Below are 144179 nucleotides of genomic sequence, written 5' to 3' on the forward strand. Positions count from 1 at the left end.
TTTCATTGCTTAAGTCGAGTTAAAATAATACATTGTTTTTATTATAATAATTACTGATGTCATTAAAACAATTTGCTTTCTCTGATTTATATCTCTCTATTTCGAGGTTTCCTAGAGCCATGTCCATTATACAGTCACGTCTCAGTTCAATTTGATTTTATACATCTTTCTATCTGGCGCACAGTCACGTCTCAGTTGGTCTATTCCATTAGGTGAAAAGGAAATTGTCAGACTTGTTAATCTACGCAGTTTTGTGCATCACTAAATTCTATTTTTTATTGTGTAAATGCCCACTGACATAAACGCATTGTCAAATGCTCTGCTTTTCCCTTTTATACTGGATTATTCATTAATATAAGCGCACGGGTGATAGCTCATAAAAGTATCAATTGCCAAGGAAACGAAACTAAGTCAATAATATCAATTCAGCTGATCAGTAAAAATGAAAATTGAAAGTTAAAACTATTTTAATTGTTCAGTATCCAAATATCCAATAATCGAAAGCTAATTGAATGTTAATTGCAATCTGTGTTTACGTGACAGCATCCTACTTTTCTTTCTTAGATATGAGGTACTCATTACGCGCAGACGCGCCGTTGTCATGGTGACGTTGTTGTGGATATGCACGTTGACGATTGGGCTATCTCCAGTGTTTGGTTGGAGGAACGGCAACGTCACAGATCAGAGCCGACCAATGGAGGTGTGTGCATACAGTGCCTATGTTACATTACCATATATGGTCGTCGTCTTTCTAGCGTGGTTTGTGATCCCAGGTAAGACAGCCATAAACGTGATAGTAGATGACGTCATCCAGAAAATAGTATTTTACAGGATATACCATACATTGATTAACATACTTATTTCTGACTATCGAATTACACTGATTTATGTAATTTAAGGCAAAAAAGACAAGCATTGCGTTTCATTTTCTACGAGAAACACAGATTTATATATACACAAACTAGTCATACATACATGGCGCCTCTAGTGACCAATCAAATCGGTGCATAAATTGTGTTGATCTGTAGTAAGCCATCAGTAAGAGTCTCTTACTGTTTTAAAAGAGCTACACAACTGAACAGAAATATCTGTCTGAAGGACATTGCTTACACCAAAATGATTTTGACGTAACAGAAGAATCTAAAAGGCGCAACTTATAAAAGCCTACTTTTAGCATAAAGTGTTGTCAATTATCCGCGAAAACAGCATGTACATAGTTTCAATCAATTTAAGGTAGCGAGAAGGGGTTTGTAATGTTTTCGAATAAAACATTCTCTGCCGGTTGTCTCGTTCAGAACAGTAAATTAACTTATATATTTCAAAAGACTAAGTATAGAGGTACAAGTTCGCATAAACTGGACAGTCATTGTTTACATAATGATCACGTGACATCAACAATGGCGAACCTTGTACAAATGACTAAGTCCGCGATTGCGAGAGCATACTGCGGAATTTCCTGGTGAAATTTACGTCATGCATTGTCCGTAATCAAGTCCATTGAAATGTGTCCCTGGTAATCAAAAGACCTATTATTCCGATTTCTATGCAGGTTTGTTTTTTGTCCCCAAATTATTTCATACTTGACACCTTTAACAGACTATTATTCTGTGACAAAGCATTTTCTTTAAAAACCCAGACATATTTCGCACCATCATTATCTTTTGAACGATAACTGCGAGTTTGAATGTCCTAGTCCGAACGCACTTGATTTGGCGGCGGTCCCAATGAGTCGTACTCATTCAAAACTTCAACTCGAGAAAAACGCGAAAAACAGTTTTGGTTAATAAAACACTGTAGATTTGCTGTATTATTATAAATATACACTAAAAATGGCCAAACATATTAACCACTGATATCATAGAACTCATACAGAGTGTCAGATAATGAATAATTTCAAGCTCGAGCGTGAAAAATGAAGAAAACCGCTGGCGTTTGAGTCCGTACTCCAGGAACGTTCGGGTTTCCATTGTTATGCAAACGAACAACGAGGGATAATCCACTGACAAACATTACTGTCCCAATGTACACACTGACAGTTTACAAACAAGCTAATCCTTCAAGTGTCTCTGATAAGAGATCTAATAAAACGGTTTTCATGGTGAAACAAAATGGCCGATGTTTGAAAAACAATTGCTGCTTCAGAGTACGACACTGAGTTGGCGATTTTTCTTTGCTAAGATAAAATAAAATAATTAAAAAAAATTATATATTATCAATAGAATTAGTATGCTAATTAGGTATTATAAGCTATACAAAAAACTATATATCGTTTTCCCTGTTTGGCCATGCAGCTATTTGAGATATGAAAAGATGTCTTGATACGATTAATGACAAAATTGTATACATATAACCAACATTTAAAAAAGTAGCTCTGTGACACCCCTTTGTCTATGTAATTCTCTCTATCTTGAAAATAAGAGAATGACACCGTGTACAGAATTGATAAACTTGAATTTGATATAGAGGCTGGACCAGTAACTCCCCCAGTGTGCAAATAATCGTTGAATACAATATAGCTGTTAAAAATAGCTGTTCCACGTTCAAGTCCGGGTTACAACTTAAGGCAGTGGGATAAATTGTTTATTTAATGTGAAAATGGAAATTTAAAATCATTGCAAATAAGTCTGAAACAATCTAAATAGTTTGAGTGTAACAAGGAAGTTGACTTAAATCAGATGTACATTGGTAAGGCTGGAAGTTGTCTCATAGTATAATTATTTGCATGTCACTTTTTCATCATCGGTTTTAGACATAAGCTTAGTATGCTTTGACGAGTCGTGTGAGTAACGCTGTGCATAGTGTAATAAAGAAAAGTAAAATTGATCAGAATTGTATCAATAATGAATTATAGCTGTCAAATTTGGAGATTCCATGTACAGAAGAAAATATTGAAAAAGTCCACACCTGTTTTCCACACCTATCATATTAAATGTTGGTTATAACATTTGCAACACCGCTGCACTGGGTTAACTTAGCAGATTTCTACTGAGAAACACATAGGTTGTCTCGTATTGTTAAATACTTGTATTCTGTATCGTGACAATACTTCGTGCAATAAATGTTAAAACTACAATATGCAATGGCCGAAAATAGTTACAAGTACTGGGCATATAATGTGAGGAACTGTTGTTTGGTGTTGGTACTATTATGGCCTGGGTATGGAAGGGGTCGGCAATGTTTAGTCGTATGATATTGCTGCGCAACCATGGTCAATAAATCTGCAAATAATTTCTAAGTTTGACTCATATGTGTCCTTTATTGATTTTCTTAGAAGTTTAGGCGGAAATATTCCAAGAGAAACAAGTATTGTTACAGAAAGTGGAAGACGAATATCATTTTATCACGAATGTCCCTTTTACAAAAAAAAATAAGAGAAAGATCCCTATATTACAAATACCTATCATTTATAAATTCCACATTCAAATTCGCAATATTAATACTGACTCAGACCAAAGCATAATATAGCATTATGAAGCATTACTGGCTTAGCACAGAAGAAGTAGTGCGAGCCTTATTTTAATAATGTCTTACTAGTAGATCTGAGAAAGTATATAACTTGAGCAGAAGTAAATTGATTTTGTAACATTGAGGTATGTCGACAGTGGAAAGGTCAGCCAAGTCTTCATTTCCTTCATGGATTTTATAATAAAATTAATTTCTAGTGTGAAGGATTATACAATCATGCATCAGCTTGTATTTTGTGCAATATGTATACTCCTACTGTTATTTCAAATGCATCACTCTATCGCCAACACATTGATTTCATTCATCCTGTTTTGTTTCAGTGACAGCGATGATCGTGATGTACTGTTGTATCTTCCATGTTGCCAGGAAACAAGCAAGGAAAATAGCAGTCACGCATCAATCTGTATTTGAAAGACCGGGAATCAGACACAGAAAACGAACCTTTACCGATGAAACCAAGGCAGCGAAGGTTCTCTGTCTAGTTTTAGGGTGTTTTTTACTGACGCTGTTGCCTGGTGTTATTTCAATAATTATTGACATACTATTTGGATCAGTGTCCACGGAGTGGTCCTATTTTACCAATCTCATAGCATTTAGCAACTCGGCCATGAACCCTCTTATATATACGCTAGGTACCAAGCAAGTTCGCACGGCGTTAAAGAAGCGGTATTTCAAGTGTTGCAATAGAAGACCGAAACAGACGGCACACTGCGACGCTGTCACGGCCGTGAGCTTACGTGCTACTGCAGGGGCCTGTAACGTAAGTGTTGTCCTTGAGGACTTGGAAAAGAAGGATTCTGAACAATGTCAGACGCCAAATATAAACGAAATAATATACGAGGAACAACCATCACCATGAATATATAACATTGCGGCGTGATTTAGGTTGAAGTCACTACATAAACTAACCTACGACACGCTGCGGTGTAACACATTATTTTGAAATATTATATATACTTTACTGGAACAGTTAGACAGAGAACGACATAATTTTTTTTTTAAACAGTTCATTTGAATATTTGTTTCTGTCAAATTGATCTATAATACTCGCTAGATACTAGTAATCTGGAAGTTAACGAAATAAAAAACAAACATTTTCTTGATTAAGAACTTGATGGATATAAACAAGAACACAAGTATATTGTCAAATGTCATCATTTATATTAAATACAAGTAAAAACAGAAAGAATGTTATGTAAAAAGACAAATATTCATAAAATTACTTCAACAAAATTAAAAGAATAGTTTTAAATGACAAATATAATGTCACATGATAATAATTCATGAGAAGAACAGTTTTCAGCAATGCGGTGAGTTTCAAGACCAGAACATTCATTTTTTGATAGAGGGCGACATTCACCAACATTGATAAAATAACAAAATAGGTACTGGTAGTAAAGTACAATTATATATTATTCTCCAATATTTGTCTGAGATACATGTGTAGATACATGTGCAGACAGACGTACGACAGATGCACAGAGTTGAAATTATAAGTTCCTGTTTTCGGAATACGTCCTGAGAAGGACTAAAAAAATAATTTTATAATTGTTGTAATATGTAAAAAGAAATAGGAACCCTGTGATTGATGTTCGGAGTTGATGTCAGATAACTAATAAAAATAGAACAAAGTTAAAGAACTTGGTTGACCAATCAGAATGCTATTGAAAACTGAACCTGCTTACCGGTACCCGTTTTTTGTGGATTGATGCACCATAACAGACAATTTGTGCGGCTTCACTTCTTATTGAATTATAATCTTCAGCCGGATACCATTTGAAATCAAGAGGTACCCAGGGTATACCCATTAAAATTTAAGAGATACCAAGGCTATACTCATTTAATTTCAAAAGGTACCCAGGGTATAGGTATATGAATTCAAGAGGGACTCAGGGTGTACCTATTTGAAATCAAGAGGGATCCAGGGTATACCTATTTAAAATCAAGAGGTACCCAGGGTATACCTGTTTGAAATCAAGAGGTACCCAGGGTATACCTGTTTGAAATCAAGAGGTACCCAGGGTATATCTATTTGAAATCAAGAGTAGTAATCAAAAAGTTGGTAAAAAGTTGATGCGAACGGGAGCAGTGACGAACAATCACTCATATGATAATCTCCAAAGTCGACAGCAGAGCTAACAAAATAAATAGTGCTACTTACCAAAAAGGGGACTGCTTTCCACCCACTGGGTCACAACGGTTGTTTGACCAAATATACCCAACACAAATCGTTCATTTAAAAGAATTTATTTACATAAATCAATGAATTTATAACAAGCATACATGGAATAATATACAAGTGTTTAATTGCAGGGATAGATATTTTATTTGACACAAAATTTAGTATGAATGAAAACCATACAATAAATCAATGGTCAAGAAAAACACAAACAAAACAATAGACTAAACTAAAGCTTAGAAATAAAATCAATAAATTTTTCCAAGCAATTGAAAATGAAGCTATCTTTAGTGCCTAGCAAGCACTTGAATTTCTCAAGAGTTGATAACTTGCAAATGTTGTCATCATAAATTGCTAATTCAGCTTCAAATTTAGTACGAGCTTGTACAATTTGACTATTTTTACAATTGAGTAAAACATGAAATTCATCCCCAATAGCCTGTTCATTACATAGAAAACAAAACCTTTGCTCTGGAGGTGTTTTATTATATCTAAGTTTTTCAATTGGCAACGCGTGAGAAGAAATGCGAAACTTAGTGAAGCTGACTCTGTGTTGCACATTTTTACACATCTATAAAACAAACCACCAGACTTCCTTGCCCAAATTATTCTGCATTTCTGGAAATGAGCCCTAATTTGGGAGCCAACAGACAACATTTTTCACTAAAGAAATTTGGCTATTTTTAGTGCCAATCTTCTATTTTGTGATGAAAAGAGGAAACTGGTGGTGAAGGGTTAAAAGTACTGTCTAACTATGTTAGAAAGCTCCAAGGTTTAGGCACAGAATGAAAGAATACATTTTTTTCATCAATATTCTTATTTTATTGCAAAAGAGATAAATTCTTGGTATTTAAATTTATTAGTAGAATCTACCGTTAAATGTACAATATGTTGTTTGGTAAATAGTGGTTTCTGTCTGGTGAATGGTTTGAATAAACAAAATATATTTAACTTTTCTTCAGATGAGTGATTTTTGTGATTATTACTCTTCTCGCTTTTAATTCACAATATTTGTTATTGCAGACAGCCTCTGACAAGCATCTGAAAGAAAACATTTTTTAATGGTCATGAAATATACATATCATAATTGCTTTCTAATCAACTTATTATTATCTAGTAGAAAACACTTTGAAATGCATATCTTTAATAATAATTTTAATCGATATGCAACTCACCATCAATTGTTAATCGTTTGTCTACATTCTTTTCTCGAAGACCATCAATGACATTCTTGAACTCTAGAGGGCAGTCTGCAGGCAAATCCTCCATATCACCAGCCATTACAGTCTTACAGACTTGAGAGTCTGATTTACCTTAAGAGAGTAAAGTTATTCACTGTTCAGCGGAACTTGTTGAAAATGTATACAGTTGGTGTTTAAATCTATTTGAAATATTAATACCAATAAACTTGGTAATGATGTGTACATAAAAAAAGAGTTATTCATGCAAATTCCTTGCCATTCAACTATGATTAGTAACTACCTTCAAATGGCGTTCTTCCAGTTGCAATCTCCCACAATACTATTCCCAGCCTGAAAGGAACATTATGAATATGCATATTATTTATTGAAATGTACTAGATTCACATTGAACTCAAAACATAATTTCCATACTTAATGAGTAAACTAATTGTTATAGGTATTATATTTTAACTTATTATCCTACAAGTATAGTTAACGAGAGTTAATTATCAAGAAGATTCCACTGGTGTTTTTTTAATTTTAATAAAAAAACTGGGAATATCTACGTAACAAGTGAAATGAAGTAATTGGTTCAACACATAGATGAACATCCAGCCTATGCAGCATTTGATGAACATCAACACAAAGATGAACATCCTGCCTATGCAGCATGTGATCAACATCAACACATAGATGAACATTCTGCCTATGCAGCATGTGATCAACATCAACACATAGATGAACATCTTGCCTATGCAGCATTTGATGAACATCAACACATAAATGAACATCCTGCCTATGCAGCAAGTGATCAACATCAACACATGAATGAAAATCCTGCCTATGCAGCATGTGATCAACATCAACACATAGATGAACATCCTGCCTATGCAGCAAGTGATCAACATCAACACATGAATGAACATCCTGCCTATGCAGCATGTGATCAACATCAACACATAGATGAACATCCTGCCTATGAAGCATGTGATCAACATCAACACAAAGATGAACATCCTGCCTATGCAGCATGTGATCAACATCAACACATAAATGAACATCCTGCCTATGAAGCAAGTGATCAACATCAACACATAGTTGAACATCCTGCCTATGCAGAATGTGATCAACATCAACACATAGATGAACATCCTGCCTATGCAGCATGTGATCAACATGAACACATAGATGAACATCCTGCCTATACAGCATGTGATCAACATCAACACATAAATGAACATCCTGCCTATGCAGCATGTGATCAACATCAACACATAAATGAACACCCAGCCTATGCAGCATGCGATCAACATCAACACATAGATGAACATCCTGCCTATGCAGCATGTGATCAACATCAACGCATAGATGAACATCCTGCCTATGCAGCATGTGATCAACATCAACACATAGATGAACATCCTGCCTATGCAGCATGTGATCAACATCAGCACATAGATGAACATCCTGTCTATGCAGCATGTGATCAACATCAACACATAAATGAACACCCAGCCTATGCAGCATGCGATCAACATCAACACATAGATGAACATCCTGCCTATGCAGCATGTGATCAACATCAACACATAGATGAACATCCTGCCTATGCAGCATGTGATCAATATCAACACATAGATTAATATCCTGCCTATGCAGCATGTGATCAACATCAACACATAGATGAACATCCTGCCTATGCAGCATGTGATCAACATCAACACATAGATGAACATCCTGCCTATGCAGCATGTGATCAACATCAACACATAGATGAACATCCTGCCTATGCAGCATGTGACCAACATCAACACATGAATGAACATCCTGCCTATGCAGCATGCGATCAACATCAACACATAGATGAACATCCTGCCTATGCAGCATGTGATCAACATCAACACATAGATGAACATCCTGCCTATGCAGCATGTGATCAACATCAACACATAGATGAACATCCTGCCTATGCAGCATGTGATCAACATCAACACATAGATTAATATCCTGCCTATGCAGCATGTGATCAACATCAACACATAGATGAACATCCAGCCTATGCAGCATGTGATCAACATCAACACATAGATGAACATCCAGCCTATGCAGCATGTGATCAACATCAACACATAAATGAACACCCAGCCTATGCAGCATGTGATCAACATCAACACATAGATGAACATCCTGCCTATGCAGCATGTGATCAACATCAACACATAGATGAACATCCTGCCTATGCAGCATGTGATCAACATCAACACATAGATGAACATCCTGCCTATGCAGCATGTGATCAACATCAACACATAGAAGAACATCCAGCCTATGCAGCATTTGATCAACATCAACACATAGATGAACATCCTGCCTATGCAGCATGTGATCAATATCAACACATAGATAAACATTCTGCCTATGCAGCATGTGATCATCATCAACACATAGATGAACATCCTGCCTATGCAGCATGTGATCAACATCAACACATAGATGAACATCCTGTCTATGCAGCATGTGATCAACATCAACACATGAATGAACATCCTGCCTATGCAGCATGTGATCAACATCAACACATAGATGAACATCCTGCCTATGCAGCAAGTGATCAACATCAACACATGAATGAACATCCTGCCTATGCAGCATGTGATCAACATCAACACATAGATGAACATCCTGCCTATGAAGCATGTGATCAACATCAACACAAAGATGAACATCCTGCCTATGCAGCATGTGATCAACATCAACACATAAATGAACATCCTGCCTATGAAGCAAGTGATCAACATCAACACATAGTTGAACATCCTGCCTATGCAGAATGTGATCAACATCAACACATAGATGAACATCCTGCCTATGCAGCATGTGATCAACATGAACACATAGATGAACATCCTGCCTATACAGCATGTGATCAACATCAACACATAAATGAACATCCTGCCTATGCAGCATGTGATCAACATCAACACATAAATGAACACCCAGCCTATGCAGCATGTGATCAACATCAACACATAGATGAACATCCTGCCTATGCAGCATGTGATCAACATCAACGCATAGATGAACATCCTGCCTATGCAGCATGTGATCAACATCAACACATAGATGAACATCCTGCCTATGCAGCATGTGATCAACATCAGCACATAGATGAACATCCTGTCTATGCAGCATGTGATCAACATCAACACATAAATGAACACCCAGCCTATGCAGCATGCGATCAACATCAACACATAGATGAACATCCTGCCTATGCAGCATGTGATCAACATCAACACATAGATGAACATCCTGCCTATGCAGCATGTGATCAATATCAACACATAGATTAATATCCTGCCTATGCAGCATGTGATCAACATCAACACATAGATGAACATCCTGCCTATGCAGCATGTGATCAACATCAACACATAGATGAACATCCTGCCTATGCAGCATGTGATCAACATCAACACATAGATGAACATCCTGCCTATGCAGCATGTGACCAACATCAACACATGAATGAACATCCTGCCTATGCAGCATGTGATCAACATCAACACATAGATGAACATCCTGCCTATGCAGCATGTGATCAACATCAACACATAGATGAACATCCTGCCTATGCAGCATGTGATCAACATCAACACATAGATGAACATCCTGCCTATGCAGCATGTGACCAACATCAACACATGAATGAACATCCTGCCTATGCAGCATGTGATCAACATCAACACATAGATGAACATCCTGCCTATGCAGCATGTGATCAACATCAACACATAGATGAACATCCTGCCTATGCAGCATGTGATCAACATCAACACATAGATGAACATCCTGCCTATGCAGCATGTGATCAACATCAACACATAGATTAATATCCTGCCTATGCAGCATGTGATCAACATCAACACATAGATGAACATCCAGCCTATGCAGCATGTGATCAACATCAACACATAGATGAACATCCAGCCTATGCAGCATGTGATCAACATCAACACATAAATGAACACCCAGCCTATGCAGCATGTGATCAACATCAACACATAGATGAACATCCTGCCTATGCAGCATGTGATCAACATCAACACATAGATGAACATCCTGCCTATGCAGCATGTGATCAACATCAACACATAGATGAACATCCTGCCTATGCAGCATGTGATCAACATCAACACATAGAAGAACATCCAGCCTATGCAGCATTTGATCAACATCAACACATAGATGAACATCCTGCCTATGCAGCATGTGATCAATATCAACACATAGATGAACATTCTGCCTATGCAGCATGTGATCATCATCAACACATAGATGAACATCCTGCCTATGCAGCATGTGATCAACATCAACACATAGATGAACATCCTGTCTATGCAGCATGTGATCAACATCAACACATGAATGAACATCCTGCCTATGCAGCATGTGATCAACATCAACACATGAATGAAAATCCTGTCTATGCAGCATGTGATCAACATCAACACATAGATGAACATCCTGCCTATGCAGCATTTGATGAACATCAACACATAAATGAATGTCCTGCCTATGCAACATGTGATCAACATCAACACATGAATGAACATCCTGCCTATGCAGCATGTGATCAACATCAACACATGAATGAACATCCTGCCTATGCAGCATGTGATCAACATCAACACATAGATGAACATCCTGTCTATGCAGCATGTGATCAACATCAACACATAGATGAACATCCTGTCTATGCAGCATGTGATCAACATCAACACATGAATGAACATCCTGCCTATGCAGCATGTGATCAACATCAACACATGAATGAAAATCCTGCCTATGCAGCATGTGATCAACATCAACACATAGATGAACATCCTGCCTATGCAGCATTTGATGAACATCAACACATAAATGAACGTCCTGCCTATGCAACATGTGATCAACATCAACACATGAATGAACATCCTGCCTATGCAGCATGTGATCAACATCAACACATGAATGAACATCCTGCCTATGCAGCATGTGATCAACATCAGCACATAGATGAACATCCTGCCTATGCAGCATGTGATCAACATCAACACATAAATGAACACCCAGCCTATGCAGCATGTGATCAACATCAACAAATAGATGAACATCCTGCCTATGCAGCATGTGATCAACATCAACGCATAGATGAACATCCTGCCTATGCAGCATGTGATCAACATCAACTCATAGATGAACATCCTGCCTATGCAGCATGTGATCAACATCAGCACATAGATGAACATCCTGTCTATATGCAGCATGTGATCAACATCAACACATAAATGAACACCCAGCCTATGCAGCATGCGATCAACATCAACACATAGATGAACATCCTGCCTATGCAGCATGTGATCAACATCAACACATAGATGAACATCCTGCCTATGCAGCATGTGATCAACATCAACATCAACACATAGATTAATATCCTGCCTATGCAGCATGTGATCAACATCAACATAGATGAACATCCTGCCTATGCAGCATGTGATCAACATCAACACATGAATGAACATCCTGCCTATGCAGCATGTGATCAACATCAACACATGAATGAAAATCCTGTCTATGTAGCATGTGATCAACATCAACACATAGATGAACATGCTGCCTATGCAGCATGTGATCAACATCAACACATGAATGAACATCCTGCCTATGCAGCATGTGATCATCAACACATAAATGAACATCCTGCCTATGCAGCATGTGATCAACATCAACACATAAATGAACACCCAGCCTATGCAGCATGTGATCAACATCAACACATAGATGAACATTCTGCCTATGCAGCATGTGATCAACATCAACACATAGATGAACATCCTGCCTATGCAGCATGTGATCAACATCAACACATGAATGAACATCCTGCCTATGCAGCATGTGATCAACATCAACACATAAATGAACATCCTGCCTATGCAGCATGTGATCAACATCAACACATAGATGAACATCCTGCCTATGCAGCATGTGATCAACATCAACACATAGATGAACATCCTGCCTATGCAGCATGTGATCAACATCAACACATAGATGAACATCCTGGCTATGCAGCATGTGATCAACATCAACACATAGATGAACATCCTGCCTATGCAGCATGTGATCAACATCAACACATAGATGAACATTCTGCCTATGCAGCATGTGATCAACATCAACACATAAATGAACATCCTGCCTATGCAGCATGCGATCAACATCATCATATACCATACATTATACTCACCCATATGATTCACTCTTTTCATTGTATGCAAGTGAAATATCTTGTAAATGCTCCGATGGAATATATTTCACAGTTGACTTGAATTTTGAACACCGGGCTGCTGATGATTTTGTCTTTAAAAATCCTAAGCCACAGATCTATGTGAAATAGTTGAACACATAAATTTCTGCAAAGTATACTGGTACATTGGATCTTATTTTTTACACTACCCTACTTATCCGGGTAAGAGCCCATGCCTAGACAAACGCCCACCCCCCACTTTTGACACAATTAAGACGTTGAGGTCTTTTTCTACACACAAAAATAACAAAAAAACAGCTTTCTATTTGTTGACTGTGGTTGTATTAACAGTTGACTTTCTTGAAGTCTGTCGTGATGCTTATAAAAATTCTTTAAATATAATTGTTAATTGCGTAAAACAAGGGGTGAACGCGAAATAGCTGTGACAGCTTTCTGCCTTCAGGGCAGCGCGTTCACTGCTGATTTTTTTCCCGAATCATAACAGTCAGCAAGTCTATAAAATTATATATTAAAGCAGAAACGGTAGTTCTCCTTTAGAAATATGTCATGACCCTAAAAAGGGCCGGCCGTTTGGTTTGTGCTTAGAAACGATTCAAGCAAATCATATAAGGAGAGCCGCCAAGCAAGTGTCATACTCGTTCGGCTTGTTAGCATCATCGACAATGGAACCAATGTTGCAATATTGTAGCAAACCCGTACCTGGGAGAGTGGTTGTAATCACGTTATTTGGGCTTTGTAAAATATTTGCTAGCAATTTTGCAATGTCACGCCGAAGACTGCCAACTTTTTTACCATCTTTCATCACCGCTATTGCATTTCTGTCATGAAAACTATTCTTCTGTCGTTGGATAAAAAAAAAATTTACTATTTCAAGTCCACCGCGATATCCATATAGTGAGACATTCCAACCACCGGAACTTGCTGAATGATAACTTTCAGCGTGATTGATAAGCGTTGAGTCTGATAAGAAAGCAATGTCACGATTTGACCTTTATGATGAAATACTAGTAGTGATGTCATTCTTAGCCAATCAGTAAAGCAGATGCATAAAGGTCACAGATGATTGCCAGACTGTAAACAAAAGCATCGTGTGCCATCGCAGCGGAGTGACCCCATTTTTCCTGTCTTTTTATTATGATTAGACATGAATGAAAAGTGTCAAGCTGACAGACTGCGAAATCCGTGGATTAAAAGTGCTAAGTCCAAATTGTGTGGGACGATATCAACGAACTTCAGGAATAAGTTGTAGGGATTTTGTTTGACGGCTACAGTGATGCCGACTTGGACTTTGAGGGTTTTGAGTTTGACGAAAATGGCAATGAATGTACAAATAAAGATCTGAGAAGTTTTTTCAAACAGCTATGAATTTTTATAATTTTTACTGTGTAAATTTGTAAATTATTATTGATCTTGTATGACAGTTGATTCGTAATTTGTCGAGACCGGTTTTACTTCTGATGTTGCATAGTGTTCATTTATTTCCATGTTTTCATTTGCCGTTCTATTCCTTGTCGCAGTTCGATCTGCGTGTTCTCAATTTTCGCAAATTTTTGTTTTTTTTGCCGGGGATCTCCTGGCAAATGCCCACCCCTATTTTTTGGCAATTTTCCATGTTCAAGACCCTGGGCTTATACCCAGATAAATACGGTATATATATAATAACAAAGCAATCATACTTGAGGTTTTTAACAAGAAGTCAAAAATATCACTTTTTACTAAAAATGCCAAAAAATATTCATCAAAATTAATGAATTTGAGATATCTTCTTGAAATGAACAAATCTGACAGAGGACTACTCCAAGAATCTATGTTGCAAATATGAAAGCATTTGGTTTAACGGTTTTGAAGAAGAAGACAAAAATGTGAAAAGTTGACGACAGACTACATACTACAGACGCTGGACAACGCCAGACAATCAGTAATATGAAGAGCTCTGCGTCATCGATTTTGTCACTGATAAAGAATTGTTTGACTAATTTGTCAAATGTCATCATTATAGGGTTGTGTACTGTCTCCAACAATAGGCATTTTGTTCAAAATCTATGTGAAGAATGCTAGCTACTAAATGGGACAAGCAGACAGATGGAATAGCTCTGCTATACTCTGCTAGCAATAATAAGTGCATGCATAGTTACAGAAACATCAAAATGGTGAAAAAAATAACCTTGGCTTTGTTTCCATTCTAGTTCAAGCCCCATTTGAGAGAATTTGCATAGTGAAATAACGATACATACCTTCACAGTGTCTTTTTGATCTTTCAGTAAGAAACTTTTACTGCTTATTCTTCTTATTAACATTGGACGTTCTCTCCTATGTAAATGATGTACAGCTCTGCATACTTTGACTGATAGTTCTATTTTATCTTTCCAGGTCTGAGCAACTTGTTTGTCTGCAAGTACTTTTTCTAAATTATACGGAATGTATTCCATCACTACCCAATAAATTCCTGAAAAAAAAAGTACAACTGTATATATTCAGTTATTGATTATCAGTATGTAATTTTCTTCAAATAATCATTTTTATTGATTCAAATTTTGTTCTGTATGTGCAAATTGCAAGTGCTAGTGACGAGACATAGTGCATTTTGCCACAGAAGTTATATTCATGTTTGGGACTACATGACAGGGCTGTGTGGCCATCTCTCTGTCAAATGGCAATTTGTAATGCACTATCCCGGTGTCAACCAGGCCCAGTCGAACACAAGCACCTGCGGACCTTAACCAAGGGGCCCCCAATGAATGAATCTCGGCCAGTAGAATTGGCCTGCCCATTGAGTCTGTGGCACACTCACCCAGGTAGGAATCGACCCTTTGATGTTCAGCCTAAGGTATGATTTGAACTTGGGTCTACCAATCATGAGTCTGGTGCAACAACCACTATGCTACCAGTGACCGGTTATCTGGCTATCGAAAACTGACTTATCATTGGTCAATTCAATTCAATTCGTTTATTTAAAGTAATTTTGAAATACCTAGCCAAGGGCTAATATCACTGACTAAAAATTTCATCAAACAAAAGCAAAAATTCCAAATACCAAACACAGAGAAAAACAAAAGTAAGACTTCACAACTAATTAATATATCAGCAGCTAACAATCACAACACTACTCATTAGCATAACAATCACAACACTACTCATTAGCATAACAATCACAACACTACTCATTAGCATAACAATCACAACACTACTCATTAGCATATAGAAACATATATAATATGGTGTTAAAGAGCACAGTAACATTAGTTTGTTGTCTCTTTACTCAAATACTTTAGGTCCATAGACTACATGTGATTAAAGTGCAAATTCCTAAGCTGCCACCCCCCAACAAATGGTTTAGCCCTTTGATTGGTTCAGTTTGGCTTGCAACATCCTAATTTTAAATCCTTTGCAGAAAATGTGCAATGTAGCAGAAACCTTAATTTGGTTATGTTAGAAAACAGAGAACATAAGAATACTGAAAACATGTCTTGAAAGTGAATATTCATGCAGTGTCATGCATCCATCAAAAGACAATTTTGTCCTACCTAATAATTTTATTAAGTAGTAGGTAATAAAATAAGTGCACAGGGTTTGAAGAAGGATAAGAGTCTAAAAATAACGAAAACATTTCTTATTACCTTTTTCAGAATCACAACAGACCCCAACGCCTCCGACAACAAAGTCACTTTCCACAACTTTCAGGTTGCCATACTCATTCAACAGCACTTGTCGAAATAAATTTGTAGTACTTTGACTGTAATGACAGAGATAATCTTAGTTTAATAGAACACATTTTTCATAACCTAATAACTTAGGCAAATGCAGTCATATTCTTCCACAGTCAGCTAAAATAAATGTGATTGACTTTCGATGTTATATTGTATACATTTCATTTTGTGTAATGCATTTGTACAAAATTTTTGTCAATTGGCATTTTTGAATTTGATCTGAAAAACATTATGATCCCATTATCTTTAATGTATCTACCAGGTCTGAAAATTTTTTATCATTATTTTAAATGTGTAGTACCTTTTGAATTATGCTATTTAATTTTTGTTAAAATATTATAATTATTAAAATGGCCTCTCTTTCAGTTCTTCTGAAACATGAAGTGTTTGTAGGCGCTCAACTCATGCCGGGGTCTATTGAGCTATCTTGATTTGGATCGGAAAAAAATGGCTGCCAGGCGGCCATTTTGTATCTGGTCTGAAAAACAAAAAGGCTAATCATCAGGGACCCATGAAAACATGTATATGTACCAAATTTAAATACAGTCCATGTAAACACAACTGAAATCTGATTCCAGAAATGCTTGATTTTTTTAACATTATTGCTATTCACCAATCTTTAATCTGATCATCCATGGAATATATTGGGGATGCACTCCACTAGGATTCCCCATGTATATATTAACTTTTTTGTGTGTGTGTGTGTGCTGTCTTCACATATTAACTCTACTTTAGTTAGGTGGTAAAATCCGGCAACATCCCACAAATTTGTTTTTTGAATACTTTTGCACCAAATATATCTCCTACAAATTTTGGAGTAAAAACCTCGGACATATCTAATTCTACTCAGTGTGAGTGTGGGCCCAAAGTTACTATTTGTTTGTTTTTTGATATCTTTTTTTGATGTTGAAGAAGTTTGATGTTGAAGTTAGGATAGCTTTCACTCAGGAATGTTTTTTTTTAACTCTTCTGTGCTAATATTGGTGTTAATTGACAGATGGACAAATATTAAAAAACACTTATGTCCTACTTGTTTTCATGACAACTGACAACAAGATTTTGGTTGTTTCTTTGAATCAAAATCTTGAACATATCTCATTCTAATTTTTTCAAGTCAGAAAATTAATGCGAATTTTTAATCTTGCATTAATCTTTAATTATCATTATAGACAAGGTTTTTGGAATTAGATGAAATATATAGCGCAACACTTCATTTAGACCTCATGCACTCAGATATTGTTTTTGCACATATAATTACAAATATCATTCATGGTTTATCTTGTTATGGCAGAACTGATTATATTATCATGCCACACACTAAAAAATATTAACAATGGTTCTCACAACCATATGTTATTTCCGTCCAGTTACAAATAACCTCTAATTTCATAAGGAATGTTCTCATGAAAAAATTGTCAATGAATAATTAAATATGTAACATGTAGTTCCAGTTTTCGGGTCAATCTACTATTGACATACTTATAAATAAATCTCAATAAAGATCATATTGAATGAATCTGTTGAATCTAAACATGTAGAATATTTCAATGAGAGACTCAAGCTTACCCTACTTTTGCCAATGTAAATAGCTTACCCTACTTTTGGCAATGTAAATTGCTTACCCTACTTTTGGCAATGTAAATTGTTTACCCTACTTTTGGCAATGTAAATTGTTTACCCTACTTTTGGCAATGTAAATTGCTTACCCTACTTTTGGCAATGTAAATTGCTTACCCTACTTTTGGCAATGTAAATTGCTTACCCTACTTTTGGCAATGTAAATTGTTTACCCTACTTTTGGCAATGTAAATTGTTTACCCTACTTTTGGCAATGTAAATTGTTTACCCTACTTTTGGCAATGTAAATTGCTTACCCTACTTTTGGCAATGTAAATTGCTTACTCTACTTTTGGCAATGTAAATTGTTTACCCTACTTTTGGCAATGTAAATTGTTTACCCTACTTTTGGCAATGTAAATTGTTTACCCTACTTTTGGCAATGTAAATTGTTTACCCTACTTTTGGCAATGTAAATTGTTTACCCTACTTTTGGCAATGTAAATTGTTTACCCTACTTTTGGCAATGTAAATTGTTTACCCTACTTTTGGCAATGTAAATTGTTTACCCTACTTTTGGCAATGTAAATTGTTTACCCTACTTTTGGCAATGTAAATTGTTTACCCTACTTTTGGCAATGTAAATTGTTTACCCTACTTTTGGCAATGTAAATTGTTTACCCTACTTTTGGCAATGTAAATTGTTTACCCTACTTTTGGCAATGTAAATTGTTTACCCTACTTTTGGCAATGTAAATTGTTTACCCTACTTTTGGCAATGTAAATTGCTTACTCTACTTTTGGCAATGTAAATTGCTTACCCTACTTTTGGCAATGTAAATTGCTTACTCTACTTTTGGCAATGTAAACTGCTTACCCTACTTTTGGCAATGTAAATTGCTTACTCTACTTTTGGCAATGTAAATTGCTTACTCTACTTTTGGCAATGTAAATTGCTTACCCTACTTTTGGCAATGTAAATTGCTTACTCTACTTTTGGCAATGTAAATTGCTTACCCTACTTTTGGCAATGTAAATTGCTTACTCTACTTTTGGCAATGTAAATTGCTTACCCTACTTTTGGCAATGTAAATTGCTTACTCTACTTTTGGCAATGTAAATTGTTTACCCTACTTTTGGCAATGTAAATTGCTTACCCTACTTTTGGCAATGTAAATTGCTTACCCTACTTTTGGCAATGTAAATTGTTTACCCTACTTTTGGCAATGTAAATTGCTTACCCTACTTTTGGCAATGTAAATTGCTTACCCTACTTTTGGCAATGTAAATTGTTTACCCTACTTTTGGCAATGTAAATTGTTTACCCTACTTTTGGCAATGTAAATTGTTTACCCTACTTTTGGCAATGTAAATTGTTTACCCTACTTTTGGCAATGTAAATTGCTTACCCTACTTTTGGCAATGTAAATTGTTTACCCTACTTTTGGCAATGTAAATTGTTTACCCTACTTTTGGCAATGTAAATTGCTTACCCTACTTTTGGCAATGTAAATTGCTTACCCTACTTTTGGCAATGTAAATTGTTTACCCTACTTTTGGCAATGTAAATTGTTTACCCTACTTTTGGCAATGTAAATTGCTTACCCTACTTTTGGCAATGTAAATTGCTTACCCTACTTTTGGCAATGTAAATTGTTTACCCTACTTTTGGCAATGTAAATTGTTTACCCTACTTTTGGCAATGTAAATTGTTTACCCTACTTTTGGCAATGTAAATTGCTTACTCTACTTTTGGCAATGTAAATTGCTTACCCTACTTTTGGCAATGTAAATTGCTTACCCTACTTTTGGCAATGTAAATTGTTTACCCTACTTTTGGCAATGTAAATTGTTTACCCTACTTTTGGCAATGTAAATTGTTTACCCTACTTTTGGCAATGTAAATTGTTTACCCTACTTTTGGCAATGTAAATTGCTTACCCTACTTTTGGCAATGTAAATTGCTTACTCTACTTTTGGCAATGTAAATTGTTTACCCTACTTTTGGCAATGTAAATTGTTTACCCTACTTTTGGCAATGTAAATTGTTTACCCTACTTTTGGCAATGTAAATTGTTTACCCTACTTTTGGCAATGTAAATTGCTTACCCTACTTTTGGCAATGTAAATTGCTTACCCTACTTTTGGCAATGTAAATTGTTTACCCTACTTTTGGCAATGTAAATTGCTTACCCTACTTTTGGCAATGTAAATTGTTTACCCTACTTTTGGCAATGTAAATTGCTTACCCTACTTTTGGCAATGTAAATTGCTTAATTGCAACTGTTCGTCCATTATAAATAGCTTTGAAAATCTTGCAAGTAGATCCTTGATGCAACTCATCCCCAAGAATGATTGAGTCTGGATGTATCAAATATTTATCACCTTCAGAACATACAGGCTGTCCTAAAAAATAAATATTACATATTAAAAATATGTACAACATTATCAATAGCCTTACCTTTATCAGTCATGCCTACAGCCTTACCTCTATCAGTCACACCTACAGCCTTACCTCTATCAGTCACACCTACAGCCTTACCTTTATCAGTCACACCTACAGCCTTACCTTTATCAGTCACACCTACAGCCTTACCTTTATCAGTCACACCTACAGCCTTACCTCTATCAGTCACACATACAACCTTACCTTTATCAGTCACACCTACAACCTTACCTTTATCAGTCACACCTACAACCTTACCTCTATCAGTCACACCTACAGCCTTACCTTTATCAGTCACACCTACAGCCTTACCTCTATCAGTCACACCTACAGCCTTACCTTTATCAGTCACACCTACAACCTTACCTTTATCAGTCACACCTACAGCCTTACCTTTATCAGTTACACCTACAGCCTTACCTTTATCAGTTACACCTACAGCCTTACCTCTATCAGTCACACCTACAACCTTACCTCTATCAGTCACACCTACAACCTTACCTTTATCAGTCACACCTACAACCTTACCTCTATCAGTCACACCTACAGCCTTACCTTTATCAGTCACACCTACAGCCTTACCTCTATCAGTCACACCTACAGCCTTACCTCTATCAGTCACACCTACAGCCTTACCTCTATCAGTCATGCCTACAGCCTTACCTTTATCAGTCATGCCTACAGCCTTATCTTTATCAGTCACACCTACAGCCTTACCTTTATCAGTCATGCCTACAGCCTTATCTTTATCAGTCACACCTACAGCCTTACCTTTATCAGTCATGCCTACAGCCTTATCTTTATCAGTCACACCTACAGCCTTACCTTTATCAGTCATGCCTACAGCCTTATCTTTATCAGTCACACCTACAGCCTTACCTTTATCAGTCATGCCTACAGCATTACCTTTATCAGTCATGCCTACAGCCATATCTTTATCAGTCATGCCTACAGCCTTACCTTTATCAGTCACACCTACAGCCTTACCATTATCAGTCATGCCTACAGCCTTATCTGTATCAGTCACACCTACAGCCTTACCTTTATCAGTCACACCTACAGCCTTACCTTTATCAGTCATGCCTACAGCCTTATCTTTATCAGTCACACCTACAGCCTTACCTTTATCAGTCATGCCTACAGCCTTATCTTTATCAGTCACACCTACAGCCTTACCTTTATCAGTCATGCCTACAGCCTTATCTTTATCAGTCACACCTACAGCCTTACCTTTATCAGTCATGCCTACAGCATTACCTTTATCAGTCATGCCTACAGCCTTATCTTTATCAGTCACAAGAAAACAGCCTTACCTTTATCAGTCATGCCTACAGCATTACCTTTATCAGTCACGCCTACAGCCTTACCTCTATCAGTCACGCCTACAGCCTTACCTCTATCAGTCACGCCTACAGCCTTACCTTTATCAGTCACGCCTACAGCCTTACCTTTATCAGTCACGCCTACAGCCTTACCTTTATCAGTCACGCCTACAGCCTTACCTTTATCAGTCACGCCTACAGCCTTACCTTTATCCGTCACGCCTACAGCCTTACCTTTATCAGTCACGCCTACAGCCTTACCTTTATCAGTCACGCCTACAGCCTTACCTTTATCAGTCACGCCTACAGCCTTACCTTTATCAGTCACACCTACAGCCTTACCTTTATCAGTCACACCTACAGCCTTACCTTTATCAGTCACACCTACAGCCTTACCTTTATCAGTCACACCTACAGCCTTACCTTTATCAGTCACACCTACAGCCTTATCTTTATCAGTCACACCTACAGCCTTACCTTTATCAGTCACACCTACAGCCTTACCTTTATCAGTCACACCTACAGCCTTACCTTTATCAGTCACACCTACAGCCTTACCTTTATCAGTCATGCCTACAGCCTTACCTTTATCAGTCACACCTACAGCCTTACCTTTATCAGTCACACCTACAGCCTTACCTTTATCAGTCACACCTACAGCCTTACCTTTATCAGTCACACCTACAGCCTTACCTTTATCAGTCATGCCTACAGCCTTACCTTTATCAGTCACACCTACAGCCTTACCTTTCTCTGCCATGCCCACAGCCTTGCCTTTCTCTGTCATGCCTACATCCTTACCTTTATCAGTCACACCTACAGCCTTACCTTTCTCTGCCATGCCCACAGCCTTGCCTTTCTGTCATGCCTACATCCTTACCTTTCTCTGTCATGCCTACAGCCTTACCTTTCTCTGTCATGCCTACATCCTTACCTTTCTCTGTCATGCCTATAGCCTTACCTTTCTCTATCCACTTACAATGTACATCCTATAAACTTAATTTGATCTTGTTTTCATTTTGTGTATGTATCATGGTACATTAAGAATTGTAGTGTTTTTAGATTGGTTGAGACTGGTCATACATTTGTTCTTCTTGTGTTGTCTGTCAACAGCAGACGCATAGATCACTTTGATTCATATCCTAGCCATGTTATTTACACGATGGACCATTGCAACCCAACACTTCACTGTCACACATACATTTTTACCTTTTTCTGTAACACCTACAAACAAAAGAGAATTATAGGTAGCATCAGGCTGGGCTGTATGCATCTGAATTTATGGAGGGAGCTAGTGTTCAGCAGTTAGTTGAAAACCACATCAAAACAGATTAATGTTAAGAGTTGCTTTTTGGCTGAAAAATTAACATAATGATTGCAATTTTTCTAAAATGGCTGTAAAATTGGGGGTCAAAAAAATAATACAATCATGAAAATAGGGATCAAAACAGTGAGAGTACCCCCCCCCCCCCCCCCCCCCCGGTACTAGACACCTTTCACACAAAAACATGATGATGTGACAATTAAAAATGAGACACTTTTTTTCAATAACAGAATAGAATAGAATAGAATATTGCTTTATTACAACGTTAAAGAAAATTTGACAATTCTTTTTTGGTTTCTACACATGTAGAAGGTAATAAAGTTAAAAACAAACAAAACAAAAAGTGTGACAAACAAACAAGAAAAAGTAAACTACTGTGGTAATATTATTTGCTCTCTTATTGTATACGCTGTTTTGATATATTTAATTAACCCCAGTAATTGTTGTCTAGTATGGGCATTCATAATACATATAAAATTGTCCTTGTTTTTGATAGCATTGATGTTACCAAACAAGGAATATAATTCCTGTCTTTCAGATTCATAAAGTACACATTCTGTGATAAAGTGCACTTCATCCTCTATGACTTGGCACTTGATGCATTTTCTGTCCTCAATATTTGTTTTTGGTTGTGTATGTCTACCTGTTTCTATATGTAATTTGTGGCTGCTCAGTCTGAATTTGCTTAGAATTCTGATTGCCTGTCTATCATTAAGCTGATCTATGTAGACTTCTTGTTTTATATCATTTTTGAAAAGCTGATATGTTCTGAGTTTTGAATCAGCCCTTTGCATGTCCTTCTTCCAGATATCAAGACAGTGACTTGCAGAGATTTGTTGAAAGTTTAGCTTTGTGACATCTTGGTTAATACTGTATTCCTTTTTAATTTTTGTTTTTGACAGCCAATGATCATTCTGGGTGTGCATGACAGTTAGATGTTACTGTCATCGCCATATTGTTCCGAACACCAAAACAGCAACATTGCCAGCTAAGTTGCTGACTGCTTTGGTGTACACGCCTGAAGATCGTTATCTTACTTGACCCCCTTGGATCAAACTAACACCAAAAGGAGACGTCGCACTGATTACGAGGAACACACACAAGTCATGTGTTCTGGAAATCGGATCAAGGATTACACCCTCAATTTCAATGTATTTAAATATTACATGTACGTTGCCATATATTACAATGAATGAGATATCAAAATATAAGACACTCTGTATGTACAGTGTCGCACTAAAAGCGGCAACCCCCAAATTATAACGGAACGTTCTTTCTGTTGAAGTTTTGTGCACAAGTTTATCCCTGAGTTTATTATTACCGGGTACATTGCGTTGTCCAATCGTGAAAAAATTTTGTTCGTAATTTTTTTTTCACGACTATTTTAATAATTTCACAATGCAAAATTCTAGGTTCTTTGATCCTACAACCCGGTCATATATAGTACCAGAGGTACATTACTTGGGGTTTGCAACTACGGTGACATGATACCAAGATCCCGTTACAATCTCGCTCTCGCATAAGCGTTCCAACTCAGAAAAATGCAAATGCGCATGCCCGAGGTAACTAGGATACTGGGATGTCCAGGTGGATCAAAATAGCTGCCCACGATATGACGGATTACGATAACTATATTTTCTGTACATTTTCGATGTATTACATTTTTCACTACGATAGTGGCAAGAAAAGTTTTATTTTTTCATTACAAACCTTGAACATCAATATATATCATGTCAGAAGGTCGTAGCCTCAGTCTCGCTATCTACGAGATGAGACTTCAATGGGATCTTGACATGATGTCACCATACAGTACTATGCGAGTTGCAAACCCCAAGTAATGTACCTCTGATAGTACGTCAGTGGCTGAATGGATTTTCGCTGCGATATTTAGCCAATGAAACTGGGAGATCGATCAGTACTATACACGGCATACAGTACTCATTCCGCCCAACCTCCCGCTTTTATCGTTTTTTTTCCCGACCGCTTATCGCTTAATTTCCGACCGCTCGCTGCTTTCCGACCGGGAACCGACCGCTTTTTTTCCGCTCGCTCGCGTTCGCTTTTGTTCGCTCGCTCGCTCCTGCTATGGCTGGCTTTAGAAACATCGTCCACTTGCCAACCGACCGCTGGAGTAACAATGATCGTACATTGTATGTATAAACTTAAGTTTTTATTCATAATAAATTTAAGTTTTAATGACGATTCAAAACACAACGCCTATTGCTTCTCTGTTTTGGAACAAAGACGCCTTCAAATCACTTGACACATTGTAACGTTTGCTAGGGAAGTCGAACTGTGACCACAGGGAGCCCAGGAACTATAATCAGCTGTAATACGCAGTCTCTATGAACGGGGAGGGGGGGGGTATCGGCTGGTATCTAGTGTAAGAAATAGACAAGGGATGAAGGCTCCAGCCAGCTCACATTTTTTAAACTCGAAAAAACAGACGAAAAGAATGAAAAATAAAATATAAATTAGTTGCTTCTTCAAATTTCACCAAAGCCCTACCAACATTTTACCGATATCTGCAGAATAAATCAAGAAAACTACACAAATTTACTCCATTTAGGAATTCCTAACGGTTTGCCCGAACGCACGGCACAGTTGGAGGCGTGGTCTGTTCAGCATTTGTCAACAACCAATCACAAGACTGGTTACGAACCACATCGAGGTCACGACTCGGTTAGCCTTGCTCAAATTTTTCTAAGACGCGGCAAACCCTGCTCATGACCGGAGACGTCGTCGAGATGCAGGTGTGATTCCTCTTAGCAACGCCACGGCGTTCTATTTATTTCCAAAGCGTGTGGTCGGCGCCTTTGATTGCGTTTATTTTGTTCTTTTATTCACGTAATCTATCACTGGCAGCGTTTGTTTTGTCGCGTCTCACAACTTAATGTCCAAGCTGACTTTGTTTTGACTGTAAGTGAACTACGTACAGCTCATGAAAGTATTTCGCCCAGAGTTCGCAAAAAACGGAATACCCTGCAAAATTTGAATCCTTTATTTTATAACGAGACATTGGGCGCAAAAATAAAAACCGTAATTGTAATTCAACAAGTTTATGTATCGTGTTAGTCCGCTTGCCAGCCGCCTAGTTAAAAAAACACGATCTCCATTGATGTCGGCTTCGACAACTTCGGACAAGTAAGATGGGCGTTGGCCGATATTACATTTGCAAGTATTGTATTTGTTTGACAAATTGTACACTACGGTCATTCTATAACAATCGATTGGTCGTTTTTTTTTCACAGTCTTACTATTCCTGCAGATATTCTTCAATTGTTATAGGTGCCACGGATTTTAACACAACTACAACTTGACCCGTGTTAAACCCAAACCATGCGTGCATGACAACAGTCACCCGACACACGGTTACTCAACGAATACCGTACTCTACAGTAGACATTTTTCGCTCTCCACCAAAAATAGAATGGTTTTATTTCATATTAGTTGTGTCTGTGTCAGTGCCGTATTTGATTTCACATATTTGGTTCAATCTTGTTTATGGTGGACATTATTACTACGCGTATGTATTATTACCAATTTTATAGCGAGTATGGCCGTGTGATCCACAGCATTTTTTCAACGGTCGTTTATAAATTTCTGAATGTATTTATTCTTATTTTAACATCATAAAAACAAATGAACTGTAAATGCGGGCAGTTGCGCTGTCGGGCGAGCGAGCGATTGCGCGAGCGGATATTTCCGGATTTGCGCGGTCTAAAAAAAAAGCGGAAATTGCGCGGTCGAATTGAACAAAGCGAGCGAAAAAAAATCGATCGAAATCCGGAAGCGGGCGGGAGGTTGGGCGAAATGAGTACTGTAGTCGAAAAACTCAGGGAAACAGGATCAACTCGCGCCTCTAAGTCGACCGGTCGCTCACGTACAAAGGGAATCACCAAAGTAGTGGAATTTATTGAGTTTTTGAAGGCCAACAAAGCATCTATGTCAGCTAGCGAAGTGAAAGGAAAGCTGCTGGATGAGGGTGTTTGTACACCCAACACACTGCCATCCACAAAAACCGTATACTACACATTCAAGCGAGATTTAGACTACTCGTATACAAAAATTACGTCTATTCCGAAAGAAAAGCTGACGGAACATAACATGGGCAGAATCATGAATTATATCGACATGATTTCTCAACTTGATCCTTTTCCGTGTTCATTTTTTTTTTATACGGCGGGCAATCGTGTCTGTGGACATGTTTCAGTCGGTCAGTCGGCAGTGGAAGTGCAAAGATACTACTCATTCAACATAAATTTTACCGTGAATTCAGTTTATTGCATAGCCCGCTTGGTGTGACCATTTCAATATTCTCCGCGGTCCTTCAAATGGAATGGGGCTATTTAGTAGTAGATGGTCAGCCGTAAGTTGGAGAAGGTGACACTGTTGTGATGGACAATTGTGGTTTTCATCACGGTAATTTCACCGAACCCATTCTCCGTGAGATGCTCGATGCCAGACAGGTCACTCTTGTTTCAGCCTCCATATAGCCCAGAATTTAATACCTGCAAGCTTTGTTTGTGTTGATTGACTGCCGTGTCTTGTTCAATATGTTGATGCAACAAAATATACAGGCTTGGTACACAGGCCTGTGCTGAATTTGGTACATTTGGCTTGGGTAAGAAAGATGTGGCAATCTATATACCATTCAGAGCACACACGCAAGTCCAACATTTCGATTTCCAGTTAGCTTCCTGGCGACACAACTATTGTCGGTCACAGGGACTAATTGTGGGGGCCCAATCAAGTTATTGGTTCAATTTATTTTTACTAATCAATATTAATGTACATTGCATAAGCTACTTAATAATAAACAAAACAAGCACACGGAGAGAAATACTTACACTGCCCACATTGAGTCGAGAAGCGCCCCCTCTTAAAAATGAGTTGAGCCGAGGAGGTCAAGAAAGATAACGATCTTTAGACGCGTACACCAAAGCAGTCAGCAACTTAGCTGGCAATGTTGCTGTTTTGGTGTTCGGAACAATATGGCGATGACAGTAGAACCAAGACTTCCTTAGGGCCTGTCACCCCAAACTCTAATCTTAGACATTGATGTAACGCCAAGAATATTACACAAACAAGATGGTAGAGTTTAATGCAATGTCCTGTTCTTTTTATTTCTGGACCAGTGTAAACAAAAGCAAAAACAAAAAAACCTGTATAATAAATAAATAATACAAATCAGTATACACAACATAAATACATAAATATTCATAAATGTACACAACATAAATACATAAATATACATAAATATACACAACATCTCAGAGGCACATTACCATTCAATGCTATGCCAAATAGGCTGTCAATATTGTCAACAATATAAACAAGGTGTTTATATGCTGTTGACAACATCAGAATAACACATAAAGTAAGTAACCTCACTAGAAAATATATTGTATGGTTCACAATAGTTAACAATACTATAAATATGTAAATAAAGTAAACAAGTAAACATTTATATAAATAATCCCACAAAAAATACACAATCAAAACATACCCTGACTCAGTCTAGACAACCGCCACTGTAAACAGCTTCAATCAAATAGTGTAGTTCAGTTTCAGCTAACAGTCTAGGCACGAGATGGAAATGCATAAATTATACACTAAATCAAATTTACATCAAAACAGTCATAAAATATGAAATCATAAAGTGCGTGGTTAGAAAATGCATCAAGTATCACTCAAATGTCATCAGGAGTGCATAAGTATCTGGTTCTATATCATAAAGAACAATAACAAATTTCAATAAATCTTGCAGCCTATAACTGTCCATAGACGCTATGTATAAAATTTGTCAACAAACTTGAAATGTGAATTTCTCATAAAAAACATGAAATACAATGCTGAAGAAAATACAATATAAAATACATTGCTTACCAGTGACATTGGCATCAAAATGAATGATTGATGGCCAAAATTAACTCAGAAAAGAAAAATCTTCCGCCAACCTAGCAGAAGACAACATTAAAAATGGACGGATGCTGAAACATGACCTTTGACCGGTCAAAAGAAAGTAAATAAAGAAATTGTTCTCCGATAAAAATAGTATTAAATCCAAGCATTGCATTATCAAAGATATGAAATTACAACAATAGGGCACTTTACAATGTCAGAAAAATCATTTCACAGAAAAATCTCAAAATTACCAAAAATCGTCTCAAGAGGGCGCTGTGTTCAATTTCATGTCTCACACACTTCCCTGCTTAAAGTTGTTGTCTCAACAACTATGCAAATGAAAACAAAATACAATCTTGAAATACAAACGGTGTCATACGACAGAAAAATGAACTCAAAATACAACACTTGTAAGATCACAAATACAATGTTTGAATACTATCAAATACAATATTCAAAAGATCACAAATACAATGTTTGGGCCTATCAGTGAACTAGGTATCTCGGGCAAACAGTTGCATCATCAAAAGATTAGTCTGAGTAATATTATTGTTACTCTGTATAAGGCTAGCTAACACTGTCGGGTCAAGTTGTATGTTGGCAGTAGCTTCCTGTATGGCAGATTTTGGCAAATGGTGGGGGTTAGAATGTTGTCCTGCAGCTGCACGAGTAGTGCGTCTGGGGACGACAGGAGCATCGTCTGTCACCAATGGTTGTGAATCTACAGGAGTTTCTACAGGATGGGTATGTCCTGCAGTTTGTTCAAATGGATGCTTCCCTGCTTTGTCTGAAGACCTCAGTTGATCATTTTCTGAATCGCTAGGTTCCTGTCTATTTCCTGTGGATTCCCTTGGTGTAAAGGACACAGCTTGTGGACTTAGGGTGCACATTTCGTTCCACTGCCTACTATCCACACCAATATCGTACTCTTCGTCATCAGAGTTATTGCTAGACAGCTCATAAGACTCAATATTGTCAGGAACATAGTTGATCTCCATGCCTTTTGCAAGGATTCTGGAGTCTAACAATTCTGCTCGATGTACCGTCTTCCTTGGCAGGTCTCCATTAACAGGTTCAACTACATACGTGTTTCCTCCAGTGTCAAGCCGATCAACCACTCTGTACGGTTCTGGGTCCCATTTGTCCTGGATTTTGTTACGGCCTTTCACACTTCTATTCTTTAGGAATACACGGGCACCAAGCTGTAGATCAGTTTTATCAGCTTTACGGTCATTTGCTACTCTTCTTCTGAGAGCTTCCTTCTCTGTCTTCAGTGAGGCCATTTTGAAAGCTTCAGTCAATTTCTTATGATGGTCAGAAATCCATTCATCCATCTGTGCATCACCTTCCGTTACAGTGTCATTACCGAGTAGGTAATCAATAGGGAGTACTGGTTCCCTACCAAAGAACAAGTAGTGAGGTGTATAACCAGTAGACGAATGAGGAGTGCTATTATATGCATAGACTAATTCAGGTAACTGATCTGGCCATTTGCGTTTCTTGGCAGGAGAGAGGGTACGTAAACGATCGTGTAGGGTCCGATTAAAGCGCTCACATTGGCCGTTCCCTTCTGGGTGGTATGCAGTGGTTCGACTTTTAGTAATGCCATATACCTTGCAAAGCTCTCTCACTATTTGACTTTCAAAATTACGTCCTTGGTCACTGTGTAGTCTTCGTGGGACACCGAATCTGACAAACCAATCACGAACTAACACTCGTGCCACAGTTGTAGCTTTCTGGTCTCGCGTTGGTATAGCTTGTGTAAACTTAGTGAATACATCTGTGAGTACAAGTACATTCTCGATACCTGTGGAACTTGGCTCCAAGACGGTATAATCCATAGCAAGTACCTCTAGCGGTTTAGTTGCAGTCAGGGATCCCATTGTGGGGTGAAGGCTCTTCCCTGCTTTGGCAAAAGTACATCGTGAGCATTTACGACAATACTCTGCAATTTGAACAACCATTTCTGGCCAATAACATCTAGTTCGTGCTAAAGCTGTTGTTTTCTCAGCTGCCTGATGTCCAGCCTCATCATGGATTGCACTTAACACTTTGTCCTGGAGAGTCTCTGGCAAAACCAGTTGTTTAACTTCTGTGCCATCAGCATGTACTATACGATAGAGTACACCATTGTCTTCTCTGATGCGTTTCCAAGAACGTAGTAGTTTTCTCACTGGTTTGGACTCTTTCATCAGCTGACGTGTTGTGGGTGGATGTTTTGACTGCCAATAAAACCACAATCTAGAGATGTTATTATCTGCTTTCTGCATCTGGGCTAAGTCGACCTTTGATATGGATGGTAAAGTGGAGATGGTTTTTGGTTCGACCTTCTTGGATTTCACACGTATTTCATTGAGCAACACAGTAGCAGTCATACTTTGAATCTTCATACGGAGAGAGTTAGGTAGTGCAGTAGATAAACTAACGTCTGGAGCACATTCAGCAAAACAGCTACTTCTCACCTCTTCCAGTCTAACAGACATTGTATGAGGTTCGCTACCATGGCTAGTTTTTCTACTCAGGGAATCAGCATTCTGGTTACTTTTACCAGAGCGGTATTTTGTAGTAAACCGGAACTGTGCAAGTTCTGCTGCCCAACGCGTCTCAGTCGCTCCCAAACTAGCAGTTGTTTGTAAGTAACTCAGGGGATTGTTATCCGTATAAATCACAAACTCTGCACCAATCAACAGGTCCCTAAATTTTTCTGTCACTGCCCATTTAAGTGCTAACAATTCAAGCTTCATGCTTGAATAGTTCTGCATATTCCTCTCATTTGGCTTTAGACTTCTACTAGCGTAGGCCAGTACAACTATCTGGTCACCTTGTTTTTGTGAAAGTACAGCGCCTAGGCCCAAGAAACTTGCATCAGTCTCAAGTATCAAAGGTAGAGTGAAATCTGGATAACCTAAGATTGGAGGGGAAATTAGTGCTTTTTTCAAATTATTGAAAGCTACATCACAGGATTCATCCCAATGTTGTTTGACATCAACTGACAAATGGTTCTTGGCACTTTTCTTTCTCTTTCTTTTTGTCTTTGAGACTTTCTCAGATTCATCGGGCTTCTTCAGTAAGTTATGAAGCGGGGCAGCTATTTTGGCATACCCTGGAACAAACCTTCGATAGTAACCACTCAGTCCAAGGAATCCTCTCAGTTCTCGTTCAGTTTCAGGTCTAGACCACTCTTGAACAGCACGGATCTTCTCAGGATCTGGGGCTACACCTTCACTGGAAACCATGTGACCCAAGTAATGAACTTTAGTACCAAAGAGATGGCACTTCTCTGGTTTAACCTTAAGATTCAGTTCACCTAAACGAGTGAGCACAGTATCTAGTCTGGTAAGAGTTTCATCGAACGTTGACCCAAATACAAGAATATCGTCCAAGTACACCAGAAGAATTTGAAAGTTTAGGTCACCAAAAGCCTTGTCCATTAGTCTCATGAAGGTGGCAGGGGCATTGCATAAGCCAAAGGGCATTCTAGTATACTCGTATAAACCACCTGTACCAGTACGGAAAGCAGTTTTTTCAATGTCTTCTTCTGCAACAGGAAGTTGGTTGAATCCATGGGCAAGATCTAAACTGCAGAAATACTTCGCACTACCTAGAGCCTCTAATGCCTCTTCTATTCTGGGGAGTGGATATGCATCCTTGTGTGTCTTCATATTTAAAGAACGGTAATCGACACAGAGTCTCATCTTACCATTCTTTTTCCTCACAAGAACTATTGGTGAAGCATAGGGACTGCATGATTCACGTATGATGCCTCTGTCCAATGACTTGCGTATGTATTCTCGAACTTCCTCCCAATGATGTGGAGATACTCTGCGATGCCGCACCTTTACTGGTATGTTGTCAGTGGTTATTATTCTGTGTTTCACCAGGTCACAGTAACCGATATCATCTTCATCCTTACTAAATTTGTCATAGTGTTTGACAATTAGACTGTTTAATCTGACCTGTTCAGCATCACTAATCTTGTCAACCTTCATTCTTGAAACAAGTTCGTTCACTAATGATGTGTTCACATTAGCTTCTGACACTTGAACTTCATTCACATTTACTGTATGAAATTGTATAGATGGTTCCACAGAAGCAGTTTCAATCACACCAACTGGAGTACGAGGGAGTAAGTAAACATCATTATCGCTGAAATTTGCTACCTGCATGGGAATTCTACTACTATCATCAATTGTGACATAAGCTGTAGCAACAGTCACTCCATTTTGCAGTTCTGTAGCATGGGCTGTATGTCTCTCAAGCATTGCATAATGCACACAACCTTTTGGGCTGGGTTGAACTGACCCTTCAATGACGCTTAATGATCTAGCAGGCAGTAACACCGATTTTTTTCCAGCAACTCTGACATGTCTAACTTCAGGCTCCACAACACAAGTCTCCTGATTCACGACTGTAGTTTTGTAAGCCTCCAATATATGCAAAAGTTTAACTTCATCAGGTCTCAGCTTCTCACTTAATTTCTCAACAAACTGCTCACCATGCTTATCTACAAGTACCATTCTCATATCTCTGAAAACATTAGAACCTAAAACACCTGGTATCCTACGCTTGCGTGATTCAATAGGAGTATTTATTGGATCACGCACAACTAAAAAACCTAATTTATGGAAAGTGTGGTTAAACAATGTCACAGGAAGTTCTACATAGCCGGAGTATGGGATTTCCAGGCCCTGGGAACCAGTAATCTTGATGTATGCAGTGACATCCTGTAGTTTTTCCCCGTGAGCGAGGTGCTCACTGAAAAATTGTTCAGTCACTGTAGACACCTCAGCACCAGTGTCAATCAAACATGCTATTGCTGTCCCTGCAAACTTGGCAACAACTTCTGGACAATCTCCAACAATCTTGCTTATAACTGAGCCTCCATCAACTGTTTCACCCACCACACGGCTCTCAGCAGTAGGTTTAACTAGTTTAAACTTGGTGACTTAGGTACATTCTCTCTGCGGCGTGGCTTCTTATCAGGACAATCACAGCATAAGTGGTTTGTGGATCCGCAAGTCCAACAGTGCCTCTTACCATCTGGTGCAACAACAGGTTTTCTATTCACAGGCTTGGTCTGAGAGGATATGTGTGACTCTAACTGTTTCTGTAATGCAGCTATTTGTTCACCCTGCTTCAAGATCAATTCACGGTAGTCATCTTCAACTTTGACCTCTCGAACAGCAGCACTGTGCTTTACTTTAAATTTGACTCGCTGTCCCATCAGCTCCATAACACGGTCACGTGTGTCAAAGAAACTAAGCTCAGGCTGGTCAGTATTCAGTCTACGCAACTCCATTTTCAGACTCTCATCAGACACAGCTTCAGACAAACGATTTTTCAGCTGAATATCTCTGCCAAATTTAAAGGATGGATCAAGTTGTACCATACGGTCATACAAATTAACCAATTCTAGGGAACAGGAAATGAGATCTTCGCCATCGGTTTGCTTGTAAGAATAAAATCGTTGTTGAAGCTGGGGCAAACTATCTCCATCACCAAAGACTCTTGACAGTACAGCAAATATCTTTTGGGCATCGTACTGTTTTTCATTTCTTCCCAGTATTTCGTGTCTGGCCTTACCACCTAGATGTTCGATGAGGAAACTCGCACTTTCACCTGCATTAAGACCTCTGGATGTAATAATAGCTTGGGCATCCTCGATCCAGTCATTTACCGTCAGATCACTATCTGTTTCTGGTTTGCCTCTGAAGCGGTCAAGTTTCCTGCTGGGGGCAACATACACCATGCGACCAGTACTACTACTATTCACAGGGGGAGAACTGACCTCTACATTGGGTTTCAATCTCAGTTCTGCAACCAGACGTTTCACTTCTCTATCTGACACTTCAGCTTCAGCAATCGCACGGGCAGCTGCTTCATCTCTTTCCATCACAACTGACTCCAGCTGTTGGATCTTCAACTTTAAAGCTTGTACCTCCTGCTCGGTGTCTGAGTCAGACATGTTAATTCATATAATAATCAACACAGTTTACAAGCATGCATCAGTATACAATACAATCAATAAGAAAATTGCTGTACACTCAGAATTGATCATACAATAACAGTTCAATATGTGGACCATGCAAATGATTTTAGACAAAAATCACAGAGATACAAGTGAAATACATGTACAATATAAAATATAAGACCTGTTTACATACAACTACGCATGTGAGTATCACACTGTTACTAAAACAAAATAATTCTGACAAGTGTCAATGTTGATCTTCCGTACTCTTGGATAATTCACACCATTCAACGGTGAAATGGACGGTAAGTATATTTTCTTACTTCACATTAGTAGAAACACAGTTGCGATCTTCACAGTTAGTCCTCACGTCAACAGTCAGGGTTTTTAATAACACGGTGCAGAAATCCTGCCGACTACGCCATGATGTAACGCCAAGAATATTACACAAACAAGATGGTAGAGTTTAATGCAATGTCCTGTTCTTTTTATTTCTGGACCAGTGTAAACAAAAGCAAAAACAAAAAAACCTGTATAATAAATAAATAATACAAATCAGTATACACAACATAAATACATAAATATTCATAAATGTACACAACATAAATACATAAATATACATAAATATACACAACATCTCAGAGGCACATTACCATTCAATGCTATGCCAAATAGGCTGTCAATATTGTCAACAATATAAACAAGGTGTTTATATGCTGTTGACAACATCAGAATAACACATAAAGTAAGTAACCTCACTAGAAAATATATTGTATGGTTCACAATAGTTAACAATACTATAAATATGTAAATAAAGTAAACAAGTAAACATTTATATAAATAATCCCACAAAAAATACACAATCAAAACATACCCTGACTCAGTCTAGACAACCGCCACTGTAAACAGCTTCAATCAAATAGTGTAGTTCAGTTTCAGCTAACAGTCTAGGCACGAGATGGAAATGCATAAATTATACACTAAATCAAATTTACATCAAAACAGTCATAAAATATGAAATCATAAAGTGCGTGGTTAGAAAATGCATCAAGTATCACTCAAATGTCATCAGGAGTGCATAAGTATCTGGTTCTATATCATAAAGAACAATAACAAATTTCAATAAATCTTGCAGCCTATAACTGTCCATAGACGCTATGTATAAAATTTGTCAACAAACTTGAAATGTGAATTTCTCATAAAAAACATGAAATACAATGCTGAAGAAAATACAATATAAAATACATTGCTTACCAGTGACATTGGCATCAAAATGAATGATTGATGGCCAAAATTAACTCAGAAAAGAAAAATCTTCCGCCAACCTAGCAGAAGACAACATTAAAAATGGACGGATGCTGAAACATGACCTTTGACCGGTCAAAAGAAAGTAAATAAAGAAATTGTTCTCCGATAAAAATAGTATTAAATCCAAGCATTGCATTATCAAAGATATGAAATTACAACAATAGGGCACTTTACAATGTCAGAAAAATCATTTCACAGAAAAATCTCAAAATTACCAAAAATCGTCTCAAGAGGGCGCTGTGTTCAATTTCATGTCTCACACAACCCACCAGTACCCATTCACTATTCTAATCATGTATATGTAAGGTAGGTTCTCTGGTCAGCAAGTTGATAAAAGACACTAGTCCCCAAATTAATTTAGAAACGTAGCACAGGGCGACCGATGTGATATTTGGATAACTAAACTAATGCAATGAAGCGTCACACACCACAATGATTGATCAAGAACAAGACTAATATGATATATGTCAAAGGTCACTAGCATTTATTCAACCTTGCATGCAAATAGGGAAAATGGATTCCTGTACAGGGTGATAATATGGGGGAACTTCAACATACACTTTAGTTTGCAATAATGCACAATAATAATTAACAGCAGTCAGCAGTAAACAAGAGTCCACTAAGTATCTGAATATACCAATTATTGACAACAAGAGTTCACTACAATGTCCACGATCTCCTAACAACCGGGCGGTGATTAGGCGTTGCTAAGGTAATAATGTCACGACGCGTTGTTCAGCAATGTTGACGTTCCCGCGCGGTCACACACATAACGGTCACGCACTCATAACTTCAGGCATAGCCTCCGGCCTCTAGATCGACTTCGGCGAATAATACACACACGGGTTGACGAACATGGACTAGATGTATTTACTCGTGTATTGTAGAGCAATGTTGATGAAGGGTATATTAACTTAAATAAAGTCTCGACCATGCGTTCGTTGAAATCTTCATAAGTAGATTAACGGAGCGTAGATTGTTCATTCACTTTCTTTACGATAAGAGGTTCACACAGTAATGTCACTCATTGACGATATACACAATATACTAGTATATATATGAGGAATACACGGTACTGTCACTTGTTGACGACGTACACGGCGCGAGGCATTCACGGTAACGTCACTCGTTGACGATAGACGCACTAAAACTAAGAGGTATTCACGGTAATGTTACTCATCGATAATCTTCGTGATTAAGAGGTACTCACGGCAATGTCATTCATAGATGATTTCTGGGCGAATGCGAACTTCTCATGTAAACAATGCCAGTCCAGCAAAACTGCCACTTCCGGGTTCGCAGACAAGTAGTCTCACGGAAAATCGTTCGATCCAATTCGGAGTGATGCCGTCTCACAGTTCAAGTACCCACAACTTCAATTCAGCAACTTTCCAGTGATGAAAGTGCTCTTTTCAGTCAGCGACTTTCCGTTTCACCTCCCGTGTCCCCTCGTCAGTGAATCCTCCTGTCCTGCCTGGTTTTCCTTTTTTTACCTCTGTCAATCCGCGAGCGCGCGACCCGTTATCTCAAATTGACTAATAACGTGAATGAATCACGTGATAATAAGCAGAATAAACAGATTAATTAGAACAAATAATAGGTCACTCACAAATGTAACAAATAAACACTGGGCATGGCACAATACAATCAGAACTATTTTCTAAGCCGCATCACATGCGCTCCTTGATTGCTAAGTGTAGAACTATTTCAGCATGATAACGCAACAACTTGTACATGTATGTACCATAATAACTCTATTAGACTGATCATTCATAAAACAACTTATCCACTATGTTTCGCTAGCATAGAAATTACACATGGTTACATATATGTATCTAGAGTGGGCATAGATAATTACATTGGGGGTGTTAATGTTAGGACGTATGCTAGAGGAATAAGCAAGTCTTTCCTGGGTTGGTGTTTGTTAGTTGTGATTCTACTGTATTCTACACTTTGTTGGTAATGTATCTGTTCATTTCTAGTGCAGCACTTTTGTCAATATTTGATTAGCTGTCATATAATATGAGTGTTACACAATTTTTTGCCAAATGTGTATTTAAAACTATTGAAAGATTGCAATATAATCAATATACCACAAATCAGGGTTGTAAACTTGTTTCCAATAAATATATCCATATACCTATCTTTAATAAATATATCTAGTGGAAATCTGCCTAGATCCATATCTAGTATAGACATTTGATAGATATACTGATGATGTATTTTATTGTGTATATTGAGAGCAAAACTGGAATCAACAAAATCGATGCCGTGCCAGGAAGGTACTTCCCCAGACAACTTAAATTTAGAGTCTCGATCAGACTATGACGGCAATGTGTCAACAGCCCGCGTCAGCAGTAAAACTCATTTCAGTGACATAAATTCAAATTACAAATAATTTCCAGAAAAAACAGACTAAAACGACACTAAAAGATAAACAAACAGTATTTCAATACCTGCGGTTTCCATCTCGTAAGTGGACTGGTTCGCTTGGGGATCTGCTCACTTGGGGATCTGAACCCGGAAGAATATATTTTAACGCATGCGCATCATCACCGTGACGTCGTATGTTTACGTCCTCCATTTTTGGTTTGTTGGTTCCGTGGTACAGGAGTATTTCCTGTTGAATTTCGTCATTTGTCGCTGAATTCACGAATTCCACTCGGCTTCAAAGTACCAGTTAGAGTCTTTACAGAATGAGTATCTTTGGCAAGATGTTCGGGAAGCCTAAGGCCGATGGAAAAGCGCCATCAGCCCAAGAAGCCATTCACAAACTTCGAGAGACAGAAGAGATGTTAGGAAAGAAACAAGAACATTTAGAGAAGAAAATCGATCAAGAACTTCGAATCGCTAAAACGAACGGCACTAAAAACAAACGAGGTATGAGTAATATAATTCTATGCGTTTACCGGGATGTATAAATAGGACAACTGTATTGAGTATTTACAGCCTATTTTTGACCTGACACAACTAGCGCCACGCCTGTGAGGTGTGATTCTAAGTGTCTGCTAGCTTCAGCCGAGTGTGATTCTACGTGCATTTCACGTTTCGCTTGTGAGATATTCTACGTCGATAATAATTTTAAATATTTCATATTTATTTCCCATGTATGTTTCTTGTGTCTATGTGTATCGAATTTAAACCTGACCATCGATTACCCTGCATTCTGAATGATGAGTCATTTAATTTTCGATTTCACTCACATGACTCTGACAGATACTAAATTCAGAACAACTGAACAGCTGAAAAATAAATTTTGCCTCTCGTGTCACCTAGCCAATAGTAGATTTTCTTGTCACAAAACACTTTTCATCTCTCTCCAGTGACAACTCACTTACCTCCTTCCACAGTGATTACATACTTTCAACCCCACCCCCAGTTACATATTCTCAAAAAACTATTTAACTCTATTATCAAACCCACAGCTTTATATGGGGCTGATGTGTGGGGAGGGGTTATGCTGAACATCTACAAGGGGTCTGGTAAAAATCAATGTACAGTCGACAATTGCAATTTTGAAACAAAACTTTTCTCAGATAAATTAATTCCAGAAAAACTTCACATTAAATTCTGTAAAAGAGTTCTGGGTGTGCACAGGAAAGCACTTATATTGGATATTTGTGTTTCAGTTATGAAATATTATCAAAGACTAGTATGTAAAAAACACAACAATTCTATCATTGATGCAGTCTACTGTAAAATGACTAATTTTCACTGGGTTTAAATTTCACAGATTTAACATTTCAGGCATAGTCAGTGGGTTTTAAATTCACGGTTTTACCATTTAGATAATGTGTTCTATGCCAAATTTTACATATTCCCTGGGTTTTAATTTAGCGCATTTTCCAGTCAGCGAAATAAGCGAAATTAAAACCCAGTGAATAATTAACCCTTTTACAGTATGAAGAATCCAAAACTTTTGTGCATGATCCATGGCTTAACCTTATACAAAAATTACTAGTCATAACAGATCTAGCTAATTCAGACCCACATGAGAAAATATTTTGTGATATTTTTAAAGAGAAGCTCAAATCTTTGAAAAAATAAAAATCATAGAATAACCTGTACTAAATTTAGAACTTCGACACATTCTCTTCCCTTTGAATCCGGTAGGCATAAAGGCATTTTGAAGGAAAACAGGCTATGTAATCTTCATGAATGCAATGAAGTAGGTGATGAGAAACATTACATTTTATATTGTAATTACTGTCAAATCAAATGCCCCAAAGCTGGAAGATTTTAGCATGGATGAATTATTTCCTATTATTGTTTCAAGTAATGATTTTTTTCATTCTTAGCATTTTTGCAAAATTTATTTTCTATATTCTTGATATGTTTTAGTACTGTAAGTTTTAGTTGTTCTGAATGTTTTGTTTTGTTATTGTTATTTTTGGACTTTATTCAAGATTTCATTGGTACAGTACGTTCCAAATAAAAAATTCTATCTATCTAATTCTACCTTATTTATCAAAATGAATTAAAATATCAGGGGTTAATTAAACTGCGTGAAATGATTTCCGGTCTCGACAAATTACGAATCAACCATCATACAAGATCAATAATAATTTACAAATTTACACAGTAAAAATTATAAAAATTCATAGCTGTTTATTGCCATCTTCGTCAAGCTCAAAACCCTCAAAGTCCAAGTCTGTGTCACTGTAGCCGTCGAACAAAATTCCTACAACTTCTTCCTGAAGTTAGTAGATATCGTCCCACACAATTTGAACTTAGCACTTTTAATCCAAGGATTTTGCAGTCTGTCAGCTTGGCACTTTTAATTCATGTCTAATCACAATAAAGAGACAAGAAAAATGGGGTCGCTCTGCTGCGATGGCACACGATGATTTTGTTTACAGTCTGGCAATCATCTTTGACCTTTATGCATCTGCTTTACTGGCTAAGAATGACATCACTACTAGTATTTCATCATAAAGCTCAAATAAATCGTGACATTGCTTTCTTATCAGACTCAACGCTTATCAATTACTGTGAAAGTTACCATTCAGCAAGTTCAGGTGGTTGGAATGTCTCACTATATGGATATCGCGGTGGACTTGAAATAGGAAGTTTTTTTTTTTATCCAACGACAGAAGAATAGTTTTCATGACAGAAATGCAATAGTGGTGATGAATGAAAGATGCTAAAAAAGTTGGCAGTCACGGCGTGACATTGCAAAATTGCTGGCCCCAGTTATGGATTCACAAGCTGCTACCAAATATTTTATAAAGCCAAAATGACGTGATTTCAACCGCTTCTGGTCAACTCGACCCCAAGTCAACTCAACCCCAGTCAACTCGACCCCAAGTCAACTCGACCCCCGTAAGTGTAGATATTGTTCAGATGGTGTTGGTGACACACTGCGTTGTCGATTTCACCGACTTTCGTGTGCTATCCTCATGTGCGTTATGGTTAATGGCTAGTACGCTGTCGATTTCACTAACTTACGCTATACCTATGTAGGTGGCCCCAATGTACACTACAGCGAGCGAACAAACAACATGGCGCCCGTCCTAGCACCTTCACAATCGTGCACGTGATGATCGTGCAACGGAAGTTGGGCGGGGATCAATCTGATTAAAATCTGATGTAGTGTACGGGCTTTAATTATTTTGGCTATAAACTTATTTTAATTTTATTTTTTATTACTTTTGTATTTTATTATTTTACTTTGATTTTGATTTTGTAATTATTTTTAATTCCGCCCTACATACATCTGACCCGATGCCTATGTAACAAGATTTCAATGAGACCCACTATCGACGATTTTAGTCAACGAATCACAGACCTCCTTCTAAAGCTCACATAGTGACGTCACCGGGCAGAGTCAGATGGCAAACACACTCAAATAAAATGGCGATTATACCGACGTTTGCGACCGAGAAAAACACTGTTTTTCGGTAAGTTTATCACTGTCAAATACAACGAAAGTCATTTTTTTCTGTTTATATTGTGGCTCGAATGGTTCGAGTTTAGATCGTTATTTTGCGTAGTTATTCTGGGAGTGACGATTTTGTTTCCACCGGTTCGACCGAACACCGGTATCTTTTTCCAGTCGCTTGCCCTGGAGACGGGTGATGTTTTGTTGACGATCAGGCCAAAATTGTCTACGCTACTGAAGCCATAGCTGTAAATATATTCATCAAAATGTATCAACATTTTGTACATTATACAACAACTCTTTATTAAAGTAATTCAGCTGATTGGCTCAAATTTTCTTAGTCAATGCCGTGGGCCGGTGACCGTTATACAATTTAAAATCAGTTTGCATTGTTTACTATAGCTGTTTACAGTGTTCTAATCATTACGATTTACTTATTTTTTTGCTTCCATTCTAGATAATTATGCTCAGTGTTTGATGTAAAATTGAAGAGATGACTGAATAAACGAACCTCGGCTGGCGAAGATGTATCAGGAAGTGTACCATTTGTTGGAAGTGAAAAAAATATTCAATGTAATGACAAAAATTGTAAAATGCTGTGGAATTTCTTTTGTAAATAAAAATATACTGGCAATTTTCTATTAATGGTTTATTCAAGTGGGCAAAATAAAATGTACAGAAAGATTGCCTGTAGAGTATCGCAACACTGAAAAGTAAGCAACCGACAGCCTGTATGAAAGGGGGGCTGTGATTGGCTGTAATTTACTTATGCGAGATTTGAACGGGACTTACATAGGCGTTGAATCAGATGTATGTAGGGCGGAATTAAAAAAAAATCACCAAATCAAAATCAAAATCAAAGTAAAATAATAAAATAAAAAGGCATTAATAACAAAAGTAATAAAAATTAAATTAAAATAAGTTTATAGCCAAAATAATTAAAGCCTGTACACTACATCAGATTTTAATCAGATTGGGCGGGGATCGGCCATTTATCCACAGGGGTGTTCTTCTACGGCATATCTTGTTTCGAAAGTTGTGTTTGAGTAAAATATAAAATAAGTGTCCCACCAAAACTCTTGAAGGTTTCCCAGAATAGACATGAAGCAGATCTATTGTCAATGGAGCTTTATTCAGTGATGAAACAATGTACATACACTGCGAGACGAACATTGTCAAAAAAAATTCACAAGAAATTGCTACAAGTTCACAAGTTTTCAACAACAAAAAACGAAATTGTCAAAAATTTGAATTGTCCCAGAATTTGCTACAAGTTCACAAGTTTTCAAAAAAAACGAAATTGTCAAAAATTTTAATTATCACAGAATTTGCTACAAGTTCACAAGTTTAAAAAAAAAAATGAAATTGTGAAAAATTATTTTAAAAAAAAGTTCAAATTTAAATTGTCCCAGAATTTGCTACACAAGTTTAAAAAAAAAAACGAAATTGTTCACATGTTTTCAAAAAAAAAAGTTCACGATTTAAATTGTCCCAGAAATTACTACACAAGTTTTTAAAAAAAACGAAATTGTCAAAAATTGTTCACAAGTTTTCATTGTGTTTATGATTTAGTGTGGTCCACTCAGTTTGCTACAAGATCTCAATAGATTCATTGTATCTATTTCACAATTGTTATACTTTTCCCATAGATCGAATAAGCGGGCATTAAGGCTTCTGTATATTTTCCTCTGGTAACGTCTGAGTTTACCATCCCTCACCAGCTTCACATTTATGCTGGTTAGCAGAGCTTCTTCATGGAGGAGTGGAATAATGACATATAATTGGAGACCACTAAGCCCGGCTTTACCATTTAATCTTCGATGCCAGCCTTCTACGTCGTTATTTGTGATGGCTTCCAGATAGTGCTATCGATCCATGTTTTTCTAATATACTCCACCAGTCTATCTAGATTTGTTGTGGCTGCATCCTTTAGTGCTTTAGTGCAGGAATGCGTTCGTGTGGAAGATAAGGGAGTGCCATCAACTGTTTGATAATCTTACCACTGTCACTTCGCTTGTTTTTGTACTCAGCTGTCAAACCATATTGCTGAATTTTCTGTACAATGCCTGTGACCAATGAAAACAACAACCTTGAATTTCTACTTCTGGAAATACTGATCTGATAGCACCCCATAAACTGGCTTCAAAATCTAATACAAAGTTTTCAACTTTGAGACTTGGTGCTGCTCTCTTCACTGCTTTCACAGGATCTTCTTATAATCTTTTTTCTCCCTCCGTGACATAAGTGCAAATAATAAAGGAACCTGTTTTAGATTGCCTTCACCACCCTTCACAAATGCATGAATAGAAAGTAACTGGTAGACCGGTTCGTGGACTATTTTGAAAGTACCATCCTTATACCATGACTTCGCACGACTCAGTACTTCAAGTTGATCCGGGGTGTAGAAAAGTAGATGACGTGCGCCCTCAACTACGATGTCTTTCTGCAGGAAGTTGGACGGAATAAAGTCGTGGGCAATATCGAAATCAATGTCTCTGGGTTCTTCTGGACGCATGTGTTGTCTCTTACAGTTTGCAACTCTGACTAGATTAGCTTTGTCAGGTATACATGCTGATGACTGTGACTGATTGTCTGCTGTTTTTCTAGAAAATACCTGCTCGTATAGTGTACTGGCAGATTTAAATAAATCGTCTGTTGCCTTCTTCTTCACTTCAACTTCTGTTTTCAGTCGCTCTGAGATACCAGGCTGACCAGGGTGGTTGTGTCCATGCATGCCGGGGACAAAATTATCTCCCGTCTGCAACACCGTGCTTCGACAATTGACGGTCTTGTCTGTTCAGGCACTGCATCTCCAATTTTTTTTCTGAGATCTCTTGTCACTTTTAAGTTGATACCGGTAACCCATGCTATCAGCTAATATTGCGTTGCCACGCTGGGATGCACCAGGTATCAACTCATAAGTCGTAGCTGAGGCTTCGGGCTGATCACCATCTATATCATCACCACATAAAGTGTCTTCGTGAGTCTGGCATGGAATTTCATATGAAATTTCCACGTCCATTTCGACTGAATCAGCCAGTGGGGTCGAATCTGGAATGACAGGGTCTATTTCGGCGGCGTTGACTCTTCGGTTGACCACTTCTGCTATTACACACTGAGTACATTTCCAGCTAAAATCGGTCCTCATTTTACAGCATCATTATAAAATGCTGCTGTTATTCCACTACCACATTTTCTGTGTTGCCAAAATCCACATCCGTCACACTCCATGGCGTGACGTCACTTCAAGCTTACACTTGATGCATGGGTTTTCGACAACGACCACACAGCGACTTCTCTGGTTTCTGGTATTCATAACGTCGGGTAGATATTGCTATAACGGAGGATACTTGTGCACTTGATGATAAATCAATCAGAGTGGTTATATGTCCCTATAAATGATCTGTACTTATACCATTTAAATCACGCTCATTGGATAATCTCACATATTAAGGTACTTAACACTTTCTCATGTATAGAACAATGAAAGTATGTACTAATTGTACACACGTTATTTTACGTCTATTGTTAGAGCAGAATGAGACTTAATCCATTCGATTAACAGCGACAACACCTGTTGATGTTGAGGTATATGACACGAGCTGCCGTTTTTCACAGCTTGTTCAAATACTACAGCGTATGGTCCCAACAATGATATTCTTTCATCTCAGAATTATATTTGCTGTCCGAACTTTGGCTACACGCTTTACGCAAAAGTGGCCATGTGAATCAAGTGTTAACTAAAAGTTCACGGTAAAAAAGTGTTCGACATTTTAAATTTTAATATATAAGCGTGCCAGTGTGCCGCTGGCCTTACGACATGATATGCCAAACGAGTTTTGTACTACGGCTCATAGTGTATTTGGTAAACTTTACATTTGTAAAAACGATTCGGAAAATAGGTCATAATGTCTTAAGTAGATTTGTAATATAAGTGCCGAAACTCTGGACATAAACGGCCAGTATTTACATTTAAATAAGACTAACATTTAAAGTATTACTATTGTTATTGTATGTAAAGATGAAATCACACTTGATACTGTAAAATACATATTTCAGATCAAAAGTTATTCAAGCTCAAAGGTAAATAAGCGCTCATGTTTTCAAGTTACGAAGGTGTTGCAGTAACACTCCTTTCAAAGGTGTTGCGGTAACACCCCTTTCAAAGGTGTGGCGGCAACACTCCTTTCAAAGGTGTTGCGGTAACACCCCTTTCAAAGGTGTTGCGGTAACACTCCTTTCAAAGGTGTTGCGGTAACACTCTCTTGAAACATGTGTATTACATCACATTAACGTATAGTAGTGACATCATATTGAGTTTTTCTATCGTTCTGTAAACAATGGGACATACAACACTTCGAATCCCTTTTTCTATGATATTTTATTGACTACAACAATACAGATTCAATCGTACAACATACATAATACGAATATGTTTATTTAATATGAATGAACCTTACGTATGAGATGCTGTTCATTGCTCCCACACAACATAAAAAAAGAACGTCGAATGGCCTGGAAACTAGAAAATACAATGCAGTGTTATTCTAAAATCAATGAACAAAATGTTATACTCTAGTTTGATACACCCAAATCCCAATGTTACGAACAACAGTCGTAACGGCTACACCCCTTTGATGAATGGAACATCGAAGATGGTGGCGACGTAAGACGAAACGGTTGGGATCTAGCGGGGTCGTTCCATATACATTGTATCTTTCATAATCACTAACATAGTGAAACTATATAGTGTACGTAAGTTAGTGAAATCAACAACATACTAGCTGTTAGCCATAGCGCACACAAGAATATCTTAAGTAGGTGAAATCGACAGCGCAGTGTGTCACCAACACCGCCAATATACCTACACTAATACAGGGTCGAGTTGACTTTGGGTTGAGTTGACTTGGGGTTGAGTTGACTTGGGGTTGAGTTGACTTGGGGTTGAGTTGACTTGGAGGTCGAGTTGACTTGGAGGTCGAGTTTACTGGGGTCGAGTTGACTTGGGGTTGAGTTGACCTGCTACCATTTCAACCACTCTCCCAGGTAAGGGTTGCTACAATATTGCAACATTGGTTTCATTGTCAACGACGCTAAATCCGAATGAGTGCGATATTTGCTTAGCGGCTTTCCTTATACGATTTGCTTGAATCGTTTCTAAGGAAGCACAAACCAAGCGGCCGACCCTTTTTAAGGCCACGACATATTTCAAAAAGAGAACTACCGTTTCTGCTTTAATATATATTTTTATAGACTTGCTGACTTTATGATTCTGAAAAAAATCAGCCGGGAACGCACTGCCTTGAAGGAAGAAAGCTGTCACAGCTGTTTCGCGTTCATCCTTTGTTTTACGCAATTAACAATTATATTTAAAGAATTTTTATAAGCATCACGACAGACTTCAAGAAAGTCAACTGTTAATACAACCACAGTCAACGAATAGAAAATACCCCGGTAGTTTGTTATTTTTTGTGTAGAAAAAAAAAACCTGGGCGTGTGCCCGGATATGACCTCAACTTCTTTATTGTGTCAAAAGTGGGGGGTGGGCGTTTGCCCAGGCATGGGCTCTTACCCGGATCAGTACGGTATCTTCTCATCTTCGTATGACACAGTAACATCACTCCCCCTACATCTACCATGCTTTCTTCTGCTGCCTTTGGTTATTTTTTTAAATCATTAGGGAATAAAAAAGGAAATGTTACTGATGCATACTTAGGTGAACTCTAATGCAATTAGAGATAATCAGTAGTATGTTATATATATATTATGTATGTGTGCATTTCCCCAAATAAGCATTGGGCGCCTCCCTAGTTGCACCATCATTCTGTGCCATATTCTGCGCCATCGAGAAAATTCATACTGTGCCCCATTCAAAATATGGTTACGACAATGATTTTCAAACCTGTTTATCAACGCAACCAAAATACTGTAACAGTTATAACATTTGTAGGGACATCGAAAAGTACAAATCAGTTTCTTCTCTTCATTCGTATACAAATTATTTTTGTTTTCCAGGCACAATCTAGGTCAATTGTTATGAAGTTTAAACAATGTTTCCATTTTTGATCTATTAATTTTACAATTCTTTTTTATCCAAATTGCCCACTAGTTGGGCTGTCATTCTGCGCTGTCGAAAAGAAATGTAATGTTGTTTTATACGATGCAATCTACCCCGGTAAGTCTACTGTTACGTAGTTGAAACAATGTTTTACGTAGCTATCACCGAGAAAACTCAAACAAATTTTCAACTAACATACCGGAAGTTGTCGTGTCGCCATATTGAATTTTTCCGACAGCTCTTATACAACATTTAAACTTCGCAGTTAATTGCGTTCGCCATGCTAGGCAATCCAAAACAGTACTTAATGTAATAAAGTATGTTCAAGATCTGTTCTTTCTCATAGCATACAATGTAAGTACGGGTTTTACCCTCGCTTACTAAAATTAAAATATGATTGGGCTCGCAGTCACTGTAGCTGTAGTCACTGCGGTAAGTAGTCTCTCACCTCTTGGTTATAATTGTCGTCCAAATAATTCACGTCCCAATATTTGGTTCCCTGGCGCCTCTAATAAATAAGCTATATTACCGCTGGGCTGAATCAATGATATATCACCCTCAAAATGAATGATTGGGTGAAAATTCTTTTCTTTTTTTTTTTGATCCCGACATTTTTTGCTCGAAAAGCCATTCACGCAAAATTTTGATTACCCGGGCGCCTCCAATAATATAATCTATCGAAGCGGTCTGCTGTTTCATTCATATCGCCAAATAAATATGGAAGAATGGGCGAACATTCGAAACATTTGTCATGATATTGCATTACTTGCACTACATTGTGTTTTTGTCGTGCCATACATTGCGTTTTACATTGAGTCCCTCAATTTTGTTTATAAAGACTGCAGTCGCACAGAGATAATCAGAACATTGAAAACTTCGTCGTGAAATTCACGTGCAGTAAGTTACGTTTTCGGATTCACTCAATTTGTTTTGACCTTTGTCATCTATTCCCACATCAGAGTGAATTACAGCGTTAATATTTGTTCTCCGGGAATCTTCGCTGGTATTTTCGCTCGGAAACACAATGGCCATAAGACTTAATTTCCAAATCCAAGAACGCAGGTGTTTGGATCGAACGATTTCTTTTGTTTCAAGTTCGTTGTTTGCCTAGAAACATGGCAACGTTGTTATTTTGGTGAATATATAGAACATGTCCTATTTAATTCTAGGATTTTGATATGCCAATCAAACAAAGCCGTACTGGAAAATTTCCAGTATAAAAAGTCCTCTCCTCTCCGAAATTTGACAATGGCACTAGCCCAAAATGGACTTTCTTTTCAACGCGTCTTTAATGTAATCACAGTGTTGAGGGACTGTGATGTAATCTATAATGTTGATGTTGCTGTTCGTAAAAATACACTCTCAAACTTGACAACATTCAGTCTCGGACAACTAACCAAATGAATGGAAATATCAGTTAAATGAAGAATGATGATTCGATTGATGGCCTGATGGCCGGAATAGCTGTATTGTTCATTTCTGTGCTCGATTTCTATGTGTAAAATATCGCTTTTATGGACAGCAACAGCTGACAGACTATTTTGATTCTGTAAGCTTTCTTGACACGGGCAACTGACTTTTATCTCTTTGTTTCTATTCTGACATTGATAAGTATTAAGTAAGTAAACAATCTGGCGAATAGTCTATTAAGACTATTGAGAAATAAAAACGAAATTGTATCAGGGGCACCAAATCCGAAATAAGATCTCAGACAACCAATCTAAAGGTCAAAGCTCTCTGAAAGTCAACAATGCATGTTCATACTGTCAGTGACAGATGATCATTTACCTATAAAATTCTTTATTGCATTCATGATACTTGTCTCTTTAGTTTCATTGATAAGTCCAGTGGGAAATATGTGTGAATCAAAATATTGTGGATATCGGGAATAAAAAAAAGCAAGCGTTTTTTGTTTGTGGTAGAATGATGTTGCCAAAATTTCCACCAGCTCTGCTTTGGTAGGACCTGAAGCTTGTGAACTTCTTTCTGACCTTTGACCTATTTAGGTTAATTTCTAGGACTTGTGATAGGTGGCAGCATTAGTAAACTAATTATCTGTTAATTGTCTTACTTTTATCTTTTAATTCTATTTTTCAGTTGCTTTGGCTGCGTTAAAAAGAAAGAAAAGGCTTGAAAAACAGTTACAGCAAATAGATGGGACATTATCAACTATAGAATTCCAAAGAGAAGCTCTTGAAAATGCTAATACAAATACAGAAGTTCTCAAGAATATGGGATATGCAGCCAAAGCCATGAAAAGTGCACACCAACACATGTGAGTACATGTATACTAACACTAATTTTTATTGTTTGTAGAGAAATTCTCATGTTGAATTCTTAGTTTACTATGAACATGTATTCTGCCAGGCTACACATAATGCCTAAATGTCAGTATTTTTAGTCCCCGTTCGCACGCAGTCCGAAAACGGGGACTTATGTTTTGACCTTCGTGTGTCCGTGCGTGTGTGCGTGCGTGCCTGCGTCTGTGCGTGCGTCCGGACCTGTATCTTAGAAATGCCTGGACCAATCACAATCAAACTTCACACATACATCATACATGATATTATACATATGCACGTCAATTTGTTTCACGATCTGATTCAAGATGGCCGAATGGCGGCCATTTTTGTGCTAAAAGTCATCAAAATCAAGCATTGCTCGGCTGTTTACAGATGGATTTTGTTCAAACTTGGTATATACATTAGACATTATAGGACCTTGATGCACATCATTTTGTTTTTCGATCTGATTCAAGATGGCCGAATGGCGGCCATTTTTGTGCTAAAAATCATCAAAATCAAGCATTTCTTGGCTGTTTACAGATGGATTTTGTTCAAACTTGGTATATACATTAGACATTATGGGACCTTGATGCAAATAATTTTGTTTTTCAGATAAGATTCAAAATGGCCGACTGGCGGCCATTTTGTATTAATGAATGTGCCATATCTTTGACTTGCTTTCACTGATTATGTTCAAATTTTAAATATTCATTATACATCATGTCATAGATAGACAGTTATATTGGTTTTACGATCCTATTCAAAATGGCCAAATGGTGGCCTTTTTTGTGCTAAACAATCATCAAATATCAAGCATTTCTGGCATTTATGGATGGATTTCGTTCAAACTTGGTACATATATTAGACATTACAGGTTCCTGATGCACATTATTTATTTTTCAGATCGGATTCAAAATGGCTGTCTAGAATGGGCTTCTAGACCCATATCTCAGACTTGTTTTGACTGATAATATTTTCAAATTTTAAATATTCATTATACATCATGTCATAGATAAACAGATATATTGATTTGACTATCCTATTCAAAATGGACGAATGGTGGTCATTTTGTGCTAAAAAATCATCAAATAACAAGCATTGATTGGTGGATTGTGTTCAAACTTGGTACATACATTAGACATTACGGGTTCCTGATGCTCGTCTTTTTAGTCCCCGTTCGGACGCAGTCCGAAAACGGGGACTTATGTTTTGCCCTGTGTGCGTCCGTGCGTCCGTGCGTCCGTGATCACCTGTATCTCGAACATGCATGGACCGATTAAGTTCAAACTTCACTCATACATCACACATTATATGGGACATATGCACATGCATTTTTTTCATGATCCGATTAACGATAGCCGAATAGCGGCCATTTTAAGGCCGAAAATGCATCAAAATCGCACATTTTCACCATTCCGGACCCGGATCTCAGTTATGCATGGACGGATTTTGTTCAAATTTGGTACATACATTAAACATAATAGGACCTTGATGCACGTCTTTTTTTTTTTGGATCGGGTTCGAAATGGCCGACTGGCGGCCATTTTGTTTTAAAGAATTCAGTTCTGGATCCGTATCTGAGACATGCTTGGATTGATCGAGTTCAAACTTCACACACACAAGGTACATCATGTCACAAATATGTATGTGCATTTGTTTCATGATCTCATTAACGATAGCCAAATGGCGGCCGCTTTAAGGCCGAAAATGCATTGAAATCGCACATTTTCACCATTCCGGACCCGGATCTCAGTTATGCATGGACGGATTTCATTCAAATTTGGTACATACATTAAACATAATAGGACCTTGATGCACGTCATTTTTTTTTCCGGATCAAGTTCGAAATAGCCGACTGGCGGCCATTTTGTTTTAAAGAATTCAGTTCTGGATCCGTATCCGAGACATGTCTGGATTGATCAAGTTCAAACTTCACACACACAAGGTACATCATGTCACAAATATGTATGTGCATTTGTTTCATGATCTCATTAACGATAGCCAAATGGGGGCCGCTTTAAGGCCGAAAATGCATTGAAATCGCACATTTTCACCATTCCGGACCCGTATCTCAGTTATGCATCGATGGATTTTGTTCAAATTTGGTACATACATTAAACATAATAGGACCTTGATGCACGTCTTTTTTTTTCCGGATCAAGTTTGAAATGGCCGACTGGCGGCCATTTTGTTAAAGAATTCAGTTCTGGATTCGTATCCAAGACATGTCTGGATTGATCAAGTTCAAACTTCACACACACATGGTACATCATGTCACAAATAGATATGTGCATTTGTTTCATGATCTGCTTAACAATAGCGGAATGATGGCCATTTTAAGGCCGAAAATGCATCAAAATCACGTATTTTCACAATTCCAGAACCGGATCTCAGTCATGCATGGATGGATTTTGTTCAGATTTAGCACAATGTGTTGTACATATGCAGGTGCATTTCGGTCATGATCTGCTTTGAATGTATATGTCACTCAAATATGAACGGAACGGGGACGTGTCATTGACAATGACTTGTTATTTTTCAGATTGGATTCAAAATGGCTGACTGGCGGCCATTTTGTTTTAATGATTGGGCTTCTAGAGCCATATCTCTTAAATGCTTTGACTGATTATATTCAAATTTTTAGCTTCGCTGTCGACTTTGTCGAGCGGAGCTTATCATATGAGTGATTGTCCGTCGGCGTCCGTTGTCGTTGTCCGTGTCAATGTTTTACTTTTTCGACTTCTTCTTGAAAACTACAAGCCTGAATGCTTTGATACTTGGTGTGGTGTGTACCTGGGGTAGACCTCTCTTAGATTTGTTCATTTTATGATGATATCTTCAATTCTCTAATTTTGCTGAATATTTTTGTAATTTTTGGTAAAAAGTGATATTATCGACTTCTTGTTAAAAACTGCAAGTCCAATTGCTTTGATATTACATATATAGATACTACATGTAGACCTTTCTCAGATTTGTTCATTTCCTGATGATATCTTCAATTCTCTAATTTTGGTGAATATTTTTGTCATTTTTGGTAGAAAGTGATATTTTCGACTTCTTGTTAAAAACTGTAAGTCCGATTGCTTTGATACTATACATATTGTTCATTTTCTAATGATGTCTTCAGTTCTTTAATTGAAATGTGCATTGTTAACAGCGGAGCTATCTCAGCCGATAGGCTGCTTGTTAACTTTCTTCATATTTTTGATGTCCTTCCAGTTGGGAGGTATGCATCTGTGATTCTGTGGCCATCTGGGCCTTGTTATGCATCTGTGGTTCTGTGGTCATCCTGGTCTTGGCATGCATTTGTGGTTCTGTGGCCATCTGGGCCTTGTTATGCATCTGTGGTTCTGTGGTCATATTGGTCTTGGCATGCATTTGTGGTTCTGTGGCTATCTGGGCCTTGTTATGCATTTGTGGTTCTGTGGCCATCTGGGCCTTGTTATGCATCTGTGGTTCTGTGGTCATATTGGTCTTGGCATGCATTTGTGGTTCTGTGGTCATATTGGTCTTGGCATGCATTTGTGGTTCTGTGGCTATCTGGGCCTTGTTATGCATCTGTGGTTCTGTGGCCATCCTTGCCTTGTTATGCATCTGTGGTTCTGTGGTCATCTTGGTCTTGGCATGCATTTGTGGTTCTGTGGCCATCTGGGCCTTGTTATGCATCTGTGGTTCTGTGGTCATATTGGTCTTGGCATGCATTTGTGGTTCTGTGGCTATCTGGGCCTTGTTATGCATCTGTGGTTCTGTGGTCATATTGGTCTTGGCATGCATTTGTGGTTCTGTGGCCATCTGGGCCTTGTTATGCATCTGTGGTTCTGTGGTCATATTGGTCTTGGCATGCATTTGTGGTTCTGTGGCCATCTGGGCCTTATTATGCATCTGTGGTTCTGTGGTCATCCTGGTCTTGGCATGCATTTGTGGTTCTGTGGCCATCTGGGCCTTGTTATGCATCTGTGGTTCTGTGGTCATCCTGGTCTTGGCATGCAATTGTGGTTCTGTGGTCATATTGGTCTTGGCATGCATTTGTGGTTCTGTGGCCATCTGGGCCTTGTTATGCATCTGTGGTTCTGTGGTCATCTTGGTCTTAGCATTCATTTGTGGTTGTGTGGCCATCTGGGCCTTGTTATGCATCTGTGGATCTGTGGTCATCCTGGTCTTGGCATGCAATTGTGGTTCTGTGGTCATATTGGTCTTGGCATGCAATTGTGGTTCTGTGGTCATCTTGGTCTTGGCATGCATTTGTGTTCTGTGGCCATCCTTGTCTTGGCATGCATTTGTTTGTGGTTCTGTGGCCATCTGGGCCTTGTTATGCATCTGTGGTTCTGTGGTCATCCTGGTCTTGGCATGCAATTGTGGTTCTGTGGTCATATTGGTCTTGGCATGCAATTGTGGTTCTGTGGTCATATTGGTCTTGGCATGCAATTGTGGTTCTGTGGTCATCTTGGTCTTGGCATGCAATTGTGGTTCTGTGGTCATCCTGGTCTTGGCATGCAATTGTGGTTCTGTGATCATCTTGGTCTTGGCATGCAATTGTGGTTCTGTGGCCATCCTGGTCCTGGCATGCAATTGTGGTTCTGTGATCATCTTGGTCTTGGCATGTATTTGTGGTTCTGTGGCCATCCTGGTCCTGGCATGCATTTGTGGTTCTGTGGTCATATTGGTCTTGGCATGCAATTGTGGTTCTGTGGTCATCTTGGTCTTGGCATGCAATTGTGGTTCCGTGGTCATCCTGGTCTTGGAATGCAATTGTGGTTCTGTGGTCATCCTGGTCTTGGCATGCAATTGTGGTTCTGTGATCATCTTGGTCTTGGCATGCAATTGTGGTTCTGTGGCCATCCTGGTCCTGGCATGCAATTGTGGTTCTGTGATCATCTTGGTCTTGGCATGCATTTGTGGTTCTGTGGCCATCCTGGTCCTGGCATGCATTTGTGGTTCTGTGGTCATATTGGTCTTGGCATGCAATTGTGGTTCTGTGGTCATCTTGGTCTTGGCATGCATTTGTGGTTCTGTGGCCATCTGGGCCTTGTTATGCATCTGTGGTTCTGTGGTCATCCTGGTCTTGGCATGCAATTATGGTTCTGTGGTCATATTGGTCTTGGCATGCATTTGTGGTTCTGTGGCCATCTGGGCCTTGTTATGCATCTGTGGTTCTGTGGTCATCTTGGTCTTGGCATTCATTTGTGGTTGTGTGGCCATCTGGGCCTTGTTATGCATCTGTGGATCTGTGGTCATCCTGGTCTTGGCATGCAATTGTGGTTCTGTGGTCATCTTGGTCTTGGCATGCATTTGTGTTCTGTGGCCATCCTTGTCTTGGCATGCATTTGTGGTTCTGTGGCCATCTGGGCCTTGTTATGCATCTGTGGTTCTGTGGTCATCCTGGTCTTGGCATGCAATTGTGGTTCTGTGGTCATATTGGTCTTGGCATGCAATTGTGGTTCTGTTGTCATCCTGGTCTTGGCATGTAATTGTGGTTCTGTGGTCATCTTGGTCTTGGCATGCATCTGTGGTTCTGTGGTCATCCTGGTCTTGGCATGCAATTGTGGTTCTGTGGTCATATTGGTCTTGGCATGCAATTGTGGTTCTGTGGTCATCTTGGTCTTGGCATGCAATTGTGGTTCTGTGGTCATCCTGGTCTTGGCATGCAATTGTGGTTCTGTGATCATCTTGGTCTTGGCATGCAATTGTGGTTCTGTGGCCATCCTGGTCCTGGCATGCAATTGTGGTTCTGTGATCATCTTGGTCTTGGCATGTATTTGTGGTTCTGTGGCCATCCTGGTCCTGGCATGCATTTGTGGTTCTGTGGTCATATTGGTCTTGGCATGCAATTGTGGTTCTGTGGTCATCTTGGTCTTGGCATGCAATTGTGGTTCCGTGGTCATCCTGGTCTTGGAATGCAATTGTGGTTCTGTGGTCATCCTGGTCTTGGCATGCAATTGTGGTTCTGTGATCATCTTGGTCTTGGCATGCAATTGTGGTTCTGTGGCCATCCTGGTCCTGGCATGCAATTGTGGTTCTGTGATCATCTTGGTCTTGGCATGCATTTGTGGTTCTGTGGCCATCCTGGTCCTGGCATGCATTTGTGGTTCTGTGGTCATATTGGTCTTGGCATGCAATTGTGGTTCTGTGGTCATCTTGGTTTTGGCATGCATTTGTGGTTCTGTGGCCATCCTGGTCTTGGCATGCCATTGGTGGTTCTGTAGCCATCCTGGTCTTGGTATGCATTTGTGGTTCTGTGGCCATCCTGGTCTTGGCATGCCATTGGTGGTTCTGTAGCCATCCTGGTCTTGGTATGCATTTGTGGTTCTGTGGTCATCCTGGTCTCAGCATTAAAAAGGTGAGGTAGGATTCATTGCAACTAAACTAATTGCATTTGTGGTTCTGTGGTCATATTGGTCTTGGAATGCAATTGTAGTTCTGTGGTCATCTTGGTCTTGGCATGCAATTGTGGTTCCGTGGTCATCCTGGTCTTGGAATGCAATTGTGGTTCTGTGGTCATCTTGGTCTTGGCATGCAATTGTGGTTCTGTGGTCATCTTGGTCTTGGCATGCATCTGTGGTTCTGTGGTCATCCTGGTCTTGGCATGCAATTGTGGTTCTGTGGTCATATTGGTCTTGGCATGCAATTGTGGTTCTGTGGTCATCTTGGTCTTGGCATGCAATTGTGGTTCTGTGGTCATCCTGGTCTTGGCATGCAATTGTGGTTCTGTGATCATCTTGGTCTTGGCATGCATTTGTGGTTCTGTGGCCATCCTGGTCCTGGCATGCATTTGTGGTTCTGTGGTCATATTGGTCTTGGCATGTATTTGTGGTTCTGTGGTCATCTTGGTCTTGGCATGCATTTGTGGTTCTGTGGCCATCTGGGCCTTGTTATGCATCTGTGGTTCTGTGGTCATCCTGGTCTTGGCATGCAATTGTGGTTCCGTGGTCATCCTGGTCTTGGAATGCAATTGTGGTTCTGTGGTCATCCTGGTCTTGGCATGCAATTGTGGTTCTGTGATCATCTTGGTCTTGGCATGCAATTGTGGTTCTGTGGCCATCCTGGTCCTGGCATGCAATTGTGGTTCTGTGATCATCTTGGTCTTGGCATGCATTTGTGGTTCTGTGGCCATCCTGGTCCTGGCATGCATTTGTGGTTCTGTGGTCATATTGGTCTTGGCATGCAATTGTGGTTCTGTGGTCATCTTGGTCTTGGCATGCAGTTGTGGTTCTGTGGCCATCCTGGTCTTGGCATGCCATTGGTGGTTCTGTAGCCATCCTGGTCTTGGTATGCATTTGTGGTTCTGTGGCCATCCTGGTCTTGGCATGCCATTTGTGGTTCTGTAGCCATCCTGGTCTTGGTATGCATTTGTGGTTCTGTGGTCATCCTGGTCTCAGCATTAAAAAGGTGAGGTAGGATTCATTGCAACTAAACTAATTGCATTTGTGGTTCTGTGGTCATATTGGTCTTGGAATGCAATTGTAGTTCTGTGGTCATCTTGGTCTTGGCATGCAATTGTGGTTCCGTGGTCATCCTGGTCTTGGAATGCAATTGTGGTTCTGTGGTCATCTTGGTCTTGGCATGCAATTGTGGTTCTGTGGTCATCTTGGTCTTGGCATGCATTTGTGGTTCTGTGGTCATCTTGGTCTTGGCATGCATTTGTGGTTCTGTGGCCATCCTTGTCTTGGCATGCATTTGTGTTCTGTGGTCAACCTGGTCTTGGCATGTCATTGGTGGTTCTGTAGCCATCCTGGTCTTGGTATGCATTTGTGGTTCTGTGGTCATCCTGGTCTCAGCATTAAAAAGGTGAGGTAGGATTCATTGCAACTAAACTAATTGCATTTGTGGTTCTGTGGTCATATTGGTCTTGGAATGCAATTGTGGTTCTGTGGTCATCTTAGTCTTGGCATGCAATTGTGGTTCCGTGGTCATCCTGGTCTTGGAATGTAATTGTGGTCATCTTGGTCTTGGCATGCATCTGTGGTTCTGTGGTCATCCTGGTCTTGGCATGCAATTGTGGTTCTGTGGTCATATTGGTCTTGGCATGCAATTGTGGTTCTGTGGTCATCTTGGTCTTGGCATGCAATTGTGGTTCTGTGGTCATCCTGGTCTTGGCATGCAATTGTGGTTCTGTGATCATCTTGGTCTTGGCATGCAATTGTGGTTCTGTGGCCATCCTGGTCCTGGATTCATTGCAACTAAAACATTTGGAAACAACAGTTGCAATGACCATGACACTTTACTTGTATTACTCAGATAATTCTAATGGCAATTATTTTAATATGCAAACATCAGGCTGGAAAGTTTCATATTACAAGGATTTGATTGGTAGATAAGGGATCATCATAAAACAGTTAAGATAACAAGGATTATCATAGTAAGCCAAATTAAATCTTTCTGCCTTATCTACATAGTTAATACAGTGTCTGTCATACTGAATATTTCCACCCCCTAACCATATTTAAATCCCCTGCCCACAGAGCTAAAGATTTAATCACTATGAAGGTCTGGTGACATTTGATACATGTACCATTCCATAACACACATACATTCCATGTACAGCTATCTGTGCATATACTGACATTTAATTGAAATACAGTGTTATTTATAAATGCTATATATTTATTTTTGTAGGGATGTTGATGATGTTCATGACCTAATGGATGATATTCAGGAACAACAAGAATTAGCAGATGAAATCTCAACTGCAATCTCACAACCAACAGGATTTGGTCAAGATATTGATGATGTATGTACTATCACATTAATTAATTAACTCATCTCCCAAGCTTACTTTCAGCTGACTTTGCTTTTTCTTAAAAACTTACATTGTCCTCAATAATTTTAACTTATTCAGTGTAGCATTTTACTATGTCCCCAATATGAGACATAATAAGGCAGATTACTCCGCCCAATTTAGCCAGCTGTGCTAGCTTTAGGTTAGCTTAAAGCTGGATGAATGTTAAGTTACACTCGACCCATACTGTATTTTTCTCTATTCATGTCCATAGATTGGATACAGCTTCTCTATTGTGAGGTTGTGAGATTGAATCACAATGTATTAATATTGCCTCAATAATGCTAAGAGGCTTTCCATGCAATATTCTGTTATTCAATGTCAGCAAATATTTTATGCCTTGATCAATGTAGTACAGATTTAACTCTGAAAATACAACACTTGTATGGTCTGCTAGTTTCATCACATTCATCGTAGATTTATAGATTTATTGCTGCTTCACTCTGATATTACTTCACTGTCACAGGATGACTTATTGGCTGAATTGGAAGAACTTGAACAAGAGGAGTTAGATGAAAAATTATTGGATGTTGGTCCGTCACCTGTGGATAACCTTCCAAGTGTTCCATCAGAAGCATTACCGAAAGCCAAAGGTAAATACAGCCAAAGTGTCATTTCAATTTCTTCAGCCACAGTGGCATTGCCATTCTGGGCCTACTGTATAGTACAATGTCATCTGTCTCCATTGGCATGATGCAGTACTATATTTATCTGTAAGTTCTCCCTTGGCGTCAACACGGACAGGCTCCTGTGGTAGTACAATCTTCGTCATGAAAAATAATGCACCCGGTCCATTTAAAAAAAATGTGTTGAAAGATTTCTAGTAGCTCGCTGTTTTCAAAAAAAGATTTAAATTATTATCCTTTTAATTCGCGTTCAAAACATTGCATGGAAATCATTATTGTAATGCGAATGATGTATGTGTCAATTTACATCTCCAGTCATCCCTACTGAAGATCACAACACTTTACACCAGCAACGATTTCAATAAAACGTACACTTCAATATACAACTACATAAACATAACTACAAAGACGTCAACAATTAAAATTAGAAAACATTGCTCCGACAGCTGTTATAACTATGTTGTTTAAAGGTTGAAAGTTCATCGCTACCATATATGGATGTTATGAGTGACCCAATGCATGAAATTACATCTTTGATAAGGTAGCTGCTTGACCCTGTGTCAGTACAAGCTCACCAGTTCAACAAAGCTCTCAATTTTGAATTTCTGAACGTCCAAATTAATCTACCAATGAACTTGCATTATTTTTCGGCACTCTGCACTGTGTGTAAAATTCTCACTAAAACTTCTTGTGCTATATTTTATTATGGCAATTGTTATGTCTGCCTGTATCTATTTTTATTTGAAAAAAATTAATCACTATTATTAGAAACAAAGCAATATTTTTACAGTATTTATTTTTACTGCATGGGCAATAATTTGTGGCAGGCGATCTTTCAGATAAATACGGTAGTTACTAGAGTCATCTGTGTATAATGCTGATGGTCAGTATAATACTTTGCAACATCAGATGTTGTACCAGACCGTCCGTTTTTGCCAGGGTCGGATGGTTCTTAATATTGCATTTCCAGGTGAATACTGATTTCCATCTGTCACCGCTCACTAATTTGAAAAATGTTGACAAAGTGATTCTGTGATTGGTTCAGGCACTTTGATTACTGGTATATCCAATGAGCACACTGTAGATATGTTTTAAATTTGATGTTTGATGATAAGTAAAGGTCGTTAATTTAAATCCATGTTAACATTTAAAATTACAATATGTCTCATTGTCTTACTGGAAAATATATCAGAATAGTGAATTTAAATACCATTTCTCAAGGGCAGGCATCCGGGCATTTTTTACTGCCTTGCAACCATCACAGTGAAAACAAAGGCCGAAAACTTGCAGAAAACAGTACTTTGGAATGGTTGTTGAGACTCCCCTGAACAGTGTAACAAGATCACCAAGCATGTCAAACATATATAAATTTGGTTGTTCAGGATTATTTCGAAGTTGATTTCTTGAATTTAGCTATTTTCATTGGCTCTTCGACCGGCGTTCCATAGCAGCTCAAGCAGAGCCCTTAGAAATACATGGTAAAGTGGTGCGCGTCTTAGTAACGTGGAACGTCTTGTGACGTAGCTCCGCCGGAGGATACTTATTTAATACTTTTACAATGTATTTATAATCTGCATCCTAATTTGTTATAGAACATAATACATTTTTGTCACATTGTTCTTTTCAGTTAAACCTGTGGAGGAAGATGAAGATATGAAAGAGTTGGCAGCCTGGGCGAATTAACCCTGGTCACAATAACACTGAACAATGTAACCATTTGCATTGTTATACCAGACACAGTAACATAGTAGCCTCCATATTTACCAAATGCTCTGATGTCGCAAAATTGTTACCCAATGCCTTTTTGATTTAATCCCTTGTAAATGATACCTTTCAGTTGTATAAATACTGCTACCAGGTAATATATATGAAGTACATGTATACTACTGTATTTATAGGATTCCTGGTGATTTTTTGATTTGCTTTATACTGTGGCATCAATAATGATATTAGAATATGTAAAGTTTATATTGCAAATAAATCTATTGTATTGGTAAAGGGGCAACTCTAAGCTGCAAAGCTATATATACCAACATAATGCTTGACTTATATTTTGAAAACACATAAGCGGTCTTACTCGTTTCCATTTTGGGGACTTGAAGATAAAATAACGGCATTGTTCATCATTGTTGTTATTAAATACAGATGCATATGTAATTAATATTAACTGTTAATATTATATAAAAATAATGTATGTGCAACTTTGCTACAGCAGATTGCATTGTGAACAAATACTTTAGGAATTTTGGATTCATTGTTAAATTAATTTGGCAAATGATTGAAATGATTATTAAAATGTTCTCTGATTTTGTGCTCTTCTTGATCCTTACATTTGTCTCCTGAAATTCCAGCATTTTGCAATACCACTATTTAGTGAAACAAGAATATGGTTACTTCTTGGAAACTGGCAGTCATATATTTGTATATATATATCTCTCTCTCTCACTCACTGACTGTGTGTGTGTGTGTTTGTGTCACTATTTGAGAATGATCAACCTTACTAATTACAAAAAATATTTACAAATTGAAAAAAATTGTTTAATTAAATTTATTTTAATTTCCATAATTTAATTCCTGGTTCATCCAGAAATGTTTTCTTGTTTTCTTACTTGAAGGAATAACCACATTAAACAGTGCTATTCCGCTATACCTAAGTATATAGGTAAGTTTTGTGGTATATGTCAAATGAGCTTCAAATATGGTGAAAGACAATTTATAGAGATGCAAAAAATATTGCCAGTCTTTGGTGAATGTTTACTCTCATTAGATATATTTCGTTTCATTCATTCAAAAACAAAACCAGGTGTAGTGCTGGTGATTTCCTGAGTTACCTAAGAATTATTTAGTATGGTGTCATTAGAGCCATAATTAAAACCATGGCACAATAAAATATGACAAATAAAATTTTGGAAATTATTCATTTCTTTGAAGAACACAAGATAAAAACATGTAAAGAAAATGTTTATTCTTGGAACAATTTATGAATAGGTAGCTATGTAGAACACAAAGCATTGTGGGTAATTACAGTTGAAATTTTTTTAAATAAGCCGAATTTATCAAGTTGATTAACACATTTGGGAGGCCAATCTGTTCGTTAAACCATATCCTGCCACTTATCCTGTACTTTTAACTTTGATCTGATCAGATAATTTCTTCTCTTGATCTTGATTATGATTTGTATAATCATAATATCTATCTTGATGTTAAACTATCACTACGTCAGTGTATTGTGGTATTTCCATGGTGCATATACATGTATGGCTCCTTATTTTACATTGAGATTTGAATGTAATTAGTCAAAAAAACAAAGTGGAGTATTTTTGAGCATTATTATAATAATTTGATCATAAAAAAAAGTATTTTGGCCGCTAGCAGTATTTGTCTTTGAAATGATACAAAATGCAAGTGTTCCCTCGATTCACAATTTGAAGTGACTTCATACTACATTTTCATGTATTCTTCCTTTGAATACTACTACACTTGCTGCCAAAGCATTATTTATGATAAATCACATGACATTTTTTCTGTCAAAAAACACAATTATTCAAACATGCTATCAATTACTTTATTTCACACACAACACATCTTTTATATTTTGAGCATCAAAGCCAACTTTTGACACATTAACAGAATAAAACCTTTTGAATATGATCTTTAACCAATAGGAAATTGTGTCGATTTAGTCTATTTAGTATAGTCAAAATTTTTACGAATAAACATTTCTTCTAGGTTGAACTTTCTGTTTTTTATGTAATCATAATATTATAATGTGTGTAATTAAACCAGGAAATGCTTTATATAAACTATTAAAATACATTCATTAAGTTCTGAATTTTTAGTTGATACATAAAGATGTATTTGTCTTTATCATTACTAACTAGCAAATGATTTCATATTATCTTATGTCCTATGGGAATCATTATTGTTCTATAGGAATTAATTAATCTGTTATGGGAATTATATTAATGTCCTATTGAAATCGTATTAAGGCCTAAAATGGTCAGCACCCTCCCCCCAAATAAAGTGTGGTACCAATTTGTTTTCACTTGTTTTGCCACTACACAGCGTCCAAATTCATTAAACCTGCAAAAATGTATGCACCATCAAATATTGATATCCTATGGGAATCACATTGATGACCTCATGGGAACCATTAATGACCTATGGAAATCCTATTAACTTACCAAAAAGGGAAGAAAGATAAAAAATGTTACGTGATTCATATATTCTCTAAGCATGCTACTATAACAATCTATACATCACTTGAAAGCTTAGATATAGGAGAATGCATATGCCATACTGATGTTTGTCTTAGAGCTTGCACTATTGTACCGTTCATCTGTCATTATTAATCGTTAATGGTATATGAGGGGGAAATGTTCTTGTTGCTGTCTTTGATTCTGTCATAAAACTTTCTCTCTTGGTTATAACAAACTCAAGCAATTTGTATCCAATTAATATTATATTAACATGTTTGGAATCTCGTCCGATTTTTGAATGTATTCCATGTATATTTTTTCAAGACATTCATCAAATTTCACCTAAAATTGTTGTTTTCTTGTTGACACAATGAATGTTCTGTTCATTCTTATCGAATCCATATTGTACATAATGAATGTCCTGTATATACCTGTTGAAGCCATGTAGAACAAAATTAATGCTGCTTACGTTCCAATAACGTAATGAATTTTAGAAATTATCTCAGAATGCATATTTAGTTAATTAATAAATTACGCAATAGTCCCAGGCACAAATAAAGCTATAGGAATAATCTCAGAATGCATATTAACCAATAAAGCTAAATGTATATGAATGGCCCCATAATGCACATTGAGACCATCCATAAAGACCCAAGTAAAGATACAGGAATAATAATGGAGTGCCTATTCAGATAATCTATATAGAGCCCAATAAAGCTATAGGAATGATCCCGTAGTGTATATTCAGACCAACTATAAAGACCCCCAGTAAAGCTACAGGAATGATCACGGAGGGCATATCCAAACCATCTATGAAGACCCCAGTAAAGCTGCAGGAATGATTCCGTAGTGTATATTCAGACCAACTATAAAGATCCCCAGTAAAGCTACAGGAATGATCCCGTAGTGTATATTCAGACCAACTATAAAGATCCCCAGTAAAGCTACAGGAATGATCACGGAGGGCATATCCAAACCATCTATGAAGACCCCAGTAAAGCTACAGGAATGATTCTGTAGTGTATATTCAGACCATCTATAAAGACCCCAGTAAAGCTACAGGAATGATCCCGTAGTGTATATTCAGACCAACTATAAAGATCCCCAGTAAAGCTACAGGAATGATCACGGAGGGCATATCCAAACCATCTATGAAGACCCCAGTAAAGCTACAGGAATGATCCCGTAGTGTATATTCAGACCAACTATAAAGACCCCCAGTAAAGCTACAGGAATGATCACGGAGGGCATATCCAAACCATCTATGAAGACCCCAGTAAAGCTGCAGGAATGATTCCGTAGTGTATATTCAGACCAACTATAAAGATCCCCAGTAAAGCTACAGGAATGATCCCGTAGTGTATATTCAGACCAACTATAAAGATCCCCAGTAAAGCTACAGGAATGATCACGGAGGGCATATCCAAACCATCTATGAAGACCCCAGTAAAGCTACAGGAATGATTCTGTAGTGTATATTCAGACCATCTATAAAGACCCCAGTAAAGCTACAGGAATGATCACGGAGGGCATATCCAAACCATCTATGAAGACCCCAGTAAAGCTACAGGAATGATTCCGTAGTGTATATTCAGACCAACTATAAAGATCCCCAGTAAAGCTACAGGAATGATCACGGAGGGCATATCCAAACCATCTATGAAGACCCCAGTAAAGCTACAGGAATGATTCCGTAGTGTATATTCAGACCAACTATAAAGATCCCCAGTAAAGCTACAGGAATGATCACAGAGGGCATATCCAAACCATCTATAAAGACCCCAGTAAAGTTACAGGAATGATTCCGTAGTGCATGTGCAAACCATCTATAAAGATCCCCAGTAAAGCTACAGGAATGATCCCGTAGTGCATATGCAGACCATCTATAAAGACCCTCAGTAAAGCTACAGGAATTACCCCGTAGTGCATATGCAGACTATCTATAAAGACCCCCAGTAAAGCTACAGGAATGATCAGGGAGTGCATATGCAAACCATCTATAAAGACCCCCAGTAAAGCTACAGGAATGATTCCGTAGTGTATATGCAGACCATCTATAAAGACCCCCAGTAAAGCTACAGGAATGATTCCGTAGTGCATATGCAGACCATCTATAAAGACCCCCAGTAAAGCTACAGGAATGATCAGGGAGTGCATATGCAAACCATCTATAAAGACCCCCAGTAAAGCTACAGGAATGATCCCGTAGTGCATATGCAAACCATCTATAAAGACCCCAATAAAGCTACAGGAATGATCCCGTAGTGCATGTGCATATGCAGACCATCTATAAAGACCCCCAGTAAAGCTACAGGAATGATCCCGTAGTGCATATGCAGACTATCTATAAAGACCCCCCAGTAAAGCTACAGGAATGATCCCGTAGTGCATATGCAGACCATCTATAAAGACCCCAGTAAAGCTACAGGAATGATCCCGTAATGCATATGCAGACCATCTATAAAGACCCCCAGTAAAGCTACAGGAATGATCCCATAGTGCATATGCAAACCATCTATAAATACCCCAATAAAGCTACAGGAATGATCCCGTAGTGCATATGCAGACCATCTATAAAGACCCCCAGTAAAGCTACAGGAATGATCCCGTAGTGCATATGCAGACCATCTATAAAGACCCCAATAAAGCTACAGGAATGATCCCGTAGTGCATATGCAGAACATCTATAAAGACCCCAATAAAGCTACAGGAATGATCCCGTAGTGCATATGCAGACCATCTATAAAGACCCCCAGTAAAGCTACAGGAATGATCCCGTAGTGCATATGCAAACCATCTATAAAGACCCCAATAAAGCTACAGGAATGATCCCGTAGTGCATATGCAAACCATCTATAAAGACCCCCAGTAAAGCTACAGGAATGATCCTGTAGTGCATATGCAGAACATCTATAAAGACCCCAATAAAGCTACAGGAATGATCCCGTAGTGCATATGCAGACCATCTATAAAGACCCCCAGTAAAGCTACAGGAATGATCCTGTAGTGCATATGCAGATCATCTATAAAGACCCCAATAAAGCTACAGGAATGATCCTGTAGTGCATATGCAGACCATCTATAAAGACCCCCAGTAAAGCTACAGGAATGATCACGGAGTGCATATGCAAACCATCTATAAAGACCCCCAGTAAAGCTACAGGAATGATCCTGTAGTGCATATGCAGACCATCTATAAAGACCCCCCCCCCCAAAAAAAAAAAAACTGCAGGAATGATCCGGTAGTCCTTATAAAGACCATCTATAAAGACCCCTAAAGCTATAGGAATGATCCTGTAGTGCATATTCTGACCATCTAAATCAAAAAAAAAACTACAGGAATGATCCAGTAGTGCTTATGGAGACCGTTTATGAAGACCCCTAAAAAAGCACATGACAGACCATCTATAAAGCTAATAGGGTTTTAAATATTTATTTTATTTGTTTTAAATATTAACTCTGCAAAACCAACAAAGCACAACATTTGTTTGGTCGATTTTATTCAAACTTGTCATTGACATCACTCCTGGTGGGTTACTGTCGCACACCATTTTGTTTCACGTTTCGATTTAAAATGGCCGACTGGTATTCTAACCGTTTCTCCGAAATATTTTAAAAAATGTGGTACAAAGACATTGGTTGAAGGTTGTCTCTAGTTATTTTAGCATTTTGATCTTTGACCAAGTAGTGGCCATTTTGTTCCACACTTTTGTCCTGCTTGTATCTCATGCTATAACTGGGCTGATTTTAGCTCAATGTCTTGTACATACAGACAGACACAGAATAAAACTATCTGTTATAGATACAAAAATAAGTATATAAATAATAAGTGCATATATAAATAAAATCATAATAAATAAACGGCATATAAGTGCCAACAAGTAAATGAGTTTGCATATGTTATTCAAACGTGACATGGTAGCACCATCGTTCAGATTTAGTTAAGAGCGCCCTCTAGGAGCGCAATTAAACTGCTAAGTGACGGTGCAATGCATCCTAAGCTGTATATTCCTATATAAATTACTATCACTGAAAACTCGTCAAATTAAACATCAGCATTCATAATCAGTAACAATTTATGAATGTTTTCGACTAATGTCGTCGAAGAAGATATGGAAATACCTTCACCTTCACCTTAAGACACATGCACATTTCCAGAACATTTCAAAAATAGTCCGCTGACATAATTTGTTTACCTCATTATTTGGTACCCCAATGGCACGTACTCATAACAGTGTAAGTATTACAAAATTACATATAATCTGCAATTCAGTCCAAGAAGTGTTGAATCCATTTAAAAGATTCAAAAGACGATCACAGATTTAAATTATAGTAACTGGAAGTTAAGTGTGTTTTGTAACTAACCGCGGTTCTCTGGAAACCTGAGAGGGCGTGCTTCGGCTTGTAATGTAACTGTAGACGTTGGTCATCTACAATATTTAAAATCAATGATACATATTTCCTTGATAGTAGTATATATAGTAGTACCACTTTTTGTCATGTGACCCATGTCTTAACCTTGTATTTATTTCTGTAACTCAACACATTTGTCTCTTTAATTTTGTATATTTCAGGAAACAAACTAAAAACGTATAATTTTTTTTAAATGGAATATGAATTTGAAGGATATTTAACTGAAATTCAGGACTTCAATTTGAGAAGAATGGTTACCAATTTTAGACTTAGTGACCATAATTTGGAAATAGAATTGGGCAGGAGACAATTTCCAAGAATTGAGGCAAATTGCAGATTGTGTAAAAATGCAACACAGGTACTGTAGAAGATGAACATTTCATCCTTGACTGTGCTTCTTCACTCAAGAAAGAAATACCCTCTTAGAAGACTGTAAATTAAAAATTTGTAGTACAGCTAACCGAAATTTAATATTCACTTGCATTATAAATAGTAGTACTACACTTGCAAAATACTTAAAAAACACAATTTATATAACCTAATTGTAATACGTATTTTATATATACCCTTTGTTTTGTTTGTAATTTTGAAACTTTTGTTGTTTTTTGTATATTTGTGTTTGTTTTTTATGATCTGTATCCTTACCATACAGCACCCACCGATGGTGCAGTTGTGCAATAAAGTTATTATTAATTAATGATTTGTCTAAGTGCTCACAACATCTGAATCACTCAGGCTCGCAGTCGAAGTCTTTTGTATTGGAAGTCAGTACCTATAACCCTTACTTTATGAAGGGTTTAGCTGGGATAGCCTCGTTACATTTACAAGAAGCCAACTAAAGAGTGGGGGTGTCACTGAAATATCACGCTACGATTGCAATTAAAAGCCAATGCGGAATAGATGAAACGTTTAATACTCTTTTCGTGGCACGCTATGTTGTATACAGATACTGTGTGTCATAAAATACATTGTCTGTTTACACGGAATTCAATAGGTGGGCTACGTGAAAGCGACGCTTCAAGAATATGAGTTTTTCTAATGTAGGTGACAAGACGTGCTGGATTCTGTCATGTTGACTGTAAACTCTGTTTCTACTTATGTGTGGGTTAATTGTGAGTGGTAACAGAAGGTGTGTATACATGGAAGCTGTGTAAGCTCTGTTGTAAACTCATCTTTTTATGATCATGTAGTTAAGACCTCCCCCCCCCCCCCGCGCGTTCAGGGTATGATGTAGAAAGAATTTTTTACTTGGAACGTACCAATGAAATCTTGAATAAAGTCCAAAAATAACAATAACAAAACAAAACATTCAGGACAACAAAAACTTACAGTACTAAAACATATCAATAATATAGAAAATAAATTGTGCAATACACTCTTCCTTTTGGGAAAACTAGCCTACATTCCAGAGCGAACAAATCATATGTATGTGGCATTTAGATTACTTAATCTTTCTATCATCAACTAGTCAGTGGCGTCTTCGTTTCGCAAAATATATCGATTCTATAAAGAGATACATGGGTTGAAAAGCACTGCGACTCTCCGGGGACTCCGTTAAATCTATGAGATGTGTACAGGCACGCTATTACAGGCAGTGCACTTGTGTACTTGGTTATGGCGCCCCCACGAGAATTGTACTTGTACGGTGATGAATTAGTCTCATTAGAAAGCGTACTAGGCCTACGGTACAATAGCTCACTCACTCACTAGTGATGAATTATCGGTGAGGCAATATAGATCATGTTGTACTTGTAATGATGGGTGCTTTACTATGGAGGGGGTCACCACTGTTCCATTTATTGCCAATAGCTATAAACCCGTAAAGAGCATATGTACAGTCGTTGTGCGCAGAGATGTGCGCATTGATTTCGCTCGATAGATGCATTCAATCCATACTTAAAATATTAACATAGATTGACATCAGACCTGCGGCTGGTTTAAAACTAAATAGCTTATGGTGTTAGGGCGGCCATTATTTAAGTGTGGTGATGTCAACCAATTGTTATCGTTTTGATTTAAATTTGGACTTTGTGTATATATTTTGTCTTATTCGTGTTTTATTTTGGTATGTCAGCTATATGTATATATTTTATGATATGGTGATAAATTAGTTACACAGACAATTGACTGGCAAACCCCAGTTCAATTCTTTTGATATTCATTTTATTTCTGTCCTTGCTGTATTTAGTATTAAATTGATTTTTATGATTTTGACCTAGTAATCTTCTTTACCTTTTTTATCTTCGTGACTTTTGATTTTATGATTTCAAGCCGTCGTTTGTTTAAACCTTTAACTGATTCTAGTATACACGATAATGATTTGGGTTCAACTGGTTTTGTTACGAACTCATTAGCATGGCAACATGTTATGTGTTAGGGGTCGCAATACGAACTGGATTTTTGGCGTCACCCTTCCTACTTCTTCCACATACAATTCAATACTTTCTATTATATAAATCCAAGTATTATCATCCCCCGCTTGTTGTCCGCCCTACCTCCCCTAGAAATGTAACATGTACCCGAAACGTAGACGTTTCTGGACTCTGTTCGAGCCTCAAGTCGCTATGCCAATGTAATTCTGCCTTGGGTGTCCGGAGAGTTGTTTGTGTCCCGCAAAATTTCCAGCAAAGCACACATCAACTGGAATACTGGATAACCAGAAGTGTGGGTAGATACTACTATAAGGTGTTTTAGGTGTATTGTATCGACCGTCTGAATGCTGGCCAGGATTTCCCCGTCAAATTGTGTTTAGATATACATGTACTAGTTTTGGGAAATGTTTATAAGTTATGTATTATGCGATGGCACTTGACATACATGTGTTTCGCTTTTATGTTATTTTTTGATAAAGTTGATTCAACTTCCATTAGAATTTATAAATATTTATGAACATGACGGAATGCCTTCATGTACCAAGAGTATTGTTATGAACATGACGGAATGCCTTTGTTGTGCCCAGAGTATTGTTATGAACATGACGGAATGCCTTTGTTGTGCCAAGAGTATTGTTATGTACATGATAGAATGCCTTCGTGTGCCAAGAGTATTGTTATGAACATGACGGAATGCCTTTGTTGTGCCAAGAGTATTGTTATGAACATGACGGAATGCCTTTGTTGTGCCAAGAGTATTGTTATGAACATGACGGAATGCCTTTGTTGTGCCAAGAGTATTGTTATGAACATGACGGAATGCCTTTGTTGTGCCAAGAGTATTGTTATGAACATGACGGAATGCCTTTGTTGTGCCAAGAGTATTGTTATGAACATGACGGAATGCCTTTGTTGTGCCAAGAGTATTGTTATGAACATGACGGAATGCCTTTGTTGTGCCAAGTGTATTGTTATGAACATGATAGAATGCCTTCATGTGCCAAGAGTATTGTTATGAACATGACGGAATGCCCTTGTTGTGCCAAGAGTATTGTTATGAATATGACGGAATGCCTTTGTTGTGCCAAGAGTATTGTTATGAACATGACGGAATGCCTTTGTTGTGTCAAGAGTATTGTTATGAACATGACGGAATGCCTTTGTTGTGCCAAGAGTATTGTTATGAACATGATGGAAAGCCTTTGTTGTGCCAAGTGTATTGTTATGAACATGACGGAATGCCTTTGTTGTGCCAAGAGTATTGTTATGAACATGATAGAATGCCTTCGTGTGCCAAGTGTATTGTTATAAACATGATGGAATGCCTTTGTTGTGCCAAGAGTATTGTTATAAACATGATGGAATGCCTTTGTTGTGCCAAGAGTATTGTTATAAACATGATGGAATGCCTTTGTTGTGCCAAGAGTATTGTTATAAACATGATGGAATGCCTTTGTTGTGCCAAGAGTATTGTTATGGACATGACAGAATGCCTTCGTGTGCCAAGTATATTGTTATAAACATGATGGAATGCCTTTGTTGTGCCAAGAGTATTGTTATAAACATGATGGAATGCCTTTGTTGTGCCAAGAGTAATGTTATGAACATGATAGAATGCCTTCGTGTGCCAAGTGTATTGTTATAAACATGATGGAATGCCTTTGTTGTGCCAAGAGTATTGTTATAAACATGATGGAATGCCTTTGTTGTGCCAAGAGTATTGTTATTAACATGATGGAATGCCTTTGTTGTGCCAAGAGTATTGTTATGAACATGATAGAATGCCTTCGTGTGCCAAGTGTATTGTTATGAACATGACGGAATGCCTTTGTTGTGCCAAGAGTATTGTTATAAACATGATGGAATGCCTTCGTGTGCCAAGTGTATTGTTATAAACATGATGGAATGCCTTTGTTGTGCCAAGAGTATTGTTATAAACATGATGGAATGCCTTTGTTGTGCCAAGAGTATTGTTATAAACATGATGGAATGCCTTTGTTGTGCCAAGAGTATTGTTATAAACATGATGGAATGCCTTCATGTGCCAAGTGTATTGTTATGAACATGACGGAATGCCTTTGTTGTGCCAAGAGTATTGTTATAAACATGATAGAATGCCTTCGTGTGCCAAGTGTATTGTTATAAACATGACGGAATGCTTTTGTTGTGCCAAGAGTATTATTATAAACATGATGGAATGCCTTTGTTGTGCAAAGAGTATTGTTATAAACATGATAGAATGCCTTCGTGTGCCAAGTGTATTGTTATAAACATGACGGAATGCCTTTGTTGTGCCAAGAGTATAATATTGTTATGATCATGATAGAATGCCTTCATGTGCCAAGTGTATTGTTATAAACATGACGGGATGTCTTTGTTGTGCCAAGAGTATTGTTATAAACATGAAGGAATACCGTTGTTGTGCCAAGAGTATTGTTATGAACATGATAGAATGCCTTCATGTGCCAAGTGTATTGTTATAAACATGACGGGATGCCTTTGTTGTGCCAAGAGTATTGTTATGAACATGATAGAATGCCTTCATATGCCAAGTGTATTGTTATAAACATGATGGAATGCCTTTGTTGTGCCAAGAGTATTGTTATGAACATGATGGAATGCCTTTGTTGTGCCAAGAGTATTGTTATGAACATGACGGAATGCCTTTGTTGTGCCAAGAGTATTGTTATGAACATGGTGGATTGCCTTTGTTGTGCCAAGTGTATTGTTATGAACATGACGGAATGCCTTTGTTGTGCCAAGAGTATTGTTATGAACATGATAGAATGCCTTCGTGTGCCAAGAGTATTGTTATAAACATGATGGAATGCCTTCATGTACCAAGTGTATTGTTATAAACAAGACAGGATGCCTTTGTTGTGCCAAGAGTATTGTTATGAACATGATAGAATGCCTTCATATGCCAAGTGTATTGTTATAAACATGATGGAATGCCTTTGTTGTGCCAAGAGTATTGTTATGAACATGATAGAATGCCTTCATGTGCCAAGTGTATTGTTATAAACATGACGGAATGCCTTTGTTGTGCCAAGAGTATTATATTGTTATGAACATGATAGAATGCCTTCATGTGCCAAGTGTATTGTTATAAACATGATGGAATGCCTTTGTTGTGCCAAGAGTATTGTTATGAACATGATGGAATGCCTTTGTTGTGCCAAGAGTATTGTTATGAACATGATGGAATGCCTTCGTGTGCCAAGTGTATTGTTATACACATGATGGAATGCCTTTGTTGTGCCAAGAGTATTGTTATAAACATGATGGAATGCCTTTGTTGTGCCAAGAGTATTGTTATGAACATGATAGAATGCCTTCATGTGCCAAGTGTATTGTTATAAACATGACGGAATGCCTTTGTTGTGCCAAGAGTATTGTTATGAACATGATAGAATGCCTTCATGTGCCAAGTGTATTGTTATAAACATGACGGAATGCCTTTGTTGTGCCAAGAGTATTGTTATGAACATGATAGAATGCCTTCATGTGCCAAGTGTATTGTTATAAACATGACGGAATGCCTTTGTTGTGCCAAGAGTATTGTTATGAACATGATAGAATGCCTTCATGTGCCAAGTGTATTGTTATAAACATGATGGAATGCCTTTGTTGTGCCAAGAGTATTGTTATGAACATGACAGAATACCTTTGTTGTGCCAAGAGTATTGTTATGAACATGACGGAATGCCTTTGTTGTGCCAAGAGTATTGTTATGAACATGATGGATTGCCTTTGTTGTGCCAAGTGTATTGTTATGAACATGACGGAATGCCTTTGTTGTGCCAAGAGTATTATTATGAACATGATAGAATGCCTTCATGTGCCAAGTGTATTGTTATAAACATGACGGAATGCCTTTGTTGTGCCAAGAGTATTGTTATGAACATGATAGAATGCCTTCATGTGCCAAGTGTATTGTTATAAACATGACGGAATGCCTTTGTTGTGCCAAGAGTATTGTTATGAACATGATAGAATGCCTTCATGTGCCAAGTGTATTGTTATAAACATGATGGAATGCCTTTGTTGTGCCAAGAGTATTGTTATGAACATGACGGAATGCCTTTGTTGTGCCAAGAGTATTGTTATGAACATGATGGATTGCCTTTGTTGTGCCAAGTGTATTGTTATGAACATGACGGAATGCCTTTGTTGTGCCAAGAGTATTGTTATGAACATGATATAATGCCTTCATGTGCCAAGTGTATTGTTATAAACATGATGGAATGCCTTTGTTGTGCCAAGAGCATTGTTATGAACATGATGGAATGCCTTTGTTGTGCCAAGAGTATTGTTATGAACATGACGGAATGCCTTTGTTGTGCCAAGAGTATTGTTATGAACATGATGGATTGCCTTTGTTGTGCCAAGTGTATTGTTATGAACATGACGGAATGCCTTTGTTGTGCCAAGAGTATTGTTATGAACATGATAGAATGCCTTCGAGTGCCAAGTGTATTGTTATAAACATGATGGAATGCCTTTGTTGTGCCAAGAGTATTGTTATGAACATGACGGAATGCCTTTGTTGTGCCAAGAGTATAGTTATAAACATGATGGAATGCCTTTGTTGTGCCAAGTGTATTGTTATGAACATGATAGAATGCCTTCATATGCCAAGTGTATTGTTATAAACATGATGGAATGCCTTTGTTGTGCCAAGAGTATAGTTATGAACATGATAGAATGCCTTCGTGTGGCAAGAGTATTGTTATAAACTTGATGGAATGCCTTCATGTGCCAAGTGTATTGTTATAAACATGACGGAATGCCTTTGTTGTGCCAAGAGTATTGTTATGAACATGATAGAATGCCTTCATGTGCCAAGTGTATTGTTATAAACATGACGGAATGCCTTTGTTGTGCCAAGAGTATTGTTATGAACATGATAGAATGCCTTCATGTGCCAAGTGTATTGTTATAAACATGACGGAATGCCTTTGTTGTGCCAAGAGTATTGTTATGAACATGATAGAATGCCTTCATGTGCCAAGTGTATTGTTATAAACATGATGGAATGCCTTTGTTGTGCCAAGAGTATTGTTATGAACATGACGGAATACCTTTGTTGTGCCAAGAGTATTGTTATGAACATGACGGAATGCCTTTGTTGTGCCAAGAGTATTGTTATGAACATGATGGATTGCCTTTGTTGTGCCAAGTGTATTGTTATGAACATGACGGAATGCCTTTGTTGTGCCAAGAGTATTGTTATGAACATGATATAATGCCTTCATGTGCCAAGTGTATTGTTATAAACATGATGGAATGCCTTTGTTGTGCCAAGAGTATTGTTATGAACATGATGGAATGCCTTTGTTGTGCCAAGAGTATTGTTATGAACATGACGGAATGCCTTTGTTGTGCCAAGAGTATTGTTATGAACATGATAGAATGCCTTCGAGTGCCAAGTGTATTGTTATAAACATGATGGAATGCCTTTGTTGTGCCAAGAGTATTGTTATGAACATGACGGAATGCCTTTGTTGTGCCAAGAGTATAGTTATAAACATGATGGAATGCCTTTGTTGTGCCAAGTGTATTGTTATGAACATGATAGAATGCCTTCATATGCCAAGTGTATTGTTATAAACATGATGGAATGCCTTTGTTGTGCCAAGAGTATTGTTATGAACATGATGGATTGCCTTTGTTGTGCCAAGTGTATTGTTATGAACATGACGGAATGCCTTTGTTGTGCCAAGAGTATTGTTATGAACATGATAGAATGCCTTCGAGTGCCAAGTGTATTGTTATAAACATGATGGAATGCCTTTGTTGTGCCAAGAGTATTGTTATGAACATGACGGAATGCCTTTGTTGTGCCAAGAGTATAGTTATAAACATGATGGAATGCCTTTGTTGTGCCAAGTGTATTGTTATGAACATGATAGAATGCCTTCATATGCCAAGTGTATTGTTATAAACATGATGGAATGCCTTTGTTGTGCCAAGAGTATAGTTATGAACATGATAGAATGCCTTCGTGTGGCAAGAGTATTGTTATAAACTTGATGGAATGCCTTCATGTGCCAAGTGTATTGTTATAAACATGATGGAATGCCTTCGTGTGCCAAGTGTATTGTTATAAACATGATGGAATGCCTTTGTTGTGCCAAGTGTATTGTTATAAACATGACGGGATGCCTTTGTTGTGCCAAGAGTATTGTTATGAACATGATAGAATGCCTTCATATGCCAAGTGTATTGTTATAAACATGATGGAATGCCTTTGTTGTGCCAAGAGTATTGTTATGAACATGATAGAATGCCTTCATGTGCCAAGTGTATTGTTATAAACATGACGGAATGCCTTTGTTGTGCCAAGAGTATTATATTGTTATGAACATGATAGAATGCCTTCATGTGCCAAGTGTATTGTTATAAACATGATGGAATGCCTTTGTTGTGCCAAGAGTATTGTTATGAACATGATGTAATGCCTTTGTTGTGCCAAGAGTATTGTTATGAACATGATGGAATGCCTTCGTGTGCCAAGTGTATTGTTATACACATGATGGAATGCCTTTGTTGTGCCAAGAGTATTGTTATAAACATGATGGAATGCCTTTGTTGTGCCAAGAGTATTGTTATGAACATGATAGAATGCCTTCATGTGCCAAGTGTATTGTTATAAACATGACGGAATGCCTTTGTTGTGCCAAGAGTATTGTTATGAACATGATAGAATGCCTTCATGTGCCAAGTGTATTGTTATAAACATGACGGAATGCCTTTGTTGTGCCAAGAGTATTGTTATGAACATGATAGAATGCCTTCATGTGCCAAGTGTATTGTTATAAACATGACGGAATGCCTTTGTTGTGCCAAGAGTATTGTTATGAACATGATAGAATGCCTTCATGTGCCAAGTGTATTGTTATAAACATGATGGAATGCCTTTGTTGTGCCAATAGTATTGTTATGAACATGACGGAATACCTTTGTTGTGCCAAGAGTATTGTTATGAACATGACGGAATGCCTTTGTTGTGCCAAGAGTATTGTTATGAACATGATGGATTGCCTTTGTTGTGCCAAGTGTATTGTTATGAACATGACGGAATGCCTTTGTTGTGCCAAGAGTATTGTTATGAACATGATATAATGCCTTCATGTGCCAAGTGTATTGTTATAAACATGATGGAATGCCTTTGTTGTGCCAAGAGTATTGTTATGAACATGATGGAATGCCTTTGTTGTGCCAAGAGTATTGTTATGAACATGACGGAATGCCTTTGTTGTGCCAAGAGTATTGTTATGAACATGATGGATTGCCTTTGTTGTGCCAAGTGTATTGTTATGAACATGACGGAATGCCTTTGTTGTGCCAAGAGTATTGTTATGAACATGATAGAATGCCTTCATGTGCCAAGTGTATTGTTATAAACATGATGGAATGCCTTTGTTGTGCCAAGAGTATTGTAATGAACATGACGGAATGCCTTTGTTGTGCCAAGAGTATAGTTATAAACATGATGGAATGCCTTTGTTGTGCCAAGTGTATTGTTATAAACATGATGGAATGCCTTTGTTGTGCCAAGAGTATTGTTATGAACATGACGGAATGCCTTTGTTGTGCCAAGAGTATTGTTATGAACATGATGGATTGCCTTTGTTGTGCCAAGTGTATTGTTATGAACATGACGGAATGCCTTTGTTGTGCCAAGAGTATTGTTATGAACATGATATAATGCCTTCATGTGCCAAGTGTATTGTTATAAACATGATGGAATGCCTTTGTTGTGCCAAGAGTATTGTTATGAACATGATGGAATGCCTTTGTTGTGCCAAGAGTATTGTTATGAACATGACGGAATGCCTTTGTTGTGCCAAGAGTATTGTTATGAACATGATGGATTGCCTTTGTTGTGCCAAGTGTATTGTTATGAACATGACGGAATGCCTTTGTTGTGCCAAGAGTATTGTTATGAACATGATAGAATGCCTTCGAGTGCCAAGTGTATTGTTATAAACATGATGGAATGCCTTTGTTGTGCCAAGAGTATTGTTATGAACATGACGGAATGCCTTTGTTGTGCCAAGAGTATAGTTATAAACATGATGGAATGCCTTTGTTGTGCCAAGTGTATTGTTATGAACATGATAGAATGCCTTCATATGCCAAGTGTATTGTTATAAACTTGATGGAATGCCTTCATGTGCCAAGTGTATTGTTATAAACATGATGGAATGCCTTTGTTGTGCCAAGAGTATTGTTATGAACATGATGGAATGCCTTTGTTGTGCCAAGAGTATTGTTATGAACATGACGGAATGCCTTTGTTGTGCCAAGAGTATTGTTATGAACATGATGGAATGCCTTTGTTGTGCCAAGAGTATAGTTATGAACATGATAGAATGCCTTCGTGTGGCAAGAGTATTGTTATAAACTTGATGGAATGCCTTCATGTGCCAAGTGTATTGTTATAAACATGATGGAATGCCTTTGTTGTGCCAAGTGTATTGTTATAAACATGACGGGATGCCTTTGTTGTGCCAAGAGTATTGTTATGAACATGATAGAATGCCTTCATATGCCAAGTGTATTGTTATAAACATGATGGAATGCCTTTGTTGTGCCAAGAGTATTGTTATGAACATGATAGAATGCCTTCATGTGCCAAGTGTATTGTTATAAACATGATGGAATGCCTTTGTTGTGCCAAGAGTATTGTTATGAACATGATGGAATGCCTTTGTTGTGCCAAGAGTATTGTTATGAACATGATGGAATGCCTTCGTGTGCCAAGTGTATTGTTATACACATGATGGAATGCCTTTGTTGTGCCAAGAGTATTGTTATAAACATGATGGAATGCCTTTGTTGTGCCAAGAGTATTGTTATGAACATGATAGAATGCCTTCATGTGCCAAGTGTATTGTTATAAACATGACGGAATGCCTTTGTTGTGCCAAGAGTATTGTTATGAACATGATAGAATGCCTTCATGTGCCAAGTGTATTGTTATAAACATGACGGAATGCCTTTGTTGTGCCAAGAGTATTGTTATGAACATGATAGAATGCCTTCATGTGCCAAGTGTATTGTTATAAACATGACGGAATGCCTTTGTTGTGCCAAGAGTATTGTTATGAACATGATAGAATGCCTTCATGTGCCAAGTGTATTGTTATAAACATGATGGAATGCCTTTGTTGTGCCAAGAGTATTGTTATGAACATGACGGAATACCTTTGTTGTGCCAAGAGTATTGTTATGAACATGACGGAATGCCTTTGTTGTGCCAAGAGTATTGTTATGAACATGATGGATTGCCTTTGTTGTGCCAAGTGTATTGTTATGAACATGACGGAATGCCTTTGTTGTGCCAAGAGTATTGTTATGAACATGATATAATGCCTTCATGTGCCAAGTGTATTGTTATAAACATGATGGAATGCCTTTGTTGTGCCAAGAGTATTGTTATGAACATGATGGAATGCCTTTGTTGTGCCAAGAGTATTGTTATGAACATGACGGAATGCCTTTGTTGTGCCAAGAGTATTGTTATGAACATGATGGATTGCCTTTGTTGTGCCAAGTGTATTGTTATGAACATGACGGAATGCCTTTGTTGTGCCAAGAGTATTGTTATGAACATGATAGAATGCCTTCGTGTGCCAAGTGTATTGTTATAAACATGATGGAATGCCTTTGTTGTGCCAAGAGTATTGTAATGAACATGACGGAATGCCTTTGTTGTGCCAAGAGTATAGTTATAAACATGATGGAATGCCTTTGTTGTGCCAAGTGTATTGTTATAAACATGATGGAATGCCTTTGTTGTGCCAAGAGTATTGTTATGAACATGACGGAATGCCTTTGTTGTGCCAAGAGTATAGTTATGAACATGATAGAATGCCTTCGTGTGGCAAGAGTATTGTTATAAACATGATGGAATGCCTTCATGTGCCAAGTGTATTGTTATAAACATGATGGAATGCCTTTGTTGTGCCAAGAGTATTGTTATAAACATGATGGAATGCCTTTGTTGTGCCAAGAGTATTGTTATAAGATAACTGTACACACCGAATAAAGGAAGACTACATTTACTGTAAATTCATTAATTATTATTCTCTGGGTTTTAATTTTTTTAATTTTCGCTAATAAGTAAATTTACTTAAAATGACAATAGAACTCACTGTTCCCCTGGAAAATTCGTGAACCCAGGTTTAACCCCGTGAATAAGCTAAAAATATTTAAATGGTGAAATTAAATGTCTAAGAAAATAAATGGTTTTACAGTATTATCTATTTTACAGCAATCCACTCTATTCAAATCGATATATATATATATATTAATTAGAAAATTATTATATGATTCGTACATATCCCATTATTATAATGGTAGCTAATTTGAGTTCTTTGTTTATTCTCACATAAGAAGGTTATAACCTTACCCCTTTCTCTTCGTCCAGTTGAAGAAATGGTTAACCTACACCGAGCGAGAGATGAAATGTAGGCGAGACCATGACTCGTTTATGAGAAGGGGTTCTTTCTTGTTACTTGATGGGCGCCGTGATAGTTAGTACACTGTATTAGTTTGTCGTAATCGGTCATACAGCAAATATCATTCGTACGATATCGGATCGATGGAAATTCGTCATCACTTGACATTTTAACCAAAAAAAAACAAACAAAAAACAACGCCGTATTTTTAATATGTTTGAGGTTCTGCCACCGTTTTGAAATGACCCGAAATTGTACAATGATACCTCGGATACAGGTTTGTTCCTGTGTTTTCTGTTTGGCGATGCCTGTTGTAGTATGCGACACGCATGCGCAGCTCGTACTACCATCTTTCTGTTGCTTCTGCGATATTAAACTTATAATATCATGTATACGTCATATATACTTATTATCAGAAACCGAGGAATTATAAGCAAACATCGCTGTGAAAGTGACAACACGAAATTAACACGCCAATTGGGTTTGTGCCAACAACTTCTTGCCTTGTACAAGTTGCTTGGAATGCCAGTTGCTACCACATTCCGGTATAGAGTCAACTATTCTGACATTGAGAAGCCAATGTGTTGCTCTCACCAAGATACCGTCATCATATTATTAAACCTCCCACTGAGAGAGAAAAGAAATGACGACGTCCGCCTTGCATCCGCCTCGACAGACCGTCACAATAACGTGTATCAGTATAATGCTGTACACCTGCCTTCAATAAATTACTGAAAACAATGTTTGTACAAGTACGTCCCTGGATTTATTCTGTTGAAACGGAAGCCAGGTCATCGTCGTCTCACCCGGTACAGGGGAAACTGGTACAAGTACTTGGTTAAAAAATTATATTGTAATATGTTCTAGTTTATTGTATTTTCGTATTTACAATCGATTTGTGGTATATCCTCGGCTGTGAGTGACCCATGGTGCCATGGATTTTGAAAGTAGTACACACCTTACCAGACGTTAAGCTAAACACGTTTAAAACTAATTTGTAATTTGTTTATACTACGTGAAAAACTACAAAGGTGTCATTAATATGGAAGAATGTCTTATAAAGAGCACAATACTAAGAAATTTGTTTAAATAAACACCGTTGAGTTTGTTTTTTTTTAATACATTAATTTCACACTTAAGGTAGCGAGACTATTATTTGTGTTGAAAATTATGATTTTCACATTTATTTATTAATTGATGAAATGCACTATAAACTTTCATGTGATAAAGTCAACATAACATAGAATGTCATGTAAGTTGGTTAAAATGTAGATTTTCTGAAGGGGAGCATGACAGCAACAGTAGTGTTTTCCAAAATCAACAACACAGGTTTAATCTGTGTGCCTATAAGTTTCAAAGATAAACTCAAGACAAAGCAATGTTAGGATGTGTTATCAATAGCTATCTGACACACAATGAGTGTTTCCAAACATTTGAGTGGTTTGTCTCCGCCCCTGTTTGTTTCACAGATTAGTTATTTGCATATGAATGTGTCAGACACAAGGTCACACAGCCACTGAACAAAATCATTGATTTTGGTGTTTTCATCTGCCGATTTTATCCAAATATAGCTATCCCATTCCTTTATTTTTTGGTTTCCAATAGCCTTACACATTTGGATGCCCCTACACATGTTAAAACAGACCTTAATGGAAAACAAATTGATTGTGCCGATAAACAAGCTTGAAAATCTTTGCTGTTACTTCATGGACGTTTTCTAGGAGTTTATGTTTTTCAAAATACAAGGTCTTTAACAAAAAATAACGTATACTTATTGTCGTCGGATTAACACCAAATTTTCACAGCTTTAAGGTGACAGTGAGAGGAACTTGAATGTGTCCAGACAAACTATTTCATCGATTATTTACCAACGAGTTGAGGTTTGAGTAGGGGGCAATGCGACTAAAACAGTAATTGAAATTCAGCACACTATTTTTTAAAACGTGTTGCTTGAATAAAACTGACCAGACACATTCAATTTACCAGACTATTGAACAACTAGGAAAAGTGAAAAAAATACTTCTTATCACCAGCATAAATGCGTAATTATTTTTTTTACAGAAAAAGTAATTTTTCACCTTTGATTGAGTAACGCGTCATAGAATGCAGATACGGGCATGACAAACACATCTTTGAAAAGCTTGAAGTCTGGCGATTCTAAAAATATATACTTTCCTGGGTCCATTTGTAGTCATTTAGTCACAATTAGAAGATGAAAACAAGAATGCAAATAATAGTCCCGCTACCTTAAATATCCAGAGGTAATTCCTGGCTATAATAAAGGGAAAGTAGTTTATGGCGAAATTGATCGTGTTAAAATGGGTTTCAAACACATTATTATAATACTATACGTATATGTTATGCTAACATCTGTTAAACATATTTATTTAAAACCAGATATATTTAAAACGTGTTTATCTTTAAATATGTTAAAAACATATATCTCAATAGTTGTATTTAAAACGTGTTTATTTGGCGTCCCTATCATGTTTTTATTTTTTTTGTCAGCGTCGAAAACATATCACTTGCCTTTTAATTCCCTTTCTTTTTTAAAATCATGTTTTCGGTACCAAAAATGACAAAAATGAAATCGAGTCAGTAAAGGTATGAATTCCAAGGTACTATCTGGGAAACCCTATTATATATGGGTATTCCCTCACTCATCAATACGAAATAATCACGAGTTTACTGATTTCCATATTTTTCTCTTTATCATTATCTGTCTGATCATTTTACATATTTATTGTATTAAATAAATACTGCCTTTCATTTTCACATTTATTGCATCTGATAAGAAAATCCTCCTCGGCGACTTGTGATTCATTTGTATTGCATTTAGGACATACTAGTATTCTATGTGTTTCAATGTATCCCTGTCTATATCTGCAGTACTAGTTATAGGCTACTTATCCCCAGATTCGTCATAGACGTGTTTTATCTAGATATTTTCTAGAGACACATTATGCGTGTATTGACAAATACTAGCCACGACTGTGGGTTTACACGATGTCACAACTCCCAATGACCGCGTGGAATCTCAGGCACATTCTTAGAATGTATGCAGGAAGTTGTCTAGATAGCGGGCTGATCTGTTGCGTAATAGCGTATTGTTATGTGAATAAACGGTCGTTCATTCACTTCGTCGTCGGGACATTCATCCGAGAATGAAGCTATAATAGCTCCATGATCCCAGTAAATCTCAAATACTACTACTTATTTAAATGTTACTCCCCACACACACATGTTCATTGAGTCAAAAATCTTCGATTTCCACTAGTTTTTAAATTGATTTGGTCACGCACAGTTTTCTGAATCAACCTGTTATCAAATTATCAGGGGGGAATTCTTCTCCTCTGAGGTTCTCCACACGTGTCAGGGGGGAATCTCGTCTCGTCCCTATATCGCGTCCCCTTGAGGTACGGGATCAGGAAAGTCATTTAAGCTTTACAGTCAAATAAGACACACACAACGAAATACGTTTCAACTCTCGTCTTAGTCGGTCTGTGGAGCACTCTATAAGACACAGCGCCCTGGGGAAAAATCCCCAAGACTATCGCAAGGCTGACCGAAGACTCGCCCAAGACTCTCCAGGACTGGACTCTCGACTGCGTCTGTCGTGCTGTACTCGCCAATACCAACTAAAACAACTTTATTCATTTTCAAAACATTAACCAATTACAATGCAGTAAAAAGACTCTAGGGCGTAACCTTCAATCATAAAGCCAATCACACTAAGTACTGAATACGTCATATCTTTTGATTAATCGTTCACTACATTGATAACTACGAATACTAACTGTCAGAATTAATAGTCCGAATAGCGACGGTTATCTCGTAATTAGTTCCAAATCACTGAGCCAAGTTCCGCCCCAAACTTCAAATAGGCCTAAACGATGACAGACATAACACAGCCATTCAGCTAATTAAGTCGATTAACAGATACGCAAAAACAAATTCATCACAAAATCACAACTTGTAAGTTTTTAGTATTCCAAAATATAAAAATCAATTTTCGGAAAAGTTAATAACGATTATGAATATGGGATTGGCAAAAGAAAACCAAGCAAAACGTTGAGGAGTGACATTTCGTTCCATAACCGTTATTTTTCAGTCATACTACGCATTGAAATAACGATTTTCTTGTGTCTGAAGACCGCTTTTTAATGATTTATGAGAATTATTTTCAGTTGCAGGTGCTGGATGTAGATCCTTTTCGAGACTGTGACTCAAATAATAGACCCTATTTTTCCAATGAAGTACTCCTGCCATGACGGCGAATTAAATGTCATTGGTCATGACATCGGATTAAGTTATAGATACTTGGGTTGCCATAGTGATAATTTGCCTTGATCAGCAGGGTATGATATATTTCCGCATATATTTTATATATGTACTTTCTAGAACAGTCATTTTCTGTCACGTGATAAGCATGTGCAATAATTTGTTGTGCACCATTTTAAGGAACCTGTAGTAATCATTACATATCGCAATAAAACATTTCTAAAACTCGTGATTTATTCTGTCTATTTATTATATTACTTGAAATAAAAGTTCATATCACTTTATAAATTACGTGATAGGATATTAATTAACGCGTCACAGTTAAAATTGTACACGTGTAGACGACTCGGTATATCTAACGGGAGATTACTGTAGTGATTCAAATATACACTAGTGGTTGCACATTGTTTAATTACAAACTGTATATATGTGTGACTGTAGTCTTATCCACACTAGTGTAAAAGTAGTAAACAAATAAAATACCCACAACTAAATGAACTATAAATTTTCTGGGACGTCGACGTCACAAACAGAGAACAAAACATTTTTTGTTATCGTAATGCGAATGTTTAAAATAAATCCTAAAAAGTACAGCTATATAGTTCATGTGACATGCGCATTATGTACGCTCTGATTTGTAATCGGATTGTCATTTAACAGTCGTCGCCGCCGTCTCTAATATTACTTCAAGGTTTTCCCTGCTTCATTTCGCCTGACTTTTTTAAAATGATTACCAGGACATTTTCTAAAAATAGCAAAATAGGCCATAAATATAATGATCTTATCAACGAAATTACGTTTTAGCTTAAATTTATAACGCTTCGTACTCAAGACAAAATTGAATAGTATGCTCGCACGAATGCATTATCCCATCATACACATACAGACCCCATCTTTCTTTCAATGACTTCTGACGATGCTGGTGAACAGACTGTGCGGTGCTCTCGAGAAATCCATATCTTTCTAATTTGTCATTAAAGTACCACGGCCTATGATTAGACATTGTCTTGCATAGTTAGGTATTTTTCATACTTTGTCTAGCATAGTTAGGTATATTTCAGACATCGTCTTGCATAGTTAGGTATATTTCATTTGATTAAAAGTAGGTTTCGTGGCAAGCTGTCAGCCCATGTCTTTAATAGTGCATGTATCCGGGACAGAACACGTGTATGCACATAATATAATACAAGTATTTTTAGTCATGTATTTTTGATCAATTACAACTACTACATTCAAAGACGAAACGTTTCCCATTTTCAATTTGACCTTTTACACATTTTATACACAATTCTTCCTTAACTGAAATTTCGAGTTTTCTCCTACCTACGTTTTACAATGTTACAGTTATTCAATTTTACTGACGTTAATTTTGCTTCGAATATACCAATTTCATTATGAAGATTTTTTTCTTTTTTTTTTTAATTTGATTTGATTTTAATTTGTTCAGTTGAAGCATCACTATAAATGCTTACTCACTAATTCTAAAACATGTCCCAGTTCCCCTCTATTAGCACTGAATTATGGGAGTTTTTCAAAATAAAACTATGTAAATGTGTACATGCTTGTTCAAGTATCTTTGCTTATCTAATCTACTCAAATTGCAGATCCATACATCCTAATTTGCATAATAGATTGATCAAAACACCTCAGACATGGATTATTTTGTACCTAAGTTATTTATTTAAACCGCTGTTACACTGACATAATTAATTCTAAAGTTCAGATGATTTAATAATTCTTCTTTCAGTATTGACTGCCATCACCTTAGTTCTCCTTATGTTTACTGACAGTTTCCATTACCTACAATATCCAGATAATTTATTTTGATAGTTTTGCCAACCATTTCGCGTTTCTGAAATGAGTGTAATACATCTGCATACACAATTGTGTTCAGTATTATTCACAATTTTCATTGGCCTAACTTCAGTTATCCTAAATAGATGTGGTAATGTTAAAAAACAGTTTGTGATAAATTGAAATCCTATATAACATCACTAGTTGTTTTAAAACCAGTGGTGACATCGTATGGTGAACACTTTGTAATAAACATCCCTTTACTTTAACCTATATACTTTATTGTAATTACCCGTTACCCATATATTATGTAATGTATATAATACCGCACCCCTCCAGATATGACGGTTTTCAGGAAATAAACAGTCGCAAATCTGTCTTTCCATTTTTGTTTGTTCTTATTATAAATAATTTTATGAACAACTATTTTAATAGGAACATATCATCAGCCCGTTTTTGTTTTCTGAAGCCAAATTGAACTAGCGTCAGTAATTCATTTTTAAATAATCTTTCATTAATTATACTAGTAGATAGTTTGGACAAACATTGGTGAATAAACTAGATACTCATAGAATATGCATTTGTGTTCTGGATTTCGTATATCCACGAAAACGGGTATACTTTCTAAACCGCTGACATCATTTTTAGGGCCTTTTTTCAAAAACCAACAAATCCGCGTGTACTCTGACTCGGTAATTTCAATGCCCCCACCAGCCCGAGACTATAGACTAGATACTATTTTATTTAAATCGGATCTAATATATTTGCTACAAAGATATGGTTGATGGTGCCATCGTGTGTATATGCCTCAGTCGTTGATTGTCTACTATACTCTATTTTACTATTTTCATTTCATTTCTTTCACACGGGCACATTTCTATCTCTTCGAAGTTCAAATCAATCCGCCTCAATGGTCGTCGAAGTTTAATTATGACATTAATATACACACGACACTTTATGACGTCGACATGATTCGTCATTATAATAATTATTGAGTAGTCTCGGCAATATGTCTATAAATAGCCACTTGATCTATAAATAGCCAAAATGTGTTACAAACATCGTTAACGCCCACGTACAATTTACGTTAATAATTAATAACGTCTATCGGTCCCGAGTGGATGACATAGACTCTGTAAGGTTACGATCATAAATAGATGAGTAAAATCCAATAATATCAAAGATATGCCCTGCAATATATTTTACCGTGTTCGCATCTGTTTTTATGTTCCTTCGCCGGCGTAAGAGAAAACAGATGTAATACATTACGTAAAGGGGCTACATATTTCTTTAAAATCTGTATCTTTATTGGTCATCTTGGTTCTTTTTGTATTAAAAAAATAAAATAGCAACAATAACAACAACCTCCATAATTACTACGTCTGACATAAACACAGGCGAGAACACAAAAACTGGTTTTGAACAACATTATTCGGCGATTATTTGCAACGGTTTTAAAGAGAAATGTGGACCCGAAATGATATTGGCTCACCTTATACCCATTTAACTCATTTCGAAGTAGGTGCATGGTTCTAACGCATTCAGAAAATACAAATTAACCATTTTTTGTCTATGTGTCAGTGTCATATTTTCCTCTCCTCCCACGTACAAACGCTTATCTTATATTAAAATTGAGTTTTAGCTGTTTCCATTATTTATGTATTTTGCTTTCTAATCAGATTCGAAAAACACGCCTTGGGGAGGGGTACTGTGTTTGTAGCCAGGTTTGCAATAACAGTAATTCGTTTTTACAACACATCTCAATGAAACTCACCTACCACAGTGGGCGGACATTGATTATCAGGCTATTTGGCGTTCTTAGCTAGAAGATGAGTGTCTGTGCAGACAGTCTAATATGCGTAAATCACATACGTATACGTTATACATTGGAAAAATCAGTCACGATGCACATAGCCTAAAGTAATAAGAGTGAACGCTTTGACCAAGTTACCCTTTCATAAAATAGTAAATCACTATTATATTGGTTTGTTAGCCGTTTCTATCAGACCGCCAATATTAACGACGATATTGAATCACTGCGACGTGATTAATATCTGTTTACGGTGCTGTAGTTGAAAGGTTCACGGAAAGCAATTATAGACACGGTGTTTTATGGTCCCAAGTACGAATTGATAAAGCCTTTGGTCTTCTGCTAACTACTCTATAAAAGGTTTCTGAAGAAAACACTTTAAACCGGGATATAAATATTCGTGCACGAGTCTACTTTGACTTGACAGACTGCATGGCTGAATTGTCGGTTCGGTTTACAGAAGAGAGTGAAAAAGAGAACGTTTAAAAAATAGATCTGCCAGGATTATTGTTCTGTATGAACTTATGTGACACTTAAATGTTATGCTGAAGTCTTTAAATTGTTTATCATGTAAAAAACGAACCGACTTCCACAAGGCATAAACATATTTCAAAATAATACATATCTTTTTAATATTGTGAAGCCTATTGAACAAGTACATATATTTCATTCTACTCAGCTTTAGTATGGGCCCAGATAACTACTTGTTTTCTTGCTTCATTGCCGAGAAATTTGACCTCGAGTAATTCTTTTTCAGGAACGGCTTTTTAATCTTTGTGTGATGGGGGGGGGGGGGGGCAGGAACATTTCAAATAATAATTATAACCGATTACTTGTGGTAAGGTGATCAGTGTTGACTCGGTTCGTTGATAATTATTATAGAAATCCAAACGCAACATACCGGGGATGGACGGTACGGTAATTAACATTTGGTTACCGTGTCAAGATAAAAAGAGAAGGGAAATAGTTTCATATTTTATAATGCTAACGGAATATTGCGGAAATAAAATATTTGTCATCATCATATTGAAATCTAGGTCAAAAGGTCAACTCCTGTGAATATAATAATAACAACAAAAAACGCACTAGTAATAAAGTGAAGAGACTTCTGAAGAATGAATGCACTTTGCGAACTTCGTACATGGGGCCCGATTTGTATTATAAACCGACGATTGCTTCCAGTTCATGTTCAGCCAATGCAACACACGAAAAATTGTTGTTTTTTAGCGGAGCATATCTCCAAGCAGCATACCGGCTTGTTTAGTTTGCGTGAAACTGTGGTGTACCATGCCATACAGCTTGTATATTTTGATTTCATGAATCTTGTTTTATTTTATGTTATTGTTATTTTATTATTACATGTATCTATTACATGTTTTGAGCCTTCATACCAAAACTAAAAGCACTACCTGCCAATGAATTACAAAGTAAATTAAATTAAATTAATAGTGTGAAAATGTGGTTGAGTATAGAGCAATGGAACATTACACGTGCGACGACTAGAATAATTGACAGTTTCGCGAATGTAGGTGATTGGTGCGAAGTGGTCACGTGAGAACACGTTCCATCACTAATGTGTTAGCATAAACCAAAATATATTCCACTGTTATTTGTTTATTAGTTCCAGACATATTGCTTCAATACCTCGAGTTTTTTTAAAGATTTTTTTCTAATTGAACAGGTCGTGTTTCATTTGTTTTCACATGTGTATGATCAGTATAACAAAAGATTTGAATATCGTCTAGTACTTCTGTGTCTAACTTCTACCATACCGGAAGTCCACCCCTCTATTGCACATTATGTATTGAGTATATGATAACTACTATGAGCACACTTGATGCGGGGCAGTATTACAAACCTGATTATTAAAGTCTCAGACTACTATAAATTCTATAGTATTCTGAGTGCGGTGTGAGTGTATAGTATCACAGCATGGCCATTTCAGTTTTATAGGACCCTGTAATGGAAGCCCCCCAGACTTCCGCTGCGCAGCGGTCGGCGGTGATGGCTATCGCGTTTATACCGGGCAATGTAGTGAAACATACAATAGAGTTGTATTGAGGAAATGGAAATATATCTGATGGATTACTGAAGTGTCTTGACGTAGCGAGTGAAATGCGATAGTCAACGCACGTACTATATACTCGGACTCCATGATTACGTGTCAGTTCTCACACTCACTGAACTATCTATAGATAGTCACACGAATACACGTCATATATTAAAGTGGCATATGCTTTTTTCGAAGAATTGTCATTGTAAATTATTTACGGGTTATACTGACATTTTATCTGATTGCTTTAACTAAGAAATACACGAACTAACGATAGTGCCTTACACACATTCAATATGGCTTTATTGATGTTAGCTGCTTTTTTCTGGACGTCAGTTGAAACCTAGATGTCATTGTTTCCATGGGAATGTAACGTATTTCCTTGAATGCACGCTCAGCCAGTTTTTAGATTTATAGATATATATATATGCGACATGTAAACACAGACTTAAATACACGTTACCAAATTATTAGAAACATACCGAATAATTTAATTGCCCTGTTATATTGTACATGTGATCTGATCTCAGTATTATCTGTGGTAACTGAGACGTCTGGAATAATTGAAGATGAAACTTAACAATACATCCACAGTTTATGTTGTTATTTGACCATTGACGTCTCTGTGTCGACACGCAGAAATAATACAAATAATTAATCAGTTGTTACGTCATGGAGACTAATAATAACCACCAGCAGTGAATACGTGTAGCGGTATGTAATACAGTATAGACATTAGAAAGCAATGTCTAAGTTTTATAATTAAAGTGGCGGGGAGGGGACAATCGTTTTCTTTTTAATAAACCATCAATTATATAGAAGAGATAAAAGAAACTGATGCATTTCCTATGTTGTCATGATGTTGTAATTTTCTATGCTAATTCATTGAAGTCAATGATCTCAAAATGCCTTACTTCCCGTTCTATTGTAAATTTAACCCAATTTAAATTGATATGTTTTGCATTTCGAGAAGAGCCCGGTGAGACTTGATATTTTTGTATAAAGTTAATTTTGTCTAAAATTTAGAATCACATCTTCACATAACTTACAGTAAGATAGCTGTTTGACTTGAAAATCACCTTATTTTACAATATCGTTTACAAGTTATTATTCCCGTAACAACGGTACACATAACAACGGTACTGTGATGATGAAACAAGTAATTGATATTTTACGACACATTTTTTCCAATGCAACGCCGGAACTACATACACTGTTTTTGTTTAACCTGTGAATTGCAACAAAGATGGTACAGCAAACATCTTAACTCTCGTTTGCCCATGTTTTATTATAGTAACACTACTATAAATATGTCGTATATGTTAAACAATACTTGTTGTTTTAGGTTTCTCGATAACAAATGTATGCGTGAACTATAGAAGGTGCTACTACTTCCTTACGTAACCGTGTGAATGCTTCCCTTCTGATCATGGATTTCATATTCGATACGGTTCATCATTAACTCTGCTGCATTTTATCCACTTCTCAAATATAAGTTATTGACAGAAGGGTAATACATAGCATGTGTTTCGAAAAAAATGCTTTGCAACGGAATAATGCCCATTACATTTCTCGACCGGAAATCACAGCTTGAAACAATCCGACACACTTCCGTGGACTTCGTAACCGTCCTCTTCATCCACTGGCTTAGATATTTTGACAATTTTCGACAATTAGCATGTCACATGATACATATGAAAACAATAACTACTCAATATATTCGGAAATATATATCCAGGTTTTCGATGTCGAACACCCACCCGTTCTCACCGTCACCACTGCCAAGGCCATCAAATTCAATACAAGGACACACACGCCAAAAAAAAACGTCGACACGAACTGGTAATTGAAACCTCAAGGTCAAGATTAAATCACTTATGATCTGCAAATAAATGATAACAGGTTTGAACAGACGTTAATAGCACAATTTCCTGTTCACTGAATGTTCACTCTTTAAATCAAAGCTGCGACAATAATGACAGGCGTTTTCGTTTTAGTTCAATTTCCACCCACAAAACTAATAACATCAATATGCCTTAGTGACAAACTGTAATATGATACATGAAATAAAAGTACTGAACTTGAATAGTGTATCATGTCCCTTTATCATTTAATTCATCTTATAAACGGCACTTTTTACGATAAGTCGCTTTTTAAATTCCACCATCGACATTACCAATTTTAATCGTTACAACTGATCTAGCTAGTAATATTATGGCATTAGCACATTTCCAAAAAGACCGTTTAATGAGTCTTTTGGAAAACAACGCATAGTCACAGAGTTTTCGTTGGCATCTTGGCTTGAAATGAAGAGAAGATATTTTATTTTAGGTTAGCACAAATTTATAATTCGGGAAAACCATTGCTGATGATAATACTGCTTGTCATAATGCAACTAACGCGCAATTCTGAGTAATGTATGTTTCAGTGCAATTTTGTACGCGTGTTGTAATATACTAAATGTTGTGTGTAATAATATAATATGTTTGTCCATCCATCCTCTATGAAAAAACGTTTCTTTACACATCATTTCAAGCTGTGCTTTGCGTAACAGTTATTGTGGCGTAGTGGGGAGTGTGTCTTTGAGACGCTTGCAGTGGTCAATGTTCGTTTTCCTGTATTTAAATGTATACTAATAATTTTATTCCAAAGATCCTATCTTTACATATATATCACAAAGCGTAGACTTGTATTATGAGGTTATCATTTGAAATCTTTATTATTTGATGAGTTTCGAAATACGTCCTCGTTTTCATATTTGTGTGATACCACTACTTTCGACAGATCACTGTGATATCAACATTCATATTAAAAATTGACCATTATAATCTTCGGGAAGGAAGATTGTGAGAAACTAAACTTTGTTCGACTGAAGGTCAGTTACATAGTTGATATGTTTGAGAGCCAAGATCATTCAGTACTCTTAAAATGAAATGGAAAGAAAATGAGAACAGGATATGTTTTTTTCAGATATATCTTATATTTTATCATCGTTTGATAATGACGCCAGTTTCCACAAATAAGCAATCAGAGATTCGACCATGACCTTCTCAATGTAATACCCTGGTCATAGGTTTTAGAGTTCAAGAAAAGACTCTTGACACGTAATAGAAAAAGTGATATGGTTGCAATGAAATATGTCGATATATATCACGTATACAGCTCCATAGCATGTACCTATGAAGCGATATATATAGTCGGCAATAATAGATGAACATTTATTTTACCCACCCACATGTTATACAGTGTTTACCAGCATGACGTTTGTCCGGCCTTAACACTGATGTAATATTTATTGAGTATTGTTTGAATATTATTGTGATTATTATATTGCCACGATATTGTTCAAGTAACTGAATGTGACAATAAGAAATCAGTTATCGATTATATCTGCATTCCATCTGACTTGGAGTCAGATGTGTTAAAGAGTTAAGTCCAAGATAGCAATGAAAGCAACTGATTTCGCAGTGAGTAGTGCTTTGTCACAGTAACCGGTTCATTAACCGGAGTTGACTGGTGCTATGCTGGTAATGCCATGCTTATGAGCTGTTAATTTTAAAATATACCACAAAAATTTACTTTTGAGATATAAATCATATCATAAGTAAATTTTTGTGGTATATTTTAAGTCTAACGGGATCGAAAGTAAAAATTGCTATTACTCTTAATATGAAAACATTACATTAGAATGTGTATTGTTTAAATGTAGTGGCCAGCATAACTCGGCAGTAGTGTTCATTGCTAGTATACCAATTATGTAATCATCATTTACTGGTAGACCAAGCAGTGTTTATCATTTTTATTGAAGACTGTTAAGTTGTCAAAATGATTTGTGCACTGAACATGCAGTGCTCATACTATGTAGCTTGCAGACTAAAAATTGGCTACCAACCTCCTGTAGCATCCTTCACTGATATTTTGAGACGTGTTCAGTGCACTCTTCAATTGTATTCAGAGTAGTGGTATTCTGAGTGATGTTGACATCTCTGAGCAGAGATAGCATTCTTCACTGGTATTCCTAGAAGTGTTCAGAATCCTTTGCTGGTGATCTGCACAGTGGTCAACAAAACATTACTTCTAGTTATTGAAGCATTTTTGATTACGACACAAGACTAGAAGTTCTAGCTATCGACGTATCTTAGTTGTTCCAGATATTGAGGTCTCCAATGGTTTAATAAATGTTCCACCCTTTGTGTAATTTGCCAAAGAATTCTTACAAACAATGGTGATATATATGCCCAGTGACGTTTACAAAGATATTTATAGTGACCGCACTAATTTGAGATTACCATATATTTTAATTACAATGCGTGTAATATACATACTTGATATTGTAATTCACACTACCTCACGATTAATGTCGCTTTAAATATTCAGTTAAATTCAATGAAACCATGCTGTCTGGTGATTTAGTGGTATGTTAGTAGAGGATATGCTAAAATTAGAGAAACAATTCTGCTTGAGTTAGCTGTTAGCAAAATGAATGGGGAATTCTACTCTCTGAGCCGTACAAAGAAATATATATACTGTTGTAGGTGCTGGCATAGATAAAAGTGCTGCCCGTCATTCTCTAGCTAGATAACCCTAGTTGAAATAATGGTATATTCCAATACTTATGGGTGATTGGCCATATGTTTATCGATGTAACATTACTCATGATATTGGTAACACATTTGGCAATGGTAAAAAACAAACTGATGTACTACGAATGTAATGAATATTTTCTGGACATAGTTGTAACCTCCTATACTGATATATATGTATAACTGATTAGAAACGAAGTGGTCTATACAGTGTTGTGTCTTGCCAGTTACAATTATGTTGAGCTCCCCTCATACGCCATTCTCTAATGGTCAACATTTTCTTGAATGGAAATACTGATAGCTCCAGTACTCTCAATATATTATAATGTTGTATAAAGTTACATCTAGTGAGTGGCACTTTCGAAGCTATGAAACCCTATTTGCATTGACCTGGTGACCTAGTACAAACAGTTATAGAAACATTTACGTTAATGGGAGTAACGACCGATAAAGGAAATTCCCTATCCATATACCTACTACATAATGCCATAATTGCTAAGTAGCTGTACATGTGACCTATTAACACATACATGTAATTGTGCACGTAACCCTTGGGAATTGCGAGATTATTGAACTAATAATTGCACTGCTTTCAAAGCAGTCACCAACCATAAGTAATCACACAAATATACCATTAATCAGAAGTACTATTGGAATTTGAAGTTAGTTTGTCGTAATGGTTTGGTATTCCGAGAAGAGTTCATCATTTTTTATCGTATTCCAAGAATTGTTCAGAATCTCCTGCTGTCATTTCGTGCTGTCATATCATCCTTTGCTGGCATTTCGTGCAGTCATATCATCCTTTGCTGTCATTTCGTGCAGTCATATCATCCTTTGCTGTCATTTCGTGCAGTCATTTCATCCTTTGCTGACATTTCGTGCAGTCATATCATCCTTTGCTGTCATTTCGTGCAGTCATATCATCCTTTGCTGTCATTTCGGGCAGTCATATCATCCTTTGCTGTCATTTCGTGCAGTCATATCATCCTTTGCTGTCATTTCGTGCAGTCATATCATCCTTTGCTGTCATTTCGTGTAGTCATATCATCCTTTGCTGTCATTTCGTGCAGTCATATCATCCTTTGCTATCATTTCGTGCAGTCATATCATCCTTTGCTGTCATTTCGTGTAGTCTTATCATCCTTTGCTGTCATTTCGTGCAGTCATATCATCCTTTGCTGTCATTTCGTGCAGTCATATCATCCTTTGCTGTCATTTCGTGCAGTCATATCATCCTTTGCTGTCATTTCGTGCAGTCATATCATCCTTTGCTGTCATTTCGTGTAGTCATATCATCCTTTGCTGTCATTTCGTGCAGTCATATCATCCTTTGCTATCATTTCGTGCAGTCATATCATCCTTTGCTGTCATTTCGTGTAGTCTTATCATCCTTTGCTGTCATTTCGTGCAGTCATATCATCCTTTGCTGTCATTTCGTGCAGTCATATCATCCTTTGCTGTCATTTCGTGCAGTCATATCATCCTTTGCTGTCATTTCGTGCAGTCATATCATCCTTTGCTGTCATTTCGTGTAGTCATATCATCCTTTGCTGTCATTTCGTGCAGTCATATCATCCTTTGCTGTCATTTCGTGCAGTCATATCATCCTTTGCTGTCATTTCGTGCAGTCATATCATCCTTTGCTGTCATTTCGTGCAGTCATATCATCCTTTGCTGTCATTTCGTGTAGTCATATCATCCTTTGCTGTCATTTCGTGCAGTCATAGCATCCTTTGCTGTCATTTCGTGCAGTCATATCATCCTTTGCTGTCATTTCGTGCAGTCATATCATCCTTTGCTGTCATTTCGTGCAGTCATATCATCCTTTGCTGTCATTTCGTGCAGTCATATCATCCTTTGCTGTCATTTCGTGCAGTCATATCATCCTTTGCTGTCATTTCGTGTAGTCATATCATCCTTTGCTGTCATTTCGTGCAGTCATATCATCCTTTGCTGTCATTTCGTGCAGTCATATCATCCTTTGCTGTCATTTCGTGCAGTCATATCATCCTTTGCTGTCATTTCGTGCAGTCATATCATCCTTTGCTGTCATTTCGTGCAGTCATATCATCCTTTGCTGTCATTTCGTGTAGTCATATCATCCTTTGCTGTCATTTCGTGCAGTCATATCATCCTTTGCTGTCATTTCGTGCAGTCATATCATCCTTTGCTGTCATTTCGTGTAGTCATATCATCCTTTGCTGTCATTTCGTGCAGTCATATCATCCTTTGCTGTCATTTCGTGCAGTCATATCATCCTGTGCTGGCATTTCGTGCAGTCATATCATCCTTTGCTGTCATTTCGTGCAGTCATACCATCCTTTGCTGTCATTTCGTGCAGTCATAGCATCCTTTGCTGTCATTTCGTGCAGTCATATCATCCTTTGCTGTCATTTCGTGCAGTCATATCATCCTTTGCTGTCATTTCGTGCAGTCATAGCATCCTTTGCTGTCATTTCGTGCAGTCATATCATCCTTTGCTGTCATTTCGTGCAGTCATATCATCCTTTGCTGTCATTTCGTGCAGTCATATCATCCTGTGCTGGCATTTCGTGCAGTCATATCATCCTTTGCTGTCATTTCGTGCAGTCATACCATCCTTTGCTGTCATTTCGTGCAGTCATATCATCCTTTGCTGTCATTTCGTGTAGTTATATCATCCTTTGCTGTCATTTCGTGTAGCCATATCATCCTTTGCTGTCATTTCGTGCAGTCATATCATCCTTTGCTGTCATTTCGTGCAGTCATATCATCATTTGCTGTCATTTCGTGCAGTCATAGCATCCTTTGCTGTCATTTCGTGCAGTCATATCATCCTTTGCTGTCATTTCGTGCAGTCATATCATCCTTTGCTGTCAATTCGTGCAGTCATAGCATCCTTTGCTGTCATTTCGTGCAGTCATAGCATCCTTTGCTGTCATTTCGTGCAGTCATATCATCCTTTGCTGTCATTTCGTGCAATCATATCATCCTTTGCTGTCATTTCGTGCAGTCATATCATCCTTTGCTGTCATTTCGTGCAGTCATATCATCCTTTGCTGTCATTTCGTGTAGTTATATCATCCTTTGCTGGCATTTGGTGCAGTCATAGCATCCTTTGCTGTCATTTCGTGCAGTCATATCATCCTTTGCTGTCATGTCGTGCAGTCATATCATCCTTTGCTGTCATGTCGTGCAGTCATATCATCCTTTGCTGTCATGTCGTGCAGTCATATCATCCTTTGCTGTCATTTCGTGCAGTCATAACATCCTTTGCTGTCATTTCGTGCAGTCATATCATCATTTGCTGTCATTTCGTGCAGTCATATCATCCTTTGCTGTCATTTCGTGCAGTCATAGCATCCTTTGCTGTCATTTCGTGCAGTCATATCATCCTTTGCTGTCATTTCGTGCAGTCATATCATCCTTTGCTGTCATTTCGTGCAGTCATATCATCCTTTGCTGTCATTTCGTGCAGTCATATCATCCTTTGCTGTCATTTCGTGCAGTCATAGCATCCTTTGCTGTCATTTCGTGCAGTCATATCATCCTTTGCTGTCATTTCGTGCAGTCATATCATCATTTGCTGTCATTTCGTGCAGTCATATCATCCTTTGCTGTCATTTCGTGCAGTCATATCATCCTTTGCTGTCATTTCGTGCAGTCATATCATCCTTTGCTGTCATTTCGTGCAGTCATAGCATCCTTTGCTGTCATTTCGTGCAGTCATATCATCCTTTGCTGTCATTTCGTGTAGTTATATCATCCTTTGCTGTCATTTCGTGCAGTCATATCATCCTTTGCTGTCATTTCGTGCAGTCATATCATCCTGTGCTGGCATTTCGTGCAGTCATATCATCCTTTGCTGTCATTTCGTGCAGTCATATCATCCTTTGCTGTCATTTCGTGCAGTCATATCATCCTGTGCTGGCATTTCGTGCAGTCATATCATCCTTTGCTGTCATTTCGTGCAGTCATATCATCCTTTGCTGTCATTTCGTGCAGTCATATCATCCTTTGCTGTCATTTCGTGCAGTCATATCATCCTTTGCTGTCATTTCGTGTAGTCATATCATCCTTTGCTGTCATTTCGTGCAGTCATATCATCCTTTGCTGTCATTTCGTGCAGTCATATCATCCTTTGCTGTCATTTCGTGCAGTCATATCATCCTTTTCTGTCATTTCGTGCAGTCATATCATCCTTTGCTGTCATTTCGTGTAGTCATATCATCCTTTGCTGTCATTTCGTGCAGTCATAGCATCCTTTGCTGTCATTTCGTGCAGTCATAGCATCGTTTGCTGTCATTTCGTGCAGTCATATCATCCTTTGCTGTCATTTCGTGCAGTCATATCATCCTTTGCTGTCATTTCGTGCAGTCATATCATCCTTTGCTGTCATTTCGTGCAGTCATATCATCCTTTGCTGTCATTTCGTGTAGTCATATCATCCTTTGCTGTCATTTCGTGCAGTCATATCATCCTTTGCTGTCATTTCGTGCAGTCATATCATCCTTTGCTGTCATTTCGTGCAGTCATATCATCCTTTGCTGTCATTTCGTGCAGTCATATCATCCTTTGCTGTCATTTCGTGCAGTCATATCATCCTTTGCTGCCATTTCGTGCAGTCATATCATCCTTTGCTGTCATGTCGTGCAGTCATATCATCCTTTGCTGTCATTTCGTGCAGTCATATCATCCTTTGCTGTCATTTCGTGCAGTCATATCATCCTTTGCTGTCATTTCGTGCAGTCATATCATCCTTTGCTGTCATTTCGTGCAGTCATATCATCCTTTGCTGTCATTTTGTGCAGTCATATCATCCTTTGCTGTCATTTTGTGCAGTCATAGCATCCTTTGCTGTCATTTCGTGCAGTCATATCATCCTTTGCTGTCATTTCGTGCAGTCATATCATCCTTTGCTGTCATTTCGTGCAGTCATATCATCCTTTGCTGTCATTTCGTGCAGTCATATCATCCTTTGCTGTCATTTCGTGCAGTCATAGCATCCTTTGCTGTCATTTCGTGTAGTCATATCATACTTTGCTGTCATTTCGTGCAGTCATATCATCCTTTGCTGTCATTTCGTGCAGTCACATCATCCTGTGCTGGCATTTCGTGCAGTCATATCATCCTTTGCTGTCATTTCGTGCAGTCATACCATCCTTTGCTGTCATTTCGTGCAGTCATATCATCATTTGCTGTCATTTCGTGCAGTCATATCATCCTTTGCTGTCATTTCGTGCAGTCATAGCATCCTTTGCTGTCATTTCGTGCAGTCATATCATCCTTTGCTGTCATTTCGTGCAGTCATATCATCCTTTGCTGTCATTTCGTGCAGTCATAGCATCCTTTGCTGTCATTTCGTGCAGTCATATCATCCTTTGCTGTCATTTCGTGCAGTCATAGCATCCTTTGCTGTCATTTCGTGCAGTCATATCATCCTTTGCTGTCATTTCGTGTAGTCATATCATCCTTTGCTGTCATTTCGTGCAGTCATATCATCCTTTGCTGTCATTTCGTGCAGTCATATCATCCTTTGCTGTCATTTCGTGCAGTCATATCATCCTTTGCTGTCATTTCGTGCAGTCATGTCATCCTTTGCTGTCATTTCGTGCAGTCATATCATCCTTTGCTGTCATTTCGTGTAGTCATATCATCCTTTGCTGGCATTTGGTGCAGTCATAGCATCCTTTGCTGTCATTTCGTGCAGTCATATCATCCTTTGCTGTCATTTCGTGCAGTCATATCATCCTTTGCTGTCATTTCGTGCAGTCATGTCATCCTTTGCTGTCATTTCGTGCAGTCATATCATCCTTTGCTGTCATTTCGTGCAGTCATATCATCCTTTGCTGTCATTTCGTGCAGTCATAGCATCCTTTGCTGTCATTTCGTGCAGTCATATCATCCTTTGCTGTCATTTCGTGCAGTCATATCATCATTTGCTGTCATTTCGTGCAGTCATAGCATCCTTTGCTGTCATTTCGTGCAGTCATATCATCCTTTGCTGTCATTTCGTGCAGTCATATCATCCTTTGCTGTCATTTCGTGCAGTCATATCATCCTTTGCTGTCATTTCGTGTAGTCATATCATCCTTTGCTGGCATTTGGTGCAGTCATAGCATCCTTTGCTGTCATTTCGTGCAGTCATATCATCCTTTGCTGTCATGTCGTGCAGTCATATCATCCTTTGCTGTCATGTCGTGCAGTCATATCATCCTTTGCTGTCATGTCGTGCAGTCATATCATCCTTTGCTGTCATTTCGTGCAGTCATAGCATCCTTTGCTGTCATTTCGTGCAGTCATATCATCATTTGCTGTCATTTCGTGCAGTCATATCATCCTTTGCTGTCATTTCGTGCAGTCATAGCATCCTTTGCTGTCATTTCGTGCAGTCATATCATCCTTTGCTGTCATTTCGTGCAGTCATATCATTCTTTGCTGTCATTTCGTGCAGTCATAGCATCCTTTGCTGTCATTTCGTGCAGTCATATCATCCTTTGCTGTCATTTCTTGCAGTCATAGCATCCTTTGCTGTCATTTCGTGCAGTCATATCATCCTTTGCTGTCATTTCGTGCAGTCATATCATCCTTTGCTGTCATTTCGTGCAGTCATATCATCCTTTGCTGTCATTTCGTGCAGTCATATCATCCTTTGCTGTCATTTCGTGTAGTCATATCATCCTTTGCTGGCATTTGGTGCAGTCATAGCATCCTTTGCTGTCATTTCGTGCAGTCATATCATCCTTTGCTGTCATGTCGTGCAGTCATATCATCCTTTGCTGTCATGTCGTGCAGTCATATCATCCTTTGCTGTCATGTCGTGCAGTCATATCATCCTTTGCTGTCATTTCGTGCAGTCATAGCATCCTTTGCTGTCATTTCGTGCAGTCATATCATCATTTGCTGTCATTTCGTGCAGTCATATCATCCTTTGCTGTCATTTCGTGCAGTCATAGCATCCTTTGCTGTCATTTCGTGCAGTCATATCATCCTTTGCTGTCATTTCGTGCAGTCATATCATCCTTTGCTGTCATTTCGTGCAGTCATATCATCCTTTGCTGTCATTTCGTGCAGTCATATCATCCTTTGCTGTCATTTCGTGCAGTCATAGCATCCTTTGCTGTCATTTCGTGCAGTCATATCATCCTTTGATGTCATTTCGTGCAGTCATATCATCATTTGCTATCATTTCATGCAGTCATAGCATCCTTTGCTGTCATTTCGTGCAGTCATATCATCCTTTGCTGTCATTTCGTGCAGTCATATCATCCTTTGCTGTCATTTCGTGCAGTCATATCATCCTTTGCTGTCATTTCGTGTAGTCATATCATCCTTTGCTGGCATTTGGTGCAGTCATAGCATCCTTTGCTGTCATTTCGTGCAGTCATATCATCCTTTGCTGTCATGTCGTGCAGTCATATCATCCTTTGCTGTCATGTCGTGCAGTCATATCATCCTTTGCTGTCATGTCGTGCAGTCATATCATCCTTTGCTGTCATTTCGTGCAGTCATAGCATCCTTTGCTGTCATTTCGTGCAGTCATATCATCCTTTGCTGTCATTTCGTGCAGTCATAGCATCCTTTGCTGTCATTTCGTGCAGTCATATCATCCTTTGCTGTCATTTCGTGAAGTCATATCATCATTTGCTGTCATTTCGTGCAGTCATAGCATCCTTTGCTGTCATTTCGTGCAGTCATATCATCCTTTGCTGTCATTTTGTGCAGTCATATCATCCTTTGCTGTCATTTCGTGCAGTCATAGCATCCTTTGCTGTCATTTCGTGCAGTCATAGCATCCTTTGCTGTCATTTCGTGCAGTCATATCATCCTTTGCTGTCATTTCGTGCAGTCATATCATCCTTTGCTGTCATTTCGTGCAGTCATATCATCATTTGCTGTCATTTCGTGCAGTCATATCATCCTTTGCTGTCATTTCGTGCAGTCATAGCATCCTTTGCTGTCATTTCGTGCAGTCATATCATCCTTTGCTGTCATTTCGTGCAGTCATAGCATCCTTTGCTGTCATTTCGTGCAGTCATATCATCCTTTGCTGTCATTTCGTGCAGTTATAGCATCCTTTGCTGTCATTTCGTGCAGTCATATCATCCTTTGCTGTCATTTCGTGCAGTCATATCATCATTTGCTGTCATTTCGTGCAGTCATAGCATCCTTTGCTGTCATTTCGTGCAGTCATATCATCCTTTGCTGTCATTTCGTGCAGTCATATCATCCTTTGCTGTCATTTCGTGCAGTCATATCATCCTTTGCTGTCATTTCGTGTAGTCATATCATCCTTTGCTGGCATTTGGTGCAGTCATAGCATCCTTTGCTGTCATTTCGTGCAGTCATATCATCCTTTGCTGTCATGTCGTGCAGTCATATCATCCTTTGCTGTCATGTCGTGCAGTCATATCATCCTTTGCTGTCATTTCGTGCAGTCATAGCATCCTTTGCTGTCATTTCGTGCTGTCATATCATCCTTTGCTGGCATTTCGTGCAGTCATATCATCCTTTGCTGTCATTTCGTGCAGTCATATCATCCTTTGCTGTCATTTCGTGCAGTCATATCATCCTTTGCTGTCATTTCGTGCAGTCATATCATCCTTTGCTGTCATTTCGTGCAGTCATAGCATCCTTTGCTGTCATTTCGTGCAGTCATATCATCCTTTGCTGTCATTTCGTGCAGTCATATCATCCTTTGCTGTCATTTCGTGCAGTCATATCATCCTTTGCTGTCATTTCGTGCAGTCATATCATCCTTTGCTGTCATTTCGTGTAGTCATATCATCCTTTGCTGGCATTTGGTGCAGTCATAGCATCCTTTGCTGTCATTTCGTGCAGTCATATCATCCTTTGCTGTCATTTCGTGCAGTCATATCATCCTTTGCTGTCATTTCGTGCAGTTATAGCATCCTTTGCTGTCATTTCGTGCAGTCATATCATCCTTTGCTGTCATTTCGTGCAGTCATATCATCATTTGCTGTCATTTCGTGCAGTCATAGCATCCTTTGCTGTCATTTCGTGCAGTCATATCATCCTTTGCTGTCATTTCGTGCAGTCATATCATCCTTTGCTGTCATTTCGTGCAGTCATATCATCCTTTGCTGTCATTTCGTGCAGTCATATCATCCTTTGCTGTCATTTCGTGCAGTCATATCATCCTTTGCTGTCATTTCGTGCAGTCATAGCATCCTTTGCTGTCATTTCGTGCAGTCATATCATCCTTTGCTGTCATTTCGTGCAGTCATATCATCCTTTGCTGTCATTTCGTGCAGTCATATCATCCTTTGCTGTCATTTCGTGCAGTTATAGCATCCTTTGCTGTCATTTCGTGCAGTCATATCATCCTTTGCTGTCATTTCGTGCAGTCATATCATCATTTGCTGTCATTTCGTGCAGTCATAGCATCCTTTGCTGTCATTTCGTGCAGTCATATCATCCTTTGCTGTCATTTCGTGCAGTCATATCATCCTTTGCTGTCATTTCGTGCAGTCATATCATCCTTTGCTGTCATTTCGTGTAGTCATATCATCCTTTGCTGGCATTTGGTGCAGTCATAGCATCCTTTGCTGTCATTTCGTGCAGTCATATCATCCTTTGCTGTCATGTCGTGCAGTCATATCATCCTTTGCTGTCATGTCGTGCAGTCATATCATCCTTTGCTGTCATTTCGTGTAGTCATAGCATCCTTTGCTGTCATTTCGTGCTGTCATATCATCCTTTGCTGGCATTTCGTGCAGTCATATCATCCTTTGCTGTCATTTCGTGCAGTCATATCATCCTTTGCTGTCATTTCGTGCAGTCATATCATCCTTTGCTGTCATTTCGTGCAGTCATATCATCCTTTGCTGTCATTTCGTGCAGTCATAGCATCCTTTGCTGTCATTTCGTGCAGTCATATCATCCTTTGCTGTCATTTCGTGCAGTCATATCATCCTTTGCTGTCATTTCGTGCAGTCATATCATCCTTTGCTGTCATTTCGTGCAGTCATATCATCCTTTGCTGTCATTTCGTGTAGTCATATCATCCTTTGCTGGCATTTGGTGCAGTCATAGCATCCTTTGCTGTCATTTCGTGCAGTCATATCATCCTTTGCTGTCATGTCGTGCAGTCATATCATCCTTTGCTGTCATGTCGTGCAGTCATATCATCCTTTGCTGTCATGTCGTGCAGTCATATCATCCTTTGCTGTCATTTCGTGCAGTCATATCATCCTTTGCTGTCATTTCGTGCAGTCATATCATCCTTTGCTGTCATTTCGTGCAGTCATATCATCCTTTGCTGTCATTTCGTGCAGTCATATCATCCTTTGCTGTCATTTCGTGCAGTCATATCATCCTTTGCTGTCATTTCGTGTAGTCATATCATCCTTTGCTGGCATTTGGTGCAGTCATAGCATCCTTTGCTGTCATTTCGTGCAGTCATATCATCCTTTGCTGTCATGTCGTGCAGTCATATCATCCTTTGCTGTCATGTCGTGCAGTCATATCATCCTTTGCTGTCATGTCGTGCAGTCATATCATCCTTTGCTGTCATTTCGTGCAGTCATATCATCCTTTGCTGTCATGTCGTGCAGTCATATCATCCTTTGCTGTCATGTCGTGCAGTCATATCATCCTTTGCTGTCATTTCGTGCAGTCATATCATCATTTGCTGTCATTTCGTGCAGTCATATCATCCTTTGCTGTCATTTCGTGCAGTCATAGCATCATTTGCTGTCATTTCGTGCAGTCATATCATCCTTTGCTGTCATTTCGTGCAGTCATATCATCCTTTGCTGTCATTTCGTGCAGTCATATCATCCTTTGCTGTCATTTCGTGCAGTCATATCATCCTTTGCTGTCATTTCGTGCAGTCATAGCATCCTTTGCTGTCATTTCGTGCAGTCATATCATCCTTTGCTGTCATTTCATGCAGTCATATCATCATTTGCTGTCATTTCGTGCAGTCATAGCATCCTTTGCTGTCATTTCGTGCAGTCATATCATCCTTTGCTGTCATTTCGTGCAGTCATATCATCCTTTGCTGTCATTTCGTGCAGTCATATCATCCTTTGCTGTCATTTCGTGCAGTCATATCATCCTTTGCTGTCATTTCGTGCAGTCATATCATCCTTTGCTGGCATTTGGTGCAGTCATAGCATCCTTTGCTGTCATTTCGTGCAGTCATATCATCCTTTGCTGTCATGTCGTGCAGTCATATCATCCTTTGCTGTCATGTCGTGCAGTCATATCATCCTTTGCTGTCATGTCGTGCAGTCATATCATCCTTTGCTGTCATTTCGTGCAGTCATAGCATCCTTTGCTGTCATTTCGTGCAGTCATATCATCATTTGCTGTCATTTCGTGCAGTCATATCATCCTTTGCTGTCATTTCGTGCAGTCATAGCATCCTTTGCTGTCATTTCGTGCAGTCATATCATCCTTTGCTGTCATTTCGTGCAGTCATATCATCCTTTGCTGTCATTTCGTGCAGTCATAGCATCCTTTGCTGTCATTTCGTGCAGTCATATCATCCTTTGCTGTCATTTCGTGCAGTCATAGCATCCTTTGCTGTCATTTCGTGCAGTCATATCATCCTTTGCTGTTATTTCGTGCAGTCATAGCATCCTTTGCTGTCATTTCGTGCAGTCATATCATCCTTTGCTGTCATTTCGTGCAGTCATATCATCCTTTGCTGTCATTTCGTGCAGTCATATCATCCTTTGCTGTCATTTCGTGCAGTCATATCATCCTGTGCTGGCATTTCGTGCAGTCATATCATCCTTTGCTGTCATTTCGTGCAGTCATACCATCCTTTGCTGTCATTTCGTGCAGTCATATCATCATTTGCTGTCATTTCGTGCAGTCATATCATCCTTTGCTGTCATTTCGTGCAGTCATAGCATCCTTTGCTGTCATTTCGTGCAGTCATATCATCCTTTGCTGTCATTTCGTGCAGTCATATCATCCTTTGCTGTCATTTCGTGCAGTCATAGCATCCTTTGCTGTCATTTCGTGCAGTCATATCATCCTTTGCTGTCATTTCGTGTAGTCATATCATCCTTTGCTGTCATTTCGTGCAGTCATATCATCCTTTGCTGGCATTTCGTGCAGTCATATCATCCTTTGCTGTCATTTCGTGCAGTCATACCATCCTTTGCTGTCATTTCGAGCAGTCATATCATCCTTTGCTGTCATTTCGTGTAGTCATATCATCCTTTGCTGTCATTTCGTGCAGTCATATCATCCTTTGCTGTCATTTCGTGCAGTCATATCATCCTTTGCTGTCATTTCGTGCAGTCATATCATCATTTGCTGTCATTTCGTGCAGTCATAGCATCCTTTGCTGTCATTTCGTGCAGTCATGTCATCCTTTGCTGTCATTTCGTGCAGTCATATCATCCTTTGCTGTCATTTCGTGCAGTCATAGCATCCTTTGCTGTCATTTCGTGCAGTCATAGCATCCTTTGCTGTCATTTCGTGCAGTCATATCATCCTTTGCTGTCATTTCGTGCAGTCATATCATCCTTTGCTGTCATTTCGTGCAGTCATATCATCCTTTGCTGTCATTTCGTGCAGTCATATCATCCTTTGCTGTCATTTCGTGTAGTCATATCATCCTTTGCTGGCATTTGGTGCAGTCATAGCATCCTTTGCTGTCATTTCGTGCAGTCATATCATCCTTTGCTGTCATGTCGTGCAGTCATATCATCCTTTGCTGTCATGTCGTGCAGTCATATCTTCCTTTGCTGTCATGTCGTGCAGTCATATCATCCTTTGCTGTCATTTCGTGCAGTCATATCATCCTTTGCTGTCATTTCGTGCAGTCATATCATCCTTTGCTGTCATTTCGTGCAGTCATATCATCATTTGCTGTCATTTCGTGCAGTCATATCATCCTTTGCTGTCATTTCGTGCAGTCATAGCATCCTTTGCTGTCATTTCGTGCAGTCATATCATCCTTTGCTGTCATTTCGTGCAGTCATATCATCCTTTGCTGTCATTTCGTGCAGTCATATCATCCTTTGCTGTCATTTCGTGCAGTCATATCATCCTTTGCTGTCATTTCGTGCAGTCATATCATCCTTTGCTGTCATTTAGTGCAGTCATATCATCCTTTGCTGTCATTTCGTGCAGTCATATCATCATTTGCTGTCATTTCGTGCAGTCATAGCATCCTTTGCTGTCATTTCGTGCAGTCATATCATCCTTTGCTGTCATTTCGTGCAGTCATATCATCCTTTGCTGTCATTTCGTGCAGTCATAGCATCCTTTGCTGTCATTTCGTGCAGTCATATCATCCTTTGCTGTCATTTCGTGCAGTCATATCATCCTTTGCTGTCATTTCGTGCAGTCATATCATCCTTTGCTGTCATTTCGTGCAGTCATATCATCCTTTGCTGTCATTTCGTGTAGTCATATCATCCTTTGCTGGCATTTGGTGCAGTCATAGCATCCTTTGCTGTCATTTCGTGCAGTCATATCATCCTTTGCTGTCATGTCGTGCAGTCATATCATCCTTTGCTGTCATGTCGTGCAGTCATATCATCCTTTGCTGTCATGTCGTGCAGTCATATCATCCTTTGCTGTCATTTCGTGCAGTCATAGCATCCTTTGCTGTCATTTCGTGCAGTCATATCATCATTTGCTGTCATTTCGTGCAGTCATATCATCCTTTGCTGTCATTTCGTGCAGTCATAGCATCCTTTGCTGTCATTTCGTGCAGTCATAGCATCCTTTGCTGTCATTTCGTGCAGTCATATCATCCTTTGCTGTCATTTCGTGCAGTCATATCATCCTTTGCTGTCATTTCGTGCAGTCATATCATCCTTTGCTGTCATTTCGTGCAGTCATAGCATCCTTTGCTGTCATTTCGTGCAGTCATATCATCCTTTGCTGTCATTTCGTGCAGTCATATCATCCTTTGTTGTCATTTCGTGCAGTCATATTATCTTGTGCTTTCATTTCGTGCAGTCATATCATCCTTTGCTGTCATTTCGTGCAGTCATACCATCCTTTGCTGTCATTTCGTGCAGTCATATCATCCTTTGCTGTCATTTCGTGTAGTCATATCATCCTTTGCTGTCATTTCGTGCAGTCATATCATCCTTTGCTGTCATTTCGTGCAGTCATATCATCCTTTGCTGTCATTTCGTGCAGTCATAGCATCCTTTGCTGTCATTTCGTGCAGTCATATCATCCTTTGCTGTCATTTCGTGCAGTCATAGCATCCTTTGCTGGCATTTCGTGCAGTCATATCATCCTTTGCTGTCATTTCGTGTAGTCATATCATCCTTTGCTGTCATTTCGTGCAGTCATATCATCCTTTGCTGTCATTTCGTGCAGTCATATCATCCTTTGCTGTCATTTCGTGCAGTCATAGCATCCTTTGCTGGCATTTGGTGCAGTCATAGCATCCTTTGCTGTCATTTCGTGCAGTCATATCATCCTTTGCTGTCATTTCGTGTAGTCATATCATCCTTTGCTGTCATTTCGTGCAGTCATATCATCCTTTGCTGTCATTTCGTGCAGTCATATCATCCTTTGCTGTCATTTCGTGCAGTCGTAGCATCCTTTGCTGTCATTTCGTGCAGTCATATCATCCTTTGCTGTCATTTCGTGCAGTCATATCATCCTTTGCTGTCATTTCGTGCAGTCATATCATCCTTTGCTGTCATTTCGTGTAGTCATATCATCCTTTGCTGGCATTTGGTGCAGTCATAGCATCCTTTGCTGTCATGTCGTGCAGTCTTATCATCCTTTGCTGTCATGTCGTGCAGTCATATCATCCTTTGCTGTCATGTCGTGCAGTCATATCATCCTTTGCTGTCATTTCGTGCAGTCATAGCATCCTTTGCTGTCATTTCGTGCAGTCATATCATCATTTGCTGTCATTTCGTGCAGTCATATCATCATTTGCTGTCATTTCGTGCAGTCATAGCATCCTTTGCTGTCATTTCGTGCAGTCATATCATCCTTTGCTGTCATTTCGTGCAGTCATATCATCCTTTGCTGTCATTTCGTGCAGTCATATCATCCTTTGCTGTCATTTCGTGCAGTCATATCATCCTTTGCTGTCATTTCGTGCAGTCATAGCATCCTTTGCTGTCATTTCGTACAGTCATATCATCCTTTGCTGTCATTTCGTGCAGTCATATCATCCTTTGCTGTCATTTCGTGCAGTCATATCATCCTGTGCTGGCATTTCGTGCAGTTATATCATCCTTTGCTGTCATTTCGTGCAGTCATATCATCCTTTGCTGTCATTTCGTGTAGTCATATCATCCTTTGCTGTCATTTCGTGCAGTCATATCATCCTTTGCTGACATTTCGTGTAGTCATATCATCCTTTGCTGTCATTTCGTGCAGTCATATCATCCTTTGCTGTCATTTCGTGCAGTCATAGCATCCTTTGCTGTCATTTTGTGCAGTCATATCATCCTTTGCTGTCATTTCGTGTAGTCATATCATCCTTTGCTGGCATTTGGTGCAGTCATAGCATCCTTTGCTGTCATTTCGTGCAGTCATATCATCCTTTGCTGTCATGTCGTGCAGTCATATCATCCTTTGCTGTCATGTCGTGCAGTCATATCTTCCTTTGCTGTCATGTCGTGCAGTCATATCATCCTTTGCTGTCATTTCGTGCAGTCATATCATCCTTTGCTGTCATTTCGTGCAGTCATATCATCCTTTGCTGTCATTTCGTGCAGTCATATCATCATTTGCTGTCATTTCGTGCAGTCATATCATCCTTTGCTGTCATTTCGTGCAGTCATAGCATCCTTTGCTGTCATTTCGTGCAGTCATATCATCCTTTGCTGTCATTTCGTGCAGTCATATCATCCTTTGCTGTCATTTCGTGCAGTCATATCATCCTTTGCTGTCATTTCGTGCAGTCATATCATCCTTTGCTGTCATTTCGGGCAGTCATATCATCCTTTGCTGTCATTTCGTGCAGTCATATCATCCTTTGCTGTCATTTCGTGCAGTCATATCATCATTTGCTGTCATTTCGTGCAGTCATATCATCCTTTGCTGTCATTTCGTGCAGTCATATCATCCTTTGCTGTCATTTCGTGCAGTCATATCATCCTTTGCTGTCATTTCGTGCAGTCATAGCATCCTTTGCTGTCATTTCGTGCAGTCATATCATCCTTTGCTGTCATTTCGTGCAGTCATATCATCCTTTGCTGTAATTTCGTGCAGTCATATCATCCTTTGCTGTCATTTCGTGCAGTCATATCATCCTTTGCTGTCATTTCGTGTAGTCATATCATCCTTTGCTGGCATTTGGTGCAGTCATAGCATCCTTTGCTGTCATTTCGTGCAGTCATATCATCCTTTGCTGTCATGTCGTGCAGTCATATCATCCTTTGCTGTCATGTCGTGCAGTCATATCATCCTTTGCTGTCATGTCGTGCAGTCATATCATCCTTTGCTGTCATTTCGTGCAGTCATAGCATCCTTTGCTGTCATTTCGTGCAGTCATAGCATTCTTTGCTGTCATTTCGTGCAGTCATATCATCCTTTGCTGTCATTTCGTGCAGTCATATCATCCTTTGCTGTCATTTCGTGCAGTCATATCATCCTTTGCTGTCATTTCGTGCAGTCATAGCATCCTTTGCTGTCATTTCGTGCAGTCATATCATCCTTTGCTGTCATTTCGTGCAGTCATATCATCCTTTGTTGTCATTTCGTGCAGTCATATTATCTTGTGCTTTCGTTTCGTGCAGTCATATCATCCTTTGCTGTCATTTCGTGCAGTCATACCATCCTTTGCTGTCATTTCGTGCAGTCATATCATCCTTTGCTGTCATTTCGTGTAGTCATATCATCCTTTGCTGTCATTTCGTGCAGTCATATCATCCTTTGCTGTCATTTCGTGCAGTCATATCATCCTTTGCTGTCATTTCGTGCAGTCATAGCATCCTTTGCTGTCATTTCGTGCAGTCATATCATCCTTTGCTGTCATTTCGTGCAGTCATAGCATCCTTTGCTGGCATTTCGTGCAGTCATATCATCCTTTGCTGTCATTTCGTGTAGTCATATCATCCTTTGCTGTCATTTCGTGCAGTCATATCATCCTTTGCTGTCATTTCGTGCAGTCATATCATCCTTTGCTGTCATTTCGTGCAGTCATAGCATCCTTTACTGGCATTTGGTGCAGTCATAGCATCCTTTGCTGTCATTTCGTGCAGTCATATCATCCTTTGCTGTCATTTCGTGTAGTCATATCATCCTTTGCTGTCATTTCGTGCAGTCATATCATCCTTTGCTGTCATTTCGTGCAGTCATATCATCCTTTGCTGTCATTTCGTGCAGTCATAGCATCCTTTGCTGTCATTTCGTGCAGTCATATCATCCTTTGCTGTCATTTCGTGCAGTCATATCATCCTTTGCTGTCATTTCGTGCAGTCATATCATCCTTTGCTGTCATTTCGTGTAGTCATATCATCCTTTGCTGGCATTTGGTGCAGTCATAGCATCCTTTGCTGTCATGTCGTGCAGTCTTATCATCCTTTGCTGTCATGTCGTGCAGTCATATCATCCTTTGCTGTCATGTCGTGCAGTCATATCATCCTTTGCTGTCATTTCGTGCAGTCATAGCATCCTTTGCTGTCATTTCGTGCAGTCATATCATCATTTGCTGTCATTTCGTGCAGTCATATCATCATTTGCTGTCATTTCGTGCAGTCATAGCATCCTTTGCTGTCATTTCGTGCAGTCATATCATCCTTTGCTGTCATTTCGTGCAGTCATATCATCCTTTGCTGTCATTTCGTGCAGTCATATCATCCTTTGCTGTCATTTCGTGCAGTCATATCATCCTTTGCTGTCATTTCGTGCAGTCATAGCATCCTTTGCTGTCATTTCGTACAGTCATAGCATCCTTTGCTGTCATTTCGTGCAGTCATATCATCCTTTGCTGTCATTTCGTGCAGTCATATCATCCTTTGCTGTCATTTCGTGCAGTCATATCATCCTTTGCTGTCATTTCGTGCAGTCATATCATCCTTTGCTGTCATTTCGTGCAGTCATATCATCCTTTGCTGTCATTTCGTGCAGTCATATCATCCTTTGCTGTCATTTCGTGCAGTCATATCATCATTTGCTGTCATTTCGTGCAGTCATATCATCCTTTGCTGTCATTTCGTGCAGTCATATCATCCTTTGCTGTCATTTCGTGCAGTCATATCATCCTTTGCTGTCATTTCGTGCAGTCATAGCATCCTTTGCTGTCATTTCGTGCAGTCATATCATCCTTTGCTGTCATTTCGTGCAGTCATATCATCCTTTGCTGTCATTTCGTGCAGTCATATCATCCTTTGCTGTCATTTCGTGCAGTCATATCATCCTTTGCTGTCATTTCGTGTAGTCATATCATCCTTTGCTGGCATTTGGTGCAGTCATAGCATCCTTTGCTGTCATTTCGTGCAGTCATATCATCCTTTGCTGTCATGTCGTGCAGTCATATCATCCTTTGCTGTCATGTCGTGCAGTCATATCATCCTTTGCTGTCATGTCGTGCAGTCATATCATCCTTTGCTGTCATTTCGTGCAGTCATAGCATCCTTTGCTGTCATTTCGTGCAGTCATAGCATCCTTTGCTGTCATTTCGTGCAGTCATATCATCCTTTGCTGTCATTTCGTGCAGTCATATCATCCTTTGCTGTCATTTCGTGCAGTCATATCATCCTTTGCTGTCATTTCGTGCAGTCATAGCATCCTTTGCTGTCATTTCGTGCAGTCATATCATCCTTTGCTGTCATTTCGTGCAGTCATATCATCCTTTGTTGTCATTTCGTGCAGTCATATTATCTTGTGCTTTCATTTCGTGCAGTCATATCATCCTTTGCTGTCATTTCGTGCAGTCATACCATCCTTTGCTGTCATTTCGTGCAGTCATATCATCCTTTGCTGTCATTTCGTGTAGTCATATCATCCTTTGCTGTCATTTCGTGCAGTCATATCATCCTTTGCTGTCATTTCGTGCAGTCATATCATCCTTTGCTGTCATTTCGTGCAGTCATAGCATCCTTTGCTGTCATTTCGTGCAGTCATATCATCCTTTGCTGTCATTTCGTGCAGTCATAGCATCCTTTGCTGGCATTTCGTGCAGTCATATCATCCTTTGCTGTCATTTCGTGTAGTCATATCATCCTTTGCTGTCATTTCGTGCAGTCATATCATCCTTTGCTGTCATTTCGTGCAGTCATATCATCCTTTGCTGTCATTTCGTGCAGTCATAGCATCCTTTACTGGCATTTGGTGCAGTCATAGCATCCTTTGCTGTCATTTCGTGCAGTCATATCATCCTTTGCTGTCATTTCGTGTAGTCATATCATCCTTTGCTGTCATTTCGTGCAGTCATATCATCCTTTGCTGTCATTTCGTGCAGTCATATCATCCTTTGCTGTCATTTCGTGCAGTCATAGCATCCTTTGCTGTCATTTCGTGCAGTCATATCATCCTTTGCTGTCATTTCGTGCAGTCATATCATCCTTTGCTGTCATTTCGTGCAGTCATATCATCCTTTGCTGTCATTTCGTGTAGTCATATCATCCTTTGCTGGCATTTGGTGCAGTCATAGCATCCTTTGCTGTCATGTCGTGCAGTCTTATCATCCTTTGCTGTCATGTCGTGCAGTCATATCATCCTTTGCTGTCATGTCGTGCAGTCATATCATCCTTTGCTGTCATTTCGTGCAGTCATAGCATCCTTTGCTGTCATTTCGTGCAGTCATATCATCATTTGCTGTCATTTCGTGCAGTCATATCATCATTTGCTGTCATTTCGTGCAGTCATAGCATCCTTTGCTGTCATTTCGTGCAGTCATATCATCCTTTGCTGTCATTTCGTGCAGTCATATCATCCTTTGCTGTCATTTCGTGCAGTCATATCATCCTTTGCTGTCATTTCGTGCAGTCATATCATCCTTTGCTGTCATTTCGTGCAGTCATAGCATCCTTTGCTGTCATTTCGTACAGTCAAATCATCCTTTGCTGTCATTTCGTGCAGTCATATCATCCTTTGCTGTCATTTCGTGCAGTCATATCATCCTGTGCTGGCATTTCGTGCAGTTATATCATCCTTTGCTGTCATTTCGTGCAGTCATATCATCCTTTGCTGTCATTTCATGTAGTCATATCATCCTTTGCTGTCATTTCGTGCAGTCATATCATCCTTTGCTGTCATTTCGTGCAGTCATATCATCCTTTGCTGTCATTTCGTGCAGTCATATCATCCTTTGCTGTCATTTCGTGCAGTCATAGCATCCTTTGCTGTCATTTTGTGCAGTCATATCATCCTTTGCTGTCATTTCGTGCAGTCATAGCATCCTTTGCTGGCATTTCGTGCAGTCATATCATCCTTTGCTGTCATTTCGTGTAGTCATATCATCCTTTGCTGTCATTTCGTGCAGTCATATCATCCTTTGCTGTCATTTCGTGCAGTCATATCATCCTTTGCTGTCATTTCGTGCAGTCATATCATCCTTTGCTGTCATTTCGTGCAGTCATATCATCCTTTGCTGTCATTTCGTGCAGTCATAGCATCCTTTGCTGGCATTTGGTGCAGTCATAGCATCCTTTGCTGTCATTTCGTGCAGTCATATCATCCTTTGCTGTCATTTCGTGTAGTCATATCATCATTTGCTGTCATTTCGTGCAGTCATATCATCCTTTGCTGTCATTTCGTGCAGTCATATCATCCTTTGCTGTCATTTCGTGCAGTCATAGCATCCTTTGCTGTCATTTCGTGCAGTCATATCATCCTTTGCTGTCATTTCGTGCAGTCATATCATCCTTTGCTGTCATTTGGTGAAGTCATAGCATCCTTTGCTGTCATTTCGTGTAGTCATATCATCCTTTGCTGTCATTTCGTGCAGTCATATCATCCTTTGCTGGCATTTGGTGCAGTCATAGCATCCTTTGCTGTCATTTCGTGCAGTCATATCATCCTTTGCTGTCATTTCGTGCAGTCATATCATCCTTTGCTGGCATTTGGTGCAGTCATAGCATCCTTTGCTGTCATTTCGTGTAGTCATATCATCCTTTGCTGTCATTTCTTGCAGTCATATCATCCTTTGCTGTCATTTCGTGTAGTCATATCATCCTTTGCTGGCATTTGGTGCAGTCATATCATCCGTGGCTGTCATTTCGTGCAGTCATATCATCCTTTGCTGTCATTTCGTGCAGTCATAGCATCCTTTGCTGTCATTTCGTGCAGTCATATCATCCTTTGCTGTCATTTCGTGCAGTCATATCATCCTTTGCTGTCATTTCGTGTAGTCATATCATCCTTTGCTGGCATTTGGTGCAGTCATAGCATCCTTTGCTGTCATTTCGTGCAGTCATATCATCCTTTGCTGTCATTTCGTGCAGTCATATCATCCTTTGCTGTCATTTCGTGCAGTCATATCATCCTTTGCTGTCATTTCGTGCAGTCATATCATCCTTTGCTGTCATTTCGTGCAGTCATATCATCATTTGCTGTCATTTCGTGCAGTCATATCATCCTTTGCTGTCATTTCGTGCAGTCATAGCATCCTTTGCTGTCATTTTGTGCAGTCATATCATCCTTTGCTGTCATTTCGTGCAGTCATAGCATCCTTTGCTGGCATTTCGTGCAGTCATATCATCCTTTGCTGTCATTTCGTGTAGTCATATCATCCTTTGCTGTCATTTCGTGCAGTCATATCATCCTTTGCTGTCATTTCGTGCAGTCATATCATCCTTTGCTGTCATTTCGTGCAGTCATATCATCCTTTGCTGGCATTTGGTGCAGTCATAGCATCCTTTGCTGTCATTTCGTGTAGTCATATCATCCTTTGCTGTCATTTCGTGCAATCATATCATCCTTTGCTTGCATTTGGTGCAGTCATAGCATCCTTTGCTGTCATTTCGTGCAGTCATATCATCCGTGGCTGTCATTTCGTGCAGTCATATCATCCTTTGCTGTCATTTCGTGCAGTCATAGCATCCTTTGCTGTCATTTCGTGCAGTCATATCATCCTTTGCTGTCATTTCGTGCAGTCATATCATCCTTTGCTGTCATTTCGTGTAGTCATATCATCCTTTGCTGGCATTTGGTGCAGTCATAGCATCCTTTGCTGTCATTTCGTGCAGTCATATCATCCTTTGCTGTCATTTCGTGCAGTCATATCATCCTTTGCTGTCACTTCGTGCAGTCATATCATCCTTTGCTGTCATTTCGTGCAGTCATATCATCCTTTGCTGTCATTTCGTGTAGTCATATCATCCTTTGCTGGCATTTGGTGCAGTCATAGCATCCTTTGCTGTCATTTCGTGCAGTCATATCATCCTTTGCTGTCATTTCGTGCAGTCATATCATCCTTTGCTGTCATTTCGTGCAGTCATATCATCCTTTGCTGTCATTTCGTGCAGACATATCATCCTATGCTGTCATTTCGTGCAGTCATATCATCATTTGCTGTCATTTCGTGCAGTCATATCATCCTTTGCTGTCATTTCGTGCAGTCATATCATCCTTTGCTGTCATTTCGTGCAGTCATATCATCCTTTGCTGTCATTTCGTGCAGTCATATCATCCTTTGCTGTCATTTCGTGCAGTCATATCATCCTTTGCTGTCATTTCGTGCAGTCATAGCATCCTTTGCTGGCATTTGGTGCAGTCATAGCATCCTTTGCTGTCATTTCGTGCAGTCATATCATCCTTTGCTGTCATTTCGTGTAGTCATATCATCATTTGCTGTCATTTCGTGCAGTCATATCATCCTTTGCTGTCATTTCGTGCAGTCATATCATCCTTTGCTGTCATTTCGTGCAGTCATAGCATCCTTTGCTGTCATTTCGTGCAGTCATATCATCCTTTGCTGTCATTTCGTGCAGTCATATCATCCTTTGCTCTCATTTGGTGAAGTCATAGCATCCTTTGCTGTCATTTCGTGTAGTCATATCATCCTTTGCTGTCATTTCGTGCAGTCATATCATCCTTTGCTGGCATTTGGTGCAGTCATAGCATCCTTTGCTGTCATTTCGTGCAGTCATATCATCCTTTGCTGTCATTTCGTGCAGTCATATCATCCTTTGCTGGCATTTGGTGCAGTCATAGCATCCTTTGCTGTCATTTCGTGTAGTCATATCATCCTTTGCTGTCATTTCTTGCAGTCATATCATCCTTTGCTGTCATTTCGTGTAGTCATATCATCCTTTGCTGGCATTTGGTGCAGTCATATCATCCGTGGCTGTCATTTCGTGCAGTCATATCATCCTTTGCTGTCATTTCGTGCAGTCATAGCATCCTTTGCTGTCATTTCGTGCAGTCATATCATCCTTTGCTGTCATTTCGTGCAGTCATATCATCCTTTGCTGTCATTTCGTGTAGTCATATCATCCTTTGCTGGCATTTGGTGCAGTCATAGCATCCTTTGCTGTCATTTCGTGCAGTCATATCATCCTTTGCTGTCATTTCGTGCAGTCATATCATCCTTTGCTGTCATTTCGTGCAGTCATATCATCCTTTGCTGTCATTTCGTGCAGTCATATCATCCTTTGCTGTCATTTCGTGCAGTCATATCATCATTTGCTGTCATTTCGTGCAGTCATATCATCCTTTGCTGTCATTTCGTGCAGTCATAGCATCCTTTGCTGTCATTTTGTGCAGTCATATCATCCTTTGCTGTCATTTCGTGCAGTCATAGCATCCTTTGCTGGCATTTCGTGCAGTCATATCATCCTTTGCTGTCATTTCGTGTAGTCATATCATCCTTTGCTGTCATTTCGTGCAGTCATATCATCCTTTGCTGTCATTTCGTGCAGTCATATCATCCTTTGCTGTCATTTCGTGCAGTCATATCATCCTTTGCTGGCATTTGGTGCAGTCATAGCATCCTTTGCTGTCATTTCGTGTAGTCATATCATCCTTTGCTGTCATTTCGTGCAATCATATCATCCTTTGCTTGCATTTGGTGCAGTCATAGCATCCTTTGCTGTCATTTCGTGCAGTCATATCATCCGTGGCTGTCATTTCGTGCAGTCATATCATCCTTTGCTGTCATTTCGTGCAGTCATAGCATCCTTTGCTGTCATTTCGTGCAGTCATATCATCCTTTGCTGTCATTTCGTGCAGTCATATCATCCTTTGCTGTCATTTCGTGTAGTCATATCATCCTTTGCTGGCATTTGGTGCAGTCATAGCATCCTTTGCTGTCATTTCGTGCAGTCATATCATCCTTTGCTGTCATTTCGTGCAGTCATATCATCCTTTGCTGTCACTTCGTGCAGTCATATCATCCTTTGCTGTCATTTCGTGCAGTCATATCATCCTTTGCTGTCATTTCGTGTAGTCATATCATCCTTTGCTGGCATTTGGTGCAGTCATAGCATCCTTTGCTGTCATTTCGTGCAGTCATATCATCCTTTGCTGTCATTTCGTGCAGTCATATCATCCTTTGCTGTCATTTCGTGCAGTCATATCATCCTTTGCTGTCATTTCGTGCAGACATATCATCCTTTGCTGTCATTTCGTGCAGTCATATCATCATTTGCTGTCATTTCGTGCAGTCATATCATCCTTTGCTGTCATTTCGTGCAGTCATATCATCCTTTGCTGTCATTTCGTGCAGTCATATCATCCTTTGCTGTCATTTCGTGCAGTCATATCATCCTTTGCTGTCATTTCGTGCAGTCATATCATCCTTTGCTGTCATATCGTGCAGTCATATCATCATTTGCTGTCATTTCGTGCAGTCATATCATCCTTTGCTGTCATTTCGTGCAGTCATAGCATCCTTTGCTGTCATTTTGTGCAGTCATATCATCCTTTGCTGTCATTTCGTGCAGTCATAGCATCCTTTGCTGGCATTTCGTGCAGTCATATCATCCTTTGCTGTCATTTCGTGTAGTCATATCATCCTTTGCTATCATTTCGTGCAGTCATATCATCCTTTGCTGTCATTTCGTGCAGTCATATCATCCTTTGCTGTCATTTCGTGCAGTCATAGCATCCTTTGCTGGCATTTGGTGCAGTCATAGCATCCTTTGCTGTCATTTCGTTAAGTCATATCATCCTTTGCTGTCATTTCGTGTAGTCATATCATCCTTTGCTGTCATTTCGTGCAGTCATATCATCCTTTGCTGTCATTTCGTGCAGTCATATCATCCTTTGCTGTCATTTCGTGCAGTCATAGCATCCTTTGCTGTCATTTCGTGCAGTCATATCATCCTTTGCTGTCATTTCGTGCAGTCATATCATCCTTTGCTGTCATTTGGTGCAGTCATAGCATCCTTTGCTGTCATTTCGTGCAGTCATATCATCCTTTGCTGTCATTTCGTGCAGTCATATCATCCTTTGCTGGCATTTGGTGCAGTCATAGCATCCTTTGCTGTCATTTCGTGCAGTCATATCATCCTTTGCTGTCATTTCGTGCAGTCATATCATCCTTTGCTGGCATTTGGTGCAGTCATAGCATCCTTTGCTGTCATTTCGTGCAGTCATATCATCCTTTGCTGTCATTTCGTGCAGTCATATCATCCTTTGCTGTCATTTCGTGCAGTCATATCATCCTTTGCTGTCATTTCGTGCAGTCATATCATCCTTTGCTGTCATTTCGTGCAGTCATATCATCCTTTGCTGTCATTTCGTGCAGTCATATCATCCTTTGCTGTCATATCGTGCAGTCATATCATCATTTGCTGTCATTTCGTGCAGTCATATCATCCTTTGCTGTCATTTCGTGCAGTCATAGCATCCTTTGCTGTCATTTTGTGCAGTCATATCATCCTTTGCTGTCATTTCGTGCAGTCATAGCATCCTTTGCTGGCATTTCGTGCAGTCATATCATCCTTTGCTGTCATTTCGTGTAGTCATATCATCCTTTGCTATCATTTCGTGCAGTCATATCATCCTTTGCTGTCATTTCGTGCAGTCATATCATCCTTAGCTGTCATTTCGTGCAGTCATAGCATCCTTTGCTGGCATTTGGTGCAGTCATAGCATCCTTTGCTGTCATTTCGTTAAGTCATATCATCCTTTGCTGTCATTTCGTGTAGTCATATCATCCTTTGCTGTCATTTCGTGCAGTCATATCATCCTTTGCTGTCATTTCGTGCAGTCATATCATCCTTTGCTGTCATTTCGTGCAGTCATAGCATCCTTTGCTGTCATTTCGTGCAGTCATATCATCCTTTGCTGTCATTTCGTGCAGTCATATCATCCTTTGCTGTCATTTGGTGCAGTCATAGCATCCTTTGCTGTCATTTCGTGCAGTCATATCATCCTTTGCTGTCATTTCGTGCAGTCATATCATCCTTTGCTGGCATTTGGTGCAGTCATAGCATCCTTTGCTGTCAGTTCGTGCAGTCATATCATCCTTTGCTGTCATTTCGTGCAGTCATATCATCCTTTGCTGGCATTTGGTGCAGTCATAGCATCCTTTGCTGTCATTTCGTGCAGTCATATCATCCTTTGCTGTCATTTCGTGCAGTCATATCATCCTTTGCTGTCATTTCGTGCAGTCATATCATCCTTTGCTGGCATTTGGTGCAGTCATAGCATCCTTTGCTGTCATTTCGTGCAGTCATATCATCCTTTGCTGTCATTTCGTGCAGTCATATCATCCTTTGCTGTCATTTCGTGCAGTCATAGCATCCTTTGCTGTCATTTCGTGCAGTCATATCATCCTTTGCTGTCATTTCGTGCAGTCATATCATCCTTTGCTGTCATTTCGTGTTGTCATATCATCCTTTGCTGGCATTTGGTGCAGTCATAGCATCCTTTGCTGTCATTTCGTGCAGTCATATCATCCTTTGCTGTCATTTCGTGCAGTCATATCATCCTTTGCTGTCATTTCGTGCAGTCATATCATCCTTTGCTGTCATTTCGTGCAGTCATATCATCCTTTGCTGTCATTTCGTGCAGTCATATCATCCTTTGCTGTCATGTCGTGCAGTCATATCATCCTTTGCTGTCATGTCGTGCAGTCATATCATCCTTTGCTGTCATTTCGTGCAGTCATAGCATCCTTTGCTGTCATTTCGTGCAGTCATATCATTATTTGCTGTCATTTCGTGCAGTCATATCATCCTTTGCTGTCATTTCGTGCAGTCATATCATCATTTGCTGTCATTTCGTGCAGTCATAGCATCCTTTGCTGTCATTTCGTGCAGTCATATCATCCTTTGCTGTCATTTGGTGCAGTCATAGCATCCTTTGCTGTCATTTCGTGCAGTCATATCATCATTTGCTGTCATTTCGTGCAGTCATATCATCCTTTGCTGGCATTTGGTGCAGTCATAGCATCCTTTGCTGTCATTTCGTGCAGTCATATCATCCTTTGCTGTCATTTCGTGCAGTCATATCATCCTTTGCTGGCATTTGGTGCAGTCATGGCATCCTTTGCTGTCATTTCGTGCAGTCATATCATCCTTTGCTGTCATTTCGTGCAGTCATATCATCCTTTGCTGTCATTTCGTGCAGTCATATCATCCTTTGCTGGCATTTGGTGCAGTCATAGCATCCTTTGCTGTCATTTCGTGCAGTCATATCATCCTTTGCTGTCATTTCGTGCAGTCATATCATCCTTTGCTGTCATTTCGTGCAGTCATAGCATCCTTTGCTGTCATTTCGTGCAGTCATATCATCCTTTGCTGTCATTTCGTGCAGTCATATCATCCTTTGCTGTCATTTCGTGTTGTCATATCATCCTTTGCTGGCATTTGGTGCAGTCATAGCATCCTTTGCTGTCATTTCGTGCAGTCATATCATCCTTTGCTGTCATTTCGTGCAGTCATATCATCCTTTGCTGTCATTTCGTGCAGTCATATCATCCTTTGCTGTCATTTCGTGCAGTCATATCATCCTTTGCTGTCATTTCGTGCAGTCATATCATCCTTTGCTGTCATGTCGTGCAGTCATATCATCCTTTGCTGTCATGTCGTGCAGTCATATCATCCTTTGCTGTCATTTCGTGCAGTCATAGCATCCTTTGCTGTCATTTCGTGCAGTCATATCATTATTTGCTGTCATTTCGTGCAGTCATATCATCCTTTGCTGTCATTTCGTGCAGTCATATCATCATTTGCTGTCATTTCGTGCAGTCATAGCATCCTTTGCTGTCATTTCGTGCAGTCATATCATCCTTTGCTGTCATTTCGTGCAGTCATATCATCCTTTGCTGTCATTTCGTGCGGTCATATCATCCTTTGCTGACATGTCGTGCAGTCATAGCATCCTTTGCTGTCATTTCGTGCAGTCATATCATCCTTTGCTGTCATTTCGTGCAGTCATATCATCCTTTGCTGTCATTTCGTGCAATCATATCATCCTTTGCTGTCATTTCGTGCAGTCATATCATCCTTTGCTGTCTTTTCGTGCAGTCATATCATCCTTTGCTGTCATTTCGTGCAGTCATATCATCCTTTGCTGTCATTTCGTGCAGTCATATCATCCTTTGCTGTCATTTCGTGCAGTCATATCATCCTTTGCTGTCATTTCGTGCAGTCATATCATCCTTTGCTGTCATTTCGTGTAGTCATATCATCCTTTGCTGTCATTTCGTGCAGTCATATCATCCTTTGCTGTTATTTCGTGCAGCCATAGCAACCTTTGCTGTCATTTCGTGCAGTCATATCATCCTTTGCTGTCATTTCGTGCAGTCATATCATCATTTGCTGTCATTTCGTGTAGTCATATCATCCTTTGCTGTCATTCCGTGCAGTCATATCATCCTTTGCTGTCATTTCGTGCAGTCATAGCATCCTTTGCTGTCATTTCGTGCAGTCATATCATCCTTTGCTGTCATTTCGTGCAGTCATAGCATCCTTTGCTGTCATTTCGTGCAGTCATATCATCGTTTGCTGTCATTTCGTGCAGTCATAGCATCCTTTGCTGTTATTTCGTGCAGTCATATCATCCTTTGCTGTCATTTCGTGCAGTCATATCATCCTTTGCTGTCATTTCGTGCAGTCATAGCATCATTTGCTGTCATTTCGTGCAGTCATATCATCATTTGCTGTCATTTCGTGCAGTCATATCATCCTTTGCTGTCATTTCGTGCAATCATATCATCCTTTGTTGTCATTTCGTGCAGTCATATCATCCTTTGCTGTCATTTCGTGCAGTCATATCATCCTTTGCTGTCATTTCGTGCAGTCATAGCATCCTTTGCTGTCATTTCGTGCAGTCATATCATCCTTTGCTGTCATTTCGTGCAGTCATATCATCCTTTGCTGTCATTTCGTGCAGTCATATCATCCTTTGCTGTCATTTCGTGCAGTCATAGCATCCTTTGCTGTCATTTCGTGCAGTCATAGCATCCTTTGCTGTCATTTCGTGCAGTCATAGCATCATTTGCTGTCATTTCGTGCAGTCATATCATCATTTGCTGTCATTTCGTGCAGTCATATCATCCTTTGCTGTCATTTCGTGCAGTCATATCATCCTTTGTTGTCATTTCGTGCAGTCATATCATCCTTTGCTGTCATTTCGTGCAGTCATATCATCCTTTGCTGTCATTTCGTGCAGTCATAGCATCCTTTGCTGTCATTTCGTGCAGTCATATCATCCTTTGCTGTCATTTCGTGCAGTCATATCATCCTTTGCTGTCATTTCGTGCAGTCATATCATCCTTTGCTGTCATTTCGTGCAGTCATATCATCCTTTGCTGTCATTTCGTGCAGTCATAGCATCCTTTGCTGTCATTTCGTGCAGTCATAGCATCCTTTGCTGTCATTTCGTGCAGTCATAGCATCATTTGCTGTCATTTCGTGCAGTCATATCATCATTTGCTGTCATTTCGTGCAGTCATATCATCCTTTGCTGTCATTTCGTGCAGTCATATCATCCTTTGTTGTCATTTCGTGCAGTCATATCATCCTTTGCTGTCATTTCGTGCAGTCATATCATCCTTTGCTGTCATTTCGTGCAGTCATAGCATCCTTTGCTGTCATTTCGTGCAGTCATATCATCCTTTGCTGTCATTTCGTGCAGTCATATCATCCTTTGCTGTCATTTCGTGCAGTCATAGCATCCTTTGCTGTCATTTCGTGCAGTCATAGCATCCTTTGCTGTCATTTCGTGCAGTCATAGCATCCTTTGCTGTCATTTCGTGCAGTCATAGCATCCTTTGCTGTCATTTCGTGCAGTCATAGCATCATTTGCTGTCATTTCGTGCAGTCATATCATCATTTGCTGTCATTTCGTGCAGTCATATCATCCTTTGTTGTCATTTCGTGCAGTCATATCATCCTTTGCTGTCATTTCGTGCAGTCATATCATCCTTTGCTGTCATTTCGTGCAGTCATAGCATCCTTTGCTGTCATTTCGTGCAGTCATATCATCCTTTGCTGTCATTTCGTGCAGTCATTTCATCCTTTGCTGTCATTTCGTGCAGTCATATCATCCTTTGCTGTCATTTCGTGCAGTCATATCATCCTTTGCTGTCATTTCGTGCAGTCATATCATCCTTTGCTGTCATTTCGTGCAGTCATTTTATCCTTTGCTGTCATTTCGTGCAGTCATATCATCCTTTGCTGTCATTTCGTGCAGTCATTTCATCCTTTGCTGTCATTTCGTGCAGCCATATCATCATTTGCTGTCATGTCGTGCAGTCATATCATCCTTTGCTGTCATTTCGTGCAGTCATAGCATCCTTTGCTGTCATTTCGTGCAGTCATATAATCCTTTGCTGTCATTTCGTGCAGTCATATCATCCTTTGCTGTCATTTCGTGCAGTCATAGCATCCTTTGCTGTCATTTCGTGCAGTCATATCATCATTTGCTGTCATTTCGTGCAGTCATATCATCCTTTGCTGTCATTTCGTGCAGTCATATCATCCTTTGCTGTCATTTCGTGCAGTCATATCATCCTTTGCTGGCATTTCGTGCAGTCATATCATCCTTTGCTGGCATTTCGTGCAGTCATATCATCCTTTGCTGTCATTTCGTGCAGTCATATCATCCTTTGCTGTCATTTCGTGCCGTCATATCATCCTTTGCTGTCATTTCGTGTAGTCATATCATCCTTTGCTGTCATTTCGTGCAGTCATATCACCCTTTGCTGTCATTTCGTGCAGTCATATCATCCTTTGCTGTCATTTCGTGCTATCATATCATCCTTTGCTGGCATTTCGTGCAGTCATATCATCCTTTGCTGTCATTTCGTGCAGTCATATCATCCTTTGCTGTCATTTCGTGCAGTCATATCATCCTTTGCTGTCATTTCGTGTAGTCATATCATCCTTTGCTGTCATTTCGTGCAGTCATATCACCCTTTGCTGTCATTTCGTGCAGTCATATCATCCTTTGCTGTCATTTCGTGCTGTCATATCATCCTTTGCTGGCATTTCGTGCAGTCATATCATCCTTTGCTGTCATTTCGTGCAGTCATATCATCCTTTGCTGTCATTTCGTGCAGTCATTTCATCCTTTGCTGTCATTTCGTGCAGTCATATCATCCTTTGCTGTTATTTCGTGCAGTCATATCATCCTTTGCTGTCATTTCGTGCAGTCATAGCATCCTTTGCTGGCATTTGGTGCAGTCATAGCATCCTTTGCTGTCATTTCGTGTAGTCATATCATCCTTTGCTGGCATTTGGTGCAGTCATAGCATCCTTTGCTGTCATTTCGTGCAGTCATATCATCCTTTGCTGTCATTTCGTGCAGTCATATCATCCTTTGCTGTCATTTCATGCAGTCATATCATCCTTTGCTGTCATTTCGTGCAGTCATAGCATCCTTTGCTGGCATTTGGTGCAGTCATAGCATCCTTTGCTGTCATTTCGTATAGTCATATCATCCTTTGCTGTCATTTTGTGCAGTCATATCATCCTTTGCTGTCATTTCGTGCAGTCATAGCATCCTTTGCTGTCATTTCGTACAGTCATATCATCCTTTGCTGTCATTTCGTGCAGTCATATCATCCTTTGCTGTCATTTCGTGCTGTCATATCATCCTTTGCTGGCATTTCGTGCAGTCATATCATCATTTGCTGTCATTTCGTGCAGTCATATCATCCTTTGCTGTCATTTCGTGCAGTCATTTCATCCTTTGCTGTCATTTCGTGCAGTCATATCATCCTTTGCTGTTATTTCGTGCAGTCATATCATCCTTTGCTGTCATTTCGTGCAGTCATAGCATCCTTTGCTGGCATTTGGTGCAGTCATAGCATCCTTTGCTGTCATTTCGTGTAGTCATATCATCCTTTGCTGGCATTTGGTGCAGTCATAGCATCCTTTGCTGTCATTTCGTGCAGTCATATCATCCTTTGCTGTCATTTCGTGCAGTCATATCATCCTTTGCTGTCATTGCATGCAGTCATATCATCCTTTGCTGTCATTTCGTGCAGTCATAGCATCATTTGCTGTCATTTCGTGCAGTCATATCATCCTTTGCTGTCATTTCGTGCAGTCATATCATCCTTTGCTGTCATTTCGTGCAGTCATATCATCCTTTGCTGGCATTTCGTGCAGTCATATCATCCTTTGCTGGCATTTCGTGCAGTCATATCATCCTTTGCTGTCATTTCGTGCAGTCATATCATCCTTTGCTGTCATTTCGTGCAGTCATATCATCCTTTGCTGTCATTTCGTGTAGTCATATCATCCTTTGCTGTCATTTCGTGCAGTCATATCACCCTTTGCTGTCATTTCGTGCAGTCATATCATCCTTTGCTGTCATTTCGTGCTGTCATATCATCCTTTGCTGGCATTTCGTGCAGTCATATCATCCTTTGCTGTCATTTCGTGCAGTCATATCATCCTTTGCTGTCATTTCGTGCAGTCATTTCATCCTTTGCTGTCATTTCGTGCAGTCATATCATCCTTTGCTGTTATTTCGTGCAGTCATATCATCCTTTGCTGGCATTTCGTGCAGTCATATCATCCTTTGCTGGCATTTCGTGCAGTCATATCATCCTTTGCTGTCATTTCGTGCAGTCATATCATCCTTTGCTGTCATTTCGTGCAGTCATATCATCCTTTGCTGTCATTTCGTGTAGTCATATCATCCTTTGCTGTCATTTCGTGCAGTCATATCACCCTTTGCTGTCATTTCGTGCAGTCATATCATCCTTTGCTGTCATTTCGTGCTGTCATATCATCCTTTGCTGGCATTTCGTGCAGTCATATCATCCTTTGCTGTCATTTCGTGCAGTCATATCATCCTTTGCTGTCATTTCGTGCAGTCATATCATCCTTTGCTGTCATTTCGTGTAGTCATATCATCCTTTGCTGTCATTTCGTGCAGTCATATCACCCTTTGCTGTCATTTCGTGCAGTCATATCATCCTTTGCTGTCATTTCGTGCTGTCATATCATCCTTTGCTGGCATTTCGTGCAGTCATATCATCCTTTGCTGTCATTTCGTGCAGTCATATCATCCTTTGCTGTCATTTCGTGCAGTCATTTCATCCTTTGCTGTCATTTCGTGCAGTCATATCATCCTTTGCTGTTATTTCGTGCAGTCATATCATCCTTTGCTGTCATTTCGTGCAGTCATATCATCCTTTGCTGGCATTTGGTGCAGTCAAAGCATCCGTTGCTGTCATTTCGTGTAGTCATATCATCCTTTGCTGGCATTTGGTGCAGTCATAGCATCCTTTGCTGTCATTTCGTGCAGTCATATCATCCTTTGCTGTCATTTCGTGCAGTCATATCATCCTTTGCTGTCATTTCATGCAGTCATATCATCCTTTGCTGTCATTTCGTGCAGTCATAGCATCCTTTGCTGGCATTTGGTGCAGTCATAGCATCCTTTGCTGTCATTTCGTATAGTCATATCATCCTTTGCTGTCATTTCGTGCAGTCATATCATCCTTTGCTGTCATTTCGTGCAGTCATAGCATCCTTTGCTGTCATTTCGTGCAGTCATATCATCCTTTGCTGTCATTTCGTGCAGTCATTTCATCCTTTGCTGTCATTTCGTGCAGTCATATCATCCTTTGCTGTCATTTCGTGCAGTCATATCATCCTTTGCTGTCATTTCGTGCAGTCATATCATCCTTTGCTGTCATTTCGTGCAGTCATTTTATCCTTTGCTGTCATTTCGTGCAGTCATATCATCCTTTGCTGTCATTTCGTGCAGTCATTTCATCCTTTGCTGTCATTTCGTGCAGCCATATCATCATTTGCTGTCATGTCGTGCAGTCATATCATCCTTTGCTGTCATTTCGTGCAGTCATAGCATCCTTTGCTGTCATTTCGTGCAGTCATATCATCCTTTGCTGTCATTTCGTGCAGTCATATCATCCTTTGCTGTCATTTCGTGCAGTCATAGCATCCTTTGCTGGCATTTGGTGCAGTCATAGCATCCTTTGCTGTCATTTCGTGTAGTCATATCATCCTTTGCTGGCATTTGGTGCAGTCATAGCATCCTTTGCTGTCATTTCGTGCAGTCATATCATCCTTTGCTGTCATTTCGTGCAGTCATATCATCCTTTGCTGTCATTTCATGCAGTCATATCATCCTTTGCTGTCATTTCGTGCAGTCATAGCATCCTTTGCTGGCATTTGGTGCAGTCATAGCATCCTTTGCTGTCATTTCGTATAGTCATATCATCCTTTGCTGTCATTTCGTGCAGTCATATCATCCTTTGCTGTCATTTCGTGCAGTCATAGCATCCTTTGCTGTCATTTCGTACAGTCATATCATCCTTTGCTGTCATTTCGTGCAGTCATATCATCCTTTGCTGTCATTTCGTGCAGTCATATCATCCTTTGCTGGCATTTCGTGCAGTCATATCATCCTTTGCTGTCATTTCGTGCAGTCATATCATCCTTTGCTGTCATTTCGTGCAGTCATTTCATCCTTTGCTGTCATTTCGTGCAGTCATATCATCTTTTGCTGTTATTTCGTGCAGTCATATCATCCTTTGCTGTCATTTCGTGCAGTCATAGCATCCTTTGCTGGCATTTGGTGCAGTCATAGCATCCTTTGCTGTCATTTCGTGTAGTCATATCATCCTTTGCTGGCATTTGGTGCAGTCATAGCATCCTTTGCTGTCATTTCGTGCAGTCATATCATCCTTTGCTGTCATTTCGTGCAGTCATATCATCCTTTGCTGTCATTGCATGCAGTCATATCATCCTTTGCTGTCATTTCGTGCGGTCATAGCATCATTTGCTGTCATTTCGTGCAGTCATATCATCCTTTGCTGTCATTTCGTGCAGTCATATCATCCTTTGCTGTCATTTCGTGCAGTCATATCATCCTTTGCTGGCATTTCGTGCAGTCATATCATCCTTTGCTGGCATTTCGTGCAGTCATATCATCCTTTGCTGTCATTTCGTGCAGTCATATCATCCTTTGCTGTCATTTCGTGCAGTCATATCATCCTTTGCTGTCATTTCGTGTAGTCATATCATCCTTTGCTGTCATTTCGTGCAGTCATATCACCCTTTGCTGTCATTTCGTGCAGTCATATCATCCTTTGCTGTCATTTCGTGCTGTCATATCATCCTTTGCTGGCATTTCGTGCAGTCATATCATCCTTTGCTGTCATTTCGTGCAGTCATATCATCCTTTGCTGTCATTTCGTGCAGTCATTTCATCCTTTGCTGTCATTTCGTGCAGTCATATCATCCTTTGCTGTTATTTCGTGCAGTCATATCATCCTTTGCTGGCATTTCGTGCAGTCATATCATCCTTTGCTGGCATTTCGTGCAGTCATATCATCCTTTGCTGTCATTTCGTGCAGTCATATCATCCTTTGCTGTCATTTCGTGCAGTCATATCATCCTTTGCTGTCATTTCGTGTAGTCATATCATCCTTTGCTGTCATTTCGTGCTGTCATATCACCCTTTGCTGTCATTTCGTGCAGTCATATCATCCTTTGCTGTCATTTCGTGCTGTCATATCATCCTTTGCTGGCATTTCGTGCAGTCATATCATCCTTTGCTGTCATTTCGTGCAGTCATATCATCCTTTGCTGTCATTTCGTGCAGTCATATCATCCTTTGCTGTCATTTCGTGTAGTCATATCATCCTTTGCTGTCATTTCGTGCAGTCATATCACCCTTTGCTGTCATTTCGTTCAGTCATATCATCCTTTGCTGTCATTTCGTGCTGTCATATCATCCTTTGCTGGCATTTCGTGCAGTCATATCATCCTTTGCTGTCATTTCGTGCAGTCATATCATCCTTTGCTGTCATTTCGTGCAGTCATTTCATCCTTTGCTGTCATTTCGTGCAGTCATATCATCCTTTGCTGTTATTTCGTGCAGTCATATCATCCTTTGCTGTCATTTCGTGCAGTCATATCATCCTTTGCTGGCATTTGGTGCAGTCATAGCATCCTTTGCTGTCATTTCGTGTAGTCATATCATCCTTTGCTGGCATTTGGTGCAGTCATAGCATCCTTTGCTGTCATTTCGTGCAGTCATATCATCCTTTGCTGTCATTTCGTGCAGTCATATCATCCTTTGCTGTCATTTCATGCAGTCATATCATCCTTTGCTGTCATTTCGTGCAGTCATAGCATCCTTTGCTGGCATTTGGTGCAGTCATAGCATCCTTTGCTGTCATTTCGTATAGTCATATCATCCTTTGCTGTCATTTCGTGCAGTCATATCATCCTTTGCTGTCATTTCGTGCAGTCATAGCATCCTTTGCTGTCATTTCGTACAGTCATATCATCCTTTGCTGTCATTTCGTGCAGTCATATCATCCTTTGCTGTCATTTCGTGCTGTCATATCATCCTTTGCTGGCATTTCGTGCAGTCATATCATCCTTTGCTGTCATTTCGTGCAGTCATATCATCCTTTGCTGTCATTTCGTGCAGTCATTTCATCCTTTGCTGTCATTTCGTGCAGTCATATCATCCTTTGCTGTTATTTCGTGCAGTCATATCATCCTTTGCTGTCATTTCGTGCAGTCATAGCATCCTTTGCTGGCATTTGGTGCAGTCATAGCATCCTTTGCTGTCATTTCGTGTAGTCATATCATCCTTTGCTGGCATTTGGTGCAGTCATAGCATCCTTTGCTGTCATTTCGTGCAGTCATATCATCCTTTGCTGTCATTTCGTGCAGTCATATCATCCTTTGCTGTCATTGCATGCAGTCATATCATCCTTTGCTGTCATTTCGTGCAGTCATAGCATCATTTGCTGTCATTTCGTGCAGTCATATCATCCTTTGCTGTCATTTCGTGCAGTCATATCATCCTTTGCTGTCATTTCGTGCAGTCATATCATCCTTTGCTGGCATTTCGTGCAGTCATATCATCCTTTGCTGGCATTTCGTGCAGTCATATCATCCTTTGCTGTCATTTCGTGCAGTCATATCATCCTTTGCTGTCATTTCGTGCAGTCATATCATCCTTTGCTGTCATTTCGTGTAGTCATATCATCCTTTGCTGTCATTTCGTGCAGTCATATCACCCTTTGCTGTCACTTCGTGCAGTCATATCATCCTTTGCTGTCATTTCGTGCAGTCATATCATCCTTTGCTGTCATTTCGTGCAGTCATATCATCCTTTGCTGTCATTTCATGCAGTCATATCATCCTTTGCTGTCATTTCGTGCAGTCATAGCATCCTTTGCTGGCATTTGGTGCAGTCATAGCATCCTTTGCTGTCATTTCGTATAGTCATATCATCCTTTGCTGTCATTTCGTGCAGTCATATCATCCTTTGCTGTCATTTCGTGCAGTCATAGCATCCTTTGCTGTCATTTCGTACAGTCATATCATCCTTTGCTGTCATTTCGTGCAGTCATATCATCCTTTGCTGTCATTTCGTGCAGTCATATCATCCTTTGCTGGCATTTCGTGCAGTCATATCATCCTTTGCTGTCATTTCGTGCAGTCATATCATCCTTTGCTGTCATTTCGTGCAGTCATTTCATCCTTTGCTGTCATTTCGTGCAGTCATATCATCTTTTGCTGTTATTTCGTGCAGTCATATCATCCTTTGCTGTCATTTCGTGCAGTCATAGCATCCTTTGCTGGCATTTGGTGCAGTCATAGCATCCTTTGCTGTCATTTCGTGTAGTCATATCATCCTTTGCTGGCATTTGGTGCAGTCATAGCATCCTTTGCTGTCATTTCGTGCAGTCATATCATCCTTTGCTGTCATTTCGTGCAGTCATATCATCCTTTGCTGTCATTGCATGCAGTCATATCATCCTTTGCTGTCATTTCGTGCGGTCATAGCATCATTTGCTGTCATTTCGTGCAGTCATATCATCCTTTGCTGTCATTTCGTGCAGTCATATCATCCTTTGCTGTCATTTCGTGCAGTCATATCATCCTTTGCTGGCATTTCGTGCAGTCATATCATCCTTTGCTGGCATTTCGTGCAGTCATATCATCCTTTGCTGTCATTTCGTGCAGTCATATCATCCTTTGCTGTCATTTCGTGCAGTCATATCATCCTTTGCTGTCATTTCGTGTAGTCATATCATCCTTTGCTGTCATTTCGTGCAGTCATATCACCCTTTGCTGTCATTTCGTGCAGTCATATCATCCTTTGCTGTCATTTCGTGCTGTCATATCATCCTTTGCTGGCATTTCGTGCAGTCATATCATCCTTTGCTGTCATTTCGTGCAGTCATATCATCCTTTGCTGTCATTTCGTGCAGTCATTTCATCCTTTGCTGTCATTTCGTGCAGTCATATCATCCTTTGCTGTTATTTCGTGCAGTCATATCATCCTTTGCTGGCATTTCGTGCAGTCATATCATCCTTTGCTGGCATTTCGTGCAGTCATATCATCCTTTGCTGTCATTTCGTGCAGTCATATCATCCTTTGCTGTCATTTCGTGCAGTCATATCATCCTTTGCTGTCATTTCGTGTAGTCATATCATCCTTTGCTGTCATTTCGTGCTGTCATATCACCCTTTGCTGTCATTTCGTGCAGTCATATAATCCTTTGCTGTCATTTCGTGCTGTCATATCATCCTTTGCTGGCATTTCGTGCAGTCATATCATCCTTTGCTGTCATTTCGTGCAGTCATATCATCCTTTGCTGTCATTTCGTGCAGTCATATCATCCTTTGCTGTCATTTCGTGTAGTCATATCATCCTTTGCTGTCATTTCGTGCAGTCATATCACCCTTTGCTGTCATTTCGTTCAGTCATATCATCCTTTGCTGTCATTTCGTGCTGTCATATCATCCTTTGCTGGCATTTCGTGCAGTCATATCATCCTTTGCTGTCATTTCGTGCAGTCATATCATCCTTTGCTGTCATTTCGTGCAGTCATTTCATCCTTTGCTGTCATTTCGTGCAGTCATATCATCCTTTGCTGTTATTTCGTGCAGTCATATCATCCTTTGCTGTCATTTCGTGCAGTCATATCATCCTTTGCTGGCATTTGGTGCAGTCATAGCATCCTTTGCTGTCATTTCGTGTAGTCATATCATCCTTTGCTGGCATTTGGTGCAGTCATAGCATCCTTTGCTGTCATTTCGTGCAGTCATATCATCCTTTGCTGTCATTTCGTGCAGTCATATCATCCTTTGCTGTCATTTCATGCAGTCATATCATCCTTTGCTGTCATTTCGTGCAGTCATAGCATCCTTTGCTGGCATTTGGTGCAGTCATAGCATCCTTTGCTGTCATTTCGTATAGTCATATCATCCTTTGCTGTCATTTCGTGCAGTCATATCATCCTTTGCTGTCATTTCGTGCAGTCATAGCATCCTTTGCTGTCATTTCGTACAGTCATATCATCCTTTGCTGTCATTTCGTGCAGTCATATCATCCTTTGCTGTCATTTCGTGCTGTCATATCATCCTTTGCTGGCATTTCGTGCAGTCATATCATCCTTTGCTGTCATTTCGTGCAGTCATATCATCCTTTGCTGTCATTTCGTGCAGTCATTTCATCCTTTGCTGTCATTTCGTGCAGTCATATCATCCTTTGCTGTTATTTCGTGCAGTCATATCATCATTTGCTGTCATTTCGTGCAGTCATAGCATCCTTTGCTGGCATTTGGTGCAGTCATAGCATCCTTTGCTGTCATTTCGTGTAGTCATATCATCCTTTGCTGGCATTTGGTGCAGTCATAGCATCCTTTGCTGTCATTTCGTGCAGTCATATCATCCTTTGCTGTCATTTCGTGCAGTCATATCATCCTTTGCTGTCATTGCATGCAGTCATATCATCCTTTGCTGTCATTTCGTGCAGTCATAGCATCATTTGCTGTCATTTCGTGCAGTCATATCATCCTTTGCTGTCATTTCGTGCAGTCATATCATCCTTTGCTGTCATTTCGTGCAGTCATATCATCCTTTGCTGGCATTTCGTGCAGTCATATCATCCTTTGCTGGCATTTCGTGCAGTCATATCATCCTTTGCTGTCATTTCGTGCAGTCATATCATCCTTTGCTGTCATTTCGTGCAGTCATATCATCCTTTGCTGTCATTTCGTGTAGTCATATCATCCTTTGCTGTCATTTCGTGCAGTCATATCACCCTTTGCTGTCACTTCGTGCAGTCATATCATCCTTTGCTGTCATTTCGTGCTGTCATATCATCCTTTGCTGGCATTTCGTGCAGTCATATCATCCTTTGCTGTCATTTCGTGCAGTCATATCATCCTTTGCTGTCATTTCGTGCAGTCATTTCATCCTTTGCTGTCATTTCGTGCAGTCATATCATCCTTTGCTGTTATTTCGTGCAGTCATATCATCCTTTGCTGTCATTTCGTGCAGTCATAGCATCCTTTGCTGGCATTTGGTGCAGTCATAGCATCCTTTGCTGTCATTTCGTGTAGTCATATCATCCTTTGCTGGCATTTGGTGCAGTCATAGCATCCTTTGCTGTCATTTCGTGCAGTCATATCATCCTTTGCTGTCATTTCGTGCAGTCATATCATCCTTTGCTGTCATTTCATGCAGTCATATCATCCTTTGCTGTCATTTCGTGCAGTCATAGCATCCTTTGCTGGCATTTGGTGCAGTCATAGCATCCTTTGCTGTCATTTCGTGTAGTCATATCATCTTTTGCTGGCATTTGGTGCAGTCATAGCATCCTTTGCTGTCATTTCGTACAGTCATATCATCCTTTGCTGTCATTTCGTGCAGTCATATCATCCTTTGCAGTCATTTCGTGCAGTCATAGCATCCTTTGCTGTCATTTCGTACAGTCATATCATCCTTTGCTGTTATTTCGTGCAGTCATATCATCCTTTGCTGTCATTTCGTGCAGTCATATCATCCTTTGCTGTCATTTCGTGCAGTCATATCATCCTTTGCTGTCATTTCGTGCAGTCATATCATCCTTTGCTGTCATTTCGTGCAGTCATAGCATCCTTTGCTGTCATTTCGTGCAGTCATATCATCCTTTGCTGTCATTTCGTGCAGTCATATCATCCTTTGCTGTCATTTCGTGCAGTCATATCATCCTTTGCTGTCATTTTGTGCAGTCATATCATCCTTTGCTGTCATTTCGTGCTGTCATATCATCCTTTGCTGGCATTTCGTGCAGTCATATCATCCTTTGCTGTCATTTCGTGCAGTCATATCATCCTTTGCTGTCATTTCGTGCAGTCATTTCATCCTTTGCTGTCATTTCGTGCAGTCATATCATCCTTTGCTGTTATTTCGTGCAGTCATATCATCCTTTGCTGTCATTTCGTGCAGTCATAGCATCCTTTGCTGGCATTTGGTGCAGTCATAGCATCCTTTGCTGTCATTTCGTGTAGTCATATCATCCTTTGCTGGCATTTGGTGCAGTCATAGCATCCTTTGCTGTCATTTCGTGCAGTCATATCATCCTTTGCTGTCATTTCGTGCAGTCATATCATCCTTTGCTGTCATTTCATGCAGTCATATCATCCTTTGCTGTCATTTCGTGCAGTCATAGCATCATTTGCTGTCATTTCGTGCAGTCATATCATCCGTTGCTGTCATTTCGTGCAGTCATATCATCCTTTGCTGTCATTTCGTGCAGTCATATCATCCTTTGCTGGCATTTCGTGCAGTCATATCATCCTTTGCTGGCATTTCGTGCAGTCATATCATCCTTTGCTGTCATTTCGTGCAGTCATATCATCCTTTGCTGTCATTTCGTGCAGTCATATCGTCCTTTGCTGTCATTTCGTGTAGTCATATCATCCTTTGCTGTCATTTCGTGCAGTCATATCACCCTTTGCTGTCATTTCGTGCAGTCATATCATCCTTTGCTGTCATTTCGTGCTGTCATATTATCCTTTGCTGGCATTTCGTGCAGTCATATCATCCTTTGCTGTCATTTCGTGCAGTCATATCATCCTTTGCTGTCATTTCGTGCAGTCATATCATCCTTTGCTGTCATTTCGTACAGTCATATCATCCTTTGCTGTCATTTCGTGCAGTCATATCATCCTTTGCTGTCATTTCGTGCAGTCATAGCATCCTTTGCTGTCATTTCGTACAGTCATATCATCCTTTGCTGTCATTTCGTGCAGTCATATCATCCTTTGCTGTCATTTCGTGCTGTCATATCATCCTTTGCTGGCATTTCGTGCAGTCATATCATCCTTTGCTGTCATTTCGTGCAGTCATATCATCCTTTGCTGTCATTTCGTGCAGTCATTTCATCCTTTGCTGTCATTTCGTGCAGTCATATCATCCTTTGCTGTTATTTCGTGCAGTCATATCATCCTTTGCTGTCATTTCGTGCAGTCATAGCATCCTTTGCTGGCATTTGGTGCAGTCATAGCATCCTTTGCTGTCATTTCGTGCAGTCATATCATCCTTTGCTGTCATTTCGTGCAGTCATATCATCCTTTGCTGTCATTTCGTACAGTCATATCATCCTTTGCTGTCATTTCGTGCAGTCATATCATCCTTTGCTGTCATTTCGTGCAGTCATAGCATCCTTTGCTGTCATTTCGTACAGTCATATCATCCTTTGCTGTCATTTCGTGCAGTCATATCATCCTTTGCTGTCATTTCGTGCTGTCATATCATCCTTTGCTGGCATTTCGTGCAGTCATATCATCCTTTGCTGTCATTTCGTGCAGTCATATCATCCTTTGCTGTCATTTCGTGCAGTCATTTCATCCTTTGCTGTCATTTCGTGCAGTCATATCATCCTTTGCTGTTATTTCGTGCAGTCATATCATCCTTTGCTGTCATTTCGTGCAGTCATAGCATCCTTTGCTGGCATTTGGTGCAGTCATAGCATCCTTTGCTGTCATTTCGTGTAGTCATATCATCCTTTGCTGGCATTTGGTGCAGTCATAGCATCCTTTGCTGTCATTTCGTGCAGTCATATCATCCTTTGCTGTCATTTCGTGCAGTCATATCATCCTTTGCTGTCATTTCATACAGTCATATCATCCTTTGCTGTCATTTCGTGCAGTCATAGCATCATTTGCTGTCATTTCGTGCAGTCATATCATCCTTTGCTGTCATTTCGTGCAGTCATATCATCCTTTGCTGTCATTTCGTGCAGTCATATCATCCTTTGCTGGCATTTCGTGCAGTCATATCATCCTTTGCTGGCATTTCGTGCAGTCATATCATCCTTTGCTGTCATTTCGTGCAGTCATATCATCCTTTGCTGTCATTTCGTGCAGTCATATCATCCTTTGCTGTCATTTCGTGGAGTCATATCATCCTTTGCTGTCATTTCGTGCAGTCATATCACCCTTTGCTGTCATTTCGTGCAGTCATATCATCCTTTGCTGTCATTTCGTGCTGTCATATCATCCTTTGCTGGCATTTCGTGCAGTCATATCATCCTTTGCTGTCATTTCGTGCAGTCATATCATCCTTTGCTGTCATTTCGTGCAGTCATTTCATCCTTTGCTGTCATTTCGTGCAGTCATATCACCCTTTGCTGTCATTTCATGCAGTCATATCATCCTTTGCTGTCATTTCGTGCAGTCATAGCATCCTTTGCTGGCATTTGGTGCAGTCATAGCATCCTTTGCTGTCATTTCGTGTAGTCATATCATCTTTTGCTGGCATTTGGTGCAGTCATAGCATCCTTTGCTGTCATTTCGTACAGTCATATCATCCTTTGCTGTCATTTCGTGCAGTCATATCATCCTTTGCTGTCATTTCGTGCAGTCATAGCATCCTTTGCTGTCATTTCGTACAGTCATATCATCCTTTGCTGTCATTTCGTGCAGTCATATCATCCTTTGCTGTCATTTCGTGCAGTCATATCATCCTTTGCTGTCATTTCGTGCAGTCATATCATCCTTTGCTGTCATTTCGTGCAGTCATATCATCCTTTGCTGTCATTTCGTGCAGTCATAGCATCCTTTGCTGTCATTTCGTGCAGTCATATCATCCTTTGCTGTCATTTCGTGCAGTCATATCATCCTTTGCTGTCATTTCGTGCAGTCATATCATCCTTTGCTGTCATTTTGTGCAGTCATATCATCCTTTGCTGTCATTTCGTGCTGTCATATCATCCTTTGCTGGCATTTCGTGCAGTCATATCATCCTTTGCTGTCATTTCGTGCAGTCATATCATCCTTTGCTGTCATTTCGTGCAGTCATTTCATCCTTTGCTGTCATTTCGTGCAGTCATATCATCCTTTGCTGTTATTTCGTGCAGTCATATCATCCTTTGCTGTCATTTCGTGCAGTCATAGCATCCTTTGCTGGCATTTGGTGCAGTCATAGCATCCTTTGCTGTCATTTCGTGTAGTCATATCATCCTTTGCTGGCATTTGGTGCAGTCATAGCATCCTTTGCTGTCATTTCGTGCAGTCATATCATCCTTTGCTGTCATTTCGTGCAGTCATATCATCCTTTGCTGTCATTTCGTGCAGTCATATCATCCTTTGCTGTCATTTCGTGCAGTCATAGCATCATTTGCTGTCATTTCGTGCAGTCATATCATCCTTTGCTGTCATTTCGTGCAGTCATATCATCCTTTGCTGTCATTTCGTGCAGTCATATCATCCTTTGCTGGCATTTCGTGCAGTCATATCATCCTTTGCTGGCATTTCGTGCAGTCATATCATCCTTTGCTGTCATTTCGTGCAGTCATATCATCCTTTGCTGTCATTTCGTGCAGTCATATCATCCTTTGCTGTCATTTCGTGTAGTCATATCATCCTTTGCTGTCATTTCGTGCAGTCATATCACCCTTTGCTGTCATTTCGTGCAGTCATATCATCCTTTGCTGTCATTTCGTGCTGTCATATCATCCTTTGCTGGCATTTCGTGCAGTCATATCATCCTTTGCTGTCATTTCGTGCAGTCATATCATCCTTTGCTGTCATTTCGTGCAGTCATTTCATCCTTTGCTGTCATTTCGTGCAGTCATATCATCCTTTGCTGTTATTTCGTGCAGTCATATCATCCTTTGCTGTCATTTCGTGCAGTCATAGCATCCTTTGCTGGCATTTGGTGCAGTCATAGCATCCTTTGCTGTCATTTCGTGTAGTCATATCATCCTTTGCTGGCATTTGGTGCAGTCATAGCATCCTTTGCTGTCATTTCGTGCAGTCATATCATCCTTTGCTGTCATTTCGTGCAGTCATATCATCCTTTGCTGTCATTTCATGCAGTCATATCATCCTTTGCTGTCATTTCGTGCAGTCATAGCATCCTTTGCTGACATTTGGTGCAGTCATAGCATCCTTTGCTGTCATTTCGTGTAGTCATATCATCCTTTGCTGGCATTTGGTGCAGTCATAGCATCCTTTGCTGTCATTTCGTACAGTCATATCATCCTTTGCTGTCATTTCGTGCAGTCATATCATCCTTTGCTGTCATTTCGTGCAGTCATATCATCCTTTGCTGTCATTTCGTACAGTCATATCATCCTTTGCTGTCATTTCGTGCAGTCATATCATCCTTTGCTGTCATTTCGTGCAGTCATATCATCCTTTGCTGTCATTTCGTGCAGTCATATCATCCTTTGCTGTCATTTCGTGCAGTCATAGCATCCTTTGCTGTCATTTCGTGCAGTCATATCATCCTTTGCTGTCATTTCGTGCAGTCATATCATCCTTTGCTGTCATTTCGTGCAGTCATATCTTCCTTTGCTGTCATTTTGTGCAGTCATATCATCCTTTGCTGTCATTTCGTGCAGTCATATCATCCTTTGCTGTCATTTCGTGCAGTCATATCATCCTTTGCTCTCATTTCGTGCAGTCATATCATCCTTTGCTGTCATGCCGTGCAGTCATATCATCCTTTGCTGTCATTTCGTGCAGTCATATCATCCTTTGCTGTCATTTCGTGCAGTCATAGCATCCTTTGCTGTCATTTCGTGCAGTCATATCATCATTTGCTGTCATTTCGTGCAGTCATATCATCCTTTGCTGTCATTTCGTGCAGTCATATCATCCTTTGCTGTCATTTCGTGCAGTCATATCATCCTTTGCTGGCATTTCGTGCAGTCATTTCATCCTTTGCTGTCATTTCGTGCAGTCATATCATCCTTTGCTGTCATTTCGTGCAGTCATAGCATCCTTTGCTGGCATTTGGTGCAGTCATAGCATCCTTTGCTGTCATTTCGTGTAGTCATATCATCCTTTGCTGGCATTTGGTGCAGTCATAGCATCCTTTGCTGTCATTTCGTGCAGTCATATCATCCTTTGCTGTCATTTCGTGCAGTCATATCATCCTTTGCTGTCATTTCATGCAGTCATATCATCCTTTGCTGTCATTTCGTGCAGTCATAGCATCCTTTGCTGGCATTTGGTGCAGTCATAGCATCCTTTGCTGTCATTTCGTGTAGTCATATCATCCTTTGCTGGCATTTGGTGCAGTCATAGCATCCTTTGCTGTCATTTCGTACAGTCATATCATCCTTTGCTGTCATTTCGTGCAGTCATATCATCCTTTGCTGTCATTTCGTGCAGTCATATCATCCTTTGCTGTCATTTCGTGCAGTCATATCATCCTTTGCTGTCATTTCGTGCAGTCATATCATCCTTTGCTGTCATTTCGTGCAGTCATATCATCCTTTGCTGTCATTTCGTGCAGTCATAGCAACCTTTGCTGTCATTTCGTGCAGTCATATCATCCTTTGCTGTCATTTCGTGCAGTCATATCATCCTTTGCTGTCATTTCGTGCAGTCATATCATCCTTTGCTGTCATTTCGTGCAGTCATATCATCCTTTGCTGTCATTTCGTGCAGTCATATCATCCTTTGCTGTCATTTCGTGCAGTCATATCATCCTTTGCTGGCATTTCGTGCAGTCATATCATCCTTTGCTGTCATGTCGTGTAGTCATATCATCCTTTGCTGTCATTTCGTGCAGTCATATCATCCTTTGCTGTCATTTCGTGCAGTCATAGCATCATTTGCTGTCATTTCGTGCAGTCATATCATCATTTGCTGTCATTTCGTGCAGTCATATCATCCTTTGCTGTCATTTCGTGCAGTCATATCATCCTTTGCTGTCATTTCGTGCAGCCATAGCATCCTTTGCTGGCATTTCGTGCAGTCATAGCATCCTTTGCTGGCATTTCGTGCAGCCATAGCATCCTTTGCTGGCATTTCGTGCAGTCATATCATCCTTTGCTGGCATTTCGTGCAGTCATATCATCCTTTGCTGTCATTTCGTGCAGTCATATCATCCTTTGCTGTCATTTCGTGCAGTCATATCATCCTTTGCTGTCATTTCGTGCAGTCATATCATCCTTTGCTGTCATTTCGTGCAGTCATATCATCCTTTGCTGTCATTTCGTGCAGTCATATCATCCTTTGCTGTCATTTCGTGCAGTCATATCATCCTTTGCTGTCATTTCGTGCAGTCATATCATCCTTTGCTGTCATGCCGTGCAGTCATATCATCCTTTGCTGTCATTTCGTGCAGTCATATCATCCTTTGCTGTCATTTCGTGCAGTCATAGCATCCTTTGCTGTCATTTCGTGCAGTCATATCATCATTTGCTGTCATTTCGTGCAGTCATATCATCCTTTGCTGTCATTTCGTGCAGTCATATCATCCTTTGCTGTCATTTCGTGCAGTCACATCATCCTTTGCTGGCATTTCGTGCAGTCATTTCATCCTTTGCTGTCATTTCGTGCAGTCATATCATCCTTTGCTGT

The 144179-nt window shown here is 39.1% G+C and overlaps 3 protein-coding genes and 2 long non-coding RNA genes across 6 annotated transcripts; 3 read left to right on the forward strand and 2 right to left on the reverse strand.

Moving 5' to 3' along the window:
- Window positions 1-601: 601 nt before the first annotated feature.
- On the forward strand, window positions 602-4324 carry LOC102806355 (adenosine receptor A1-like). Its single transcript, XM_085500708.1, has 2 exons — window positions 602-773; window positions 3786-4324. The coding sequence occupies exons 1-2, from the start codon at window positions 602-604 to the stop codon at window positions 4322-4324; spliced, it is 711 nt and encodes a 236-aa protein (XP_085356834.1).
- A 1372-nt stretch (window positions 4325-5696) lies between these two features.
- LOC144349706 (mixed lineage kinase domain-like protein) lies at window positions 5697-39255 on the reverse strand. Its single transcript, XM_085500539.1, has 9 exons — window positions 39137-39255; window positions 23380-23394; window positions 20652-20808; window positions 16756-16871; window positions 15373-15584; window positions 13118-13254; window positions 7127-7176; window positions 6820-6957; window positions 5697-6685 (listed from the first exon to the last, which is right to left on the reverse strand). The coding sequence occupies exons 1-9, from the start codon at window positions 39147-39149 to the stop codon at window positions 6642-6644; spliced, it is 882 nt and encodes a 293-aa protein (XP_085356665.1). The 5' UTR covers window positions 39150-39255; the 3' UTR covers window positions 5697-6641.
- Window positions 35835-36946, reverse strand: LOC146742783 (uncharacterized). 2 transcript variants are annotated; one of them, XR_014929737.1, is made up of 3 exons: window positions 36627-36946; window positions 36247-36319; window positions 35835-35902 (listed from the first exon to the last, which is right to left on the reverse strand). It is a non-coding gene; the product is annotated as an uncharacterized LOC146742783 (long non-coding RNA). The 2 variants fall into 2 exon arrangements; XR_014929736.1 differs by having other exon boundaries at window positions 36247-36946.
- Window positions 39256-39319: 64 nt separating the features above from the next.
- Window positions 39320-64154, forward strand: LOC100370923 (charged multivesicular body protein 4c-like). Its single transcript, XM_085500540.1, has 5 exons — window positions 39320-39560; window positions 50717-50894; window positions 59515-59629; window positions 60144-60270; window positions 61931-64154. The coding sequence occupies exons 1-5, from the start codon at window positions 39377-39379 to the stop codon at window positions 61984-61986; spliced, it is 660 nt and encodes a 219-aa protein (XP_085356666.1). The 5' UTR covers window positions 39320-39376; the 3' UTR covers window positions 61987-64154.
- Window positions 41695-43926, forward strand: LOC144350127 (uncharacterized). The gene is made up of 2 exons (XR_013420174.2): window positions 41695-42580; window positions 43019-43926. It is a non-coding gene; the product is annotated as an uncharacterized LOC144350127 (long non-coding RNA).
- Window positions 64155-144179: the final 80025 nt, after the last annotated feature.

The sequence above is a fragment of the Saccoglossus kowalevskii genome, chromosome 6 (genome assembly GCF_978046115.1).
Source record: "Saccoglossus kowalevskii chromosome 6, keSacKowa6.1, whole genome shotgun sequence".
NCBI lineage: Eukaryota > Metazoa > Hemichordata > Enteropneusta > Harrimaniidae > Saccoglossus > Saccoglossus kowalevskii.

Coding starts and splice junctions, on each gene's coding strand:
- LOC102806355 (XM_085500708.1), top strand. CDS start 602: ATGGTGACGTTGTTGTGGATATGCACGTTGACGATTGGGCTATCTCCA. Junction 774..3,785: donor AGCGTGGTTTGTGATCCCAG/GTAAGACAGCCA, acceptor GTTTTGTTTCAG/TGACAGCGATGATCGTGATG.
- LOC144349706 (XM_085500539.1), bottom strand. Junction 16,872..20,651: donor TTTACATTGCCAAAAGTAGG/GTAAGCAATTTA, acceptor CTGTCATTACAG/TCAAAGTACTACAAATTTAT. Junction 13,255..15,372: donor ATCAAAAAGACACTGTGAAG/GTATGTATCGTT, acceptor TATTTCACATAG/ATCTGTGGCTTAGGATTTTT.
- LOC100370923 (XM_085500540.1), top strand. CDS start 39,377: ATGAGTATCTTTGGCAAGATGTTCGGGAAGCCTAAGGCCGATGGAAAA. Junction 59,630..60,143: donor TTGGTCAAGATATTGATGAT/GTATGTACTATC, acceptor TCACTGTCACAG/GATGACTTATTGGCTGAATT. Junction 60,271..61,930: donor AGCATTACCGAAAGCCAAAG/GTAAATACAGCC, acceptor TGTTCTTTTCAG/TTAAACCTGTGGAGGAAGAT.